Below are 129,546 nucleotides of genomic sequence, written 5' to 3'. Positions count from 1 at the left end.
CTTATAATTAGTTTGATGCGTTACTTTTAAAAATACACAAGCTCCAATTTATTTTCCATTTTTTTGGGGACAACGGACTGTTTTTGTGGTTTTTGTAGTACAGACGAGTTTCTTATTTATATTTTCTCTCCTGTTTTACTTCCGCATGTTATTGTGTGTACATATACGCAAATGTTTAGAATAGAGAAAATGATCCCATTCTGAGATTTGGACATGTACCCACTAAAACTAATTTTTTTTTTTTGGGTGTACCCACTAAAAGTCATATATTGACAATGAAAGTCAACAAGTCATGTACCCGCTAATTTGAATTGCAACGTCTGTACCAAAATGATCGGATTGTTTAATGTATGAGCGTACGAGTCAATTACAGAAATAATCTGATTAATGAACTTTTTGGGCTTTATTTCATATTTTGTTGCAAATGGAGGAACAACTTTTCGGTGACCCGTCTCACTGTAATTAATTGCATGATCTATTCTTCATTTGTATATTTTTTGGTTTTACGGTTTTACCAGTCTCTCGTTATTCTTGAATCCACAATGAGGTAAAACTTGGCTTAGGCATGCTTTTATTTAAACAGTATGATTATATGAATATAGTGGAATATTACCAAATACTTCCTGAGAGTCCGTTCACATCCACCCTTCGGACGAAACAAATTTATTTATAAGATTTGAGTATGATATTTTGGTCAGGGAGAAACGAGTTCTTTGACACTGCTACAACGCATAAGCATTGGTGTGCTGTAGCATGCAGGCTCCTACATTTGCCCCCATGTGGCATCATGAAGAGATTAAATGGTGCAGAGTGTATGCATGTTTTATTTTCCTCTCTCCTTCGACCTTTCTATTATTGGATTTAAAGGAATGTTATGGTTTCTTAAGGTTATGTCTGGGAAAGTGATCGAATGCTTAGAACTTGAAACTTTGGCTGTATTCACTATTCAGCAATTTAATAAGGAAAATGATATATAAACACTGTCATATGCTAACACGTAGAGAAAAAAAGAGAACCAAACATAAAAGTATAATAAGTAATATATATAAATCTTCATGTGATAAGAAAAATGAAAAATATATAACGTGATAATTGATAGTGTTGTAATGTCCTATAAGTACCTGTAATTTAGGATCTCTATCATTATTACTATGAAACACATTTTGAAGATCAATGGTTTGTTGGAATTATAAAAGATTCACCCAGCTAGCATTTTTTTATTGTTAATAATGTCATGAAGCGACTGCTTGATTGCTATCTTAGGGACCAAGTTATTTTATTGGTTTTGCTTTAACCGTAGAGCTTCATGAAAGCCATTGGTTGATTTATTACTAAGCCGGACAATTAATGTCAACTTTTGTAGTCAACAAGTATATATACATACATATATATACGTTAAGCATTTGCAAAATATTTTGTTTGCACTGTGAACTTCTTTCTTTTGTCGTCTTTGATACGTTTTCATGTTCTTCAACCGATGATTTGGACAAAATTGGACAGCAACTGAATTTCGTTGTTGTTTCAATAGGAAAAAAAAAAAAAAAACAAACTATGAGCTTTCACCTGTGAAGGATCCTGAGTGAAACAAAGATGTGGCTTAGGCTCTTATAGATTAAACGAATCCATAGTAGGCTTCGACTTTTTATGTATATGACAATGAGAAGTCACAGAAATTGAGATTTAGAAGGCTGTGTATTGTGTAATATAGGAATAAGAGCGGCTCTGTACGTAGGTTGTAAAATGTTGTGTAGCCGTTAGCGATAGTGGTTTTATGATTAGTAATTTCCAGAACTTATAAATAAATTTACATAAACATTCGCTAATTAACGTCCTTCATTCTTCAAGACTAACAGCTCATTGACTTTGTCATGATACATGTTACTGATAAGGACTTCTCATTTACTTTGTCATGATACAGGTTACTGAGTTTTAAATTTAATTTTAAAAATCAATTTATTTTACGTCAAATAAGCTTTAAATCACCATTATTCATATTTATACAAATAAAAGTTTATATTAATTTGGTTTTCATAATTTATTATTTTTACTTACACCTTATTAAGATATATATTAATTTTATTTTAACATTTACTTTCTAAAAGATTAAGTCTATTTTAATTAATATATATAATAAAGATGTGATAATTAATATTTTAAATTATTTTTACATTATAATTATATTAAATAATTTCATGTTAAGAAAAAATAATAGAATATTTTTTAATTTGTATAAAAATATTTTTCATATAACATTTATTTCTTTTCGCTCTATTTTGCATTCATCTAAACAGATAAAAAAAATTCCTTTACTTCTTTCTTTCTTATTTCCATCCATCCAAACAATATTTTTTTTTTATCTCATTTCTTTTTATTTTTGTCATTTCAATCTCTTTCTTTTCTTTCTATTGATTTCCACTTTATTTAATTTCCGATCCAAACACAATGTAATGAAGCGTTCTCTGTTTCTCGCTATCTCTTTTTCACTGTATATGTCTAAAGTCATTCAATTATTATTGAATAAAAAAAATTGTACCAAAATCCTTATGGCATGTTTTGATCAAAGTGAAAAGAAAAAAGCAAAGAGAAATAATGAATAAAAACTAAAATATTTTTTTTAAATTGTTGATATGAGACATAAAATGAAAAAAAATAGTAAAAGAAATGTATATAAAATAACATAAATACCTTATATAAGAAATCGGATATAATATAAATAAGAATATTTTTATTTTGTGTGCACAAAATAACCTTTTTCTCTCCATTCCTTTCTAATTTAGACCGAAGACATCTTTCAATTATACCTACATATGCCTTCTTTTTTTCATCCAGTGAACCATTCCAAACGGTGGAAGAATCCAAATTATCATTGTTTAATTTCCATAGTTTCACAATTATTCGTTCCCTCTTCCACTAAAACAAAGAGACCTTTAAATTTTTCTCGTTACCATAACAACTCTAAAAAAAATATACACATGGGGATGAGTACTTCATGTAGAAGAAAGGTTTCACTATTAGAGTATACAAATATCCTACTATTAAAAAAGGAAATGGACCGTGAAAAAAAATAGTAAATGGTCACACTTCACCTTTGTAATAATATAAACACTACTCAACTAGGGGTGTTCAAAAACACTGAATTCAACTGAAATATTTAAAAATTACACTAAATTAGACTAAAAAAACAGAACTAATCTCATGGAAACTGAACTGAACTTTTTTTTAAGTTCAGTTTTATGAAACTGACTTGTTATAATTAGTAGTTCAGTTAACTATTATTAAACTGATTTCACGCATGTTTTCCCTTCCCGTGATAGCCTCCGGCACTGATGGCACTCAGAAAAGTTTATAATTAAGGAGAGATAAAGAGAGAGACGAGTAAATGAGGGACCCACGTGTGAAAACATGAACAACTATTGTATGAATTTTGAAATACTTCATATATATATATATATATATATATATATATATATATATTTGCAATCAAAACAAGGAGTTATATACTTGATATTAGGTTTTTCTATATAGTATTTTTCTTTGATATTGAAAATACCATCTAGCCACACAAGTAAAGTCTTTCATCCCCTGAAAAACAGATTATGACTGAAAGTATTTGGAAGAGTTATAAAACATATTTGTTCCAATAAATTTATTGTAAAACTAATCAAATACCACAAGTCTTAGGCACCTTCCTTTCACTCAGTTCTCCTCTCAGCGACCTCATTTATGAATTTGAATAATTATATATCCAAATGATTTATAAAGAAAATGCAACACTAATCCTATTAAATAAGATATATATATATGTTGCAGGGGAAATGCGATGTTTGGATCAAGTTACCTACAACGCTAATTAATCTAGTTGAAACTACAGTTTAGGTAATATTTCCAGTATCTGCAACAAACTGAGCTCATCGCAGTCAACTATTATATACTCATTGAGCTCATCTCAATTAACTATTACACTTCAATTCAATAAAGTGAAAATACACATATTATTATATATATGGTGTGCAAACATCCAAACAAGACGCCGAATAACACTTTTCATGTGGTTGATTGATGCTACATTTTCTTTCTGTCGTAATCTAGCTACTAAATAGTGAATTATTTATATCTCTCTATATATAATCAGCAATTGGCCAAGGACGAAGGAACCAAGTAACGTTACAGCAAGGTAAGTGAAATGAAACAAATAGAGGAAGCTAGCATCCTGAGCACGTGCGCACTGCGCGACTCACTCCTTGCTCGTTGGCATATTATCAACTTAATTAAGTATAAAACTATGTTACTGTGCCATAGCATAAACAGTGTGCTATTATAATCCTCAGAGCACATTAAAAATTTGCAAAAATAAAGATTGACATGGTAGTCATCATAAATAATTAAATAACTGTTGTTGCAAGATCTTGATTGATAATTAAGCATGATATATATATATATTTGGAGTAAGATCTTAACTAAAATAGGTGCTATATATATGGACTGCTTGCAATAATCCTCCAAATCTATAACGGGTTTTCACAGCTGATGTAGCTTTCACATCCATCCAACTATTATAGCTTTCCAAATCACGTTTTGAAAATCCTATATGAAAATTATTAGATATTATTCTTACAAATCATGTTAAATTAATTAAAGAATAATGAAAAATCAGATTACACAATGTTAGATGAAATAAAAATGGCGAGAGGGGTGGCCATCGTCGTCATAGTCCCCACTTGCCACTGAAGCTCCATTTTCCCCCACCTCACTCAAATTCCACCTCGATCAGTTTGATATTAAAATGCTTTGTTTGATCTTGAAAGTAATAACTCCACTTTAAGTATAGGATTTAAAGTGATTATTTTGATATTGAAGCCGACAATAACTCCTGAACATAGAAATTATATTAATTTTTTTAGGCAATAAATTATATTAATGAGTACCAAGATATATGTCCCACCAATTTTATTTTTTTAAGAGATATATATCCCACCATAAACCATAGCCTAGTGATAAAATTAAAATATTACCAAGGCAGTCCGCTCCCGTAATTTTAAGGAGGCTTCAGTTAAATTCGCACAAAAAATCATCACCATTTCTGGTTACCGCATTAATTTATAGTAATGAATATGACAATGTGACGTTATAAAAGATAATGAAACAAAAGATAAATTGATGAGCCTTAGTGTGATTATTTACATTCCTTGATCATTGAGGTGAAAAAAATGCAAATATTTCTATCCCTTTTCAATTCAATCTTCTGATTTTCGAACAATACCACAATGAAAGTTAGGATCTAAGACTTACAGCTTTGAAGGTGGTAATCCGATGTTTTCGGGAGCCAGGAGTCATGGTAGTTGCAAATAAATAAATAAAATTCACATAACGTATAATATCATAACTAGTACTTTTCTGGTCTTCTTCTATTCTTGTTTATTTTTTTTTATATAATAGCGAAGAGTCTCTAAGTAATGGGTTACGAAGTTTTTATATAAAAATCACTTGACACATCACATATGAAATAAATTATGTGTTTCACCAAAATGTTTTTGACTTTTTGGCTGAAATGCAGAAGATTTTGATTGGGTATATAACAGCCTTGAATCTACTGGGCCTCTTATTGGGTACATCCAATCCACCATTTCCATTTTCCAGCCCTATGTCCATATTTATGGATTATAAAAAAAAAACTTAATATTTAGGTCCACAAGTTTTTTTTAAGCAAATTTATGTCCATAATAGATACATATTTGTATATCAAAATGTAGAGTTGTTTTTACGAGGACGCTAACAAAGTGTAAAACGTTTTGATATATTGGCTAAAACGAAAAGTTATTCTAATCACAGAAATTAAATATAATATCATTATAACTTTGATAAAGTTTAATTCATAAATACTTTTATATAATTTTTAAAACATATATTTTTGTGCAGAAATTAAAACTAAAAATGCTAGCAACTACAAAAATTTTAGGGTAAATTTTTAATTAATTTTAAATTTATAAGAAACATGTTATCATCATATCTTAAATTTGATTTTAAGTAACTAAAAATAAATTTATTTTATTAAGAAAAATACTTAATATATTTTTGCATTTTTTACCATGTTATAGGTGTACAGTATTTCCGAATCTTGCTTAAAAAATAATTTGAATCCATTTCTACGGGACCAACAGAATGTTGTATATTTTAGATTTTTATATAATCATATAATAAAATAATTTTTAATTTTTTTATCCATAAATATTGTCACTTTAAATTACTTAAAATTACTTTTTTTAATGGAGACTACAAGTATTCTTATTGCAACTATATATCTAATATTGAAACTCAAAATCAGCAATTAAGTTAAAATAACCTAATACAAGTCGATTCATATATTTTGTGTTACTTAAAATTAACGTTAATTAAAAAAAATCAAATGAAATATAGATGAAATAATGTTTTGTTTGGACGTTGCTAGTTTCAAACCGAGGACTTGAAGCTTGAGATTTAAAATCCAAACCAACAAATCACTCGAGAAATCAACATTATATATTTAATATCTTGAAAATAAAAAATATTTATATTTTTTATATTTAATAAATAGAGCATTTAATAAAAATATACAACCAAATAAAAATTATTCTATTTAAATAAAACAAACAAATTATTGATTTGAGTGACATTCAACTCAATTTTTATAAAAGTTATTAGGGTAAAAAAATTATACTAAAGTTAATAAATCAAATTTTTATATATAAAAATTAATTATTAAAAAAATTAATAAATAATAATTAATATTTCGTATTGATAATATGATTAAAACAAAAATTCTATTCAAATTAAAAAAAAAATGTACCACCAAACATGATTCAAGATATTCTAGAAACCACCGGATGCCAAAGGCATGATAATTTATTTCGTGCTTTCGGCTAAGTGGTTGGCTACCTTGGTTTGCAAACATTTAATGCTAGCTGGTGATGAATTGATTGCACAACTCATGCCATGCTACTCTGTTTGTTTGTTAGTAATAAAAATATAAACATTTCATAAAAATATTATATTTAATACATTAAAATTTTAATAAATCATTAGTTGATGTTTTAATATTTTCTATTCCATACTGTTTATCTTTTACGGTTGTACATATTTTTTTAAAAAAATAATCACAGCAATTTCTATTTACTGAAATAATTAGAATATAATTTTGATTTTATTTAAATGATTAAGTAAAAATATCATTGAAAATGCTTAGTATTTTAATATATATATATATATATATATATATATATATATATATATATATATATATATATATATATATATATATATATATATATATGTGTGTGTGTGTGTGTGTGTGTGTAACTATGCATATTGGGAGAGGAAAATTATTGAGTAAGAGTGAGAAATAGAAATAATAAATTTAGACTATATAATTATATAACAATGGTCAATATTAAAAATTAATTAATAATTATATAATCACTTAAAAATTTACACACATATATATAGTAAGTTTAATCATACAAATATTATTCAATATATGGGGAATATATTATTTTCACTAAAAACATTTATAGAAGGCAAAATATGCCAATGAACAGCTACTTTAATTTTTCTTTTTACACTTTATCTGACAAAAACTAAATCTTCATTATTGTCCTTGTTCCCCTCTTTGCCCATTATTTTCTTCTTCTTTTCCCCCCTCACTGCTTCTCATTAATTTGGTGCCAACCTGCTAATGTTTTAGGATTTTTCATGCATCGTGCTCTTGGTTTGCTGCAGGTTATTGTTCTTTTCTTTTTGATTTGGAAGCAGAAGAAGCACAACACAACTCAGCAGAATCATTTACACCCCGTGACGTCCTCTTCAGCTTCTCAAGTTATTTTAAGAAAGGACAATTTCATACATTTTTCTATATTTGTAATAACATTAAATGTATTTTTATTTAATATCTCTTCATAAACTGTTCATTTTGTTACAAAATTATTGTTATTTAAAGTTAATATGCATAAATTTAAAATGTTTATTTTTTTGTAAAATATTATGATACTTTTACTAAAAGACCCTCTTTTATTATTTCATCTGATATATCTTCTTTAACTTCCTATATGATTAATAAAAGAAAAAAAGACGATGCGCGGAGAAAAATAGATTGTAAAACATACATCTAATAAATTGGAAAAAACTTGATTATACTTTAAATTTCTAAAATAACAGAAGCTTCGTAAAAAAACATAAAAATGATTCTGAAATGAAAACAGTATAATTTTTCTCTATTTTTTTAAAGGATAATTTTTGTTTTCTATTAAGCACGTGTATATATATATAATTAAGAGAAAGTTTCTTTTTTTTTTTCACCTCCTTCTTATACCTCCTTTGCCTCTTGCAGCCACCGAACGCGATTGTCCTCACCCCAATTCCCCCTATCAACCCCTTCTCACCCTCTCAATAATTTCTCTGTACATTAAACATTAAACATTAAACAAGCATATGCAGTACTCAGCTCATCCTTCACCGTTAACCATTATTTCCAGTCATTGCCAACCTTAAACTCACCAAAACAATTCCTTAAGGAAACAATATTGGCTAGAGGTTCTAGAAAAAGCATTGGATTATAAAAAAGAATTAATGTACGATAAAATAACATATTTCATTTAACTAAAGACTGAATAATAGATTTAAATTTGTGTATATAAGTATCTAAAAAATACTTGTATAAACGCTAATTAAAAACTATGTGCTATTCATAATATAAGTTCATGGGTGATATATTTTTCTGCTGGGAATCAGGGAGAATAATTTCCAGGATATTGAAATCTATTTAAAAAATTATTCTCTCAACATATGTTACATATACATGTCTTAGTACTAAACTCCTAGTAGCATACATGAAAACATGCTTATCTACCTATCATGTAATATAAGTATGTAAAAAGGAAAATGTTAGTAATATAAGTTCAGAAATGTGTATTTGTTTTGAAGGTTGAAATAAATTACTTCCTCCATTTCAAAATTATTGTAGTTTTAGCCTTTCAAAAAATTTCAAATTGATTGATGTTCTCAATTTTGAATAAGATATATAAAAATGATGAAATATTAAATTGCATTGATATAACTTTGAGAGTTATTATATAATTTTTATAACTTGATATAAAATATGATTTTTATTGATTCAATCATTGAATTATATTTATATATTATTAAGATTGTTTATTTCAATTTTTATCAAAATTAAACAATCATAAGAAGGTAATCAAATTATTTATATTTTAATATATTTTAAAATGTTTATATTATGTCAATTTTAATTTATATGAACGAAATAATAAATGATTTTAAGTTAATATGAAATTTTACATATATAAAGTATATATGAAATGAATTTTAATCTAATAGTTAGTTTTAAGAAAATATTATAAAAAATTATAGAAGTTATAAAATAATATAATAATTATCATAATTACATCAATATATTTTAATTTCTCTTCAAAAAAAATATTTTAATTTTATCTTATAGTAAATAATGTTGTCTTAGGAGATTTAATAATATATTTATTGAAATTAAGAGAAAAAATAATAATATTTTAGTAAAATTAATCTCCAATAAATTAATTTTCTTAAAATAATTACTTTCTTATGCTAAATTTTTTTAAATATCAGTGATTTTGGGAAGAAGTGATCGTAATAGACTAATACCTTACCTAAACACTATTGTCACCCAATTGACTAGACCACAAAACACTGTTGTACCTAACTTGCGATTTTATCATTTACTAGTTTAGATTGGCTAATGAAGAGGCATGTGAGTTTGTGTAGAGAAATCGATGTCACACGTTTATTGGTGTGCAGTTGATTCTCCCTTCATAATTACTACTTTTAATGCTCTTTTCCTGCCGCAATTAATTAGTTAGAATTATGTTATTAACTTAGCTTCTTCTTTTTTCAATCATTAACTTACCCATTTAGTACATGTTGTGCAATCTTATTTTCTTTTTTTATCTGTAAATATAAAAAACAAATATCAAAAAATTTATAAGCTCACGTATTTTACTAAAAGAATTTAGTTAGACCTTATTGGTAATCAAGACGAGATCCTCATTAAAGATGCATAATCAATTAGTTTTTTTTTAAAAGATATTAGTCATTGATAAAAACTATTAAATTTTTTATATCAATAATATAATATAGATACAAAATATTCATTAACTTTTAATTAATCTTTCATGACAAATTTAATCGATCATCTTAAATGTTTTTTTTAAATGATTTTTTTATTTACAATATTTAAATATAAAATGTTATTTAAAATATTTGAACCTTTTCCACTTTTTTTATCTGAAACCTTGTTCCACTTGATATATGAGTATTTTTCTCCCCTTTACGTATACACCAAAAATTGGAGTGGACCTGTTAACATTTTCCTTTTGTTTCTTTTCTCAATCATGCTCATGCATTTACGTATACCAGCATGTATGAAGCTTTTCTTCCCGAGATTATAAAAAGAGCATTTTTCTGTTGACTTTGTTAATTACTACTCGGATGCGGATACACCTTGAAAAACAACTGTAAGAGGAATGCGGCTTCATCTTTCACCAAGTATTTTTCTCATTATATTTTTCCATAAACATTTTATTTAAGTATAATATAAATCAATGGCTGAGACGCAGGCTGTTCAAAAAATAACTGCAGGAGATCTTGATCCTAATTAATTATCTCCAACACTGTTTCAATATTCTAACAAATTTCGTTTGTATAAAATATGTTATCATCAGAGAACAAATAGGAGTATACTCTAAGAACACTGATATATAATTAGAGATAATATATATATGAATAGAATATACAATATATACAAAAAAATATAATCCATATCGATCATATGTGGGCTATGTTCAGATCACAGGCAGGCATGTATTGTTGGGTGTAATTTAATTTATTTTATGAAATCTGACAAAGGAAAGCAAGTAACAACGCGAATATATAAATAATTCACCAAGTTGTAACTGGTAAGTTGGTTGCTGTTTGAAAAGAATACGATGGACAAACACCGTACTAAACCCTACCTTGCCGTTTCAAGGATGACAGTAAATTCTTATAAACTGTTGGAAATTTAATGCATGTTTTGTTGTGGCAAGTTGCAGCTGTAGTAGTTGTCCATTTGTTACTTGCTGGGGTCCATCACATGGCTTTTCCTTATGTATGTGAATGTTTCGTAACATAAACTCAAAACCCAATTACTAATGAACCATATATAATTAATGTGCTTTGCTCAAGTTCTCACACCGGTTTCAGTACTTTCATTAGCGGTGATGGGTAAATCCGTTTCAAATACCTGTTTTTATGACAAATCGGCAATTGTGCTTGTAACATTAAATTGGTGACCAATTGTTCAATATTGTGGTCCGGGTATTTCGCTTGGCATTACAAGTTATAGACAGTTTAATGTATTTTCCATATTCACCCCATAACTTCTAAGAAATTAATAGATTTGAATTCTTCCCAAACATCACAAGTAGGTTTAGATACCCACTATAAGTTTATCAATAACAAATAAATAAAATAAATTAGACTGTTAACATTAAATTAGTTGAAAAAAATTCAAAAATTGACTTTTTCAATTCAAGATTTAAAATTTTCTCTCCTCCTTCATTTTTTATTCACCATCGTAAAGGTAGGTTAAATGCTGTTATTTTCCATCCTTGGATGTCCCTATGCCTGACATATTGAGTTATTTATTAATGGAAGTAACGAATGGCCCAGAAATTGCACCCCCAAAACCTAGTACCGACGAACCAATGCTTGAAGCCTTCACAGATTGTGCTTGATAGATGATTTAGTTTCAGTGATGCTGGCTGGAGGGTATATGTCACTGTTACATTACAGCAAGGAGGAGGAGAAGAACACGTAAGAAGCTACGTACCTAGGGTTTCTTTGCAAATTCCTACCTTTTCAGGGACCACATAAACTATTTTACACAATTTTCAAGCATGCATTTATCTGTTTTTCATTCTGCAAGTCTTGAGATCTCACTAACTATGTCCAACCGTTTATGTACTTGACAGTAAATTCAACAACATATCATATTCAATTCATGGTGCGGGGGACCCTTCTTCTGAGTGTTGCACGGAAGACTTTTCCTTTTTTTGTCAGTTTACTTTTACCATGCCGGGGCCGGGAAACATGTTGATACTGCCTTACTATTGGAGTGTTAATTACAACCCTTCTTCTTTTCTTGTAGAGTTCACATTAAACCTTTTTCTTTTACAATTCAAACCTCCCATTTATGTGATTATGTCTTTTGCATTCAAATTGTAATTAATACTTCTTAAAATGTAACTTTTTCGCAAATCATACTTCCTTCTTATGTTTAAACAATGAAGATTACTATAAAAAATTCACATGAGAAGGACGTACGTACAATTATTTTTTCTGTACTTATTGTTTCAATATATATTAATTTTTAGTATGATTATGAAATTAACTTTAATTTTGTATTCATTAACATTAATCTTTCTTTAAAAAGTTTAAAATAGTTGACAACACAACTTTCTTAGGCTAACCTATCTATTTGAAGTTAAGAAAAGCTTGTGATATGTAAAGAAATTAAAATAGTTATAAAAATAACAGACAACGGGAAAAACTACTAGAATAACTATTTAACAAAAAAATATTTTGTAAAAATTTCTATAAAAGTTATAAATAAATAATTAGACTAAAAATCTCAAATTTTGGAAGGTTAAAAAATCTAATCAAGCCTGAATTCTTTTACAACTTGGTTAAAAAAAAATGGTATGTCATACAGGGCTTTCGTTCCCTTACAAATTCAAATCCATGGCACAGCAGGAACGTAGACAAACGGACAATCGATCTATAGAGGAAATTGAAATTGACAGGAATGGAGGATGTAATATATAAGCCATATAAGTTGCATTAAATATGACGTGACCTTAAAATAATGGGCCAGGTAGTTAGCATCTTTTACACTTATGCCTATCTTAAAATAAATATAAAAAGGAAGAATCCATGCACAACCCCACCCTACCCTGTACTCTTTATCCATTCGTCCTACCAGTTCACGACACAAATTGATGAAAATTATATATTTTAAAAAAGAAGTACAATATTTTTTTACCAAAAAACAAAAAAGTATTATCAGGTCCTATTAAAACAAATAAAACTAGGAAAAGGAAACCACAATTCCCTTTTAACAGAGTGCCAGGCTTCATTCAAACGGCACACCTTATTGGGTAATGAACCCTTGAGGGATTCATCAATAATAAGTATAGTTTACAGAAAAATTAATCCAGATGCATATGGTGTGACAAATATTAATGCCTGTTATAGGAGACCTAAAAATTTGGAGTTGCCCCTTTTTTCTATTTTTTTTTTCATTTTTCTCCTAAAATGTGATACAATATAAAGAATTGCTATAGTATCCAGAGAAATCTAAGGATTTTGATACGGTTATATTTTTGGAACAATGAATTTGATACATCATAGAAAATTTGTTAATAACTGTATCAAAACTCTTAAAACTTCTGAAGATAATATAGAATTTCTCTACAACAATATAACCTTACTTGAGAAACAAATCTGGAAGTTTGAAGTTGGTTGCATCTTCAACATTGTTGATCCAACCAAAGGTCTCCATGAAAGGGTTGGCCAAGGACTCTGGTGGGTAGTCATCAATGCAGTAACTCCACACATTTGTATGATCCCCAAGATCCTTCATTACCTCCCACAAACAGCTGTTGCATTTAAAGCCAGCACCAAAGCTTATCATCAACACTCTGTCACCTTTCTTGAGCCTCTTCTTGGCTTCCATGTACCCCAGCACATACCACAGGCTACTTGCTGAAGTGTTACCAAAACGGTGCAGTGTCATCCTTGCTGGCTCAAGATCATACTCACACAGATCCAAGCTCTTTCCAATCCCATCTATCACAGCCTTTCCTCCTGTGTGGAGGCAAAAATGTTCCACCCCGGTCTTGAAGTTCAAAGGGGATTTGCTAGATCCACCACCTGAGGACTTTAGGGAACTAGTTTGGCTCAGTTTCTTTATGAGGGACACTATCATGAACCTGAGGAGCTCCCTAGTTGGCAAAACCTTGGGTGACAACACCCTTAGGTTCTCAACAAAGGCCCTTGTAGCTGCCTTGGGGAGGTTTTTGGCAAGGTAAAACCCAAGCTTTCCTTGCTCATCTTCCTTCTGATTGCAGCAACTATAGGAATCTTCTTTAGCACCATGATGAGTCCTCACCAAGCACTTCAACTTGAACATGGCCCTTTGCTTCAAGGACCTTTTGTTTGTCAAGAGAATGACACATCCACCGGTCCTGAACAAACAGTTGGCGAGAATCATTGATCTGTCCTTGCCATTGTACCAGTTTGGACTTAGAGACTCGGAAGTCACCAAAAGAGCACACTTGTTCTTTTGTGACTTGAAAATGTTCCTTATGATGTCCAAGGAAATGAGGCTAGCACTGCACCCCATCCCAGTGAGGTTGTAGGCCTTTATGTCCTCCCTCATCTTGTAGTGGTTAATGATTCTTGAAGTCAAGGAAGGAACAACAGCGAACATAGAAACATTCACCACTAGCACATCAATCTGTGAGGGGGAAATTCCTGACCTTTCAAGAAGCTTTTCAATGCTGCCATGGAAAAACTCCTCCATTTCTGTGACACCATCATCCAATGTTGGATTTGCCTCACGACCCTCGATGACGTTTCTTGGGGCATAAGTTTCCTCACCAATGCCAGAGTTGACAATGGCCTTGAGGAGGAACTTGTACTCATTCAGACCCAAGTGCTTGTTCCTCCCTATGATCTTCCCACAGCGTTCAGTTCCAAGCTTTCTTTCATCGCTTGGCTTGTAAAGTTGGTAGTCCAATACGTAGCACTCTTGGTCCCTTCTCTGATCAAACAATTTCCAGATCAGGAAACAGAAGTACAATGCCATAGCACCATAAAGTAAACTGAGGAACTCCATTAGAGAAAGAGAGAGCAGAGAAAACAGACGTAAGAGTTAGAAAGAATTTGATGGGTTTGAAATTCAAATAAACGTGTGACACTTTATAACAAGGGAGTGAGAGTGAGCAATGAGAGAATGAGTGGGGCGTGTGAAGAGTAGAGAGGCCTAAGAGTCAAAATGTCAATACTCAGTAGTTTAGTTTAGTGTATAACTAATTGGCTGGCTAGCTCAACCCCCAACAAACTTATCTCTTTGAAGCTTTCGTGTCAACCTTTATTACAAGAAACAAAGCAAGCACTAGTCACACTATGAGCATGTGTTAGGAATAGTTTTTCTGGTGTGTAAGTCTTTATTCCATAATAGGACACCTTTTATATCAACATTTTAATTTCTTTAAGCAGCCTATATATTATTATATTATATATAAGGCCAGCTAGTTTACGCTGTAATTGCAGCAGTTGTGGAATTCTACAACAAAATGAAAATGGCCAGTGGTAGTAGGTTAGCCGATATAGTTATCCACATTTAAGGAAGAAGAAATATGGTAGATAGAGTGGAACAGAATACACAGTAATCTTCCCCACATAAAATCATTATACAGATCATGTCTGGCGTACCGCGTACGTGATTAGCACACAAATGAAATGAGTTGTTATTATACACTCACCTTCTCTACCCCATTTTTTAGTATATGAGCAACTTTTTTTCCAAATGAAATGGGGAGCCACAACATCTATTACTTCCTTTTTCCTTTACATTCAGTTTTTATTCCTTCCTCCCATTTTTTCACACCCTCTGTTGCATTTTTTTCTTTTTCTTTTTTCTTCACTCTAAATTCTCTCTCTCCCTCTTCTTTTATTAACATCCAATATGCAAGTTACATACGTTATTGTTATTGAAATTTAGTTGCCTTTGGGAGATAAAAAGTGGATTATTGGATAGTTAAGGCAGAAGAAAAGAAAATAAAAATCGCATCTTTTCTGTTAACAAAATTAACATTCTAACAAATTAGCATTTGTTTATAAAAATAAAAATTAAATTAGTTGGCTTTTTAATTCAAGAGCGTATGTGTTGCTGCGTTGGATATTCAAGAATGATGCCGTGTAAGTTTTACCAATAATTGAGGTGTCAGGTGGGGTTTTCTTTTAGCTAAAGTGAGCACTACTTGTGCTTAATTTCACTTAGTATATTAATAAGTTCATTGGTATATAAAAAAAAAAAAAATATGACGTGCTTTATATTATGGTTCCTTTTGTTATAACCTTAAGTTTAAACTCGACCTGAAGGTAATTAGAAACTCTAGTCACATACATGCATGACAATTTCAAAAATTGATTTGAATATCTGTTTATGGTGATGTGTGACTTGAATCCAGTCCTCAATAGGATCGACAAGTTGATAAGTTTACAATGCATTTTTTGTTCGATGTACGTTTGTTGCAGTCTGGTGACCACAAGCATAGGCATGTTCGATTGAAAATGAAAAAGAAATAATAAAAGCCAAATGAAAGAAAATAAGAGAAAAATAACTTGAATTAAATGGCTGCGAGTAGTTACACACATTGGCTTCTCAATGTGTCCAAGATTCTGCGTACGTGAGCGGCGTATTCATGTGTAATAGGCTAAGGCTTCATTGATTTTGTTGGACATTTTAGTGTAATTGATCTCTTTATTATGTTAAAATAAGAGTGCACGCTTGTTTTAATGTAATAACGAGATGTTCGGTTTAGGCAAAAGGTTGGAAGTTACATGGAAGTTACTAACTTCCATCAACGGTTGGAAGTTACATGGAAGTTACTAAAACTTCCATTAACGACAATTTTTTAAAAATAAATAACTTCCATCAACCGCCAAAAACCACCTGTTCTTTGATTATAAATAATCATCCTGGTTCAGAAAGCATAACATGTGAAAAACTCACAAGACCAAAACAAAACTCTTGAATTATAATCTTCTGATTTTATCCGATTGAACAATTTTGGTTGAACCCCGAAATTTGATTCAATCTGAAAGTGTTTATACACGACTTCAGATTTATCCAGGATTATCTCGATTTTCAAAATTAACCAACAGATTTGTCTCTTGAAGCAAAAGATCCAACCCCCTACAACATTATATAAACTACTATTTATAGATAAACTTTCTATCGACTAGTTTCTAAAATTTTGCTGCCTAAAAGACAAGTGTTTTTTTTAATGAAAAAATATTATTAAGGCACAGAAACCTCTCTAGGAAAGCTATACAGTACAAACACAATCAACCCTTAAGGCATTGGAAACAAAATTGCTAATAAATTTTGGTAACCACCATTGGTAACTTCATGCAACAATCTTCACAACTTTCATTTTTTAACACCTTTTTTATCCTAAAGTATATCCACACAACTCGATCAAGACTTGGTCAATAGTTGCCTAGCTAACTAAATCAACTCAGCACTTAATACCTCGATACATACCTTATCTGACACTAACAATTTAATGCATGGATAAGCTTAAGTAGTTTTTTTTTGCATAGAGTCAACGGAAGGACAAGCAAGTTAAAGAAAACAAATGATCTTTCAATTTTTTATTTTTTTACTGCAGAAGCTTTCAAAATTTTATTTATGTGTCTTTCGTGAACCTAACAGTTATTACCCGAAGAAGTTTATGGTTCTATCGTTGAAGTCAACGGGCAGAAGATGATAAGACAACTCTAGTTATTAACATCGGGTAATTCATCAACATGCTTATATAGTTGGATAGACCATCCTCTTATAAACCGGTTTTTAAGGAGACCATTCGGATGTCTTTACTGCACTATAAATTTAATATGGTATCAGAGCCAAATTCTGCTTTTGTCCGGTGGGTGCCGTCAATCCTTCCTTTGTGGTGACGTGACTCGAGAGGGGCGTGTTAAGAATAGTCTCACATCCAACAATAATTTCTACTAGCATAATGTTCCAGCCCAATAATTTTGATTCAGTGCGCTGTGATCTTCTTTTTTCTCAAGTACTTATCTTGCTCCAACAATCTCCAGCGAGGTAGTCAACTTACCTATGCCAAGTCAAACACTTACCCAAGGCCTAGCAGTGGAGATTGGGATAAATGAATGAAATCTATTATCAGAGGTATAAGAGATATGGTAGGTTGAATGATTAAAAGAGAAAAAAAATTATAAGTTTAATTTCTTTTACTAATAAAAATTAATAATTTATCAATAAAAAACATGAAAACTTATATTCAATTTTCTTTATTGTCATGATACACTCAATACACATCAAACACCTAATTTTAAGTATTAATTCCTCAAAATATTAAGATTTATTTAAGGAATTAATTTTTTAATAAATATTTTTTCATAAACATAAATATGTGATCGAACTATGAACATGAATAAAGTTATCGGTCTTTTTTTTGTAAATAAAAAATCAGAGGATTAAAGACATTTTGGTTGACAAACTCAAAACTGAATTATCCCTCAAAACACCAGAAATACAATTCTCAAAAACATGGTAACCATTGGTAATACTCAAAGTTTACTTAGTCATCCCATCCGTAGCTTGATTAGCATCTCTAAACACACGATTCCAAGAAACATTGCTAATACGCCCATGCACCGCACGAATATCTTCAACCAAGTTATAGCAAGGATGATTCTTGTTACAACTTTTTAGAAAAGAGGTGAGGGTTGCCCCTCATTTATATATTTTAGTATGGAATTATTTTTAGTTGTTTTAATTGATGTGAGACTTGAATTATTTCCAACATAACCATCTTTCCTATCTTTCCTGGAGTTTAATAGCATTGCTTCAATTGGAGTCAACACAGATGCAATTAAATCGTTGACGACAGCTTCATTAAATGTTACATAAAATAAATAATTAGATATTTAATTAAGAACAAAAAAATGTTTTTTTTACCTTCTGTTAATATCATGAATTAAATATTTATGCAAGATAGACAATAAGTAGAGATAAAAACTTGAAAATATAACTATATTTTTAATCATAATCCAATAATCGAAACCAAATTAAATCAAACTTTTTTTTTCAAAGGGAATAATCAAACTCTGATACTAAGGATTTACAATAACAAATCAAATTGATTTTGGTCATATTGGTTTGGTACAAATTAAATGATTTTTTTTTTAAATCCAAACCAAATCAATCTATTTAAATATAATCAATTTGAATTTAATTTTGTCCTATACCTAAACCTTTCCAACCCATGTGAGCACTCCTATTTATAAGTAATGTCATTTTCTATGTATTTGAGATATATCTAAGATGGAGTGGATGATGGTTGACTTAAGATAGAACAATTGAAGAGTGTTGGATTTAATGTCCTTTTATGGATTGAGTTGCAAGTTCTCTTTGATCATCCAAACCAAATCAAATTAAACTTTTTTTTTCAAAGGAAGGATTCGAACTATAAACTATAAAAGATAAACTGTAAACTAGATTCTTCTATATAAGATCCAAGAATAATAATAATATTTGATAATGTAATACAACAATATTACCCTTTTTTTAGGCATTTTTTTACAGAAAAATTTAAAAATAAATTAGATTTTGGGACTCACCAAGATCATGAGGACATATCTTAAAGCTCAATAAGTGTTTATAGAAATATTTACAAATCACCCATCAATTGATAAGGTCCTCACATCAGTAGTGGAATTTAAATCTGTATTATTGTGAAATGAGTTTGATCTTTATCAACTAGATTAATTTTTATTGACAATTTTTTTTATAGGCACGATGACTTTACTCTTATAAACCAACATATGATTCACAATTTATAAATGTGTATATTCATTTTTACGTCACTCAACACTTATAATTTTGAACCAACTCGATGTCCAGACGACCAGACCTGTGGTATCATATCGTTATATAGATGAAGCTAACCTCGTAACAATTTGGTTGATACGCTTTCCCACTTCCTACGATTTTCGAAATTAGTTTATTTGATACTTTGCGCCTATATTACCTAAACTCATGTTCAGACTACAACCGAGTCGATGTGCTTTGAGAAGTCATAAATCTACTTAAACATATACATTGCGCATATATTACCTTGAGCCTCTTTAATATATGCCTGAAATATTCATATATGCATATGCTATGAGAAATCATAAATCTACTCATGTTAACTTGGCCTGAATTTTTGGATTTTGGGTGGAAAAAAAGTTGTGGAAAACTTGAAATTAAAGAAGCCCCAAAAGAACACCAAACACTACCGGCCAAATTAATGAGGCTAGGGGGTGACTACGAAGAATGCCGTAATTAATCTCTTTGTTTTTCTCCAAGTTTCCATGTCGTTGTCTGCTATGAATGATAAAGAAGCAAATTAGTTTAATGTATACATCAATCCACATCTTACGGTATATGCTGGTACTATCATTTTCTTTTCCATTGAAGATAATAGGAAATGTAGAGCGGAACATTGCAAAAACATCAAGATGCCCTCGTAATGAATAATCCATGGTGCTGCAATTTAGTCTTCATTAATTTTAGAAGAGTGTTATTCTTTTTCAATCACTCTCAGAATGTTTGTTAAAATTTATTAAGGTCTATAAAACTTTATAATTTGTAATAGAATTCAGATAATAATATTAATAATAATAAATATATTTAAAAAAATGTGTTAGTTAGCATGTGATAGTACTAATTAAGATTCGGTCCATGTATGTCTGCATAGTAGAAGCTTAATACATTTCACTACTATTAGTAAGATCCTACACCTTTTCAATCTGAACAATAAGAAACGGATATTTATATGTCACATGCAAAACCGTAAGATCTCATGATCCCACACACCAGTTATTATCTTCAAATTATCATTTCCTTTTTTCCATTTTTAGTTTGTATTTCTGTTTAACTATATTTTGCGTCACGCAAAGGAAGGGTTGATATTCCATATTTATTTCCTAAAAAGTATTAAATGATATTATTTAATTTAATTATTAATTCAAATCAATCTTATTTTATTATGTAAATATATTCTATTTTATTATTCATTCTCTTAAAGATATATTATTATTTTATTAAATACAAACAATTCTTTTTTTGGATTTTTTATTCTTGATCAATTATTTCATTCCTCTTTTAGTATTTTTTTAATAATGATTATAATATTTTTTTTAATAATGTACTATGAAGAATGACCAATCAGTTTATCTCAATTCTTTTAATTACTGGTGTTTTTTAGTTAACAACATATCTTTTATAGACAATATGTATTAAGTTATATTAGTTTTACAACCAAGGGTAAATTCATGTTTTGCATCATGTAATTAAAATTATAAGAATGAAATATAAAAAGAAAATATTAAATTTTTGAATCATACTTAAACTTTAATTGATAAAAATATGCTAAAATGTTAAAGAACATGCATTTGAATAATAACATTCACTCATTTCTAATACGTTTTTAGTTCAAATAAACTTTTTTTCCTATTTATTCAATTAAATCAGATTTTATAATTAACTTATTTGATTAATGTATAAATTTATGCAATTAAAAATATATAAATTTATTAATAAAAATATAGAAAATATATTGAATATAAAATAAAATTCATGGAGATAATTTTTTTTATAAAGTATCAAATTTTATAAAAACCCAAACTTGATGCATTTATACGAATGTATATATATATATATATATATATATATATATATATATATATATATATCATACAAAATTTTGGTATAATTTTTATAAAAATTAATATTTTATTATATATTAATATCGTTAACTATTGTATACATTAATGTATAAATTTATTAATAAAAAAATATAGAAAATATATTGAATATAAAATAAAATTCATGGAGATACATTTTTTTATAAAGTATCAAATTTTATAAAAACACAAAGTTGATGCATTTATATGAAAATAATATATATATATATATATATATATATATAATACAAAATTTTGGCATAATCTTTATAACAATTAATATTTTATTATATATTAATATCGTTAACTATTGTGTGTATACATTAATATATATTTTTTGTTAATTAAATATAATAGATAAATACATAAAAAAATATATAAAAAATAAAAAATTAATATTCATACAAAACACGGGACACTTGAAATATAATACACGAATAGCAGTAAAGGATAAACAGTTGAGTTATAAGATAATTTTTTATCTATATTGTTTGATGGACATTATTAGACAACACAAAAAATAAAAATAAAAAAGTCTTTATTTAATTTTGTCAATTCTAAATTTTATTACGTTTTAATGTTTGAAAAAGTGATTTAATTATAAAGAATAAAACTAATAAATAGTTAGGATTTAAAAAGAATAGTGATTTGTGGATTTCTACCAGGTTGCCTTGAATGGGTAACTGTTTGTGTTTGGTGCATCCAACACACCGATTGAACTTATAGTTACTCGTTTTAGAGCTAGTTGTCCAGAATATGCGGCAATGCCCAACATTGCACATTACATAATGGAGCCGTTTAATTTAATTCTAACCAAAGCCCAACTATTAGATGGAGGAAAAAACTTCTCATATTGCCTATCAACAGGAAAAATCTAATAATTGAACACAAGTTACAAGACTTGACTAGATGTATCAACCCATGTCAACAATTTTATTTAGAGTTTAGAAAATACATATATTAACTTTTTATTTTTTGTTTTTTTCAGAACATTGTATCTTATCATTATTGTAAGTGACTGTTGATGATTCATTGCCATGAATCTCTTAACCCTATGTTTATGTGAATGAAAGAAATAGAGAAGAAGAAAAAAGAGAAAAAATATAATATAAAAATAAAATAGAGATAGAATAAAAACATGTATTGCATAGATTAATAAAAATAAGAAAACAAATGAAATTATAAAGACATTTTATCCTATGTATCCAAAAAGACATTTTATCCTTATATTTAATGAGTTGTACGTGTTGTTTATTTTTTATTATTTATTTATTTAGTAAAATTATTATTTAATATTTCTTTTTACTATTTTATAATTTTGATTATATTATTTTGTTTATAAAATATATACATTTTTTATTATAATATTTTTAAATGTAATATTTAAAAGAATGGTTTGATTTAGTTTAATTTTCAATTCTCACGTTCAAAATCAAACTACATCAAAACAAACTATAAATATATTACACTTACATAAAACCCTACGTTATTGCATACATATAATTTAAATCAATGTGATTTATGACAAGATTTTCTTTTCAAGAAGAAATAACAACAAAGCAAAAAAAAAAAACTAGCTATAAGGGAAAGTCACACCCATAACATTCGTCAAAAACTAGTAGTCCATAGTCCTAGGAACTTCATCAACCATATACCAATATGGTTAATAGATGTGGCACACTGGCACACATCTTAGCTTGGAAAACTAGCACGTTGATTTCCTCACTTCTCAAAGACATCTTTATAGATGTGCATCCAATTTGTTTGAAGGCTCGTGAGTCGTGACTATTATAAAGTTCTTTCCCACTTCTCTTTTTTTCTTTTTATCTATGCGATTATCCTTCATAGAGTGAGGTGCGCTAATCAAGTTGGGCCTGCAGTTTCAATCAAAACCTTCGTGGCACACAAACAATCCCTTGTCATTCGCATTGCTTAGATGGCCTTTCATTATTGGGCCAGCTTTCTTGTTGCTGCATACCAGTTGTTCCTAGCGGTCACAAAATAAAAGTTTTAACAATTGGTTTTTAATAACAAAAAGACTATAGGTTTCGGTTCCACAAAAATCTTTAGGTTTTAACTTCGATCAACATCTTCTTTCTCTTTGTTAGGAACAGAAAAGAAGAGGGAAGAGAAAAACCTAGTTTCGAGGACTAGGTAACCTCCAAGATAAAGAAAAGGAAATTTGTATCATTTTTCTTTGTTTTCCATTACAAGCTATGATTCTATATATAAGCATCAACAATGATGATGTCAAATAAAACGAAAACAACACTACATAACAAAAATGAAATATTCCTAGACAAGACAACATCTACTCCCTAGCCACTAACATTTTGCCAACTCAGCTACTTCTAACGAGGATTATACGAAATCCACCAAATGTCTGGTGGTATGATCTTCCCTTTTGGGTCTCATGTTTCCTTGACTATTACTCTTCCATCCCTTTTCCTAAATATAGAGAGAGATAGGATATGTTTACACCAAGTGTAGAGATTAAAACTTACATCAAATCTAATCTGTTAAAATAAATTAATCTAATGACTAGAATCAATTCATTAAAATTATGATCAGTGAATCACGTGCTTTCTCATTTCTAATCCTCATCACATCAGCTTGTCATTTGCCATTGGTAACCATGACACTCTCTACGTTGTTGTCACCATGAACTAAAAACTTAGTCTTCTCACCTTTCTAATCTAGCCATTTCATACTCATCCCCAAGAGAATACAATATAGTAATTCTCACCGGAAATCAAGACCATAGATGAATGATCAAGACCACCCATTTTCAACAGCATTCGTGGCCATAGATGAATGATCACCCCAATTGAAAAGGCTTATTTTTTCATACACCCCACCACAAAAAACATAGTAATTGTAATTATTGTTGTTCTTGTTACCCTTATCCAATTGAAAAGGTTCGGACCCTCCTTAGTTGAACGCTCTCCACTTTGGTCAAGTTGGAGGAAAATTGCATCCATAAACGAAATGAAACTCCAATAGAATAGCGATTTCGAAAATTAAGAAGCTACCAGGGAACAAGAAAGGACATATGCATCAATTAAGTTTTTATTGTGTAGAGTGTGTTCTGTTGGGGAAATACCATTGTCAAAGAACAAAACAGCGGTGGCGAAATTGAGAAATGATAAAGCACGTCTGGGTGTGGATGTGGGTGTCCTGATAAAAGCATAATATTTTTCAATATTTTGTTTTGAACTTTTGATGAAAATTGATTTTTGTGTCAATCCGTTTTTTTATAACTTTATAAGGCCTAAAATGATTTATTTTAGCTTTTTGATCCGGGTGAATTTAAATTAGAATATTTTTTTATGTGTTTGTTATATAAGAAATATATTGATAAGTGACACGAATTTAAAAGAAAAAAAGAAAGCCACTTAAAGAATTCCTTTTATTAAGAGAAAAAGATTATGCAACAGTGTAATTTTTTTTATGTGTGTTATATAAGAAATATATTGATAAATGACATGAATTTAAAAGAAAGAAAACCGCTTAAATATAGTATAAAAAAATTTATATAAAAATTTTTATATAATCATTCAATTATAATTTACTATGTATAATAATTAATTGATTTTTAAAATAATTATTTTAAAGTAATAGAAACGTATTTTATAATTGAATGGCTCTTAATACATAATCATTAAACTCTTATTTTAAACAATAGAGAATCACTTTTAAATAACGTCTTTTGCGGAGTAGAAAATAAACCTGCTAATAAACCATCCAATAAAAGCGAATAATTTATAAAATAATTGTGTGTTATTAAAATATTTTAAGAAAATTGTTACGATGATTTTATTTTTATTTTTTAAGAAAAAAATTGTTATGATGATTAAACGATAGGAAAAAATTATAAGTTAATTATTAATGAGTAATTAATTTAAGTGAAACATATTTAAGTTTTCTTATATAAATTACCGAGTTTAAAAGCCTTATAAATAATTTTAAAAAATCTCATTAAAAAGGATGCAACTGCACCTTACTATTGACATTTTTAATTCAAATAGAATGATCTTATATAACATGTATATGTGATTTAGAAAGAAAAAAAACACAATTACTCGTTTAATCTTTATATTTTAATCTTACACTATACTTTTTAAACCAATTTAGTCCCAACACATTACTTTTTAAACTGCCTTATTCATACAGTTTTTTTTATAACAATCACTAAATTAAATGAGATTAAATAATCAGTTAATTTTTAGTTTATTTTATTGATTGAAAATTTTATTTCACTGTGATAAACAAGTTCTTTTAGCCATTTTTAATGATTTTGAAATACAACTTGAATTAGTATTTTAAAAAATTTCATTTCTAATATTTTATATTTATTATCTTTTTATCTTTAAATATTTATTAGATTTTCTTTTAAATTTTTCTATATAAGATAAGATTTTATTATTTTTATCCTTTATGTAATTTTACCTTTTCTAACTACTTTAATATATTATTTAGCTAAATATTTATAATTCAATAACTAACTTTTGCGCTAACAGATAATTTTTTGATAGATAAACTTAAACCAGTAATTCATGTGGTCTAAAATGAGTGTTTTTAAGACATAATAACTAAAACGTACAGATCTAGATCTTAAAGATATAAAAATCAAACAAGTAATTAAACTCAATTAAATATATGCCAAATGTTTAATATTTCCAGTCATTTCGTTTACATCAATTTTGTAAGGAATCAATAATTAGAAAGTTTTTATTGCGAGAGTTGTATTTCCATCTAAAAAGCACTGTATTTTTATGCCTTCCTATAAATTAATTAATTATCCATCTATGCTGACCAGTGAATAATCACGATTAAATAATACAGAAGAACCAAATAAACCGTACAAGTATATGGAGAAATTGGCGGTTCCTCTTTACCTCTATTTTACGTTGATAGTGCAGTTTTTTTTTTTTCCTCTTCGATTTTTTTCTTTTTGGGATATTGAAATTGTATGTACCAACAAATTAAAACAACTCACAATAATTTAGCAATTAAATGATTAATTGATTAACCATCAAATAAAACGAAAACAACACTACATAACAAAATGAAATATTCCTAGACAAGACAACATCTACTCCCTAGCCACTAACATTTTGCCAACTCAGCTACTTCTAACGAGGATTATACGAAATCCACCAAATGTCTGGTGGTATGATCTTCCCTTTTGGGTCTCATGTTTCCTTGACTATTACTCTTCCATCCCTTTTCCTAAATATAGAGAGAGATAGGATATGTTTACACCAAGTGTAGAGATTAAAACTTACATCAAATCTAATCTGTTAAAATAAATTAATCTAATGACTAGAATCAATTCATTAAAATTATGATCAGTGAATCACGTGCTTTCTCATTTCTAATCCTCATCACATCAGCTTGTCATTTGCCATTGGTAACCATGACACTCTCTACGTTGTTGTCACCATGAACTAAAAACTTAGTCTTCTCACCTTTCTAATCTAGCCATTTCATACTCATCCCAAGAGAATACAATATAGTAATTCTCACCGGAAATCAAGACCATAGATGAATGATCAAGACCACCCATTTTCAACAGCATTCGTGGCCATAGATGAATGATCACCCCAATTGAAAAGGCTTATTTTTTCATACACCCCACCACAAAAACATAGTAATTGTAATTATTGTTGTTCTTGTTACCCTTATCCAATTGAAAAGGTTCGGACCCTCCTTAGTTGAACGCTCTCCACTTTGGTCAAGTTGGAGGAAAATTGCATCCATAAACGAAATGAAACTCCAATAGAATAGCGATTTCGAAAATTAAGAAGCTACCAGGGAACAAGAAAGGACATATGCATCAATTAAGTTTTTATTGTGTAGAGTGTGTTCTGTTGGGGAAATACCATTGTCAAAGAACAAAACAGCGGTGGCGAAATTGAGAAATGATAAAGCACGTCTGGGTGTGGATGTGGGTGTCCTGATAAAAGCATAATATTTTTCAATATTTTGTTTTGAACTTTTGATGAAAATTGATTTTTGTGTCAATCCGTTTTTTTATAACTTTATAAGGCCTAAAATGATTTATTTTAGCTTTTTGATCCGGGTGAATTTAAATTAGAATATTTTTTTATGTGTTTGTTATATAAGAAATATATTGATAAGTGACACGAATTTAAAAGAAAAAAAGAAAGCCACTTAAAGAATTCCTTTTATTAAGAGAAAAAGATTATGCAACAGTGTAATTTTTTTTATGTGTGTTATATAAGAAATATATTGATAAATGACATGAATTTAAAAGAAAGAAAACCGCTTAAATATAGTATAAAAAAATTTATATAAAAATTTTTATATAATCATTCAATTATAATTTACTATGTATAATAATTAATTGATTTTTAAAATAATTATTTTAAAGTAATAGAAACGTATTTTATAATTGAATGGCTCTTAATACATAATCATTAAACTCTTATTTTAAACAATAGAGAATCACTTTTAAATAACGTCTTTTGCGGAGTAGAAAATAAACCTGCTAATAAACCATCCAATAAAAGCGAATAATTTATAAAATAATTGTGTGTTATTAAAATATTTTAAGAAAATTGTTACGATGATTTTATTTTTATTTTTTAAGAAAAAAATTGTTATGATGATTAAACGATAGGAAAAAATTATAAGTTAATTATTAATGAGTAATTAATTTAAGTGAAACATATTTAAGTTTTCTTATATAAATTACCGAGTTTAAAAGCCTTATAAATAATTTTAAAAAATCTCATTAAAAAGGATGCAACTGCACCTTACTATTGACATTTTTAATTCAAATAGAATGATCTTATATAACATGTATATGTGATTTAGAAAGAAAAAAAACACAATTACTCGTTTAATCTTTATATTTTAATCTTACACTATACTTTTTAAACCAATTTAGTCCCAACACATTACTTTTTAAACTGCCTTATTCATACAGTTTTTTTTATAACAATCACTAAATTAAATGAGATTAAATAATCAGTTAATTTTTAGTTTATTTTATTGATTGAAAATTTTATTTCACTGTGATAAACAAGTTCTTTTAGCCATTTTTAATGATTTTGAAATACAACTTGAATTAGTATTTTAAAAAATTTCATTTCTAATATTTTATATTTATTATCTTTTTATCTTTAAATATTTATTAGATTTTCTTTTAAATTTTTCTATATAAGATAAGATTTTATTATTTTTATCCTTTATGTAATTTTACCTTTTCTAACTACTTTAATATATTATTTAGCTAAATATTTATAATTCAATAACTAACTTTTGCGCTAACAGATAATTTTTTGATAGATAAACTTAAACCAGTAATTCATGTGGTCTAAAATGAGTGTTTTTAAGACATAATAACTAAAACGTACAGATCTAGATCTTAAAGATATAAAAATCAAACAAGTAATTAAACTCAATTAAATATATGCCAAATGTTTAATATTTCCAGTCATTTCGTTTACATCAATTTTGTAAGGAATCAATAATTAGAAAGTTTTTATTGCGAGAGTTGTATTTCCATCTAAAAAGCACTGTATTTTTATGCCTTCCTATAAATTAATTAATTATCCATCTATGCTGACCAGTGAATAATCACGATTAAATAATACAGAAGAACCAAATAAACCGTACAAGTATATGGAGAAATTGGCGGTTCCTCTTTACCTCTATTTTACGTTGATAGTGCAGTTTTTTTTTTTTCCTCTTCGATTTTTTTCTTTTTGGGATATTGAAATTGTATGTACCAACAAATTAAAACAACTCACAATAATTTAGCAATTAAATGATTAATTGATTAACCATCTGTGGTGGCCAACGAATAATGGTGAAGAAATCACACGGAACAAAAAGATGGAGAAATTGGCACTTTCCTTATGTCCACAAAACTATAAAAAAAAAAAAAATCGAAACATTTAATCAGTTAATCAATATTGCCAACACTACTGACTTGTCCCCTCCTGGACTTTAATCTTGAGTAATTGATCTTCCACAGAAGTTTTTCCACAGCTTGGTTAATTGGTTTAGAATTTCTGAAGTCTGCAGAGTGATTAATGAGCACCATTGCTATGCTTCCGTTGCTTTCGGCTCCAGAAATTTAACAGGAAAATAGGGATCGGTGTACCTAACAATCTCTATTATTTGCGGTAGGAGGGTTAGTATAAATTCAAATAAACCAATTAAATGGATAAATTAGGTAAATTGGTGCAGTTTAATGATTATTAATTTTATTTGACTGGAGCTAGGTATTTTAATTGATTTAATTTTGAGAAAAATAAATTATACATTAATTATATAAAATATTTTACATAATCATTCAATTACAATTTATCATGTCCGATGAGTTTGTTTATTTTAAAATAATTTAAAAATATTTTATAATTAAATAACAATACTATAAAACTGTGTTTTACACTGTTAGTTATTGTATTGACATTAAACTTGTTTAATTTATACGTTCACATAAAATAAAATAAGTCACCGGAAGTTCCGTACTGACTTTTATTTATAAAATTAAAACACGTCTTAATATTAATATATAATTAAAGCATTACTAGTATACAATTACTATTAATATATATTATATAATATATTTCAAGATAAATAATATTAATATAAATATGATATCATATTATATAAAACACAATCCATTGAGCCAAAGAATGCATCATTCATACTCAATTGTTTAAAATATTATACTTTTTGAAAGAATATATTACGTACATCAGATCGGAATTGCGACCACTCAAATCATCCTAAAAATATATCAAGTGTTTTTTATTTGCAAAAGTGTAATTTCTTAAATCCAAACCTATAAAAAAATTGGCACAAAATAAATTAGCTAGGGGTATGCATCGGGTGACATACCTATATAACATATTAGTTTATCATCTTATTAATATTATTTTTGGGAAGAATAATGATGTTTTCTTCTAATATATATATATATATATATATATATAGGGCTAAAAACCAATAAAAAAATAAGTTCTTTACACTTATAATTCTATTTTTCTTATCTTCTTTAACTATATAAATGTTACTTTAATAGTGGATACTGAATTTTAAAATAAAGTGTAGAATTTAAAACTGTTTTTCCTATGAAAACTAGGTTGTTTTGCTTCCCAAGTTATCGATAAATTATTGATTTTGATTAGCTTGGAAATTTCTTTTTAACTTTGTTGCCGAAATTAAAAAAAAAAAATGGATAGGCATGGGTTCCAACTTAAATGTGGTCTCAAGTGGCTGTATTAAATATTTGAAAATAAAACTTTATTGTTCATAAAGATCCTAACAGGTTTCTAAAGAATACTTTTGGTTTGAAAAAGAAAAGTTTTTTTTTACAGAAAAAAATAGTTAGGTGTTGTTTTGTAGGTACTTCTGCTGTTATTTTTAAAAAAGAATGCAAGCACAACAATTCATCTTCTAAAAACAACAATTAACAATTCATCACTGACGACATACGTAACAATTATTGCATTTAATAGTGTTCTAATTGTCCTAGATGTTTATGCAACTTATACCTAACTAGCCCAATTGACGAGCGCATAAATATTGTGAACATAATCAACATATCAAATAGACAAATACTTACATTCATTTCAAGGTTACTCTAACTATAAATTAAGTCAAATTTTACTTTATGTCTTTACAAAATATTTTAATTAAAATATATTAATAGTATAAATATCTTTACATTATCAAATAATAACTTATTATATATATATAGTAAGATTATTGATTCTATAATAATTATTTTAAAAATTACATATAGAATGATTACACTAATATGGCAAAATTAAAATAAAAGTATTAATATATTATAATGAATATTTTTTTAAGAGTGTTTGTTATATTTTTTTAATCTTTCTATAAAAAATATTTCGTATATGTTCATTTATTCTCTTGATTGATTAATGTTATTTCCCTTTTTCATTTCCTTCTTATTATTTTTCATGTGTCTATTATTAGACAATTATTTTTGTCATTTTTTATTCGGGAAAAAGCTTCTTTTTTTCTCTCCTTATCTCCTAGGTTCACAAGAAAACTTTATATATAAAGAGAGAGATACAAAGTGAGAGAAAACGTATTTAATGATGATAAAAAGTTAATAACTATTTTTTAACATAAAAAATAATTTAATGATGATATAATGTAAAATAGTTTTATATGATCTAAATTTAAAAGTAATAAAATTTCACAAAAATTAAATGAATTGAATTTATTATTGTTTGGAAAAAGTTTTAAACAAAATCATGAAATTTTTTAATGAGTAAAATTTCATTTAAATAATTGAAAGATAAATTCCACTTGAAATTATATACTTTTTAATAATTTGAAGCTTTTAATCTTAGTTTTAAAATTAAATAAATAAATAGTTTACTGTCCTGGCTTATGGTAATTAAGTAACACCATTTATTTTCAACTTTGATTTTTTTATATGTTACAAGGGAAAACTAAACTATTGAAATCGGTACTGAAACATATAGTCATATACAATAATAATGTAACTCGTTTTAACTTCGATTGTATATAGTAATGTTGCATGTATTTTCTTAACGTTTAAATTCATAATTTTATTTATTTGAAATTTATTCTTATACTAATTTTGTTACACGAATATTTTGTACAACATTATAAAAATATTTAAGCATGATATACTTTATCTTTCCCGCGAAATTATTTTATACATGACGGGTTATTCACTGATTTATAACTCAAAAAAGTTGTAAAATAAAAATTTTGAACAACGCACACCTAGGATTTCAGGTACTATACCACCCATGGTGTCATTCAACACAAAAAAAATCTTTTACACTTATCTGGGCCACATTCTTGCCTTTTACCATTAGCCAAAAAAACAATAACGACAGATGTGGGGCCCATTACATTCGCCGGCGCGTGCTTCAACTTCACGGGCGTTTGAAGCGATGTGGAGGTGAAGGAGAATGCGACGACGAAACGCTACCCGATAAAATGTCAGAAAGACTATGCTCCAAATCATCGGGTGTAAGCCCGAACACGGTTTCTGACCCGACCTGATACTTCTCAAAGAGTTCCCTATGACTTGGAACGAATTTCGAAGCTATTGAAGCTTTTATTTCCTCTCGCAGTTTCGGGTCGGGTACGACCCACGAAAACTGTGCCTTGCACGCATCATGGAATGCGACGTCGAAACACTCCAAGATCGCCCTAGCTTGCTCCGCCGTCGGAGTTTCCGGCAGCGACAGAAAAACCTTGTTCCATCCCACGTGCTCGTACTTGGAAACGTACTCTTTCACCTTCAGTTCGTGCTTCGTCAACCAATCCTCCCCGAGGATGAACCCTAGGTTTGAGTTGCGGACCTTTACGACGACGTATTGCATGTTATTTGCCAGGAACAGGTAAGAGAGTGCAACCTCCTTGTAGAGTTCAGCTTTTCCGTCGAGCTTGCAGAGGAGCACTAATATCAGCCACGCCATCCGTTCAGCTATCTCCGATGAGCGATTCTTTCCCTCGCGATCCGGACTGCGGTAATAAGACTCCGGCAACGAATTTTGAGGCCAATCGGCGACAATCTCGGCGAGTGCGTCGCCGTAATCTGCGAGGAACGCGATGTAGTTCATTACGTAGCGCGTGAGCGGGTGGATCCCGCCGCCAGGCAGGGGAATCTTAGAAGATTCCTTCTGAATCGCGGATTCGAAGTTGATTAGCATCGTCCGTGCCGCCTCGCCGAGCCTCGCCCGAGAAACAGTGACTTGAGATCTGATGCAGGAGGTTGATTCCGACGAGAAGATGGACTCGATTTGTTGCCGGTTGTCGGAGATCGCTTCGTACAAATCCAGCGTCCTGAACATTTTCTCCGGCGTTTTCTTGCACTTGGCAACTTTTTCCGGGAATGCGAACAGCGACTCCGCTCCTTCTCTGCAAACCGCGGCGAAACATGACTCCGCGATCTTCCTCTCCGGCGAACCGAAGACGTAGTCACAGAGCGTTTTCTCGCCGTGAAACAGAGTGCGGACGACGAACCTGACAGCGTTGAGCCAGGACTTAATCTTCGACTCGAGCACCTCCCAGTCCATCTTCTGAATCTGAGAGAAAGTGAGCCTCTCCACTCCGAAATGGTACAGTGCCTCATCCACCATGGACTTTCTCATTAAGATGTAAATCTTGACGCACTCTTTGCTGTAGCCGGCGGAAACCATACACTCCGCAATGGCTTTCAAGTCCGCCATGGCAACCGTGGAGACCGAGTCACCGGCAAAGCGGAACTCGTCGTCGGAGAAATCGGTGCCGTCGTCGGAGACGCTGCTGCTCCGGTGATCGGTGGAGGCGACAGATTCAGGATCGAGATTGTCTCTGTTTTGGGTTAATATCCGATAGAACTCGGTCTGGAGTCTCTTCATGGCGAGTTGCATAAGGAAGTGGGCTTGGATGAGGGTGTCGGAGGAGGAATCCAGTGCGACGAGGTGCTGCATAGTGGACTGCAGGCTCATGACAGCGTTAAGGTACTGTTTGGCTTCTTGGCGTGTGTTGCTGAATAGAGGGGCGGCTTGGTCAGAAGGGGAAATAAGTTCCCATTTGGAAATGATGGCGCGAGCGGTTTCGATGTTTTGGTCCATTAGTGAATCGGAGAAGGTTCTTGTGGGAGAAGAGGAAGGTGGCGAAGGTGATGTTTTGAAGAAGAACAGGTTTTTGAGTCCCATTTTCGGCATTTTAGTTTGAGTTGAGGAAATAAACTAAACTGCTACTACTGGAACGGAAAGAATTAATGATTCCTTTTCTTGTTTGTGTTGGTCGTTTTGGGCTCAGTTTGGCGGGTATTTGTAGATGTGAATGAATAGCTTCGTGAGGGGAGTAAAGACGTAACGAAAGCGATAAGCAAACGCGGTAGAAGCTGAAATGTGAATCTTTTTTCTTTTTTTCTTTTTTTACGCTAGGCCATCACAAGGTCCACAACAGAATGAGTAACCTGGGAGGGAGGGAATAAAGATCTCGCCAATACACAATTCACAATCTTCCAAAGCGTGTCATTAATTAGGAAACATCTTGGATATGTTATATATCATATACTACCACTTGCCTTTTATATAAAATAAAATAATTTAATTGATAATTATGTTTAATGACATAACTCATAATAAAGAATGACTTAAAAAATGCATACACTTGCATAAAAAAAAATGAGCAAGTATTTCATTAATAAATTTCACAATTAGTTAAGAGTATTAATATATCTGAAAATTGAAAAATGAGTCTCTGTTTTTTTAAATTAGAAAAAAAATACTGTGATTAGTCATTTCCATTTCTCATAATAAATTATTATTGTTGTTTTTATATATTTTTTTTAGTACGAGACTTAAATTGGTGCATCTATGCGTGCTGATCTAGTTTTACTGCTTTGGTTTCGAAGTTCGAACTTGAAACTCTTTCTCTGTCTTGGTGTGAAGCAAGGAACGAACTAGCACGAAAGAATTAGTCCTGCTTATTTAGTTTTGGTGCCGTCGGGTTTATTTATTACAGTTGTAGTTATCATTTTTCTATTGAAATGTTTAAGACTGAGTATTTCCCCACTTTCTTTTTTCCTAATATATTCGTAACAGCTACATTTCAATAGGATGCAATGTAACATACATGTGAATAATGTTATGAAATGGTACTTACAATTATTTGGCAGTTACAATTCTCCTTCTGTTTTAATACTTTTTTTTAGTCGTATGGATGCGAAATATTAATTAGCTTTTACTATAATTAATATTTGAAAAGCATGACTAATTACTTTTGTAATATATTTTCACTCAACGTTTTTTCATCCACAATACTTGAATTCAAAATATTACTCAAAAAATTCAAAACTAGTTTCACAAGGAAAAACGATAGGAAGTGGTGATTATATAACAAAACAAATTACTCTTACTACCCATCTATTTGCAGAAAAGCCCTTTTATTTATTAGACCTACACAAAATTATTCTTAAACATTATACATACTATTCTATAGTGTATATACATTAAAACTAAATACTTTGCAATAGTAAAAAATTGAAATTACTAATATTTAAATCACAATTTTTAAGATAACTTAAAATTAATAAGATATAAACTAAATATTATTAATGACAAAAGTATATATAGTAGTAATGATTATTTCAAAATTATTGCAACAAAAAAATTAATAAATACTTAATCATGTGAATTAGTAATACATAATTAAATCAATTAAATATGGTTTTATGTTTTTATTATTTATTTCTTGAAAAATATTTTGAAAAAATTATTTTATTCTATCTTATTAATAATTTATGTTGTTAAGTTATTATTAGATTTCTTATCACAAAAATTTAAATTAATATTTTTATTTTAAATATAAAAAAGAGTATAATTTTCAAGATTTTAATATAATATTTTATCGTTATCCCTTTAAGTTATTTTAATTAGTTGTCATTTAAGAATTTAAGAATTTTAATTTTTTACCGCAATACAAAGATTTAATCATAATGCTTATAAATGGAAAGATATTTTTATGATATTTGAAAATATAAAAGAGATTTTTATAAAAATGTAAAAATTATAACAAGAATTTACTTCTTAAATTTATATAAAAAATATTTTTATTAAATATAAATATTTATAAAATAAAATAGATTTTATGTAAACTTTAAAAATAGATAGAGTTTTGTGTAAGAAATATAAAAGGAAAGGAGACCATAATCATTTATTCTTAGTATCAACTCACGACTATTATAATTATAAGGTTAAATTAGTCTTTATGTCTGCTATTATTACAAAAATTTTAATTAAGTTTTTGTATTTAATTTTTTTAATTAATCTCTATATTAATTTTAAATTCGTAATCAGATTTTCATGTTAATTTGTTGTGAAAAAATCTCTTAAATTTAATGAAATATTTGATCATCTACACACATAGATACAAATTCTAAATCAATATGAAATTCATGTTTTATGATTGGGGTAGGGTAATTCCATGTGGAGCACGGCAACACCATTTGAGCTTATATGGAATAACATTTGGCACTTACATATGTATATATAATATAATATTTCGTTAAGTTTATCAAATTTTTGACAAAAAATTAAAATAAAAACTTAATTACAAATTTAAAATTCAATTAAAAAATTATAATAATATGAGAATCTACAGAATAATTTAACCTAATTATAATCCCAACGATTTGAGTCAACTAGCTTGGTTTGTAAGATATACGAAGTAATGGTGATAAGGCGTCAAGATCTGTTCAATCTAAACTGTATTGGAAATTGTATACTTGTTTTTTTATATAAAAAAAACGATTTTATACTTGTTTATGCTATAAGAAAATTGAAAACCACCGAAAACTTTGAATTTGGGGCATGTTTGTTTCGAATTTTTAAAAATTATTTTTTATTCTAGATAATAAAAAATCTATATGATAAGAATAAATTTTAAAATTTATTTTTGAAAACTATACTCCTTTTTTAGTTTTTAAAATTAAAAATTGTTTAAATATTTAAGTTATTTTGATTTATACTTTTAATTTTCTGTTATTTATGTTTTTCCTCATACCATTTCATCTTCTTCTCTTACTAAAAATTAATTCTCCCTTTTATATCTAAAAATTATTTTTTAAAAGCTGTTTTGTAAAATAGTAATTTTTAGAAACTGATCAGGAGAAAAAAAAATCAAACACTCGGAATAGTGGACTCAAACGTTTAATTTTAGCAGTAGATAGGATCACACTCTTATACAAAATACATGCACAATACATAACTTCAAATTTGCTAGTAAAATATGTTAACCTTTCGAGTTAATTGAATTGGACCAATTCCCTCGTTTAATGCATTTTGTTCGTAGGTCGTCCTCATTTGGTAGCTATTTGGAGTTACTTGGTCAGCTATTTGTGCTTCATTAGAGATTCATATTTCATAATATACATTAAGCATTATTCACATGGTTTTGAAATAGCAGGTTCCTTTTATCGAAAAAAAAAGGTTCCAGTAATCCATATGTCAACTTTAAAAAACAAACTATTTTAGAGCCAGTAAAAAATAATTAAATAAGTCTAAAATAGGAGAAATTTGATACAAAACTTAGAGAAACACAATATATATGAGAATGATTCTCTTTGTGGGTGTGAGACCGAGAATAATCATTCTCATTAGTTACATTAAAATGAAAGATTAAAATTAAAATATTTTTAATTTAAATTAAAATCATATTTAATTTGTTCATGAGATTTATTAAATAGAAAATTGAATACCTTAAATATTTAATTTCGTCAAGATCACTACTACTATTATCATGATCGTCGTCACTAATATGTCTATCCTCATCGTCACTATCGACAACAATAATTATGTTGGTGACAATCACAATGATGATGATGACGATAACGATGATAACGACAATAGTCATATTGGTAGTGATAGATAATTATAGTGATGACCATGACAGTTATGGTAGAAATGATCATGATAGTAGTAGTCCTATTGATAATATGTTTTAGATATTTTAAGACATCATAAATTAAATTTTTAAAATTTTTTATAAATCTTATCGAGATTTTATAATTAAATAAAATTTTAATTTGAAATTAAAATATTTTAATTTCTGTATTTCGTTTTAATCTATATATATCACATAATCACATAAGAATAATATATATATATATATATATATATATATATAAACATTCGACTTGGAATTGAATTATATATATGCTTATAACATTTGAAATTGAATATTACAGCTGATATATGTTTACTGAAAAATTTCAAGTCAACTTATATGCAAGTTGTGGTTTTTTTATTTGATGTGTCATATGCAAGTTGTTAATAATGGGAGAGAAATCGTAAATATGAAAGTTCAATTTCTTCTCATACCTTTATTTCTTCTATCATTTCTATGCATAAATACCCGGGTCTCTTATCTGTCTTTGTTGTTATGTTAATAGCAAATAGCTAATACAATTTAAATTTAAATTTAAAATAATAGTTATTAATTTAATATAAATTAGATTATAATTTAGTTTGAATTTAAATTTAAAAAATTACATACTCTTAATAATATCAATTTAATTTTTAAAAAATATAAATATATGAAACTAATCTGGCTCTCGTAATTGTGTTTGGAGACCAATAAGTAATTAATGAGGAAAAAGAAAAAATATAAAACGTGAGTCAATTAAATTTAAAATAATAACATACTCGTAATTATAACAATTTAATTCGAAAACAAATTTTAAAAGTTGACCATAACAAACTCACTCTTATGAATTATGTGCAGAGATCATTATATCACGAGAATGAAAATCTCATTCTCTAGAATAAGTACTCAATTTTGGATTTTATAATATAAAAATGAAGTGCGTCCTATTCATATTTTCTTTAACGCACTCTTAATTTCTAATATAATATATTAGTTAAAATTAATTTGAAACTGTAAAATCATAAAAAAGACTCCTTAAATATTATTTTTTTTTTGTAAATTTTAATCAATAAAAAATATTAAAAAATCGCATTGCTAACCTTTTCTTCAATATATAGAAGAATATGGCCTCAAGCTGGCTGAAATATAACAAGCCTCGCCCAGAGTTGTGATTTTTGGATACTTATTAAATACAAAATTACAAACATCCTAATAACACTTATAATTTTAATTTATCTTTTTTGTTATATCACATCACTGATCATATTTTTTTTATTATATCACTTATTTTTCTTCTTAGCCGAGGATATTCAAGAATTGTTTTTCTTTTTTAATTTGTAACAAATAATTTATCTTTTTTCGGATAAAAGGGAAATTGAAGGGCAACTGGTGTGCTATGCAAATGAACTCCGAGGCAATTAAGAGCACAGTCAACCGAAGCAACCAAGCCCTTTTCTTCTCTTTCTTTTAAACGTGTGCTTTCTTTTTTGGTATGTTTTAAACGTTTCATTACCTCGCCGTTTACGATTTTTTTTGAACGATTTTGGTTTTATGAAACTATTTTTAATTAAAATTAAGTTTGAAGTGAAGTAGTTACATTTGAATCTATTCCAAATAAAATTGAGATAAATTTTAATATAATTATTTTTACTCAACGTAAAATTTACTTATTTTTATTTCTACTCAAATGCAAGAGGTCAATTCTTTCTAGTCAAATTATTAAAAAATAGGGTTAGTTAAAAGCCCCCACAACACAACTCATGTTTGGGGGCTACTTTCGCCCATCAATTAAAGCTCTAGTAACCTACAAGCAGTCAAGTCTGTTCGCTTTGGACGGTTAACTGCAAGCCACAACTTATATATGGAATTCAATCAATAGGGAAAACAAGAAAGAAATTACGCTTACTTTATTATTTCAAATAACTTATCTACCTTATGTTTGCTTACTATAGTTGACTATTTATTTCTATTAAACACTTCCTTTACGCCGCAATTATTAGGCATTGAAGGACAAGACATTTTCAACTAATATATATATATATATAAAAGATTGCTAAGCATACATACTCTTTTTTTCGGTATGATACAAACCTAGTTAATACTTTATATTGTTTTAATAAATTTATTTAAGGATATCATAGTGATTTTACTTATTATTTTTTTAAAAAAAAACTAATCTTTCTCCTCTCATATTCATTTACTGCAACCAATTTACAGTATTCTTTCTGGCTTCCTGTAAGATCCTTCCATGGCTTCCCGTTCGTCTTTAACCCCAACGTCCTCATCTAGCTCCCTCATAGACTTTACGGCCATGACTAACCAAACCTGGCAATTGATAGGCAGAGAAAGGGACAATTTTTTTTTTTAATGTTCTAGCTTCTGATTGTTTCGTTATTACTATCTAATTTAATATCATAACTATATGGTAAAATTAAATAATGGCAGAGAATGGTTTTTGTGATTAAATAACGGTGATATGTATTTTGTGAGCATTGTTTATGAATCTTGATTTTGGTGGCTGAAGAAAAACACCATTTCTTTGGATGAGGAATGGTACTTCAGTGTGGCACTTGCAGTTTTGGCATTTGGCAAATTGAAAACCATCAACGTTTTACTGCGGCCGGAAGGAAGATAAGAGAGTAGAAGAGAGAGAAATGAGTGAACAGGAGAGAGAAACCGGTTTTATTATTTCAAAAAAATAAACAATAAATTATTATAATACCCTCCAATAAATTAAGTAAAGCAATCGAGTTTCTTAAGGCTTGTTGTTCAATATATATATATATATATATACACACACGTATTAATTCCATTAGTTTTGTCTCATTACACAAAATGTTATCTATTTCTTAAACCTTACATAAACCCCCCTCATACTTAATTAATACATGATAATAAACTTTTGAAAATTGAAATATGTAGATTACAAAATATATAAATTTAAAATACTGTTATGGAATAACATGAATATATATATATATATATTTCATTAGTGTAATTTGGCGCATGATAAGCTAGGATACGATATTATAATTTGATACGAGTAGAACAGAAGATAAGTTTTGATATTATTCAATGTTTGATTCTCAATAAATAATAATCTCTAGGATAATATATATGGTATCATACTGTATTTACTTTGTGTAGCATATATGATGCGCATATAACTTTAGTTGCATAAAAAACATAAGAAAAAGGAAGCGAACTGAGTTAAAATTTCAGCTGCTTCATCTCCGTCAAACACGAGCATGCAAGAGTATAAAGTTAGAGCGATACATCCAGAGAATGAAGAGAACAAAGATCTTAAACGCATCTTTCAAGATGCATAGTTGCATTGCAGGTGCTTAACGTTAAAAACCGTTTCCTTCCCACGCGCTCGTACTTGGAAGCATACTCTTTCACCTTCAATTCATGCTTCGTCAACCAATTCTCCCCGAGGATGAACCCTAGGTTTGAGTTGCGGACCTCCTTGTAGAGGAGCTCTAATATCAACCACGCCATCCGTTCAGCTAATCGGGACTACGGTAGTAAGACTCCGGCAACAGATTTTGCGGCCAATCGGCGAGGAACGCGATGTAGTTCGTGACGTAGCTCGTGAGCGGGTGGATCTCGCCACCAGGCACCGGAATCTTGGAGGATCCCTTCTGAATCGCGGATTCGAAGTTGTTTAACATCGTCCGAACCGCCTCGCCGAGCCTCGTTTGAGAAGCAAGTACCTGCGATCTGATGGAGGATGTTGATTCAGAGGAGAAGATGGACTCAATTTGTTGACGGTTTTCAGAGATCGCTTCGTACAAATCCAGCGTCCTGAACATTTTCTCCGCGGTCTTCCTCTCCGGCGAACCGAAGACGTAGTTGCAGAGCGTTCTCTCGCCGTGAAAGAGAGTGCCAACGGCGATCTTGACAGCGTTTGGTCAGTAATTAAGGTACTGTTTGGCTTCTTGGCGTGTGTTGCTGAATAGAGGGGCGGTTTGGTCAGAAGGAGAAATAAGTTCCCATTTGGAAATGATGGCGCGAGCGGTTTCAATGTTTTGGTTCATTAGTGAATCGGAGAAGGTTTTCATCAAATATATTTTCTTCATACAAAAACATCCATACTCCTTCAAATATTATGATATTTTATATATCATTAAGTTTCATTAAACCGTGACCAAAATAGATTTTATTTTACGCGGATGATACATAAAATTAAATTTTATCTTTTTAAGTCAACTTATACTTCTTTTTTTTTTTTACTTTCTGCAGATGTTTTAATAAAAAAAAATTCAAAGTCAACTTATATAATTGTTACCATAGGGAGAGAAATTCTAAATATGCAAGTTCAACTTCTTATTTCTTCTTGTCCTTTTTTATCTCTTCTGTCTCTTTTTATAAAACAATGTTCTTTTGTTGACATTGTGCTGTGAAAAACTTCTATGCGTAAATATCTTAATCTCTACTGTTATGTTTAACGAGCCTAATGTACACATCTCAATATAAATATTTCATCTAATAGTTAATTAATATTTTAAGCATATGAAATAAATATTTTTATATAAAATTATTTAAGTATATAAATTAAGATTACATTATTATATTATTTTGACAAACCCAAACAATAAAAAGCATAAAAAAATTTAAAATAATTTGAATTTGAAGATAATAATTTATTTAATTATAATATTAATATATAAAAGATGATAAATTTTCTTATAATTTAAAATAAAATTTAACATGATTTTGAAAATAATAACATAATTATAATAGCAATAATTAATATAATTATTTTAAATTAAAAATAATAGTAATTACTATCATTTAATTTAAATTTAAAGCTATTACGCATTCGTAATAATAATAATTATTACAATTCAAAATTTGAAAAATGAGTGAGGGACACTACCAGGAAAAAATATCACGAGGGTTAAAAAAATTGTGGCAAGTTGTTTTATCCATTTTTGAATGAAAACCTCACCCTTATTATAAATTTAATCACGAATTTATTAAAATTATAAACAAAAATGAAACTTATAAAAACAAATTTAAAAATAAATTACAAGAAATATAATTTATTCTTAAATTCAAATAAGCTTTGTCTAAATTCTTTCAAATGTTATGATAATTTATATGTAATTAAATTTCATTTAACCATGAAAGGATCAATTTTTAACATTCAAATTGTTCTATACATATACTCTTTTTTCATGAAATATCTTTTTCATTAAAAAGTTATATTCTCTTTCAAATGTTATGAAAATTAGATATCATTAAATTTCATTTAACCGTGTAATAACCAATATAAGTTTTACTTTAGATAGAAGGATACATACAAATTAAAATTTATCTTTTCTAGTCAACTTATTCTTCTTTACTTGCTGCTGATGTTTAATAAAAAATTCAAGTCAACTTATACAATACAGTTATTAAACTGTGGGAGAAAAATTATAATGATCAAAGTTCAATATTAATTTTTTATATTTCTCATTCTTTTATCTCTTATGTCTCTCTTATTTATATGATCTTATTGATCTATGCAAGTCTCTTTGTATAAACAAAGTTCTTTTGTTAATGTTGTGATGTGAATAAGTTCTATACATAAATATCTTAGTCTCTTACCTGTCTTTATTGTTATGTTTAGTTTAGTGAACTTATTGCACATATCTAAATAATAAATGTTTCATCTAATCTAATTTTCTATATAAATAAATCAAAATAATTATCTTGAATGAAAATATGTTTAGGAGTTACTTTTTAATCATAATATTTTTAGGATTTTTTCTATAACGAAATGGTTTTGAAGAATTTTCCTAATTTCTTACCTCTTTTAATATATATTTTTACCTTTATTTTGAAATTAATATTTTCCAATAAAAATATTAGCAATTAAATTAAATATTTTTCTAACTTCACATAAATAAATTTTGTCTCACAACAAACTCTTATTCATGTGAACAGTCAGAAAAACCACTTATAATCATTTTCATCCTTAAATATATGTTAATATAATCACTTATATCACACTTTTGTTAGACTTTGTTATAGCTAAAAAAAATAACAATGTTATACACTTTCAACGACTAATAGGTTTTTTTGAGTTCAACGACTAATAGTTACTCATAAAGAATATAGGCTCGAGAGTAAAAATGTTAAATGCGTCACCCTTATTAAATCAGAGTTGTGAATTTTTAAAATTTGTAGCAAATTTTTTTATCCTTTTTTCGAATAAAAGGGAAATAGAATATCAATGGCCAATGGATGTCCCGTGCAAATGAACTCAGAGGGAATTAAAAGCACAGTCAACCAAAGCAACCAAGCCCTTTTAGTCTGTGTTCTCTTCTTCTTTCACCCTATATTTGGAATGAGAAAAAGAGAATAGAAGGAAATAAAAGTTTAAATTTTTGTTTGTATAAGTCAATTTTTATTGCTTGCTTTCTCTCAATCCAAACAAAAGAAAATGTATCATTATTAGTTTTTTTTTTCTCTATTTTCTTTCCTTCCTACCAAGCATATCATCAAACTTTTTTTAAGGTTTTAAACATGTGTTTACTGTTTACCTTGTCGATTGTAAATGTTTTTTTTTAGATTTTAATTTTAAAATCGATTTGAATTAAAAATAAGATTGAAGTGAAGTGTATATATATATTCTTGTAAATATAAGATGATTATTCTTACTCAGCGTAAAATTTTCTTTATTTTTTTTTAATTCCAGTCAAATGTGTTTGTGAGGTCAATTTTTCTATTCCAAATTATTAAAAAATGGGGTTAGTTAAAAGCCTCCACAACATAACTCATGTTTGGGGGCTACTTCCGCCTATCTAATTAAAGCCATTAACCTTTAAGTAAGCACTCTAAAAGATGAAAATACAAAATTTAGTTTTTAAAAATGTAAAAAGTGCGACAAAATAAAATAATCTACGTGACACAGAGAGACATATTTATTACTGAAATGATTGTCAACGTGGATTGTCAGCATATGCACATATTTGTTATAATATTTTTTTTTACTTTTCGTCTTCTTACTCCATGCAAATGCGTCTCTCAAAAATAAAAATGCAAAATTTAGTTCCTAAAAATATAAAAAGTATAAAAAATAGATTTGGACGTTAATAATAGATTGTGACTAATTATTATTATTATTATTATTATTATTATTATTATTATTATTATTATGTGTTTATAATTTACTGTTCCTATTTGTTTAGTACTTATGTAATATAATTTTTAAATTTCACTTTAATATATATTTTTTTATTATTTTGATTTCTTTGTCAAACCTTAATCTTTACTATTAAAAAAAAGTTTATCTTATATCTTATAATTTTATCAAATTTCTACTAAATTTCTCACTTTTAATCTTTAAAATTATTCCATATCACAATTCCAACTTAAGTGTCCTCATATTTAGATTGAAAATAATATGTCAAGAGTTTTGAGTAGAAAAAATACAATCGGTCGTGGGACCAAATTTATTTATTTTAAAAAAAGAATTTAATCAACTATTTTTTTAATAAAAAAATCTAACAAAATTTAAACTAGATAAAGCTAAAGTGAAATTATAAATATTTTTCCTTAATAAAAAATATATATATATCTCAAATATGAAAGAATCCTTTGGATAAACCTTATGTGCTTTCATTTGAGACAACACTTATTATACATAATATGAATGAAATGAAAACAGTTATTAACAAATAAAGAACCTAAATAAATTTAAATAAAAAATACAATAATGCTCAAATTAATAGAGAGGTTAACTTTAAAACAAACAAAAAAAATCTAATATAGAGATTTATTCTTTACCTTTGGGATGTAGAGTTATATCTCTTGTTGATTTAGGAGCTGCAACGACCTTGCATTCTATTTGACATATTGTAGCAGAATACGCAATAAAGATTAATAATTAATTGAAGAAACAAAAAATTCCAAGAAATAAAAGGCTTTCATTTTTTAAAAAGGTAACTCAAATTTTTTATATCATAAAACTAAAGAATTTTATTTTATTTTGGAAAACAAATAGTTATATTAATTAATTAAGAAACTAATTAACAATTTGATAGATGGATAAATAGATAGATAATCAAAGTATAAGAGTTCGAATCTTAAGCTGTATTTTACTGTTTTTTAATCCCTTTTTCCATAACTTCTCTCCTATACAATTCATTATTGACATTCAGATATATATTTGTCGCACTTCTTATACTTCCGAGAACTAAATTTTATATTTTTATTTTTCAGGGACATATTTGTTAGTAGAGTTAGAAGATGAAAAGTCAAAAAAATATTATGATAAATATGTCATTATGCTGACAATCCACATTGATAATCATTTCAGTAACGAATTTGTTCCCCCATACCACGTAAACTATCTTATTAATAGTGACGGATAAAAGTTAATGGCATGATACATTTTTCGCACCTTTTACACTTTTAGGGATGTATTTATCAATGAATTACACATCAAAAAACAAAAGTGACTATTTCAAGAAACAAAAGTGACTATTTATCCTTATTTGTATTACAAATTTTCTATTGCTAGCTAGCCACATTTATTAGGAGGGGTAAGACATTTTCGGAAATATATTAGGTGAATTATTAATTGTTATTCTTGTATCTTTAATAATTCCTATATCTTTCATGTTCATTGAATTATTCACTAGCCGTATTCAACTTGACTGACATACTTGTATATTTTCCACTGTCATTTTTATCACCAAAAATATATTTATATTATTACTTAAATCACACACATGTAACTTCAAGATTAAATTAAATAAAGAAATACAATATGAACCTTTTTTAAGATAAATAATAATTTTGGTCTTTGAATGAATAATTCGGTGATAATTTAGTTTCTAAAAAATGGAAATTTTGATTTATCTCTGAATATATAAAAAAGAACGGAAAGAAAGTAAATCAGAATTTTGTTATTTTATAAAATAAATTATCACCACTTTAAACATTATCAAACTAAAATGATTTTCTTAAAAATTTCTTCAATACTAAAGACTAAAGTGACAGTAAATCACAAATTCATGAATTAAATTAACTATTTACTCATGAAAAATTTCGTGGTTTACAATGTAGGAAGGGATGAACTGTAGCTGTAAACCATTTTTAAAATGTTCCTCGTTTTAAATATCCATGAAATTGTAAGTCATCCTAATAAGCATCCATATGGCATGACTTTTAAACTATCTAGGTTAGGTTAACAGTAGTTTAACCTGGATTATAATGGTGACATACAATTTCACAATTACAAATGGGACAAAATATAAATTTAATCCCTCAAAATACTTTGAAATTTGATTTTAGTCCCAAATTTAATGCTACTACATTTTTAATCTCCACATTTAGCAAAAGTAACATTTTTTCATAGGGACGAAGCTTCAATTTTTTTATTTAAGTTTTTTTTATATAAACCATAAGTATCTTCCACCAATAATAATCTTGTTTTTTTCGTTTGAGTTGAAAGTACTCTTATAACTAAATGAGACCTCTTGTTAAACTATAACAACCCCCAAGTAGTTAACCTCTGGTTATCTAAGTTACATATTAAAATTTTATAACTAAAACCATTATTTTAAAATATTGAGAGCAAAACATATTTTATCATTACAAATATAGATATTTAGGGCAGTTCTCTGAATTGATCATGAGTAAAAGAGACATGTCAAACCTTGAGGCTGCCCCAACTATTATATCTTGGCCGGGTGAAATTGAGCTCTCACACACCATTTAGCTGAGAGCCCATTGGAACGGCCGAAAATAATAAGACGAAATACTTTTTCTTGTTTCCCAAACTATTAAATCATGTTATTGTTAAACGGGGCTACAGAAAGATATTATACTCGTTAAGCTATGACATTTACAGTTTTCTCATGGAGAAACAAGGTCTGCACATTAATTCACTAAACCACTGAAAATAGTCAAAATACAATTACTTGGACAGTTTCAGATTTACGTCCTAGATAATGAAGAAAAATTCCACAATGAACCTTCAATACATTATTAATAAAACTGATTTATGAATTTTATTAACCGGTGAATCGTGTACACAAAATAATGAAGAATAGCGGAGAGACCGTGCATGCAAGAAATTGAAAATTTTCATGTATGACTAAAAAAAAAAAAGCCAGAGTAAAACCAGCGAACATTTAATAAAAGTTTCATGATGATTAAAAGAAAACTAGGAAGAAACGGCATCAAAACTGAATGGCCAGAAAAAAATTGTATGTCAAATACCAAATAGAAAGTGACGCCAAAATTATCATCATATTTGGTTCTAACATTACACTTTAATTGCATATTTTCGCATTGGAAAATACAATTCCTTCTTCTTCTCACGCTGTGTCTTCAATGAAGCCTGTAAGGAACACATCAAATTCATTTAGGTACGTACTAAGAACCATATATGACCAGAAATATCTCATTCTGAAAATTTTCACGTTAAGTGACCAAAAAACAACAGCAATGATATCGTATATTGCTCCCCTAAGGATAACTTATAATCGTTATTTATAACAAAAAAAGAAAAGGAAAAAAATAGTTATTAGATGAGATGAGATCTAAAATGTCATGACTATCTGGTTGATTTTCTGAAGCCTAGATTATTAAGATGACATCTCCAAAGACAATTTGATATTCAGAAAAGTTCAAAGTAGTCACCAAATACATTTCAAATTTGAGCATTTCAGCTCTATTCAAGGCTAACACTGATCTATGACACGTTTGGAAACAGCAATTATCAACTAGACACTTATTTATTTTTTCTTATCAACGATTATCAACTAGACACTTATTTCAACACTCAATAGAAGTACAAGTAACTTGAGGACACTACAAAGTCATAGCATAATGAACAGAAAATGCAATAGAATAGAAATAAAATAAAAAGCAATAAATTGGAAGAGTAAGGAATGAAAGGTACCTGGTGCTTAGTTAAGCGCCTTCTGATGGCTCTGGTCTTCTTGGGACGCAGATCCAAAGGAAGGTATTTCTTCTTCTTGTAAGCTTCCCTCAACGCTGCCTTTTGCTTCTGGGAAATCACTGTCAGCACCCGCGCTATCGAAAGCCGAACCACTTTGCTGCATCCACACACAACAAAGCACATTCATAGTGAGTTTGGATAACACACAAGAATAAATTTTACTCCACAGAATCATGGTGACACCATGAAAAAGTAGAAGCAACTATTTGTTGCTTTGCCTTCACCATGAAAACTTAATTGATTATTTCCCACCATGAATCTAATCCAAATACACTTTCAAATTCGTAACAATTTCGATCCAATTAGGAATTGGGGATTTGATATGAAAGAGAAAAGGAAGGTACATTTTGGAAAGCTTGTTTGGGGCTCCGCCGGTGACCTTAGCGACGCGGAGGAGAGCGAGTTCTGCTTTGAGATCCTTAAGTTGGTTCAGAAGCTCTGCTTTTGTCTTGTACCTCAGCTCGTACACCTTGATTCTCGCTTTTGCATTTCAACAAACAAAATTTGAAAAAATGAATGAATGAATGAATGAAATCGTAACGCCATTGAAGGAAATCACAACGTAGTAGAAACGTCTGCAGAGTTAGAAGTTTAATCGCATGTACCCATTGCTAATGCGAAGCTACTGTGGCGCTGCGAAGAGGAACGTGAGAAAGAGAAAACCCTACCTAGCTGGTTACTCTGCTCTGCTACTTTGTGTCCTTAAAACCCTAATCTGGGACAAAACATAATACCTGTTAACGTATCAAGTGAATTTGGGCCTTTTTTCTGGGTCAAAGCTCAAATTGGATCCCGTTCTTCACTCTTTACTTTTTAATAAACGAATCACTTTTTTTTTATTTGTTTTAACTTTTTTATATAATAAAAAACTGAAAAGAATCTAAAATGTTATTATTTTTTTATTGAATAATTTATCATAAAAAATAATTTATTTTGAAGTGATTTTTATGATTATAAACAAACATAAATTAACTCCTGATTTTTTTAAAAAAATATTTTTTAAAAAAATTATTACATTATTTTATATTTGAATCGCTTCTTTTTAATATGTAACAAATGAATCCAAATATTTTATTTTTCACGTATGACTTATTTTTCATTTAGATATTTTTTTTAAGTTATACTACCATGTCAATATATCCAATATAATGAATGGATGCACACTACAAAATTAAAAATTTCATTTAATAAAAAAATTATTTGCATAGCATTAACTAACTAGGCTTTCGTTTTGTTGGATGAGAAAGGAAAATGTTAAATATATACCCTAAAAATGGGGTGTTTATGTGGAAAAGGAGAGATATAAAAAAAATAAAAGAAAAAGAAAATAATAGACATGTCAATTGATATAATAAGAAACGAAAAGAAAGATTTTAAAAATTGGAAAATAAAAGTGAATGAATCATGTGAAATTGTGAATGTGTACACATGATAGAACAATAAGAAACTATCCACAAAGCCATTTGAGCAAATGTAGTTTGGGTGGTGTAGTTGGTTATGACGCTACTCTCACACACTAGAGATCCCGGGCTCGGACATTATAATTTTAGATTATTTTGAAACAAAATATCATTTTGAAGGTTTTAGTGGGATCTAAACAATGTTTCACATTGCACCCAAAAAAAAAAATCTTTAAAGGTTGATCATTCCCAGAATCCACTTTGATGCTGTAAATAGCATTTAATACTTACTATATATATCACACGAAATGGGCATTTTACGTTTCAACTTTCATGTAAAACGAAATTTTTAGAAATCCTCAAGAGAAGGCGGCCTTAATGCTGAAAATTGTGAATGATTTGACATATACTGTGTCTCCTCCACATTTTACAATTCCATTATCTAAAGATTTGCATATTCCTAGTTCATGAAATAAAGAGAAATATAGGAATAAAGAGAGGAACCAATAGAAATTTGAATGACTCACATCTTTAAACGCGTGATTATCTAAACCTCACTGTCTGAACCACAGCTAAAGCAATATAATGTATTTAAAATAAGGATCGGATAAGGACCTTAAAACAGTCTAAGCTGGTAAAGAACGAGTGCAGAAATTAACGAGAATCCATGTGCACTAGTACGTTATCCGCATTACTTTTGCGTATTTATTCTATTTTCGATTAAACAAATAAAGAATCTTGCTCTAAAAGAATCATTAACAGGCTTGCAAGATTAGTTTGATTTCATTGGAACAATAAAAATTACTGATACACCAGCCTGACGAAAGTAAACTTCATTTAAATAAAGGTTAATAATGGCAGGGAACAGATGTGAATTGTGATAGTAGATTGGGCAACACAGTGAGGATACAGGAACCAGCTGAAAAAACACGTTATCATTGATCTATAAATGCGCCATGCATGCCCTTTTGCCTGACAAAGGATGCAACTTCTCTGTAATGATTTATTTTACAATGGTGTAGTTTAAACGTGAAAAAGTCATAAACTAAGACAAAAGTTGGTAATGATAAAGGTGGATATGCAACAATTTAACAGCTTCATTCCTTTAAAATGCCTAATGCTAATGCTCAAAATTCAAGAATTGAATGTAAAGACGAGCAATCTTCAAAATTTCAAAAGAGGGTGGTAATTTATTTAATGTAAGTTGTTTATGGAAAAGTACCCGAACAAACCGAGCCCTATGTGTAATTAACAATGATATGTCCATAATGTAGTTAGTTGTCCCTTGAAAAAAGAGAAATTATTAGATGATACTAATCTTTATGATAAACTAACTGCATTATGTGTTAGACTACCTAATAATATTTCCACAACTTTAGGTAGTAATCATGTCACAGCAAATTAGACAAGCCCTGACATTTCAAAGGAACTGGCCCAATACTTTGCAGTGGGACGTACATAATGCTATTTTTTTTTTTTTTCGTTCACCTTTCCTTTTTCCCTTGCCTCCTCCTTCAACTTCAAAATTAAAAGCAAGTAGTATATTAGTTGGTCTCACTAGCTAGGAAGCTCTTGACTCTTGTATTAACACTAATTACAAGTTACTCACTTAGCACTCTCTTCAAACTCTATTCATCCACAGCATAATCAACAAATCATTGTTCTCATCTCGACTCACAAATATATATCACATAGCTAGCAATGAAAGGAATGAATCTGTTCTGCTCTTCCATTTCTTCCACAGCAGTAACCTCTAGTACTACGGATCATCATTCCACGGTGCGCAGAAGCACCAAAAGGCACGCCGGTATTCCAAGGAAAAGCCAACTTCGTGTCCCTTGTTCATCCAGATTATTGCCTATCAATCCTAAGCCTCAAAACGGCGATGTTCGCAGAACAGGCTCCATTCAAGTTAACAACCTATATGATTCATCGTCAACTAGATATCTCCTCGGTGATTGGGTGTCTGAGTCTGATAAAATCCCTTCAAACTCACACAAGACCACCCTGCAGAACCAGGTTGTGGTTTTGAGGGTCTCATTGCACTGCAAGGCCTGTGCAAGAAAAGTTACAAAACACATTTCAAAAATGGAAGGTCAGTTACACATCCACCTTAGTTTCTAGAGAAAAAAAAAAGTTAAATTAATGAAAAAATCTCAATTCATTTTTTTTTTTGTTTCTTGTGAAGAAGTTTATGCAAATAAAGATGGTCATAATAGTAATAATTTCCACATTCTTGATTAGATATAAATCTTGATACATATTTATCCACGCAATAGTGTATTACGTATTAACAGATTGTGAATTTGTGGGGTTTATGGTTTCTTCACTACCTTACAGATATATGTTGATGAATCTAATATGTATATATAATTGACTAATTATATGTGTAGGAGTAACATCATTCAGTATAGACATGGAGGCAAAGAAAGTAACAATAATTGGACACGTGACACCATTAGGGGTTCTGGCAAGTGTGTCCAAGGTGAAGAATGCACAGCTATGGCCATCTTCGACATCATCTTTGCCATCATTGTCTTCGTCAATGCCGATGTAAGTGTAAATGGTCAACGTGAGTTGAATAAAGTTTAACATGTAACTTTTTTCTTCCCTGCCCCTTTTTATCTCTGTTGTTCGGTACACCTAGGCCATGAACATGTAATAGTTTGTATTGGGTACAAAATTTGATGACCTGTCAAGCTTAATTATAATGTTTGTTGTCTAGTTAGATTGATGGATGAATTGAGTGCAGCTTTTTCTTGGTGTTTAATTAGTGTTTATTACTGATTGGTGATTGCTCAAGTTGAATTGTTTTTCAGTAAGTCTTGTGTCTCCACAATGTTTCTTTAGTTCATCATAAAAGACGCACATTAATTCTAATTAAGGTTTTGGCTGCCATTTCTTCTTTCTCGTTAACTTACTCCAGCCCATATTAAAAAGATCCGCTTAAAGACTATTCTAAAGAAGAAGAAAAAAACTTTTATGCAGGTCCTTTACGTGCTATTAGTGTTGTTGAATCAGAAATTATATTTCATCCTCTTAACTTATATTGAAATTTATCTTAATGAAACTTTAATGTTGATTGGAGTACACCACTAAAAGCACTTTAAGAAGTACATCTAAGTTTTATCCATACCAAAATATAGCATAAAAATATTGCGTACTCATACCATTCAGCAATTATCTTAACTAATTATATGCATGTGATTATTAGTTAGTGTCTATTAATGTGTTCCTGTTTGTGGGGGACAAATTATCAACTTGATGAACTTTTGACCTCAAACCTGTTTCGAAGAAAATTTGGAAATTCAAACCAAGAGCACCAAAGAAAAGCTGCTCTCCAAAAAGAGAAAAGGTGTTATTTTCAATACCTTGGAGCTGAGCACTAAATATAATAATATTGGGTTTCTCCATCTCTTCCAAAACCATAAAAGTGAGAACCTTGTACACCTGTTCTGCTACATTACACACTACTTTAATTTTTACCCCACTGGTTCGAATATGATAGCTAAGCTTTTTAGATAACAAACTATCGGAGACAAGGTAATGCATGCGAGTCAGTGGTAGCCGGCAGCACTCAAGGCCACGCTGGTTTGGGACACATTCTCCACCAAACTCTTTCTGTTTTCTTATTCTTTTTTCATCTAATGATTTATGTTTTGTCAATGCTGATGGGTCATGACCACTTAACATGTGGATCACTTGAACATGACGTGAGCTTTGGTAATAAGTAGTTGCCTTAAATAGAAAACTTACATTTTCAATCATCTTATCTTACTCGTTTTGATCAATCCTATTTCTCATGAAGAATATATGCGATTTTGAAAACTTAAATATCTTTTTAATTCTTGTAATTTATTTTTTTTATTTAGTTCTTATAATTTTTTTTATTTTTACTCCTCGTAAATTATATTTGTTTATTTTTCATTCTTATGACATTTTAAATAATGCCTTTTTTTTAGAATTCTATTTAAAGTATTTTTAAAGACTAAAAACAAAAAAAATAATTTTATAAAGACTAAAAACAAAAAAAAACTAAATTATAAGAACGAAAATGTATTTTAAAAAAATAACAATAACAATTTAGAATCCAATTAAGCTACCTACCCTAAGAGCATCTCTAACCAATGAGTATTTTTTAAGTGAGTTTCTTAAGATATTTTTTATAGTCTCCATAGTATTATATTATTGTAATAAATTCATATATATTTTTACTCCAACAATAAGAAACTCTAGAAAAATTCAAAAAATTCACATTTTTATATTTTTTACTTAATTATGATTTAATTATAGTGTTATTATGTGTTAAATAAATATTATTTTTTATTGTTAAAAACAATTTCTTACAAAAAAATACAAATCTTATTTTTTAAAAACTCTCCCTACTCCATAAATTTATTTCAATAAAAATGAAATTGTAAGAAATAATTTATTCACTTAAAAAATCCTCCAAATTTTTTTTATTAAAGATACTCTAATTTTCTCTACATCAATGTTAACATATATGCAACCTTTGTTTATAATTTTAAATGGATAAATAAATATCAGAATTTATTAATACGATGGCATCTCAAGTCTAATCAGCTCTCATAAAGAAGAATTATTGTAAGGGATCCTACGGTTACTGCAATTCAGGCTTCTTGAGTATCAATCAGTGGCTTCAATTTGCTTTTTTAGTGTCAATGTTGTACCTCCCCACCCACCAATGCGACAGTAATAAGCAGAGTACACTTTATGATTGCATGGTCTAGAGCGAATTTGCCAGTGGTGGGGCTAATATTTCACGCCTATTGTGTTTCATCTTTTTTGCTTTAATTTGGAATCTGAATCAATCTAACCAATTTATGAGACTAAAAACATGATGTGGAGAGAGTTCTATCTAACTCGTAATTTGTCGAATTACTTTCCTCAGCGGCCCGTTTGGTTGCTTTTAATTCCTTGACTAATCATGGACAGCAGGAAAAGGAAAATAAATGCCAGAATAAGTTGAAAATAAACAAACACCTATGAGGCTATGACCCATGCATAAACGGATTAATTACTGGCATCAAATGATTAACCTCACCTCAGTATAAACAAATGATCAAATTTGTTAAAACCTCACTATTATAAGCTGCAAAAAGTTTGTGCCTTTGTGAAGGTGTAAAAAAAATGAGGATGGAAGTGAAAATTGAATGAAAAGAAAGATTTAAACTTTTCCTCATTCTTATTGCATGGCAATTTTAATCTCGCTTGATGCTACAAGAGGGACAAACTTTCTTTCGCAAAATTAGAATATAATTAAACTGCACTTCATGTTCCGATTCCTCACATGCTCGAGTCTTGACATGTCGTGTTTTAAGTTATTTTCACGTTAAAACTTACACCTCCCCACTTTTTCACTTTTTCCTGTACTGAAATTAAGGGTATAACTACAAGAAAAATGTTTGAACGTTGAAGGACACCCGTTAACCTTGTAACATCTAGAAAGAGAGATAAAAGTAAGAGAAAAATAATAGGTATCATAGAATTTATGAAGTTACATGAAGAGAAGAGAGATAAAAATAAATAAGAGATATTGATAAAGTGGTTAAAATTAAAAAAATATTTGTATATCATTCCACAACTATAAAAAAGGTTACAAATAGGAGCGTGAAACAAATAAGAAAAACAATTGCAACCACGAAAATTATAATCCACAGTGATATTTTTTTTAACAGAATCGACAATGATATATAAACAACGAAAGAAATAGACTTTCCATTTTTTTTATATTTTTTCTTTCTCCAATAAATCAGATGGTTTCTCGGTGTTGTTTCCCCCCCCCCCCCCCCCCGGCCCCCCCTTTTCTTATAAATAAATAATTAAATCATTTTATAATTTTAGTTTATATATTGCACACAATAAATATTTATTTTACATAATTAAAATATATGATAAAAAAAATTAATATATAATTTCAAAACATCATATCTTCATTACATTTATATTTTAAAATAATATTTATGATAACCAAATAATATCACAAATTTATATTTTTGACAACAATCATTGGTAGTGTTCATAAGCCGATCAAAATCGAACAAACCGATTCCAAAAATTGAAAAATGAATAAACCAAAAATCTAATGAATCAAATTTTGAAAAAAAATAAATTTTTTTATTGTATTGGATCAAATTTCAAATTCGATTTTGAAATCCAATCCAAACCGAAATTATATATACATATGTATTTTTTATGAATAAATTTATGTTACTTTATATTTTTAGTTTTTATATATTTATAAAATTATCACATAACTTATATTTATTTGTGAAAAATCTATTTGATTGAAAAATAATTTTTAATAACTATTTGATTAAAGGTACATAATTATAATTATTAAGTTATGTAAATTTACATTTAATAGTATATAATTTTGAAGAATTATACTACTATTAATTATTTATTTACTTATAAAGAAGATATTTAATATCTTGAATTATCTTTTTCTATGTATGTTTATTATAAATTACCATTTATTTAATGCTTTATTCAAAGAAAAAGAAAAATAAAATAAAAATAAAAATCGATCCAATTTATACAGTTTTTCATTGAAATGGATTGGATCAAATTTAAATTTTTAATCAAACTATTTTAATTTTTTAATTTCAATCACTTGTAGCTTTTTATGTATAAAATATCCAAAAAAACAATAATAAAAATAAAATAAAATTATTGTATATCATTAATAAAAAGGTAAAACAATAAGAAAATAGTAGAGAAAAAATCCTATGTGAAAAAAGGTAAATTTAATAAAACCTCACCTTATAAATATCTTTTAAAAAAATTTACAATATAAATGAAAAAAGATAAAAAAAAGTTAAATAAAATAAAGTCTTATCTTAAATAAAAAAAATTACAAAAAAAACTAATAAATATTCGATAACAAAAAATAGAAGTTAAAATCTATTAATTAAAAAACTTTGATCTCTTTTTTCCTCTATGTTTCTTCTCCTTCAATCTGTCAGGTAATTTTTATTTCTCTGGCGTCTTCAATGTTTTCTATTGATTGTTTTTTAGTCTTAAATTTAGATCCTACGTGACATATATATAACTCTCGAATTGATCGCTCCCCTAATTTTGCTAGGGACAATGAATGGGAACAAGAACAACTATGGCGAGCGAATTTCAATTATCAGAGAGATTAAGATGAAGAGAAACTATTATGAGATATTGGGAGTGAAGAGAAATTGCACTGGTGAGGATGTGTTCTTTTGTCTCTGAAGGTTCATCTCGATAACAACAAAGCCCTTGGCCCCGAGGAAATGTTAAGATGGTGTCAAATGCGTATCGGTGTCTTAGTGATGAAGTGAAAAAGATGCAGTATGATCTCTGGGAAAAACACAAGAATAATGGACGACGTGAGAGGATTCATGATTTGAATACAACATCGCATTTCAAATTGCCAGCGTTACTTTAGGGATGGGTTGTATGATATGTTATGGTTTGCTAATGTGGAATGCCACGAGAATTTAGATTTTGGTTTAAGGATATTGTGTATGTGATGCAATTCAAGCCATGAATGCTTAGTTCGAATCGGATGTAAATTCAAGATTACTATTGATGATCTTTTAAGAACTCAATAACAAAAAATAGAAAAGATAAAAAAGTCGAAGGAGGATTCATAAAAAAAAATAGCTTCCTTGCTAAGAATCAAATTTGGTTTTCAGTCAAAAACCAAAGAAGAGGCTAAAGCTCTCTCTAAGTATAAACTTAACTTTAATTATGCAAAAGTTTCCAAAATTAAGAGTTTTTGAGTATTTATAAGACTAGGCATAAGAAGGTAACTAAGTCTCTAATAACCCCTTAAATGCACCTTTTAAGGCCTATCTACATCAAGCTTGAAGCCGTTACACAAGTAAACACAAGTTTTTAAAAATTCTCGCGGAAGGTTTCCGCTAAACGGGACATTCGCACTAAGCATAATTTCTTCTCAAAGTGAAATTGCGCTTAGCGAGGTGGTGTTGCTAAGTAAGTTGTTCAGCAATCTTTGAAGTATTATAATTCAGCTCCTTGTAATTTTCTATTTCCTTGTCTTTGATGAGTAATCCATTCTTGATCCTCTTGATCATCTCTTGTAGAAACTTGGCTTTAAACATTGCCATTAGACCCTTCAACTCATAAAATGTTTCTAAGTTCTCATACTCTTTAGATAGTCCTCTGTCATACGGCCATCTGTCATGCTTCAAAACAATTTGCTACTTCTTTATATCTTCTTTTTATTTATCTTGTTTATCTTCTTCGAAACCCCATTGCGTTAATTATATTTTGTAAATGTTGAGATGAAAAAGAAATATTGCTTGAAGCAAACAGATCAGCATGTTTGAATCTCTTGCACCACTCGCTAAGGCTTGCATTTGTATGGATTTTGAAGACAGCGTCGACGCAGCTCATACTGTCCGCCTCACTACTACCACAGGTTTTATGATAGTTTTTTGTTGGCTTTATTTTTTTCATCACCAAATGTTTATCGATTAGAATGTTAGTTTTTGTGGTCAAAAGAGAATTGAACTCTCATAAGGTTTTTCATTTTTTTCTTCTCCTTTAATCATCTATTTCACTTTATATCTCCTTAGTTGCTTGTCGGCTAATTTCCACATTTGTTCCGTACCATTGCGATGATAATTTATATTTTGGTTTAATGATATTGTTTATGCGGGCTTTTCTCTTGCTTCAAAAAACTTTGCTATTTTTTTTATTTGGTTCCTGATGTAATGTAACCATTCTGGATATTGCTGCTTGCTTTTTAACTTATGTTAATTTTATTTTAGTTTATCTTCTTCCGAACCCCAATTGCCTTAATTATTGTGTAAATATTGAGATGAAAAAAGAAATATTGCTTGAAGCAAACGGGTCAGCATGTTTAAACCTCTTGCACCACTCGCTAAGGCTTGCATTTGTATGGCTGTTACACTTTTTTGGTTGTGTGAAGGGAAGCTTTGTTAGTTTCACATTAGTAATTACTCATACGATGTTCCATTAGATGCCTTCTAAATTGTGATATTGTCCTTTGTTTTGTTTCATGAATGATTGTTTTCTCTTGCCCTGACCTGCAAAACAATTATATTTAGCCTACTTTTTTTATAAGAAGCATCTATATCTTCAGTATCTTTTTTTTTTAGGAATCTATCTTCACTACCTTCACTAGCTCGATTAATATGAAAAGGATCAAAATAGAGGTAGGTAAAAAGAAAAAAGGAACGAAAGTTGAAATTCCTAATTAACAAAGAAAATACTTTTAAACAGTAAAGTAATTTCACAAGACATTATTTCCCCTTTTATTTTCCGGTGTAGATAAGACGGGATGAGGATGGGGAATCTTTACGAGCAAACAATGGAATGCTTAATCTAGTTTGGTGGAGGGAAGAAAATGGCATCGGCAGTCCTCTTTGAACGGAACAGTTGCTCAACTTCTGGATCTACATTGAAAGCAGCTTGCAAAACCGAAGGTGATAAAGCCTTCCACACGGAAGAACTTCCTGCCAAGTGGGTAAATATAGGACTGCCAAAAGTAAAAAAAAAAAAAAGGATTAGTAAAAGGATCATTGCATGTTGATGCTACCTAACATTCCTTTAACAATCAACTGTTACAACGTTCATGCAAATAATACAGAATAGTTGTTCACTAATTGAGTTTTCATTTTCCAACCAAATAAAATTCCTTGCAAGTATATTAGGATCAGCAATTTTCAATTTATGAATTATGATGGGTTCTATGTGTCGATTAGTAAAATTTAAAAGGTTCCTAACACGAAGATAGACAAAAAAAATTTGGTTAGGACAAATATTCAATCTATGTAAGCAATAAACAGAATATCAAACGGATGATTGCTTCTGCAATGAAATGTATAACAAGTTAACAACAAGTAACATATACTGACAATAAGGTAAAGAAGTAGTATAAGAAAGACTTACTTAGGGGTAGTGATGATAGAGAACCACTCCAGTCCATCAGGATCAGCAATCTTGGACACCACAAAAAACCTTGGCACAATGAACAAATTACCAGCTTTCACGGTTGTCTCCAAAACCCTACGGCCGTCAACACCAACAACCTGAACCCGGCCACTACCCCTGACAATATAAGTAACCTGCAAAGCAGAATCACAAGAGAATCCAGGCGAACACATGGCTCTTCCATCCAGCCTCACAAGATCAGCCCCTAGTCCAACCTCGCCAACCAAGGGAAGATTCTTGGTGTTCAACACCACAACCCTTCCACCACCCTTGATGTCAACATCCAATGGAGCCTCTTCACAGTTCAAGGCCATGCCATTTCGGTGCTCCGGTTTAGGGTCGGGAAGGCTGATGTTTCCTTCCAGCTGCACAATCCCTTTGGCTGGTTGTTTTCCAACAAGGGTCTTGACATGACTCTCTTCCAAGTCCCAAGCCCTGCCCACAAACTCGGTGGAAAAGCCAGTGAAGATTCCATTGGAACCAGTCAGAAAAAAGTCAGTGAATTCACCAGCCTTGTGAGCCTTGGAAGTGTCCCCAAGGAACAGAACAACCAACTCAGTTTCTTCCTTGTTATACCACCAGGTCACAACACCAAAGGGGAGTGCCAAGGCATCACCCTTCTTTATTGCAACAACCTTCTCTTCTGATTCAGGCAACACTATTCCAGCCACTCCACTACCTATGAGTGGAGAACACAAGTTCACAAATAATCAATACAACAACATAGATTCATAATCTAAAATACATAACCACTTAAAATAATGAGTTTATTATTACTTTTTGGATGAACACATGATATCCACAGTGTACGATACGATAACTAATCTTTTTAAATACTGATCCAAATATTGATACTGACATCTATCTAAAGAATTTCTCCCCAAACAAAAATCAACTCTCATTGCGGATTGGTAATTGCTTAATTTATATTATCAATCAGTTAAGAAACAGAGTTATCTGTTAATCATGCTACACCACATTGCGTATTGGTAATTGCTTAATTTATATTATCAATCAGTTAAAGTATATATATGCAAAAAGTTAACAATCTTAGCATAAGACAACTTATAATTAGATCAGAGTGTGAAAAACCTTTTCCATGCAAAGTGTTAAATAAAGGGGGAAATCTAGGATCCCAATATGAAAAAAAAATGATTCCCAGTCAATTAAGCAATTATATGATTCCATGAGACAAATTACCTTCATACATCGATGCATCTAGGAAATTTTATTCATAAAAAATTCAGAACACTAATATCGAAAACAAGAAATCCCCGTAGCGCAAAACGACAAAGACGAGTTCCGAAGAGTTGTAGAAAAAAAAAAAATCAAAAACACAAACGATCGTAGTTCAAAAGGAATAGAGAAATGAATGTACCTTGAAGAACATAAGCGACTTTGGAAGAGTCAGAGTAACGAGGAAGAGCAAAGGCGTTTTTGTTGAGAGCAAGCTTAGCGGCACCAATGTTGCCTTGGTGGAGCATGGGAAGGTCGGAGGGGGACCATGCGTAGTAGGAGCCACCATTGGCACCGTAAACTTTCTTGGGCAACTGAGGAGAAAGATCAATGTCCATGTTGTTCTTTTGGCTTGTATTCACTGCGTAGAAACACCGCGGGTGGGGTGGGTATTTATAAAGTTAAGTGTAACAGAAAAGGAGGAGTGGCAGTGGCACTTAAAGGTAACAGTCATCATCCACGGGACCACTACTAGTCCTTATCCCATTCTCATCTACAATCAATGCAGCTAGGTAGGTAATTCGAATCATTTTCTTTTCAACTAACTGTTAAATTCAGATTATGGATAATTATAAATTACAGAAATGATTCTAGTACTTTTCTTTGTATGGTAGAGGAAAAAACCAAACTAATGGGATTTCTCTCGAAATTTCAAAAACTATATTAAGCCATTTGTTTGAGGTTTTTCTTGAGATAAACTATTATTGAAATTAGGACTTACTTGTAGAAAATATAAGCATTATAAACTAAAGAAAGAAATATATTTTTAACTAAAAAAATTGAATTTCATAATAAATATTTTTTAACTCATAAATTATATTTTATATTTATGAGAATAAATATATGATTATTTTACATTATTGATAATTTCTATTAAAATATATTAAAATTCAATTTAGAAGTAAAGATGAAAATATAGATTAAAAGAGATAAGCAGTTAAAGAAATTAAAAATATACAAATATAGATAAAACGAGTGTGGTCTGAGAAACTCGAGAAATAAATTATTTAAACTAATCGTTAAATAAAATTAATTTTGAAATTAGAACTAAAATGTATATTTAAAATGAATAAAAATTAAATGCTCAATAGATTAAGATAACACGCATAACTCAATAAAAATAAAATCAACTCATAACAACATATATATAAAGAAGAGTTTAATTATTTTTTCATATTATTGGTATGGAATATCCATAAAAAAAATATGACTAATCATTTTTAGGGAGATTCTTTCTCCAAGCACCTTCTTTCCATCCAAATGGCTTTGAATATCTTTAGAGAAAAGACTAAGTGTTTATATTACATATCCGTCTTTGAGACAATTGAGAATTAGTGACTTGATAAGACAAAAAAGTCTAGATTATTCGAGCTTGATGATCTGCTTGGTTTGTAAGAGCAAAAGTGACAAATGAAAAATACACTTGTAACTTTTAAAAAGTTAGTAGAACTTGATAGTTTATCCATAACTTGGACTTAGTCTCAGGTACTTGAGATGAACTGATATAAATTTATGTATCTTATCATTCATATCTCTATCTTTAACTTTTAAATTTAATTTTGTTTTTTGAAAATATGTCTTATTTACAAAATCTATTTTCATTGTCTAGCTCAATCTATTGCTATTGCAAAAATTTGTTATTTGTCTCTCAAAGTTATTTTAGACGATAACTTTGTATTTGTGAAAAAGATTTAGAAAATTTATAAAATCACAATTCAACTTTACTTCTTATAATATTTACTTATACAACTTTGTCTAAGAAGATCGAATCCAGTATCACTCGGATCAACAACATTTTTTATAAAAAGATAGTTTATTAATATACTAAAATATATGAAAATTTAAAATGAATGTATTTTATATTTAAAAAGGTAAAATTTTAATTATAACAAATAAATGCATGAATTTAAACATTTGTAATTATAAAAATATTATTTATACTTTAATTGTCTTTAAACTAAAAAACAATAAAAAATTGTTGGTATTTATTTTTTCATATAATTCTTTTGCTTTTAAAAAAATAAATTTATAAATATAACAAATACATTAAAAATAGTTTATTAATGTATGCTGAAATTCAAATACTACTTAATAATGAAGTCATTGAAATCCATTATCCTCTCCCCATCCCCAATACATAAAAAAATATAAAATATGCACTAAAAATCTACTGTGTGTTCAGTGTCCTAGTAATTAATACTATTTTTAGTATTTTATTATATAATGAATGATAAATAAAATAATTAAAATAAAATTGTCTAAAGTGTTATTGATTTAGGCTGAAAAAATTGCCCCAAAAATCCATATTTTTATAATTACAAATGTTTAAATTCATGCATTTATTTGTTATAATTAAAATTTTACTTTTTAAAATGAAATATCATGTTGAAACATAAAATAAAAAATATTTTGTTTTCATTGTTTTTAATTTTCAAAACAGTTAAATTTAAACTAAAAATAATAATATTTTTATCATTAAATGTAAATAAAAAACCTCCCCAAATTAGGAACAATTTATTCATTTTCTTCTTAATTATTCATTTACTTTATAAATCATATTAGTTGTCATGACATTTAATAGATGATAAGTTTTTAATGCACACTCTATAATGTATTTTTTGTTCATTGCTAAGTATGGGGAAGAATGATACTACGTAATAAATTTTAACAGGTTTAATATTTTTTTTTTCTGAATGGAATAGTTTTAATACTTGTGTATTTGAATTTGTCATTGTTTTTAAAAATGAATATATCTATACAAAAAAATTATAAGAATATCTTGTTATTACTATTTTTTGTTTTAATTTTGAAAATACTTAAAAAAAAATATTCTTATAAATAAAGGTTTAAATATGTGCATTCATTTTTTATATTCATGAATTTTAATTTTTTTAAAGAGAAAATGGATTATCCATCAATAGTATAAAACCTATTCATATCATTATTTAATCATAATTGACATATGATAAATTTATTGATTTTTATAATAATTGTTTTAAAAATTTTAATAATAATAATTTATGATTGTATGATAATATAAAATTATTTTATACTGTCAAAACATGATTATTAAAGTCTCTTTTAGATACCAATATCATATGAAAAAAATAAAATCAAAAAAATATTTTTATTCGTTGAATGAAAATAAAATAAAATATTTCTTGAAGACTGTTTTGTAATCTAAATGTTGGTGTTTAATAGATAATTGACAAGTTTTCATTATTGTAACTAATATTATTTTTTTCAACAATTGTTTAATATTTTTTGAAATCATTTTGTAATTTATATTTTATTGTTCAACAAGTCGTTGAGAAAACTATCATATTTATTTTTAACATTAAATTGTTTAATGATAATGAATCTTAATGAGAAGACTTTAAAATTTTATATTTAATCTTTTATAGAAAATGTGTGATCCTAACTATTATATATTTGAAATATCACACTATTATAAAAATATTTATACTTTAATGATTATATTTTATTATTAATTATTTTCCTAAACACATTCCATTAATCTTATTCGGCGATGTCTATGCAATGCATATTGCCCTTAAGTGGGTTGGTTGTGCTACCTTCCTTAGCTTGGCGGGCTCACATAAAAATTGAACAAATTACAACTTAAGAGCTCCCTCCCCCAACACAATCCATTGTCATTCACCGGCATGCCTTCCCTTTTACACCCTCCCTATTCACATCAATCAACTTACTTTAGTTAGATCCCCATCAATCTATGTTCAATCAATCTATTGTGCAATCAAAGGGGTAAATATTAGGGAGATCCCTATCAATAGGCCACGAACAAATCACACAAGTGAACTCGACATTACACCTTAACTCAAAACCTTAAGGCTCAAGTTTATGGATTTTCTTCTCGCTCATATAGTGTTCAACCTTTCCATTCTTATCCGATGTGAGACTTTACCTCACACTTGTATTCCAATAATCTCTTTCTCGAGTGTAAATCTCTTCCACATGGTAGTCTTTCTCTTGAGTGAAATTCATTTTCACTCCACGAGTATCCAATGGTCGCTCTTAGAGCTTAACCATGGCTGTCCCAGCTCGCCTAACCATTGCCACTAACATGCTCTAGTACCTTACACCACCATAATGCCTATGGGACTCACTGTCTGACCTCTATGCATGGATGTCAAGAAAGGAAGCTCATTCCAAGGTTAGGACAAACAACCAATCTCAAAAAGGATTTATACATGGATTTTAAATCACTTGCCAATGAGAATCCCTTGATTTGAACTCAAGTTATACAATTGTTCATGATGGATGGATGAATGGTCAACAAAGTGACTTGAAAGTGTTCATTAAATAATGTAGTTAATTGAGTTTAATATAATTAAATCAATTTTCGTATGGAATTGCTTCCAAAGATGGTCTATAAGTGGCCAATAACATGATAACACTTGAAAAATACATGGAGTGACAGTGTGGCAATGAACCATTGCAATATTTGGAGCCAAAAAGAAGTAAAGATTCCATGATCAAGAACCAAAATTTTTGTGGTGGAAAAGAAAAAGAGAACTATGAAGCAAAGTCAATGAAAGAAAGTAAGAAACAAACACCAAAACATTTATAAAGAAAAAGAAGTTGATCCACCAATGGAAAGGGAGAAACAAAAGGAAAATAAAAGGGAGAATTTAGGTTATGAAGATCATTTTCAGGGTAACCAAGTGGAGGTGTAGATGTTTAAGGCCTCTTATGGATAACATTGTGATGGAGGTCTTTGTGGATAGTATAACACAATGGTGAAGTGGAGGAGGAAAGAGCTGGCAACAATCATGGGGATTTAGTTTTCAAAAGCCTAACCGATCCACAACCACTAGAACCACTGGATTGGATTAACCCACTGAGGCTAATGGGTCATCAACAATGAGATGACCTCTGGATCTTGCTATGTTGTCCAATCTTCCTCTACCAAAATTTTTAGACTCAACTCTTTGTAAAGTAGTTGATGGAGTGTTTGCAAATGAAGGGGGTAATGAATCTAATGATGGCTGCTAAAATCAGATGCATGAATAATGAGAAGAAAAGAGGGAAAATATTAGAATTGCACTAATGAGTTCATTTTTTGACTTAACGGGTCAAGCTTAGACCATTAGAGAGAAGCTTTGAGATTTTGCAAAAGGAGAACATCTTTTAGGCTTAATGGGGCAATCTTATACCGTATGTAGTATGTGGACCAACCCAACCTGGTATAAGCCTGCGGTCAAATGGGTCAATCCATGAAGCAACCTACATAACTAGACCCTTTGATCCCTAAGCTTTGGGAGTTGCTTTGGGCACCCAACAACTCGGGTGAAAGGGCGAAAATGTCCTTCACCCTTTACTATAAAAACAGATAGTGACTCGTCCATACGAGTCACTATTCACTGAATGCTTTCGCTTCTTCTTCCTCTTTTCAGCTTCCTCGTTCCTCTTCGGGTTGCCCGTTCTTCTTCTTCCTACAAGGATTGGTGCTCGATGAGTTCGTCCGTTGCTGCGTGGTACTCGGTGAGTTCGTTCAGTGCTTGGTGTGTTTGTCTGGTGGTCGGTGTGTTTGTGCAGTGATGCGTTGGTGTGTTCGTGTCGTGCTTCTTCTTCTTCTGCGTTGGTTCTCCTTCGAGGTAAGTTATTTTTTGAGTTTTTCAATTTGTTCACTACTTGTTTGAATGATGGCAGTGTTCTGAGTATCGTTGTTGTTACTTGTTGTTGCTTATTGTTGTTGTTCATGAAGTTTTTCTTCTTCTTCACTGCGCTTTCCTTGCATGCATGCGTGCTATCTGTGAAAAACCCATACATTTAAAAAAAAATTGATTTTTATTAGAATAAAAAGTAGGAAAAAATTTAAATGAAAAATATTTATATGTTAATTATTTTATAAATTGTTCAGTATTGATTTTATTAGTTTGTGATTAATTTGTTGATTATTGATTTATGAATCATTAATTTGTTTATTATTGATTTTATGAATGATTTATTTATTATTAAATTTATGTAAGAAATGTTTATGTTAGTTAGTAGTAAGATTAGATTACATTTTAGATTAGATTAGATTTTTAAAACAAACATTAGAAAGATGAAAATGTTAGTACAAAAAAAAAATTACTAAAACATAATTTTAACATATTTAAAAATGTTAGTTAGTTTTTAAGAAAGATAAAAACATATTTGAAATAATTTGGAAATTGTTAGGGGATGATTGGAAAAAAAAATACTTAAAAATGTTAGTTAGTGAAAATAAAGATTGAAAACCTATTTTAAAAATTTTAAATATTGTTAGTTAGTGGAAATAAAGATTGAATACTTAAAAATGTTAGTTAGTGAAAATGTTAGATATTGTTATTTTTATTAGAGAATGATTGAAAAGAAAATTTTAAATATTTAAAAATGATATTCACTGAAATAAAATATTGAAAACATAATTTTGAAAAGTTGAAATTTGTTACTTATTTTTAGAGAATGAGTTATTAGGTAAAAAAATAATTGAAAATATTTTTTAAAAAATTTGAAAATATTATTTCTTTGTAATAAGTGATTGAAAACAAAATATAAGATATTTTATAATGTTTTTTAGTCCAAAAAAAAGAGTGGAAGACAATTTAAAAATTATTTGAAATTGGTAATTATTTTAAAAATGAATTAAAAGAAAAATAAAAAATTGAAATATTAGTTAGTTTAAAAAAAAGATTGTAAGCATATTTTTAAAAATTGTCAAATTGGTAGTCTTTTTTAGAGAATGATTTTTGTTAAATATATTTCAGAATGTCAAACTCTACTTCATCATCATCACAGTTAACCACCCTTAAGGAGGAACTGGAGATGTTTCTTGCGACTCTGCCTAGTAAGAATCTCTACCTTTCATATTGATACATTTATTTACACATGTGACATGTATGTAGATAGTTAGCTTTTACAATTGTTAAGAATGGTTTTTTTGGAATATATGTCGAGTTAATAGATTAATAATTCTATCAATTGCTAAGAATGAATTGTCGTTTATCACAATTGCTAATTGAATGCCAATTTTGTTATATCATGCTTGAATGTTAATTATGTCAGAATTAACAAATGAAGAGCACGAACAATGGTGCGAAATGGCGAAGATCACGTTGAAGGTCGTGGTTCCACCAGATACTATTTTAAACACCGTTAGCGCCAAGGACCAGGTCATCTTCATTTTGATTTAATTAACATATAATTATTCTATTATTTTGTGTAACTAACTAACCTTATTTTGTTATATCAAATGTAGATTTACGGTGAAGTTAGTTTGTCATTTGTTGTCAGGTGGAAGGACGTACTTGACCGCTTACGACGTTTCATCAACGAGGATGGAAATTTTCATACCGTTGTCTACAATCAAGATTTGGACAAACTAGTCATTGTAGCAGGGTGGACAACACTAAGAGATTTTTATCACGTGACCGCATATCATCAAGTGTCGTTAACTCATTATGGTAAGAATGTATTCTTTCTCACTATATTCAAGAGCAGTAGCATGCCCAAATCATTCCCAAGATGACACTCATTATTCCATCAAGTGTCAAATTCTGTCTCTTTCAAGGTGTATCTCACTCCGCAGAAAGTTAGTTGCAGCAGTCTGGTAAGCAACTTTCTAATTTAGTTGTCAGCAATTCTTTATTTTTTAAGTTTTAAATTTCATAACATAAATTGTTGACATAACATTATTCTTAATATTAGGACGTTCCAAACACCATGTATTATTTTCTTAAAGATAAAGGCTGGACTCATTCGTATTTGGATGACGTTGCAGAATGTTGGCTTGTGTTCAATCACTGGAGAAAGACACTTAAAATTGGAGCTGGATGAAAACATTTATGTGAAACCTTATCCTTGACAACTGACATAAAAATAGTCTTTGAATTCATTAATCCGACCATTAACCATGTGTTATTTTGGCCATGTTTATGAACATTTTTATGACTTAGAACATTATTGTGACTTATGAACAATCTAGTTATATAATAGTTGTTTTATCATGTGTTAGATTATAAATTTTTTGCAATCATGTTCTTATATATAATAGTTATTTTATCATGTCTAATATTATTCCATTGTTTTTGAATTAATTTGGTTATGCTTTTGAAATAAATTATTTTTAATTAATCACTAAATTAAAATCTAAGCAATCTAATTTTAAAAAAGTTTATATATATTATAATTTTTTTAACAATCGAATTACTAAATACATTTTTTATACCACTATAAAATAATATCACAAAATCAGTATTTTTGTTTATACCACAATATCACAAAATTAATATTTTTATCATTGCTAAATTTTTGTTATTTATGATTTTTTTATTACAAAAAAATATTTTAAAATTGGTATTGACCAAAAAAATTGCCCATATCATAAAATATTTTTTTTACGTACCGTAGGTATGTAATTTTTTTTTTGCTTACCTCTCCTTTTTCGACGATGAAAACCGACCAAAATTCACTGTATACTCCTCACAAACACACCTACACCACCGGAGGCCAAATATATTTCCAAACCGTCCTTCACGGAAGTAACTTATACTACGTGACAGAAATTTTGTGAAAATAAAAAATGACACTGCAAAAATGAAAAATACAACCTACTATTTATAATAAAAAATACAACCTACTATTTATAATCAAAAATACCATAAAAACATTTTTGACATTTTGAAAAATTGCTGGGTGCCCAATATCCCTAACCTTATCTCCATAACTTGGGTTCAGAATTTATTCCTTGAATCATCAACTAGGACCATAGCCATCCACAAAAACTGTGTATTAAGGCATTGACTCAATAGTCAATATTTTTTATGCTTTTCTAGAGGTAATTATACATGGATATATAAGGAGAAGTCTAATTCTTTTATCTTGCAACGGTAAATAATTTTTTCATAGCCTATCTTTCTTTGATAGATGTGGAAGTTTTCTAGTCTTGGCGTTCTCTTATATATATATATATATATTATTTTTTATTTTTTTCCAGCTTTATCAGTTTTGTAAAGGAGGATGTCATGTCTCCTTTGCTTTGTTATTTCTTTTTAATAAAATTTCTTTATTTATAAAAACAAAAATATTGAGAAAATCATATGCTATGAATACTTGACATTGATTAAAGAATTAAAATTCTTATGTTTTTAAAAAATACAAGGGATACGTACAAGTTATCATAGACTTTAAAAATTCATAGGCGAGATGATATGTAAATTCCTAAATACTATATCTATATCATGAGATTTTTAATTGAAACTAGCGCCTCTACATGTTCAAAGGTTCATGTTATTTTTTTTTAAATGAACAAGAGATAGAAATCTTAAAAGTAAAAAAAAAAGCCACTTATGACATTTTTGTGCATTGGAGACACCAAAGATTCCAACGACTTCCTTTAATATAGGTATATAGTTAAATTTCGCGTGCAACATAAAATCATAAACTACAAGTGTTATGCTAATTAAGTATATATTAGCATAGGAGAATAGGAAAGAAATTGGGTACTTTATATATACATATAAGGGGAAGAAAGACATCCACTACCTCTCTAAATCTTTGAAATAATAAAAAAAATAAAAATTAAATACAAGTTAATAAGAAATAAAAAATTAATAATATAAAAACAATAAAAAATTAATAATATAAAAATAAAAAAAATTAATATAGATTAAAAGAAAATTTTAAAATTTTAAAAATAATTTAAGAGTAAAATTATCTAATAAAATATATATTAAATAAGGTAGTTTTTATTATTAATAGTTGTAGATTATTAATAGTTACATACATGAGTAGATATTCTAGAAGACTCGCTGATACTTTCCCATCGACTAAACCCTATTGGACTAACCCTTCATCCTCCTCAGTGGTGCTGCCACCCCTTTTCTGTTGGTGCCAAAAAACACTGGCAGATACATACAGGTCAATATTCAACCTTTGATAATTATCAATTTTGCTCTTGTCACTATTTTTTCACGATCGAATTTGTGAAACTTCCCATGATTAGAATTGTGACCTAGATTGTGGTTTTATTGAGGCTATCAAATTCGGAAACGCTGGTAAGAATTATGAATCTATTTCTTTTATTCTTTCTGTATCATCTTCTTTTGAAAGCAAAAGAAGAACATTTTGCATAATCTGCTTGGTTAGGAAACTCTTGAGCGACATCAATGTCTTCTACAGATTGGTTAAGGGATTTAAATGCCCGATGCTGTATTTCTAATTGATTTTGTTTATAAGATAATATTTAATTAATATATTCCATAAGGGGGAGATTGCAGGATGACCTAGCTGAATGTTATTGATGTCAAATTACAAGTTTTGTCTAGGAGATTGCAGGGTGACCTAGCTGAATGTTATTCATGTCAAATTACAAGTTTTGTCTAGTATACGAAAAGTCTAATTGATCTGGGTACTAAATAGTATCGCTTTAGCTATTTGCTCAAATTTGTAATAAAGTTACATAAATGGAGACATGTAAAAAGTTTCTTGAATAAATTCTAAATATCTTGAAAACATATTATTGATTGCTGTTTTTTTCCTTGAAGGTGTTGTAATGGTTTCACATAAATGTGTCTTTAAATCTCTTCACTACATGTATTTTTCACTTATATGAGATATTGTAAGAAAATGATTATTTTTTAAACCTATAACAGGTGATGTTTTAATGATTTTGAGTCTCTGTGGACTGTGGTTGTAGTTATAGATGTCAGTCCTAGATATAGGACCCCCCCATTGTTTTGCTGGAATCATGAACTGAAAACTGCATTTTGGCATGGAAGATATGCATCAATAACACACATGACAATAATGGATTAAGAGTTCTTGAGTTCTATAGATTTATTTGGATCACCACTTTAGAGGCTCCTTGCCTTGATAGGTTACTTGTAGTGTGTGTGATATAAAGGCTCCTTGCATTTTAGAGATTCCTTGCCTTGATATATTTCCAGAATGCCGTGTGTGCTATTGAGTTGCTTTGGTGCCAACATAGTTGGGATTGAAGCAACTATTTTGATTAAAAAAAAAGGTTACTTGTAAAAATGAAAGAGTGAATATCAAATAAGCAAGCATTTTCTTCTAGAGCAGTTAAAACTTTGAAGGTGAATTTGTGATGCTAAATTTGTTTTTTGGTGAATAGTGTTTCACTCTCTGTAACTTTGCATACTGAAGGTCAATCTCAAATTCAGAACTACATGTGTGTTTTGATGACTAACCAAGATGCAACAATAAAAAATAGTTAAAATTCTTGGGTTTCATCAACACATTTTTTCTTATGAAATACTAGCTTGTTCTAGGTGCAACAAATGTCTGCCATCAGCAGATGGCTCTTCCTGGTGTTGTTGACATGAACTGGCAACTTCTGTTCCAAAATGTAAAGTTAGCAATTATCTTAGGGTTACAAGTCATGCACATGCATACTAATTGCTTGAGCTATGCATGTGACTCTTGTTTCTATTGCATCTCAATAATGACATAATGTTTGTTTCTTCAGTCTTCTTACTAATTCTCTAGAATGAGGATTGCTAAGGAAGAATCATCAAGCAGTGCTGCACAGGCAAGTAATTATCAATTAAATATAACTTGGATCCATGAGACTCTCCTACCCCCATTATCCTTCTCAATGGCTGGAGTGTGAATGTTTTTATTATTTACTTGAACAGGCAATAAGCTTGATATCAGCATTGAAGGAATTGCAAGGAGTTACTGCTCTGGATCTTAATAAATTATTGAGGGACTCTGAAAATTTCACTATTCATTACCTTACTGAAAAAGGATCATTGCTGAAGGTTGTCTCATACTCAGCATCATAATGCTATTTGATATCTTGTTTTATCAGATTGTAATTTCTTGTCGTAATGTGTACAGATTGATATGGAAAAGCTTGCAGGATCCCTTCCGTTGCACCTTACTACACTGCTGATGTCAGGTGTTAGAGATGAAGCCCTGTTCAGATACTTATTACGTGGCATTCGATTATTGCATTCCTTGTGTGAATTAGCCTCCCGAAATTCTAAATTCGAGCAGGTTAATATTAATAATGTCCATTAACATTTATCATATTCTGCTCATCATGTAGCTTTTTGTGTTTTCCTTGTGTGGCAAAGAGACTCGTGCACTAAATAATGCTTTGCTGTCTAAAAATTAAGGGGTGAGGGAGGTAGCAATTTTTTTTTTCCTGGATGTAATATTTTTTATTATTCCGTTAATTTCCTAACAGTTCACATCAATATGGGGCCATATTTTGGCAAAGAAATATAAGCATTGTAGAGTTTTTCTGGAATTGTATTCACAATCCTATGCACTGTTTGTTCAGTGTGTGTGTATATTGCTGTTTTGAAAATGAGACTATGATTCTGATTTCTGTATTGGAATATAATTACAGATTTTGCTAGATGATGTGAAAATGATGGAACAGCTGACTGACTTGGTTTTCTACATGCTAATTGTTCTTGGTGGTTACAGACAGGTTTTTCATAGTTCGGTTCTTTACAGTTTGATCTTCTGTGTTGTGTACCTATAATGAGATTTACATTTATGTTGCAGGAATACCGTGCTTTTAGTTATATGCACCTTATGCATTCAACTCTCGTAGCATGCAATTTACATCTCTTAACAGCGTTTGTTTCAACACAATGGCAAGATATTGTTCATGTATTGCTTGCGCACCCCAAGGTACAACTTCACCTCCACAGCTCCACCCCATGTACGCTTGATTCAGAAACAGTATTCTGTTAGTGTCCATTTGGCAAATTTGATAAAAACAAGCTTTTTATATTGTCATGACTCTTTTAAATCCTTTTGCTTAAATTTCACTTGTCTATCTGAAATTTATATTTTTTTTCTAACTTGAAAAAAGGAATTTTTGTTGTCAAAAAATGATTATTATTGTAAAAAGGACAGACAGTACAACTTTAAGTAGGCATTTCTTTCAATCCTGTTGTTGCATCATTTAGAACTTCCTTCTGGTAAGCTAATTTCTTTTAACCTCCGCTTTGAACCAATTCTCCCCAAAAGATTAAGCTGTTGGGTGAAAGCATATGAGTGGTTTTATTACATCTGACAAATATGTCTCTTAGCAATATTATTTTACTTATTTTCTGATAATATTTGTTTGTGCTATGGCTAATCGTGAAATTATATGACAGGTTGACATATTTATGGATGCAGCTTTTGGATCAGTTCGCATGATTGTTAGTTTTCTTGAGAATGCACTGGTAGCATATCATGAAGATATTTCTGTGGAATCAAATCTTACAGCAGAACAAATGGTTTATTATCTTTGTCAGCAGTGTGAAGCTTCTCTGCAGTTTCTTCAGTCATTATGCCAACAAAAAATGTTTAAGGAGCGCCTGCTTAAGAATAAGGTTCCCAAACCAATCTTACATTCTTACTTCATAAATTTGGAGAGGGAACTGTGTCCCTAAATCTATATATGAAGAAATTCTTCTAATGTTTGATTGCAGATGAGGGCTGTATGGAATGAAAGCCTGGTTGCATCCTTTGTCCCTCTCAGTCATTATATAACTTATTAAAATTGGATAGCTCCATAAATAAATCACGTCAAATTCCTTCAAGTATAGATTATGTAAATATTCAAAAAAGGAAAACGTCACCACATGTTTACATCCTTTTACTTTCCTTCAAAGCCACCCTTTTCTCTCCCCTTTAATTGTGAAACAACCAAAAATGGAGCAGCGTCTCAATTTTGGGCATTTTGACTCTTGGTGCTTGGCTGGCACATGTTGAGGAGTCTCTATGTTAGATCTATATGGTGCTTAGCACATCGTTTTGTTTATTTTGTTGGTTGTTGGTTTTTCCTATTAATTTTTCTAAGGAGGATTTGTTAGCCTTTTTTTTTTTTCTGCGTGTGTCTCACTTCTTTCCTTCTATTTTTTTCCCATTTCACCTAACAAAGTATTGTTAGATCTTTTCTACTGTCTGAGCACTGAGCAGTTTTACCTTTCTCTAGCATCACAACTAAATTATTCTTAAAGTGGATATAAATGCTTAACCATGAGTTTTTATTGTTTGATGGTATAACCCCTTGACACCTCTGTTGATAATATTAGATGGGTTTCTAAAATGGAACAGTGGCCTACCTCCATATTTACTTTTTTTTATGGGCTTTTATTTGTGAATAGATTTTATATAATATTATTCATATTTTTTTTTTGTCAAATATCACTGTTACGCATGTGACTTCCTTCACCTATTTAATTAAACTGAATAGAAGCTTTCTAAGAAAGGTCAAAAATGAGGTTTATAGTTAAATATTTCTGTTTTAGAAATTACAATATAATGCTAGTGCTATACAAACAATAATGTTCTCATTTCTTTATGTAAGATTGATAAACAACCTTTTTCTTATGCCCATATGTTAAAAGTATACTTGATTATTCTCCATACAAGTTGAATACTTTTAGGTTTTGGAACTCAGATTGATCAGCAGCCCTGCTTTTATGCCCATATTATGCTTAAAAGTGTACTCTATTATTCTCCTTACAACTTGAATACTTTTAGGTTTTAAAACTCTTTCATAAAATGCTTTGAGTTCTATGTTCCAAACTCTTCCATGAATTGCTTTTTGTTATTCTGTTTTAAAGTCGGCTAATCTACCAACTCCAAGTTAATGTGTTGCACCATTAAAGGTAGATATCGTTAGAGGGAGAGTCAGAGTTTTAGGTGTTGGAAATTCCATCTGACAAACTGGATACTTTCAACGTAGTCAGTGGCGGAGATGCTTCAAGTTATTGCATTGATTTGGTTGATTGATGGGACTTTGTGCTCTATACATACATATAACTGCATTTACTATGTGATTGATGCTTCAAGTCATCGTGTTTTTCATTTACTTACAGGAATTATGTGAAAAGGGAAGCATTCTTTTTCTAGCTCAATCCATCTTGAAGTTACACATTCAGCCATCTTTTCCATCCAGGATCATGGCAGCTATTTCTAGGCTAAAGGCTAAAATTCTATCTATTGTAAGTTCAATGACAAAATTTGCTGTAAATCCCTGCATTTTACTTTAGTGCACACAGAAAAATCTCAATTTGATCCTGTGAAGTATCAAGTAATGCATGTCATCACATTAGTCCTCCAAATATTTTTGACACCAAATTAGTCTATCAAAGATTCTTTTTTGTTTCCATTTTAGTCATTTCAAGATTTTGATGCCAAATTAGTTTCTAAAGATTTAATTTGTCGCCAAATTAGTCCCTCAGATTCTTTTTTTTTCACCACTTTAGTCCTTAAGAAGGACAAATACGATGAGATTGTAGATTTTTGAGACTACTAATTTAGTGATAGGTTAAACCATTGAGGGATTAATATGGTGACAAAATATTTGGAGTACTAATATGGTGATGATTTAAATCTGAGGAATTAATTTGGTGACAAAAATTTAAAGGACTACCACACATCTAATTTTGGAGGATCAAATAGAAGATTTTTTCTTTTTAATCTGCTTTATAATTTATGCATATTATTAACAATACTATGATTGCTTTCTTTACTCAGCTGCTGAGTTTGTGTGAAGCAGAAAGCATTTCTTATCTTGATGAAGTAGCCAGCTCAGTACGAAGTTTAGATTTGGCTAAATCTGTTGCATTAGAGGTTAGTTTTCTGCTGTTGGATTGTAATGCAAATTGTTGAAGACAAAGGGCTGTTATTTTAGTGAGATTTTCCTGATGACTGATGAAAATTGTTGCCTGTAAATTACTGTCAAATTTTCCTGCCACTTCCATGATTTCATTATAAACTGGGATTACATTTCTGAGTACTAAGCATATGATATGGATTATTGAGTAAGTCAAGTTCTTCGGGAAATCTTTAAATTAACATTGTTCTGTGGTGGCCTGCAGTATGCATCAATTCCATTAAGCACATCAATGTCTTTATTACATGCTATGATGATGTAGGTTTTTGACTTGTTGAAGAAAGCCTTTGGAAGAGATCCTGGGCATCTCACTGCTGACAGAAGTTTCCCAATGGGGTTTGTACAGCTCAATGCAATGCGTCTAGCTGACATCTTCTCTGATGATTCAAACTTTCGATCTTACATGATACTTTGTTTTGTAAGTCTATCTTTTTATATTATAGAATTAATTTGTTTTAGTATCATTGACACTACACATCCAGTGTGCTGTAAAAATAGTGTTAGGTGGTGGTATAAGCATCATTCTGTTTTGTTTGTAAAACTACTCTAAATTTAATTCAAGACAAATGCTAAGATATTATGCACCTCTTGTTTTATCCTTCATTTGTAACCAATGCTTTATAATATTTTCCTTGATTTGTTAGATGTACATTCAGCAATCGGGAATTTGATTGTTTCCTTTGCATGTGATTCCAGACTAAAGTCCTGACAGCAATAATTTCGCTCTCCCATGGAGATTTTTTATCCTGTTGGTGTTCATCTAATCTCTCAGAGACGGAGGAGGATGCAAGTATTGAATATGATATATTTGCTGCAGTTGGATGGATTTTGGATAATACTTCACCGGATGTAAGAAATGCTACAAATTTGGAATTCAACCTAATCCCTAACAGCATGCCTAAGGCTTCTTATGCACATCATAGGACATCATTATTTGTCAAGTTCTTTGCAAATCTTCACTGTTTTGTTCCCAACATATGCGAAGGTTGGTTCTTTGTCAATATTCCCAAAATTTCTAGGCCAAATTTGATTGTTTTACAAGTATATGTATTTCCACATTTCAGTTATCCTTTTTTTTCCGTAATTTTAATCCCCAGAGCAGGAGAGGAACCTTTTTGTTCTCAAGGTCATGGAGTGCTTGCAAATGGATCTATCTAATTTGCTGCCTGGGTTTTCTTTTGCTTCTGATGCTCCTAAAGCTGCCATTGCTAGCAAGAACCTCCGTAATAATTATTCTCAAATAATTTTTTGTTGTGGAATTATGAGCAATATATGATTACTTTCTTATAAGTAACTTTCTTTTGTAGGATCGTTGTTAAGTCATGCAGAATCTCTGATTCCTAACTTCTTAAATGTGGAGGATGTGCAACTTTTAAGGTTATATCACCTTCTTTTAAGTTTCATTGTAGCATTAGACACTTTGACTTTAGCATGACTGATTTAAACTGTTGACTGTGGTTACTCATGTATCGGGCATAAGTGTGTGTGTGTGACGCATGAGCATTATGGCATTACTGGCAGCTCCTTATGCCACTTGATTAAAACTGAGAAGAGATTTGTAAAGCTAACTGAGGAATAGTGCCTTCTTAGTTTTATTTTAAATAAATATTTTCAAGGATTATGTTGGATTGAACTGTTTATTTTTGTTTTCTTTCCCAAAACCGAGAGCTTGTTGTCTACACAAGATGGAGTTAATAGACATTCTCTTCTGATTTTGGGGCATGTACCATTTTTATACATATTATGTATTAGCTTTAATCCAGTTTAGGTTACTTCAATCTACTCTTTTTAAATTTACATAATAAAAAATATTTTAAAATTTTAAATAATTACATTTCCATCTTCTCAATTTATTTAGAGATAAGAGAAACAAGGATTAATAGAATAACTATCATGCTGATGATAACTCTCAATCTTCAAGAAGCAAACCAGAATTTTAATGAATTCAGTTTTATACTATTCACAATAAATGTTTTTGAAAATTGAGTTTTATTGTAATTTTTTTGTCTTTTTCTGTTGACTTTGTTCTCTCTCATCTTCCTTTACCCCCTTCCCAGCCTCACTTCAACTCCCTGGTTAAGCATACAAGGCATTGATTTTTCTGTAAATCTTTTAGCTCCTAAGGTCCAGCATTATACTATCGTAAAGGTCATGTTTAAGTTTATAAAGTAACTTTGATTTGTGAATTGCTTGCAGAGTGTTTTTTGGCGAATTACAATCACTATTTACATCTACTGGATTTGGGGAAAATCAAGTCCAAGTAAATCTTTGACCTATAGTTTGAACTGTTAATATTTTTCCCCCCTGATTATTTCTTTTTCTCTTTTACTCAATATCATTTTATATTTTGTGCATAAATGTGCCCATATCATTCTGCTGGGTAAAACTCAGGATAGCAAATTTGATGAGTCATTATCTTGGGATAAGCTTTCTAAATTCAACATGAATGAACATTATCAGGTATTTGCAAGCCTTTCTTTTCTACCAACACATTCAATGATTACATTGTGTTTTTACACTTTTGTTCACAAATGTAATTAAAGTTATACCTACTTTAGATCTAGAAAATGCCTTAAACTGTTAAATAAAAAATAAACGTATAAAACAATTCTCAAATTGGATTATTTGGTTACCATGTAGCTTGTCAACACAGTAACTTGAGAAAAGTTTGATTTCCTGTAGGAGGCACAGAGTGCAGGGGGATGCCCGCCATCTTTAACTGGAAAAGAACATGCCAGTCTTAATAAGAAGGGTGGTAACTTCAAGGAAGGAATGTCTGAGAATTCTGCATTTCCAGACATGGACCAACATAATACCAGAGCTGAAGAAACAAATCAAGGCAAGGGCCTAAATAAGCAAAATCAGGTAGATGATAAAGGCATACCTGGTAAAACTGCATCCGGAGGAGCTAGAGAAATGGACAAGGATGCTCAGAATGTTGAAACAAGTGGTTCAGATAGTAGTTCTGCAAAAGGAAAGAATGTTGTTGATAATATGGATAATGGAGAGCTTTCAAAATCAAATGAGCGTCTTAAAAGAACTGCAGTTGAGGAAAATCCAGAGGATGAAAAGATTGAACTTTCACAAAGGAGAAAACGAAAACGAACAATAATGAATGATAAACAGGTGATGCTGATTGAGAGGGCACTCAAAGATGAGCCTGATATGCAGCGAAATGCAGCTTCACTTCAATCATGGGCTGATAAATTAAGTGGGCATGTATGTTAAATGCAAATAAACTTTTTGAGTAATATTTAATTGACATATTTTCCTGATACTTTCTTGCGTAATGTTTTCCAGGGTTCCGAGGTTACATCTTCACAGCTTAAAAATTGGTATGCCTCTATATGTAGCTTATCATCATATAGTTTGTCAAGTTGTTGCTTGTTTCTCTTGTTATACATATCAGATGACATAGTCGAACATCTAGTATGAAGTCATATATCATGGTGTCTTTACCAAATTATATTGAATCTCGTTTATAATCTTATCCAAAGCTGTAAACTAATACAAGGTACGGATCTTATTTCTAGTGTATCTTGTTATTTGATTTTAACAATGTTTTGTGTCCAGAAATGAAAGGGGGGGGGGGGGGGGGGGGGGGGCAGAGCATTCAATTTACTCGTCTCTTAAATATTATTGTGCAATTTGTAGATATTGACACATTACTTGGTTGTGAAACCTTAAATATATTAAGCAATTGACTGCATACATACATCATAGCTAGGTCAATTTATTTTTATCTGGTTTGATTTGTAGTCGAGTTTCATGTTTGTTGTTGTATTAGGTTGAACAATCGAAAAGCTAGGCTAGCTCGCACAGCTAGGGATGTTAAAGCAGCAGCAGGTGATGACAATCCTGTCCCAGAGAAGCAGAGAGGGCCAGTACCTGGGTCCTATGACTCACCTGGCAGTCCAGGTGATGTATCACATGTTGCGAGAATAGCTTCAGGTGATAATAAATCCGAGCTGGCTCGGTTTGTTGATATTGGTTCTCCAGAATTTGGTCATTGCAATGCAGGTCAAAATGTTGTGCTTGTTGGTGTACGAGGAGACGAAATTGGCAGAGGAAAAGTGTTTCAGGTGCACGGTAAGTGGTATGGTAAGAGCTTGGAGGAATTATCTGCCCATGTTGTGGATATTAGTGAGCTCAAAGCTGATAAAGGCATGCGGCTACCCTATCCATCAGAAGCCACTGGCAACACATTTGCAGAGGCTGAAACTAAGTTAGGAGTCATGAGGGTGTTATGGGGTTCAAACAGAGTTTTTGCATTGCGACCTGAATGAGTTTAATCATGCTTCATTAGCTGCAATCTGTTGTCAATCTTCCATGTGGTTCCTTGAATGCGCATGTTCTTTATTTCCATAAACATTAGCTGAAGGGATAGCAGATTGGTTGGCTGAGAAGAACAATACCGAATAGAAAGAGTCCAGTTTGTTAGCCAAGGATGGGTAGAAACTAGAAGAGGACACTTATGTTGAAAACAAGGTTGATTCAGCAATGGAAGATGGTTTAGTTTAGGATATAACCCAAGAGCCATAATCGGCAGCAAAAATGTTGGTAGGGTCTTGTACAATATGTGGAACTGTGGTAACGAGTGATAAGATCTGAATTTAACTTACAGGGAACAAGTGAACGTAAATTCTGTTTAGATTAAAATTTGCGAATCTTGCTCATTTCATGTCAACAGTTATAATATCATAAGAAAATTAAAAGATTAGATTATTTTGTTTGGAGTCGTGAAAATGAAATCATAACAAATTGTGTAAAATTGATTTTCGTGAAAAATATTTGTCTGGATATGTTAATTTGCTTTTTGGCCAAATTATTTTAGATTATGTAAAAAGTTGATTTTATGTATGAAATTATCAAAGAGATGTATCATGTACTAATTAGAAAAAGTGTTCGATGTTCATGATATAAAATAATCAAACATTTGTTTAATTGAAAAATAAATCATGTATACTTCAACCTCAAAACGTTTCCATTTGGAGAAAAAAGAGAGCTTAATTCCAGTAATTTTTATTTTCAAAATGAAGAAAATCAACCATCCTCGTGAATGTGATTGAAGATGTTTATTTGGTCGGAGAGAATAATTAGTCACAAGCAATTGTCCACTCAGTGCACCCCCGTGCTTTGCTGCTCCTCAATCATCTTATCTTACTTAGCACCGCATTTAAAAATGAAGCTTTAAGTTGTAAATTCTTGCAATGGGATTAATCTATGATCAAGAAATATCTTGTAGCCCGAAGATAATTGTTGGGGGAAATAAATGAAGCATCTGAATGTATGAATCTGACAGATTGACAGAAATTGTGCCATTTAAATTAATGGAGACCACCTTCAAATACAAATTACTTTTTGATGCGTCTGTTAAATATAACTTCTGATTATATCAACGCAAGGCAATGAAGTAGCGGATTGTATTTGACTATTTGGGTCTAGGAGTTCCATTACACCCTGCAATCTTTTGTGATGCGCCAGTTCAAACCGAAACATATAGAGATTCTCTAGAACTAATAACATATTATCAAAATACTTTTTTTTTTTTATTTATAAATCATCAAAAACAATTTCATTGAACTAGTACCAGTGGTACCTATAAAGTCTCAATACAATAAAAACTAGTTGGAGCAACAGGGTTAATACGTATTACAATCAGTATAATCTAATACCAATTAACCACAAGGCTGCCAACCGAACCACCAAAAGAATGGAACAGAGCACCTTCCCATCTCTACAACAAAACAGCTACCAAACAAAATCTGCATCCCATCCCACACAACCAATCTGCTAGCATCTAATCTATGTGTATGCTAACTATCCTGCAGAAGCTTTCCACTCTGCTCTGCCAACCAAGCAAATACGTATACCCAAATCCATAAGAAAGGTGCTCGATCACCTTCCTGCACAGTGCTCCTAGTATGAACCCGCGAGACATGCAGAAATATTACTACTCCATTGTACATGAGTACGTGAACTTTCCTGTCAACGACTGTAACCAAGACCAAACCAAAAATTTAATTTCCTGCATATTAAATATCACAGTTTATGAAATCCATCTGTAGCTTTCTAGCCACACCTTTTGAACCAACTCACAGTTTATGAATAAATGATATGCTGGTTGGAAATGTTGGCTACATAGAGGACATACCAAATCCGATTCCACTTTGCTGGGAATTTTAAGCTTCCAAATCTCCGCCTAAGTGTTGGTAAGATGCTTGACCTCAACCTCCTGTGAATGGAGATCATACGCAGACTTGGTGGAATAATTCCACGAAGGGCTATCCAACCAAATCCAAGCATCAAGATCATCCTTAAGTACCTACACTAGATCCAGTTGTAAAAGCATCTCCCTCTCCCACTCAAATGGCTCTCTTCTGCACCTAAGTTCCCAACACCACCTTTCATCTCTCCAACACCCCAACTTCCCCACTGCCTCTAGCTTTTGTTCCGAAATAAGGTAAAATCTTGGAAATAAATTAGCTAAACAATTTCCATCCACCCATATGATCAAAATAATAACCCTCTACTATTTTATTTAAAAAAAAATTAAAAAACATGTTTATTTTGTTAATTTTAACTAATCAATTTTTTTTCCTGAGTTAAATAACATTTTCCTGCCATAAAAACCACTTAGTGCATACAGCATGAACTTGGGAATCTCGGTTCCCTGATGTTAGTACAATCTATGCCTGTTATAATTTTGCACAGTATGCTTATAGATTATACCATCATAAAATTTTCAATTACGGTATTAAGTAAATAATGGATCCTGGAAATTACCACAAACAAATCTCTCTCCTTTACACATGACTGAAAAACGGAACAAAGTAACAACTAAATATCTGTTTGTACATATGTCCATCTATAAATATCAATTGGTTCTAGTCAGTCTATAATTGATCTCCCCTACCGAATGCGGGGCTAAAATCCTTTAAGTTCTTTATTGTTATGATCGTGATACCAAAATCCAAGAATCTAGCTGCGCTTGATGCTGTTTGGATTTTAAGTCAAACCAACTCTGTATAATGGAACTGTCCTTGATCCTCCACTGCAGATATTAGCAGGCGTCAGTTCAGAATAATTTACCTCCATCTCAGTAACTCGGAAACAAAGGATGCCAAGCCTAATGCAAGCCTGTGGTCAGTACTGTAATTTTGAATACACAGCCCCCACCATTATTGTTATTACATAATCCATAGATAAATAATATATCTGTAAAAAATACTTCTAAGATTCCATTTTTATAGACGTCTCAATGGTCATTCCTGCATAATGTAGATCTCAATCTTTATTGAACATTTCATATCTGGTTGCAGTGGGGAATCTAACAATTTCGCTTGAAAGCAACACCATTTAAATGATAGGGAAAGGAGGAAAAAGAATCTGACCAATGCAAATACTGTCAAAGGCATATTCTGTCAGAATCATGGATCAAAGACAGCAATTCACTCAATGCTTGGCATGTCTGTTGAAGTGGAGTGCTACCAATAGTCTTTACACGAGCAGCTTCCATCCTCAAAACAATGAAACCTATTTGAATCTCTCACTATTATTTTTCTTTGAACAATCTTTGATATATATTTGATGGTGGTGTGACAGTCTACACAAGTTCTTAAATTTTTAAAAACCTTGATTGGAGTTCCTGTGGGAGTTGAAATTATTCCAAAGGCAACAGCAAGCTTCTCACCGTGGTAAAAAAGATTTTGCTCTTTCTGCTCCTCCTCCACATCATGTAGCACAAAGTTTGTGCCAGGAACATAGCCTTCTTCCTTAATTTTCTTTGAGAGTTCTCCTAGGAATTCATGCATATCACTTGTTTTTGGGTGGGATGTATCTCCTACTAAGAACACATGCACTTGTCTTTTAATTTCAATCCAGCTCTTACCTGGCTTCTTCACTATCCCCCTATTGTCCATATCCTTTCTAACTTTGGCTACCTTGGTCCATAGACCAGCATTAGCATAGATATTACAGAGTGATATAGGTAGCTGGATTCTCTGGCTCTATCTCATATAATGCTTTTGGTGCTCTTTTAGCCAGTTCAAGGTTCCATGTATTCTACATCCTCCAAGTAAGGATGCCCAAAGGAATTTATCAGGCTTTATGTGCATGTTATCAATGATATTCTCTGCCTCTTTGAACCGGCCAAATCGTTCCAATAAATCAATAACACATGCATAATGATCTGCAGTATGCATCAATCCATGCTTCTCCCTTATTGAATGGAAATATTCTAACCCTTTATTTGATCAGGCTTGGTACCTGATTGGAGTAGTAATTTGAAGAAATGAAGTGCTTCCTCTGGTTGACCATTCTGAGCATACCCAACAATTAGAGAAGTCCATGATACCAAATCTGGCTGATGCATCTCGTTGAACACCTTTCTTGCAACTCTAGTGTTCCCACACTTTGAGTACATATGAACAAGGGCACTTATAGCAAATGAAAACGGACCATACCCTGTGCGCATCATGTACCGATGAACCTCCTTTCCCAGGTGTTCAGCAGCATGGTCGGCACATGCATTTAGAACTCCGGAAAATGTATACTCATTTGGTCTAACGCCTGACTGCATCAAGTCTCTGAATAACAAAAAACCCCTCTTCTCTTCTTCCATCTTCAAAGCATGTCAAAAATACCCCCAGCCTCATCTAAACTCCCACACTTGCCATACAAATCCAACAAAGCACTCCAAACGACTTCTTCCAAGTTCAACTCAGTTCTTATTAAGTAGCCATGAACTTCCTTCCCAAGACGTAAGCAAGGAATGGCAGCAGAAGCAGCCAAGGCACTGGACAAGGTAAACTTATTTGAATTCGACCTCTCATGCCTCTGCATCACTCTAAACAACTCCAGAGCTCCCCGAGGCTGATTATGGCTGACATAGCCAGATATTGCAGCGTTCCAAGAGAAGTTATCTCTCTGGGGCATTTCATCAAACAGTTTCCGAGCTTGTTCAAGGCGACCTAGTTTGGCATAGCCAGCGATCATGGTATTCCAAGAACACAAATCCCTGTGACCCATTTCATCAAACAGCATCTGGGCATCCACGAGGCTCCCGCATTTGGAATACATATCGAGCAAACGGTTAGAAATGAAAATCCTCGGAACAAAGCTAGAAGCTTTGGTGTGGGTATGGACCCTCCTACCCAGTTCAAGAGCTCGTTGGCGAACGCAAGCGGCAATGAGGGTGGAGTACACGCGCGAAGAGGGTCGATGATCGGAGCGATGGAGCAACTCAACCGCTTCCTTGACGCGCTTTTGCTGACATAAAACATTAATGGCTTCTTCTAAATTGTTACCCTCACTTACAGGGCCTTTGGGTTCAGATGATTCCGTTTATCATTGCGAAATTGAAAGTGACGAGAATGAGAGGAAGAGGAAAAGGAAAAGCTTCTCCGCAATGAAGATAAGTACTCAATGCATTGAAGCTCCCTAGCCTTTGTTATCGGCTTCATAGTTCACATGAAAAACAATTACTACATTCGAACCACCATCGTAAAGTGCTCCAGATGCGGTGGAAGCATATCGTGGTTGGGGACTTGGAGTTGAGACTAGTTATTTTGGTTTGGATTTTTAAAAAAACCAAGCCATGCTCATATGTAAGACTTCGTAATCAATCTTAAGTTTTAAAATAGACCCCAAAATTATTCTTTGGTTTTTGTTTATCGTTAATTTATGGTTTAAAACAGAATTATTGGACTTGAGCCTAGAATTAAAAGAAATATTACTGAGATGATCATATTTACCCCAACACTGACACAGGGCAGGATGCCCAAAAGAGAATGTGAAAAAAAAAACAAATAAATACACAGGTGACATTTAGCCATTTTAACATAGGGAAAATTCTCATTCCCCGGAATAAGATTCTATAGAATCTTTATAATGTTTGATTGTTATTCAAACATTTTTAGAAATAATATGTTTAGATCAATTCTAAGAAACCTCATTTGTAAAGGTTGAATGGGCGTATGTGGCTTTTCTTCACCAACACACAAAAAGAAAATGTATGAAGATGGAAGTGTTTTATTGAATGCTAGCCAGAGTTTCTCTAAACTCTCTTCCATATACTTTTTGCTTGATTAGTTGAAATTTATTGAAAATCATTAATTTTATATGGACCACACTCTTCACACAATGTTTCTTGGTTATTCTCCCTGTTAAAAGCTTGTAAAATGTTCAGTAATGTGTAGAGTCTTTCTAACAATGAATAAACTGTTTTTTTTTACCAGATAGAGAGATTGGATGAAGTGTTTAATGCTTGCAGACATCATAGATATACAAAAGTTTTTTGATCATCCTGATCCCTCTTCAGTCGTTTGGGCTCAACAATTTTCTTACTTTTCTCCAATTTCTCTATCCTTCTTCCCTCAGTATAAGCTTGAATAGTTTTACTTCTCTGATCACCAGGTAATAAAGCCAATATGGAAAATTTCTTGGGAATCACTATTTCCAAGTTAGTTAATTAGCATTTTCCTTCCATAAAAACAACTTAGTGCATGCAGAATGAACTTGGGAATCAAGGTTCCCTAATGTTAGTACAATCTATGCCTGTTATAATTTTGCACAGTATGCTTATAGATAATAACACCATAAAATTGCCAATTACACTAAGTAAATAACGGATCCTGGAAATTACCACAAACAAATTTCTCTCCACTACACATTTCTGAAAAACAGAACAAAGTAACAACTTTTGCTTGAGCAAATGCATTGTACATATATCAATCTATAAGCATCTTTTGGCCCTAGTCAGTCTATAATTGATCTCCCCTACCAAAAAATACGGGGTTAAAATCCTTTTAAGTTCTCTATTGTTATGACTGTGATTCCAAAATCTGCACATCTAGCAGCAGCTGATGCTGACTGGATTTTAAGTCAAACCAACTCTGTATAATGAAACTATCCATGATCTTAAATATTGAATGCCCAACTCTGAAGTTAAAGCTGAAGCCACATCACCACTGCAGACATTAGCAGGTGTCAGTTCAGGAAAATTTACCTCCATCTCTGTCACGGATTGTCCTTCAAATTATTTGGATCCCCCTTTTGAACAAGTGTTATGGAGGAGGTTGTCTTTTGAGGCATTTTCCTCGAGAAGCTTTTTCCATAAAGGGAGCCAAAGACAATGACCTGATAGTGTACTGCTATTACAATGCTTATCATAAAATTCATTGAGAAGATCATTGGATCACACATCTAATGTGTGTGTAAGCTTTGATCCATCTACGCATGGTTCAAAATAGGTGCATGTAGGGATAAAGAAAAGTGTGATCTTAGAGTGCAAGTGCAATATGACTCAATTCATTATAATGTTTAGTAAAGGTAAAAAGTGAGTCTTACAGCTCCAATCCACTGTTCCCAGCTAAGAGGATGGGCAAACCACACACATGACAGCATAATGCTCACCAACTGCAACAATTAGAATAAAAAAAACATTGAAAAAAAAACAATTGTCTGGAAAATGAAAAATAGATTTATCTACGCAACTTACCTGTCTTGTCGTCATTATGGTTGCAAATGTCAAAGCACCGAAGGTGCGAATTGTGTATGAAATAAAAAATTGACTAACTGTGGCAACCTGTGAAATCCAATAGTTCAAATATTTCTTCAGTGAAATAGAAGATGAAGAAAATGGGAAATATTTTTGGTTTTGCTTTTATAGCCAAAGGAAAAAATAATTGTAAAAGCATTATAGACCCAGGGATTGGTATCTATTTAAAAAATATCTCAAGACAAATAAAAAGGGAGAATGCTTTATAAAATTCAAAACAGATGGGTGAAGTTTACTTACAGTAGAAAGCAATGCTATGTCAAAGAAACAATCATGATGGTTATAAACAAATTCTACAGCTGGTATTAAATGTCCTTGTAAGATAAGACCTAAATAAAAATATCAAATGTCAAAAGAACGGATTTCTAACTATGAAGCGAGAAAAGAAACAAAGATGAAGTAAAAATAATCATAAAATGGAAAAATATAAGAGAACAACATTTCAGAAAAACAAAAAAACTACTTTCCAAACAAGTCTAGAGAAAGGTCAGATTAACTCAGAAAATTGGATGTGAAGATAGTTTATACTTGCTTTGAAATTGGTAGTCATGGTGAACTGCTAGCTAGTATAGAAATGAGAAAGGAAGGCCAAACAGCAAAAAAACCAATCGAAAGTTTGCCATATTAAATGCTTGAGGGCAAAACATTATTGAATTGAATAAGTTCATCCTTGATCAGTTACAAGTTATATGTTTTCCAAACACCATCAAGACTTCTAGAAATTTTTATCTATCATAAAGCTTTGTCCTCAACAACCCCAACAAATCTTCATATTAAATTACCAGGCAAGAATGTATGACAGTGTAAGCCATAAGGTTCAACAAAAAAATTTCAAACCAACCTGTCAGGCTAAGAATACAAGAGCACAATGTTGTGTAAAATATCTGATTATGTATCTCCATGTCATAGCCTCTAAACAACTTATCTTGGAATGTGCTTGTAAAGCCATCAAACCTAATACATGAAAAATTCGAATCTGATTCAATGACTGACTAGCATGTGAAACATTTTTGTAGATATATTCTTAAAGTAAGTTGGTATAAGCATGCATTCAAGAGTCTGAAAGTAAAAAAGTACAAACTAATTCAAAATGAGATTTTAGCTATATAATGGGCTTCAAATCACCAGTACAGCTCAAACCAACCAAAAATGTTCATAATGATTATGTAGTTGCCCATAATAACTCTGAACATTGAAAGCCAGGTAAAATAAAAATTATATGCAGGAAATTATTCAAAGTGATAGGTGAGCAAGATAATTTAATTAATTTTTTCCCAACATTGAGAACAGTTGGACAACTAAAATACCTTCCATGTCACAACCAGTGGATGTAGCATTACTTTTTGGACCCTTCCCCTTTAACATATAAAATCACACACTTAAAGATATATTAAGTTCTGTGGCATACCCAAGATAGCCAACCATTAGGAGAACTCCCCAAACTGTATTTTCCCTTCCTCTACTGTAAGGACTCATGTCTGCTCCTGCCTACAATTAAAAAAACACAAGCATGAGTTTAGCTTATTGCAGAATCATGCCAGCAATCAAGAGTAAGAAAGTGATATTTGTTAAATTATGCTTTCCAAATGGAACATGAGCAAAAAAAAGACACATTTGTCAACAAAAACTATCTCTCAGTTGTTATAATTACATGCATAGAATCTGGTAAGGCTTGCGAGTCAACAACACAATATCAACCCCTCAGTTTATAACCCAATTGTTCAAAAGTGCGTATTCTATCAGAACTGACTCTCTCCCTATGGATCAATGCAATCAATTGGGTGAGTAGTGTGCATGAGTTGTTGTACACCCCTTGGTACCTAAGTTCAATTCCTACGAATAAAAATAAGAGTCATGCTTTATTTGCATTGGTTATTTAAGTAGATAACAATGTCAAATTTTTTATTAGTTTAGAACTTCCAAGTCTTTGGACAAAATAGTGCATAAAGCTTCTTAGGAGTGTTTCTATAATGATTCTGGACAATTCAAAAGCCATGTTATTTCTTTGGGTTTTGTCTAATGTTGTGTTTGGTTGAGATGATGGAAATAGAAGAGAGATATTTGAATTAAAGGATAATAATATCCTCACTCACAGAACATTCTTATCATGTCTTCAACAAAAGTCCTCTTTATTACCAAAAGAAATAACAGTGCCGCCCACATGCAACATCAAATCACTGAAGAACGCTAATATGGTAGCATATGGGTATTCATTGCCATTTCTTCAATAAAAAATGATTGCATAAACCATAAAGACCAATGATGAATTTGATAATAAAGCAGTAGGAAAAAAATTGGTTCAAAAACCCAGTAATTACCGGATATAGGATAAATACTGAGCAACCAAGGGTAATTAAAAAAGCCAACAAATAGTCAGGTCCCTGGTATCTCTTCTGCATAATGAGGGCACCCCAGACCTGCATGACACACAAAAGGATAAAGACAGTGGGAAAGAGAGAGAATTGAGTTTAAGTATTTGACCAATTTGAACCAAATGTTTAAAGATAATGGAATGATTGCAAAATTGTGAGGTCAAACAATAAGATTCAACTACCAACTTTGTTAAGATTACATATTATTCTGTTATTTATGATTAGATAGTAATTAGTGATTTAGTCCTTATTACTCATCATTAGATTGATCCTATTTAATCAATATTGATCCTATTTGTTCATTATAAATAAAGGCTTAGTATGGTCATCCTTGACACACATTACACAATAAAGCACTATTATAAAGGGGAGATTGTTGGAGTACAAGTGTGAGGAAAAAACCAATATTAAATAAGAATGGGAAGAATAAACACCATATAAGTGAGGATACTACCTATAAACGTAAGCCTTAAGTTTTTGGGTTAAAGTTTGGTGTTAAGTTCACTCATATGGTTTGCTCATGGCCCACTGGTAAAAATCTCCTCAGTGTTTACCCCTCGAATTTCCCAACAATTGGTATCAGAGCTGATGATTTGATTTGGTGACCGGCTCAGACGAGTAAATGACAGTGATGGATCCATGGACATGGAGATCTCTTGTATCGAAAGTCTTTCTGACGGTTGAGGCCAAACAGTGGGTCCACAAGTGTTGCGACGGTGCAAGGTACTAGAGTATGTTTGCAAGATTGACTAGATGAACTGGGATAGCCATGGCTAAGCTCTAAGGGCCACCATTGGATTCTCATAGATTGAAAATGACTTCTGCTTGAGGGAGAGACTATCATGTGGAAGAGACTTACACTTGAGGTAAAGATTATTGGACTACAAGTGTTAGATGAAATCACACATCAGGAAGGAATGAGAAGGTTGAACACCATATAAGTGAGGTTAAGACTCATAAACTTGAGCCATAAGATTTTGGGTTAAAGTGTAGTATCAAGTTCACTCATATGATTTGCTTATAACCCATTAGTGAAAATCTTCATTTACCCCCTTGGATTTCCTATGAGCTAACTTTTGGGGTTAAGTTAGGTCAAACCCATATTCTAAGATGGTATAGAGCCTATCCTAGATCCATTAACGAACCACCCACCATATTATTCATACACTAAGCCCAAAAGTGCTTGAGCGTGTTGGAAAAAATACAAGTCTCACATCGGCTAGAGATAGTGCCAAGATATAATATATAAGTTGGGAGCAACCTTCATTCTGTGAGTTGACTTTTGGGGTTAAGTTAGGCCAAACCCACATTCTAAAAAAATTTACAAATACCAGCGATGTAATATAATTAATATATAAATTAGCCACTCATCACCATAAATGCAACTTAGATTATTAGGTATAGTATTAAAGTTTGACCTACCATAACTGGTATCGTTTTTGCACATTTGGCAAGGGTTTGAACAGGAAAACTAACATATTTGAGGGCCTGTAAAAAGAAATATGATTATTCCAGAAAACATGGTTGCTAACTTGTAACCATTAACATTAGCAACTTTTTATGAGCTTACAGGCAAACAGAAAATATGACACTTACCTCATACTGGCAAGTTGTAGTTAGTATGTTTGATACCGAGATAAGGCAATACTTATAAATGGGAGCTACTGGGTCCATTGCTTTTTTACTTGCCTGTAAGAAACATTGAAAATTATGAAGAAAAATGTAGTCACAGGAAAGGTACACCTTAATTGAAACACTGCAAAATGTATCAAACCTACGCAAGCATGTGACAGTATTTTTGCATACACTTACCAGCAAAGAACAAGCAGAAACAGCAGATGTTGTGATGCGGTTGCAGAAAACAAGAAACAGTGAATGCTTGAAATACTCCTTTTCTGCTCCATACGGCACTCTCATGATCTTTTCCTGTTGCAAGAAAGAAATTTCTAATGTAAATTCCTGGATAAATGTTGGACTCTGACAGAACTTTGATACTACTATGAACTATCCATTCAAAAGAAAGAAATCCTGGTCTAATTTGTATGAACCCACTCGTACCTTGTATGCAAATTATACAGCAAAATAAGCATCAAATTACTAAGTATGACTACTCCAACCAAGAGTATTAGCAACCCGATCATGTTTGTTGCTTGTACAACAACAAAAGCCTTATCTCACTAGGTGAACGTTTGTTGTTAATACTATTCCTCCCCCCCCCCCCCCCCCCCCCCCCGTCTCTTTTTATGTACAACAACGTATTGTCCAGGGATGCCTAGCAATGGTATTCTAATTTATCAAACCAAGAGTATATTTACTAAGTTAATTGCAGCCATTGTTAAAAGCTCAAGATTTGACTCATTAAGAAGAGTTAGACCCAGTGAAGGAAATGTGCAGAAACGATTAGAGATCACTAATTTCACTCGGTTTTGAACTACCACAGTGCCCCCCAGAATCTGCATTTCTATAATAACAATAATAATAACGAGATTGAAGAAAAAAATAAAGAGATCCTAGCACTGTTATGACAAATGAAGAGATAGATGCGACAAGTAAATGAATGAACTAAAGAAAATGAAACCTGCAAGACACCATAGGTGACGAGGGTAAGCATGATTCCAGCGACAGCAAATGCCCCTTTCCAGAACTTGTTGTCTCTGGAAATGGAATCAACTGAAACAGCAGAACTAGTGGATGATTCCGCCATACCCCAAATACATACAACACAATACAATACAAGAGGCTGTGGGACCTCAGCTAGGGGATCAAAACCCCGACATCGAATTTTGAATGTTAGAGTTAGAGAGGTGTGTGTGTCGCGTCTTAGCTCAACTCTTAACCTCGGAGACTCAGAAGAACTAACTGAGACATAGCATTAGTTTTGTTTTGTTTTGGGTTCTGTTAGAGAGAGAGAGAGAGAGATTCATAAGCATCGCTTTCTCCGGCATCATTTTCTGTGAGATTAATAAAAGCAAGAGAACTGGTTTGCCACGTCAGCTTGCATTCACCATCATCAACAATACGGTATAGTACACGGATTTGTTTTGTTCTTTTGTTTGCCAAATTGCCATGAAAAAAGCCCTTTCCATTTTGGACGTGTCAACCCCTCCCCCCAAACCAAGAATTCGATTTCGATCAATTTTGCTTTCAGTTGATTCGGCTTCTTTGATTCACTAACTACATCTTTACTATTGACTCTTTTTTAAGATTTCTGTGTGTTTTAACAATTATTTTATCCCTAAAAATAAGAAAGGTGTGTCAAGTTATATGTGGTTTATAATTATAGCAGTAGTTAAAAGATAAACATACGGGAGATGCCAAAGATTGGAAAGAAAATGAGAAAATAAAATTCAAATAAAGCAATACATGATTTATAGCGGTCAAAGGGTATGGTATACAAAAGTAAAGGCTTAAATATTTTATTCTCCTATTTTTTAATTTTATAATTTTTTTCATCTATTTTAAAATAGAGATATTTAGTTCTTATATTTTTTAAAATTCATAATTTTAGTCTTCCAATTTAAAAATAAAAACATTTAATCTTCTTATTTTATAAAAATATGTAATTTTGATCCTTCCTTAAAAAAGAAAAAAGTTGGTTGTTGAAAGATTAATTTAGACTATGAGGTTAATTAAATAAATAATCGCATGTTATATCACTAAATTTTTGAATTATATCATGTTAATTTATTAACCGATCAACATTTTAAATTTGATGGAATGATTAAAGTCGCAGATTTTAGAAAACTAAAAGATTAAATGTTTTTATTTTAAAATAAGAGATTAAAATTATGAATTTTAAAAAATAAGATAATTAAATATCTCTATTTTAAAATATAGAGATGAAACTTGTGAATTTTAAAAAATACAACACCAAAATTACATAAGTCAAAAGTAAAAATCAAATGTGAATATCGTTTTTATTATAAGTATAGATGTATAGATTTTCATTTTTCACATGACACGTTTATTTTTCTAAATATTGATATATAGATGAATTTTTATTACATTTTTTACACGATACGATCATAAAATAAGATCTAGTCGTTTTAACGCGTCATTCTATTTATTATTATGGTATGACAATAAATTAAATTTTATTGAATGTCTATATAAAAATATTTTTATTAACAATTTATATAAATAAAAATAAAAATTTTAATGGTATTTTCTTAATTTTTTAACAGTAAAGTCATATAATAAGAAAGATTTTTGTACAACACAACTACGAATGGATATTTAACCAATGAAAAATGTTCAATGTGCATTTCAATGGGCGGAAGGAACTGAGAGATAGAAATAAAAAGAAACTAATAGACATGACAATTTATATAATGAGAAAAGGAGAGAGATGAAGAGAACCTAGATATAATAAAAAATATATTTCTTGAACACTCCATAAGCTAATATACCCGGAGAGGGAAGAAAAAATGATAGGTAATGGATACTTGATGAGACAAAAAGAGAGGAATGAAGGGTGTTAATGGGATCTCTAAAACATTGGTGTACTAGTTCACTGATAGTAACTTTTAACCAAATGAGAGCAATTGTTATTTAAGATGACAAACCGCTAGGCAATAGTCATACTCATACCACTCGTTATTATGCACAAAAAGGTTGTGGTTCTTAGTCTTTGCTAAAGTACAACTAGCTAGAAATATTGGATAACGGTTCCTTGTGGAATCACATCCATAACTAGAGGTGGATTCTTTTTCCTATTTTCCTTGTATATTATTTTGCGTTACATGAAATAAGAACACAAATTTGTGTGTGTTTCAGTTTCTGAGAATAAATTTTCAAGTCCCAGCCTATGGACTCTGCTTCATTCGCTCATCCTTTGATTTCCCACGTCATCACTAGCTCAAGGTATTTACACATTCCCTACGTAACACTTGTGTTCTCTCTAAATTCAAGTTAAATATTCTTAATTTATCCTCAGCTTGCATCGTTCCTACGGTATTCATCACAGTGCAAGACTAGGCCTATGGAAGAACAAAGTCTGGAACTCAGCTTGTTGTGCTGCTGGAGTAGAAGACTTGTTTGACGATAGTAATTTGAAGAGAAATGAGAATGGTTCCCTCTTAGGTGCCTTAAATAATAACGAGTCTTCTTCAGCTTCATTTGAAACGTTAGACGCTGAACTAACACCAGAAACCACTGATTTCTTTGTCAGTGATGCCGAAGGTGATCCAGATTGTCCCTCTAAAGGCTACTCTTCCATTGAACGAGCGCTTAATGCATTACGCCAAGGCAAGGTTGGTTCTGCGCAATTTCTCAGTCATTTTGTCTAGCAAATATGTTAATTTTCCAGTTTTATTAGTGATCTCAAGTTCCCATCTTCAATATGTGGTTCTACCTAGCTCAAACAAAATCATCTCAAATGAAATAAATAATACACTTGTGATTCTTACCAAAAAGCAGAGATAATAAAATGAAATTAAATATTGTCCCAGAAGGTAAAAGCTCATTCAAACAGGATCTTATTGCATGTTTTCTTTTCTCAATAGCTATCTAATAAGGTGTTGTTCTCCAAAATAAGCTAATGTATGAGTGAAGTACACATATAAATTCTCTTGTTTATGTGTACCGTGTACGTTTGATGAATAACCTGACAACTGGTGCAATTTTCTTTTGTAGTTTGTGATTGTGGTAGATGATGAAAACGGCGATATTGAAGGAAATCTTATCATGGCTGCATCTCTTACTAGTCCCAAGGATATTGCCTTCATGATTAAGCACGGATCAGGGATCGTTTCTGTTGGCATGAAAGAGGAGGATCTTCAAAGACTGAACCTCCCTTTAATGTCACCAGAGACTGAAGATGAGGACTCTTCTGCTCCCACCTTCACTATCACAGTGGTATGTATTATCATATTCAAAGTTTTGAATCCTATCTATATCAAGTTACTTAGATTGGTGCTTCAATCTGAAGCTCAACAGAGATCATTGCAATTGACATTATGAAACTCTGTTGTTTTACCTTAGGATGTGAAATCTGGAACTTCTACGGGTGTATCAGCTGCTGATAGAGCGAAAACTGTTCTTGCTCTGTCATCTCCTGAGTCCAAATCAGAGGATTTCAGAAAACCGGGTCATGTGTTTCCTCTTAAGTACAGAAATGGTGGGGTTCTTAGAAGAGCAGGTCACACTGAGGCCTCACTGGACTTAGTTGCACTGGCTGGCTTGCCCCCAATTTCTGTTCTTTCGGCTCTTGTTGATGAAAATGATGGCTCTATGCAATCTTTGCTCAATTTAAGAAAGTTAGCATCGGAATACACCTTACCAATTGTCTCAATAACTGATTTGATAAGGTAAGTGAGTAATCAATCACCTTAATTTACCTTTCCTTCACGGTCGAGAAATTGTAAATGATATTTATTCCTTCTTAGTATTTCTAATTTCTGCTAGTTGCATTCAACACTCGACTTTAATTGGTTTATAAGCTAATCAAATTCACTTAATGATGTGATCTGTTTACTTGTTCTTCAAGGTATCGGAGAAAGAGAGAAAAATTGGTTGAAAGAACCTCAGTTTCTCGCCTGCCTACTAAATGGGGCCTATTTCAAGCATATTGCTACAGCTCAAAGTTGGATGGAACTGAACATGTGGCTGTTGTAAAGGTAAGAAAGTTCTCTACAAAAGGGGTTCACACTTTCACCTTGTTTGTAGTATGAGTATCCCATTCACTTTCTCTACAAAGCTGCTAACACACTCATGAATAAAGAGTCTGTATGGTGAAGCATAACTTTGTTAATTGATTTTCATGGAATATATGTACAAGAAAGAGCTTAAAACAAACTGAATGATTTTTTCTGAATTATAATCTCTTATGATCAGTTACTTATTGTCTTGTAAATATACATAGGGAGATATGGGAGATGGACAAGATGTGCTAGTACGAGTACATTCAGAATGTTTAACTGGGGATATATTTGGATCAGCTCGGTGTGACTGTGGCAACCAGTTAGATTTGGCAATGCGGTTAATAGAAGAAGCAGGTAGGGGAGTAGTTGTGTATCTTCGAGGTCATGAGGGAAGAGGCATTGGCCTTGGTCACAAACTTAAAGCGTATAATTTGCAGGATCAAGGTCATGACACGGTCCAAGCAAACATAGAACTCGGCTTAGCTGTTGATGCTCGTGAATATGGGATTGGTGCACAGGTCAGATTCATCATCCATTCATTCTCGCTTATACTATGTGTTTTAAATTAATCAATAATGAGCCAAGGTTTTAATGTTACCCTTTAAACCTCTCTTGTCTAACCCACTCTTAGTGTCTTGTAATATTTAATTTCAAGCAAGAAAGAGTTATTTGATCCCATCATATAGGCTATGTTTGTTTCCCCGTTGTGCACCCTTTAAACCGCCGTTCAAGCAAAAGTAAAAAATTATTACTTCTCACATATTACTGCTTTGAAATGTGTGTCCGTTCATTCAAACGTTAAACCACAAACTCATATAATTTGCACAGTTCTAATTGATTGAAAGTGTAATAAACTTTACATGTATCAAAAGTTTAGTAATTTGATGGAAGAATACATTTCAAACAATTGGTGTTATAAATGAGAAAATTTAGTTCGAAAATAAGCTAATCTTGGTGCTGATAAATTAATAAACATGAAAATGTGCAGATTTTGAGGGATATAGGAGTTCGAACAATGCGGCTTATGACAAACAACCCAGCAAAGTTTGTTGGTCTTAAAGGATATGGTTTGGCAGTGGTAGGGCGAGTTCCTGTGTTGACACCAATCACAGAGGAAAACAAGAGATACCTGGAAACAAAAAGGACCAAAATGGGTCATATTTATGGCTCTGATTTACAAGGATCATTACCTGGATTCAACGGTTCTACTGTAAATAACGGAGACTCACTGGAGAACACATAGTCTACACAAAAACTTACAGCAAAAAAGAAGAAAAAAGAATCTCATATAGTGTAAAAAATTATTTAAAGGATGAAATTCATTTGTGAAAATTGTATTCAGTTTCCTGTACGTACAGTTGCTGCTCGAAAGTTTTAAATTGCCTGATATTTCATTGCTTTATTTTATTTTTATATTGAAAATAAGTTCCTTAAAAAAATACTAGTTAAAAAAATTCAATACACTTAATCATTTAAAAAAATATATATAAATATTGAATTTTTAAAATATTTATAATGTACTAAATGTTTTTTTATTAAATATTGGGTCATATATATATATATATATATATATATATATATATATATATAAACCGATTAATGTTTTTTACTCGAAATACTTTTTTTTACTCAAAATTTAGATTAACGCCTCTTACATGAGAATAAACAATTATCATGAGATGTCATTTGAGCTGACACCTCGTATTATCTGTGCGACAAAAATAACTTATGCAGATAAATTCTTTTTTTTTTTACACTTGTTTTGGATTTTTTTTATACTAGTTTTGTGTTTAGCCTTGATATGATGTTGAAACATTTTACTCAAAATATAATCTATTTTAAATTGATTAATATTTATCTTTTTATTTTTTTGAAACAAATGCTATTTCATAGATAAAAAGATGAAAGAAATAAAAATATCATGTGTTGCAGGGTGGGGATATAGTATTATGCATATAAATAATATTTAAGTACTATTAGTGAAACATGAAAAAATCAAATTAAATAAATCTTTGGCAAATATTTTTATTTATCGCGATGTAAAAATAAACATCAAATGGGAATTATATTGATGTATATATTTACTATTTTTATTTAAGTTTATATATAATAAAATAGGACTATATTATTAATTTATTTAACTCGATACTATATTATTAATGAAACATACAAAAAAAAAACGAATTAAATTAAACAAATATTCAAAAAAAAATTAGACTGAAAATATAATCTTCGTCGTCTTGGGTTTAGACGCGAATGTTGTCAATGGGCCTAGCTAGGCTAGCCCATGGGTCTTAACCGAAACAATTTCATACGTAGCCCGTGTATAAGACGGAACCAAACCCTAGAACTTACCGGTGCCTCTGCTTCCTACACGCAGGTTGTGCTCTATACTCTCCCATTGTCTCTCCGTCTGGTTCAGTTCATATAACGAGTCTTATGTTCGTGTTGTTTTTCTTTTAGGGTTTCCCGAAGATTTAACACCTATGGCTCCTAAAGGTATTGTTTTAATATTTCGAAATCCGGCTTATGAAAATTGCGAACCGGTGGTTAAGCATCTATATTTACTCTCTGATTAGGTACTCACATGTCAAAGTCAAACCCTGTTTTCGCTGTTGGATAATGAAAAATAGGGATTCCATGAATGTTGTAGGGATTGAGATTAAGTATTTCTATTTGTGCTGTTAGGTTAATTCTTCCAGTGTTACTGGAATGGAATTAGGTAATTATCTGCATTGTGTTGAAGATTATGCTGTTTAAAAAGTAGTTAGCTTTTGATTATTTTGTATGGAGTGTGATGTGTGACTAGAGCAAGTGTTTAATGCAGCTGATAGTTTAAAGAAGGCTGATCCAAAGGCACAAGCCTTGAAAACTGCTAAGGCTGTTAAGTCAGGTGCTACTTTAAAGAAAAAGACCAAGAAGATCCGAACATCTGTTACCTTCCATCGACCAAAGACCTTGAAAAAGGATAGGAACCCTAAATACCCACGCATTAGTGCTCCACCCAGGAACAAGCTTGATCACTATCAGATATTGAAGTATCCTCTCACAACTGAGTCTGCAATGAAGAAGATTGAAGACAACAACACTTTGGTTTTCATAGTCGACTTGCGGGCTGACAAGAAGAAGATCAAGGATGCAGTCAAGAAGATGTATGATATTCAGACCAAGAAAGTAAACACCTTAATCAGGTGAGTCTTTATGTAGTGATGCTTTTAGAATTTGTTTGATGATTTTTTATTGCTAATGACAATGGTATGCTTGCAGTGAATTTTATTACTGAGACATACATGTTTTGTGCTTTTTGGTTTGTGGCATGCTGGTGTGACAACGGGTTCATGTTGTGCACAGGGAAACTTTGAAATGTGGCATATGAAACCCAATGTTGCCATAACATGCAAATGAAACAACAAATTTGTATGAAAAACTTGCATTGATACTTACAACAAATCATTTCTTCTGAATTTAGATTTTTCTGTTGCAGGCCCGACGGCACCAAGAAGGCTTATGTCAGGTTGACACCTGATTATGACGCCCTGGATGTGGCCAACAAGATTGGAATTATCTAAACTAATTCCTGGCCTCACCAAAGTCGATTTCTGTTTAGATGGTAGTTTGTTTTGTGAACATTGAGGGGAGACATTTGAAGGTTTTTTTTTTTTTTTTTGAAAGGGAGACATTTGAAGGTTAAGTTCTAAATTTTGCGGTTTGTTATTTGGTGTATTTTAGTTCAATTGGAATTATATTTACATTGTTACAATTTCAAATTTGATGAGTAAATGGGCCGTTATTATTATCCAATGTAAGTTTTTGAGCAACTTTTTCAATGCTGGATATACCACCGTCACCTCTAATTATATACCTCTGGTCCTATTTATTTGTAGTGTATTTTATTCTAGTTTCTTATAAATAAGATTCAGGAGGTAATACTGAATTTAATTTTGAAGCACCATTTAACATACAAATAAGGCATATAAGATTGAATGAGATGGTGATAGGACAATAAGTCCTCCACACTGAAATTCCCTCTCAACACTTTCTTTCTCTAGTCAAATACCCTCAACTGGTTCTCCAGTGTCTTTCCTTCTCCGACCTTTGTTGTCTCACAGCACATCTTCTATAATCTCCTCTCCCGCCGAGGTTGCCTCCCAACAAACTTAAAAGAGTGTATAAAAAAAAAGTTAAGAATTGTTCTCAACACTTTAAGAGTGTTTAAAACACTGATAATGCTAATTAATTAGCAACAGGAAAAATGGTTACCTGACACAACGAAAAAAGTAGTTAGGTTTGCCAAGCCAATATTTTCGGCCATTTGTATGTTGTGTTTAAAAGAATGTTGATGTTGGTCTTCTCTCATTTGTATGAATTGGTCAATTTGGCACAAGAGCCTAATATACGTGTAGTATCAAGTGTGTTTTTCAAAGTTGTGGTATACTGTAGTCTGTAGGCATGTGACACTATCCGCTTGCTGGCACTACTTATATCCTCGTATTAGGCCAGAGAGATGCTTCCTCATACACATTACCATTAGTAATTACGATAGTATAGATGATATGGTACGGTGATACAAATACAAATAAGCAGAATAATTTGGAAAAATGCCCAATTCTAAAGAAATTATTGATGGTCCAAAAAAATGAGATTATTTTGGCTGTTCAATTTACGTCTCCATTCTACCAAGTATGGTCACAATCCCTAGTTTGCGTATTTATGGTAGATTCCTCAAGTCACTGCTTAGACCAAATACTTTTATCTTGTACTCCTACTCCTCAAATGAACAAGTAAACAAGAAACCCATGTTATAGGAATTATTACCCATAAAACTAAATTGGGCACCTCTAACTATTCCAATTCAAACTATTGCAAATTTATTACTCACATTGCTAACCCCTTTTAGATAAAACTAAATTGGGCACCTCTAACAAGTTTACAAGACGAGTTTCATTTAAATTTAATTTTCCAACCTATAATTCCGACACACTATGTGAAGGCTTAATTCAGACACTTAAGTTTTTTTTTTTTTTAAAGAAAAAAAGAATTCTTGATACTTGAAGTTTGAATCATGATAAGTCTAACTTTAGAAGAATGCAAAAGGATTGGCCATGTTATGAACAACTCTCCTCAAAAGTGATTGTCAACACAAATTAATCAGAAGACTGTGTCATCATGACCTACACAAGCTCTGCAAAGAGGGCAATTCGAATGAGACCGAAGCCACGTGTCAATGCATGAAACGTGGAAACCGTGGGTGCAATTAAGAAGAAGTTTGAGCCATTCCCCCAAACAAATGGCCCAGTCCGCATTAACTGGCATATGTTCCCCCTCAACCTCGTCTCTCTTAAACTCACACTGGAAGAGAAATTATCACACAGGACTCAAAGTTACCGCTTCGAAAATCCATAGAATACTCATTAGGAATTGTTTCCTCAGCCAATTGCCCTTTCTACCACCAGAGTTTGAACGCTTAAGTCTAGACAAAAAACGCACAAGATTTTTCCACTCACTCTCCATAATGAACAACATACATACTGCAAAAAATATACCAGCGTCTCTAGCCGCCAAGCCTAAAGACATTTTAATCAGACGTAATTAAAATGCGAGGTTACATAGAGTTTCTAAGGGGTTTCAATAAAACTTATTTGGCAGATATTATATATGAAAATTGTACCGCCAAACAGACGCACTGTGGAAGATTATGTCAAGGATTTCGCATTGTATTAATTTGCTATTTCGGTTATAACTCTTTTCTTTTATGATACCGATGTTAACAATAATATCTATGAACATATATATTCGTATTTGGAGCAGAAGCATGGACTAATTACTTGCGCCGCAAATTCTCAAATAAGACTACTTATATAAACAAATCATTCAGAAAAAATTTTGTTTTTCTGTTGGAAAAAAAAAACATGAACAAAGATATTAGATGAAACACATAAGGCAACATAATAAAGACAAGGAAGAATATGAATTTAAGATGCTTCAACACTTTTTTGTTTATGTCCAGCACAACATCTCATTAACTTTTATTATTATTTTTGGACAAATTTAAGAATGACTTCCTCTTTCTCGGAAGTTCCTCTTCACAGGACCCTTTTTACTGACACTTTCTCCATTTTAATCTTAAAATCGATAATAATATCTTAAAATTAGAAAAAAATTCTGTAAACAATTTCATTACTCCCACTTACCCATAAACAGATGAGAATGTAATATGTTTGGTTAGATATAAAACAAAAGAACCAGACAACAGGATTCTTAAGTTTGTCAAAAAAGCACAAGGAAAAAATAAAATCAAATTTTGAAATAAATTGTCACGTTTGGAAATAAGGACTTACTCTTCAACTAGGACCAAAATATGTCAGCTTGAGGATTGAATCAAAGCCCGGGTATGCCATTTACACCAATAAATTCTAACTCCATTTACAGAATAAAAAAACTTGGGAGGGGGAACTAATTGCGTAGAAGATGCTGATGGCTCTGTGGAATCCTCGATGGTGCGAGATTCTTGCAAGTAGCATTTGAAGTCATCTGGAATGAATTGTTGACAACAGAAACATTGAGCGTAGTAGGCTGTGTAGAATAATGAGAGGGTGCAAGCATTGGTTTTTTAAGTGAATTCAATGTATTCACATTATTATTATTGGAAGCAAAGTCTTGAACATTGAGAGGTGGAATCTTTATGTTCTGCAAAGGAGGGGGGTTTCGCCACGTGGGAAGTGGCCCCGCAACAAGGAGTGTCTGAAGCAAAGGACCCGCGTCCATCACAGCTTTGAGGAGATTACCCTTTTGAGGCAACACTTTTCCTTTAGCAATGTATTCAATCACCTCGTCCCCAACATCACAGGTGCGCTTTTGAGAGACACACAGGTTGTTTTGAACCGAAGGTTGTTTGAGGTAACCACCCAAGTTGTGGGAGTCGACATTGATGTTGTTCATGTTGGAGAATTCGGGAGGAGAAACTGAATCGAGAAGGGAATCTACGGAGGAGGAAACGTGCGAGGTGCTGTTGGATTCTGTGATGCTAGAGTTTGCTTTGGTTGGTGCATGAATCATCATCATGGAAGGGACTTCGAACAAAGCGGGGGGTGTTAGTTTTTTAACGAGTTTTTGAAGCTCTTGTCTTGCTTCGTCTCTCTCCTGGTATGCCATCTTCAGCAGATTCATCAGTTCCCTCTTCACGTTCTCCATGATCTCCAGTTCCAGTGTGGTGGCCAAGAGCTTCTGCCTCAACTCATCACAACTCTGCATAATTTGATGAAAATTGTGTTGAGAAAATGGACTGTTGGAAGTCAAGGAATTGTAACTACTTTTAACATTCAGTGATTGCGCACGTCTCATGCACACCGAGATTATTGACTGTGACTCTGTTAGTGTGTGAAAGTGATTTTTTTTATAGCAAAACCTAAAGAAAGAAAGAAAACGACAACTTTGGTGTGTAGTGTGTACACAAAAAGATCAACCCTTTGGCCTTGAAAATCGAGACTTTTCACCTGCCTCGCTTTTGGATTATCATAGAACTAAAAAATCTCAATAATCGCCCAAGGAAAAAATATAATTCAAAGCTTTTTGGTAAAAAAAAAATTCAACACAGAATAAGGTTTTAGAAACAGTGAAGCTGTTGATGTTTGATTATTTAATTTGCTGTTTAATAAGAAAGTCAAATTACAGGAAAAGGGTTAAGATAGATATTTCCTTATAAAAGAAGAAAGAAAATATCTAAAATAAAAGTATGATTAATAAAGATATTTGTGCAAAATAAATCAAGAAAGAGAAAATTAAGATAAGGAATCAATCTTTAAGATAAAATTGACATTGTTGGGCCCTGAAAATTAATGCCCAAGAATTCGTCTCCACAATTTTTTCGTGACATGTCTCATTCTTTCAAGAGGTTCAACCGACGAACACGAAAGAAGATGGAAGCAGTGAAAAAACTATACCTGAACTCATAATTCATGTAAGGAAGGAAAAAAAAAACAAAAACAACCGGTATATACCATTCTTGATCTAGTAAAACTGTAAAAACAATAAAATACTTGAAAAGAATAAAAAAGTAAAAGAGAAAGAAGGCAACAAATTATGAACCCTTTAACGTTAAACTAATATTGAAACTGGAAAACTAATGAAACAAACCCAGAGAAGACATGTATGTATGCAAGTGTGACGAAAGGAAAAGAGTGATTAATCATTAAGATGATGTAGTGAGGGATGGTGTGGAGAGCAGATAAAGAATTAAGAAATATGCAATGACCCACCTCGTGATAACTGAATATGGAACCCGAGGGATTTTCCATGTGGTTCTGTTATGAAAGAAGAGAACAGGAGCAGAGAAAATTGGAAAACAAAAGTATTATCTAGCTGCTAGGGGAGTTTGAGGATAGGACATTGAGGCTTATTTATAGAGAGAGAGAGGGCACATAAGACAGAACGAAGGGATGGCATGGGAGAGTAGAGTGGGGACTTTCTAACCAATATCCAGAGAAACTTGACCGTATCAATGAAAATCAAGGAATGCCAAAACCTTCCTTATTTTAAAAAATAAAATAAAATCTTAGTTTCCACTTTCTAATATGAATATCATTTGAAAATCCCCAAAATTCTCCTACTCTTTTAGGACCCCTCTAATGTTTCTGTCCCCGTGACCAGTTATTTAATTTGGTTAAGTTTTTTTTATATTTTATAATTATATACAATCCTCTAATAACAAAAAGGAAAAATACACATCAATGATTTTTATTTTTTATTTATTAGTAAAGGTTGTTGTCGGTTCAAGAAAAAGCGAATTTTTTTTATTCTCTTTTTTCTAAACTTTATAGAATGCATCTTACAAGAATGTAGTGGAAAAGATAAAGGCTATCTCTTAATTTGATATATTATATAAACCTACAAAATCACCCCTAAAACCGATCGAGAATGTTAACTAATTAGAGAAATTTAAAATAATGATTTAGTATAAAAGTATACGCAATATTTTTTTAAAAAAGTAACCAACTTATTTCATTTCGATAAGAACTTGTTCAAAATCAGATAAACCATGAAGGAAGTGGAGACTAACATATAACAAAACGCTCTAGCTGGTGCATAAATAACTTAATTAACTTGTCTCCTAACCGATATGTCTTGATAGTTAGATAACAAATAAAGGAAGTCTCGACACTTTTTTAATAATCTAACCAAACTTAGAGTGATCCTCTTTCCTAGAATCCACACTGTCAATTACTAAATATTTTAATGTGGTTTTCAATAAAATTTTATTCATTTATTTTTAAAGATTAAATTATATATATATATATATATATATATATATATATATATATAGTTATGTGTAATTTAGTTTCTCTAGTTTGTTTTAGTTAATTAATTTTTCTATTTTTAAAATTAAGTAAAATTAATTCTTTCTTTGATATGTTAGTTTACCTAAATATTTAAATTTATTATTTTTTAATTTAAATATTTCAGAATTTACAATGAAATTGAGATATATATGAAACGATGTAAAAGTTTAAAGGGTAAAAATTTAGTGAAATTTTGAGAAAAAAAAATGTTTTAGTTAGTATTTTAATAAAGGGTAGTTTAATCCCCTTAAAAAACAAGATAGTTTAATCTCCGTTTGTGAAGTTTTTAGTTTGAAAAGTAAATATTTTTAAGTTAAAAAAACGATCAGAGACCAAATTCCTAAAGTTTTTTTTTTATAAAAAAAATTAAAGATTAAAATTACATGTAATCTAAATTAAGAGAGTAAAATAAAATTGAACCGTTTTTTAATTAGATCGAGTTCTTAAAACACGTTGTAATAATAAAATTTGTACTAAGTGATACCAAATTTAATGGATTTGATAACAAGTTGTCATCCCTGTCAATTTTAAATAAACTCCACCTAGCTTGTATCAATTTGTGATCAAGTTTTTCATATGGATTTCTTTTGATAGACAAAAATTAAGCAACGAACTGAAACTCTAGAAACAAAAGTAAGTTTGAAGCACAAAGAAAATAATCATTGAAATTTTTTTATGGCCATAATAATTCTAAGAAATCAAAACTTGCTGGTTTATATTATTGGACACCTTTTTTTTGGGTGAACTTATAGAATACATAGACTAATTGTTGTTGACCTATTTCGTGGTAATTAATTGTCTCTAACTCAAGGTTTAAAAAATGCAACTGCATTAAAGTAGGAGACAAAAACAAGGGTCACATGAGAGTAATAAGAGAAAGTGAGAACTTTCTCACCAAGATCCGCAGAAATTTGATCTTATCAATAAAAATTAAAAGGAATGCCAAAACCTTCCTTAAAAAAAGAACCAGAGAGTTTCCAGTTTCCACATTCCAATATTTTCTATTGGAAGAATATGATTTGAGAATATCCAAAACTCTCTTAATTTGAGAAAAATAAATACCAATGCCTTTTTTTCATTTATTAATAAAATTTATTTTTTTGAATTATACATTAACACCCCATATAGCAATTGACACCTAGTGAGAGATAGATAAAAATAACAAAAGTATAGGTATGATAGTTTGACATGAAGAGAGTGATAGAGAAAAACAATGTATGTTAGATGTTTAAAAAATATGAATGTTCATATATCATCACTCTTATTTTTTTTGTGAATTATTATTAAAGGTTATGTTACTGGTGTAAGTAAAAGTTTAGAATTATTTTGGTAGAGTGAAATATAATGGAGTATAAAAGAATGAAAAATCAATAATTTTGGGATTGCAAGGAAAAAGATTAACTAACCAAGTAAAGTACTGCGCATAAGTCGTTCTAAAGAAGGGACAGGAAAAAAAATTGAATTAAAGTAGTGCGAAGGAGGTATATGATCACATTTTTAAAAAATAAAATAAAAAGCTTATTTTATTGAAAAAAGTATTTTTATTAATTAAAAAAAAAAACAAACAGGCCCATCATCTCTATAATCATGAGGTATACTTGTATGTCACATTTGTTTAATTATCTTCGTATAAGGATAGGGTTATAACTAGATAGCGATTATACGCGATGCCCAAGAACTTTGAACTCCACTATCTAAATAAAAGTTGACTTAGTACGTACTTGGCAAGTTTTTCCTTCGTCTAAAAATTATCTGTTATGGACATGTTTAAATAAAAAAAAAAATTGGAAGCTCTTTTAGGAAATAAAAGTAAATAAAAAAATTTCCATAAATTAAAATTAACTTATATATAACTTTCTCATATAATTTGTAGATGCTTTCTCAATGTAACTTTCTTTAAAAGCTGGATTTTAATTTTAACATGAGAAGTTTTTTTTTTCCTTTCTAAAAATACTTATAAAGAAATTTATTCAAATTGACCCAATATACAGGGAATTTCGTTCGCTGTTAATCATTGGTTCAAATTCTATCTCCAACCCTTTTAATTCACTAAAAAAACGCTGGCTCATGCACTTAAAGATAAAGTGCTAAAGCTTATTTCCAGAAATTAACGTTCTTTTTTAACTTCTTGTTTCTCAGTTTTTAAAAGAACCCCCCCTCAGTACTATTTAATTTTCTAATTTATAGACAGTACAAAACATCAAACATGAAAAAGACAACCTCGTTCTGAGTTATACCAACGGCAACGAACGTGGATGGAGAATTTTGTTGGAAAGCCCGAATATTTTATTTTAGTTCCCGACAAACCGCGCATCGGCACACTACTATGTTTTGTCGCTACCGTTTAAACCAAACACTGAAAATAGATTTAGTATATTGTTTCCAAATTTTAATCTAAGACGAAGAAACCCGCTTCACTTATCATCGATATATATTAATATAATTTTGTTCAAGAGTTATAAATGAATAAATTAGGGGAAAATGAACGAGTCTGTTATAAAGCTATTATTTTTTGTTGTTGAAAAATGGTTTATGAAAAACGAGGGGAAACTTTAAATAGAACCGAATTGAAAAAATGACCCATTATTGCATTAATTTTTTTTAGTGGATGACTGATAACAAGTCTAACAAGGAGGTGGGAAATATATAGAAGAATCAAACTCATACGTACGCTTACAGTTGAATTAATTAATGTCTTATATATAACTCAATCTAGTAAGCTAATTTGAAGAGACAAATAAAATACTACTATCAATGAAAACATTTTCGTTGTTTTTGAGTTTTGGTTGAAGGGAAGAAAAGTCCAAAATCACACTATATCTATAGTTGCACACGACAAATTAAGCTGCTTAGTTAAAAGTCACACATTCTGAATACAATGTATCTACCTGCGGCTCATCACATGCATTGTACGTGATTACATGTGCAAGCAATCTAAGAGACTTTGCTTTGTCAGTTGTACACCTCCAAAGGTTTACCCTTCCGCAATTCTGCAACATATAAAAATATAGTATTAGCGTAGCGATCAGATATAGTAACAATATTATTAGTCACAACTCACAAGTTAGTAATAAAGTAATATGTTGTCGCATAAATGTACTCTGTTGAGATATATAAAACTTTATTTAAATCAATGAATCTAATGCTCAGGAAAACAGAGTACTCTTTTCTTTTTATTTTGAGAGAAAGATTATAAGTTATTACATGCGGTTTTTCAAAATTTAATTAATGTTCTATATTTTTCTCTCTATAAGATAATGTCAAACTTTGTCTACTTAGATCCTCAACAAATAAATAAAAAAACTTTGTCTAATTAAATAAACCGACCTTAACTAAGTTGGGCTATATATATTACAGCTCGTTTTCTGGAGTACTAGTTATTTAACTCAGGTCATATAACTTGTTAATTGTATCTGTCAAAAAAAAAAAAAAACTTGTGAATTGTAACGAAATGTGATAATAAGATTCATTGGTATCAAGTTTGCTTTTTTGTTGTTGGGTAACTTGGTCAGAAAGCTAGGGTGCCAGGATTAGTTAACCCATAACCTGCTCATCTCATCTCACAAACGGGTAACGATTCTACCTGTCGTATGCTATATATACAGTACTTTTGTCGTATGTTACATTATCAAATTGGCACGTTAAGAATCATAAATTTGTGTATATATATATTATTGTTGTTGTTGCTGTTCCTACTATGTTTTGTATGCAATGTTGTCTTTATCACTGTAATATAAGGAGGATTGAGGAGCAGTAGCAGCGAGCGTATGAGATTATTATTCATGATAACTGGGAGAGTGCACATGGCAATTAGGTATAAGTCACGTGGGAGCCCCGAGGACGAGACACGTTTGGAGAAAACTGAGTCAGCAAAAGGAAAAACTTGCTCACACACACGCGAGGATCGTATCGCATGGCCATTCTAGCTCGACGCTTGGCGTGTTCATTGGGCCACAAAGCATGTGCAAAGGTACTATATATGTGTCATATATGGCCATTCGCCATTGGTAGGTTGCACTTGCACGTGTCTCAGGCTGCCAGCAACTCCTTGACTTCATGGAAAGGCTTAAAGTATAGATGTTTAAAGTTAGTGTATACCTGATAAGAAATATTAATTTATATATTTTTAGACTAAAATATTTTGGATAATGAAGAGTCTAGAGAAATTATGTTAGTAGACATTCTCGCTAATTGGTGGTTAGCTATTTATTGGCTTGAATAGTATAGTTCTCAACTTGAATAACAATAAATATTAAATATATTAATTGTAAATAAGGGTATTATTGACAAAATTACAAATTTAGTATTGAATTTGCAAAACATTAATAATTTTGGAACAAAATTAAAATGTTAAAACATTTATAGTTTGAGAATAGAAAGAACACATTTTTGCCACAAATGACACTCCTCCTCCATAAGATTGTTAATTATCTTCATCTTTTTATTTCTGGGTTGGTGTTGGGGGCTTAGGTCTATGTAGCTTAATTTGGGCTAAGTCGATTCTAAACGTAGAAAATTAGAAGCTAACATATATCGCTTCTACATGGATGTGAATACCGAATGTGATTATTGGCAAACGCAACACACTTCCAAACATGTTACAAAAGAATGTTTGGATTCACACTTAATTATATAATTTAAAAACACGTTGAATTGTTAGATAATATAATTTTTTAGTAAATATTTACAACTTTGTTTTCACATTGAAAAACTAATTTTAAGTTAAAAAAATAATTATACAATTATTTTGAAGTCATACCAAATTCAAACACTTATTCTAAGTCTCGACGAGCAATGCCTCGACCCTAGCTCGAAAACCATTACCACTCGAAGATTCATCGCTTATGGTTGTTGTCTCTTTCTTTAGTCTCATTAAGTAGTAGTCCACACAACTATAAAACCCTAACAAGATTAGTAGTGCATCTTGAGACCCATAATCTAGGCTAGAAGAAGGACCAACTCGTCATCACCTATGGACTAGGACCCTAGCATGGATGAAGTGATAAAATCTTGGACTAGCCAACAAGTACATATTTTTCTCATAATGATGTCGTTATATTTGTCGATCTGACTCTAATTTGAATGTTGGAGCACTAGTCCTTACAAATACACATCCACCACCATAGATTTGAAGCACATGCATATACAGGCATTGTCTGATTTGCAAAAACTCCCAACTACATTAGAAGGCCACTTTGCCACGTGTCAACATCCCCTTCCTCTATAACTCATAACAAAATATTATCAATTTACTTTTAAAATAAAAATATCTAAACATAAATGATTTGACTTCAAAATCAATTTTCCATATATATGCTCATGCAAAAATACACTTTCCAGTTTCCATGTAAGGTGAAGGAGTCAGTCAGTACTATACATTCAATTTATATAGTTTTATACCTCTTTTTTCTTTTATGGTAAATAGTTAAACTAAACAGAACTTATAGAATAGTAGACTTTTAATTTGCTGATGGTACAAAGCTACCATAAAACTGGTTCTTTTACTTGGTTTTTTCCGCCTCTTGTTTCTCTCTTCAACTGTCTGATTCACCGGTTTTTCATGTTCATAACGCGATGATGCAAAACTAGATAGAAATGAGAGAGAACTACAACTATAGAAATCGCCATCAGATGGGACATAGATATAAATTAAACCATGACTTGCACAGTGTGTAACCCAATAAATGATCAATCCAACTTGCAGTTGTGGTCTGCAGTCCTTAGTTATATATACTTGGTTTTACGAAATGACAGAGACGTGGCAAATAAAAAAGGCTTCACTTGAATTTATCTAAATGTAACACATCACCCCCCTATAGTATGGGAATTAAATTGAATTGTAAATAATAAAATAAAAGATTTTTATTAATCTCCTCTACCACTTTTTAGTATTTACCATCCAATAGTAACATTTTTCTTTTGCGATTAGTCTACAAACACTTTATAGAATCTGCCTATTAGAGAAGAATATTTGTCTCCTAGACTAGAACACATTTCGTGAGTGCAACTTACTGGAGAGAGTTGATTAAGATGCCGAAAGCTGGTTGTTAAATGCTATAGATGTTATAATGCCACTAACCAATCAAGCTACGGTCTTTAGGAGCATATCCCTGTCATTTATCCGAAGCAATTACTTTAACATTGGATACTGAAAAGGTAATAGGTAACGGATTAAGATCGTCAATGTCTTTGCCAAAAGCAAATGTCCATTTTCAACATTTATTTGACCATATTTATACATACGAAAAAGGTGGTTGGAGTTTGGTTTGACTCCCCCCAACAAAGGAGAAAAAGCTACAAATATCAAAGCTTCATCAGGACTTGAGAGTTGAAAGTCCAAAATTTGAACATCACACTCACAGAATGATGAAAGTTTATATTTATCTTCTTGCGGAGTAGCAGAGAGGAGATTCGTATCGTATCATAGTCGAGGAGATTGACAAGTTGGTCGATGAGTAGGTGGGTGGCGGCAGAAAAAGAGCCGAGATTTTAATACGGTGTTGTTCCCTTCTGATCAAGTAATTCAGTATGAAAACGAATAAAAGCCTTTTTCTGGAGAAAACTAAAGAAAATATCACGTAAAACTTTGGAAGTATTGAATTAGTAGGCGATCATTGAAAAAGATATGGGGAAAACTTTTCAAATTAAAAAAAAAACTTTAGAAGCATTGAATTAGTTGGCGATCACTGAAAAAGATATGGAGAAAACTTTTCAAATTAAAGAAGAAAATGAAAAATCGAGTCAAACGCTAGTCCTTATATATCAATGAGAGAAGTGTTTGTATGAAAGAATGAATATAGAATATACATGAATGGTTGATATTATTACAAGTTATGTAATGATCACGTGATTTTATTGTAATAAAAGTCCCTTTATCTAATATGACACTCTTATGTATATATTGTAAGAAAAATTATGCCAAGAATACATATTTTATGAGTTCAGAACATCAATTTAAAATTATTTACTTGTTGAAAACAGGCGCCAAATTAGAGGTGCATCAATCCTTGAAGTTAAGTATTTTTTTTTATCTGATCACACGTTTTAAATATTAAGATTTTTGGTAGAACAAACCTAAAAAGTAATTAAATGCCGTGATCACAAATGAGATTTAATCTTAGTGCTTATTAATTCTAGACACTTTTCGTTATGGGCTTGATAGTCAGACCAATGCTGATCAAAGTTAGTCATTCAAAGTATATTAAGAATTAATCACATTATTTATGCATGGGAAGTATTATTGATGGATCATAATATTAACTCATTTTAAAAAAAACAAAACATTATAATTAATTGTAGAACAGTAATTTATGAAATAGATTCTAACATATATATTCAATTTAACTTGGTAGGTGAAGGTAGCAAACAATTGAACTCGAACGACGATGTATATATATGTTATGTATGGTAATCACACTAACTTTCAATACTTATCCTTGTGATGTTCGCAAATCTTTCAGGATAAAAGAGGTGTTTTCAAACGTGATTCGAAGTATCAGAACACACAAGCTATGTAATTTAGTGAAACAGGTTAAGTTAATAAATTTAAATATCTATAAAATGTTACTATGTTAAATAAATTAGATCAGACTTGTAGAAGCGAGTTCCTTTCCTCCGCCTGTCTCTCTGTATATAAAAATTAAGTCGTAAAAAAGGTGAAGCATAAAGGTGAAGAGAGCTTAGTGGAAGAACAAATAAGCAGAAGTCAAATCATGTTTATCGTTCACCCAACGAGAGCAGAGTAATTTCAATTGTAATGATTTTAGGCGCTTAACTAGTCAAGATCTGCACTATTTAATACATATTATTGACTGGACAAACTTGAACAAAAGTTCCACCAATAATCATTTCCACCGGTGTGCGCTTGCATGGGGATTATTATTGCCAAAGGGTTTGAAAAGGTGAAAATGGAATCAAGGGGGCAAAACCAAGGAAATAAAGACACACAAAAAAAAAAAAAAGAAGCTGATGATGCCCATCAACTATGATGAGAGAACCAGACACTTTTGTTCCCCTTATTAATCATTGCTCAGCCTTTGAATATTCTTTTGGAATTCGGGACAATATTTTGAACATAATGAAATATGATTATTAGTTAATCTACGTACAAACGGTGGAATTAAAGATGACGTCAAAGATTAATGACTACAACGAAATAATGCTTACTATAAGATCTTAATTTACTTTATTTATAAAAAGTATCTTTAATAAAAACAATCTTATTCAAGTTAAATATAATGATAGCATACCTTATATTTTAATATTTATAACAACTTTATAGGCAAGATTCAAAACCATAGCTATTAGTTAAGTATCATTAATCTTGCACAAATTGATTCAGGCTAGTGTTCTATAAGATATTTTTAACTGTTATGTATTATAAGCATAATGTCTTTCTTGTATAGTAAACTAATTAATAATATTTTAGATTAATTTTGTTTTTTATATTTCTTAATTTGTTTCTTTTATAGTTAAGAATCACATTAGAATGGATCTAAAACATCATATCACATCTAGTTAATATCACCCATACTTATATATACTTTGCTCAAAGAAAATCAATTGTCTGGTCCCTAAACTAGTGAATATTTTTTTTATTAAAGATAAAAGTACGATTGAAAAACAATATTTGAGGATAAAAAATAATAAAAAATAGATTTTATTAAGGGCATTACTGTAAGCTAATGGAAATTATTAAAATAATTTACTCACAGTTAAAATTGTTAAGGAGACGTTTGTTTCGTGAAATTTTGAGTATCTTTTATTTTTAGGAAAGATATATTTTCATATCTACATAGTTTTCATTTCCATGTTAATGAGGCGGAAAAATTATATTCCCATAAGAATGTTATAAATTATTTTTTAACTCCACTATAATATCTATTTTTACTTTTATTTTTCATTTATTATTTTAAATTTCATTTTTCTATAACTAAAAATTAGTTTGTTAATTTTGTGTGAAATGTCAGTTCGAGAATTGAAATCAATAATCTCTCTTTGTCCTCTTATCTTTTGAAACTTTAAAAATATTTTTAGGAATGTTAAAAATCAACCAAATGCATTTTTACATATGTCAAAGAGTAACATTCTCCAATATAATATTATGTCAATGTGATTCTTGTCTTCCCAAAAATGCAAAATGATTATGTGAAACAAATATCATCTAATATTAGATTTCTAATTCAAACACATATAGTCCAAATAAGAGCATATATTGCTTCCATACCAGACTTTATTGGTGTAAAACCAAATTAATTTTCAACAAATGTGAGTATTGTTATAGTCTTTTGTATTATTTTCTTACTTATGGTGAGAAAATGAAAAAATATTTTTTTTCACTTTTTGTATTATTTTTTCACTTATGGTGAGAAAAATAAATTCTTCAAATTTTTTTCTTTGACTAGGTCTTCAAAATATTTTATAAAAGTATTTTTATAATTTATTTATTTAACAATATTTTCAGCATACATATTCACATATATGTGACCTATATATATATATATAAACCAATTTAAACTCGGAGTATGAATAATATTATTAGAGAGAGAAGAAAATCTTAACTTAAAATGTGAATTTGAAAAACATGACCTTCAATAAAATTCTCCTGTGGGTTGAGATGTCAATAGAAAAGAGGATGGTATTAATAATGAATTAAATATAATACAACTCGAAGAAGAAAAACAAAGAAAAAGTAAAGAAAAAGAGAGTTTAGATAAAATGATTATTGTATATATTTATTCAAAGAAGAGTGATTTATTTATAGATAAAAAAAGTAACTTGAAGAATTAAAAAGTTAAATACAAATGAAGATAAAATAATAAAGATAAAGGATTAATCAATACTTAACTATCCTTTCCCTTGGCTTTGTAATAAGCGAGCAAGCTTAGTTATTTAAGTGTTTCTTTTCCACTAATCTAACACCTTCTTGAATTTTTTATATAAAACTCAATTTTTTTTTATTACAGAAACTCAATTGTTTTGCCATTATTAATCACCTAATTCAGCAGGGGGAAACAAATTATTAATCAATCACCTTCAATGTTTAGCCCATTAGATGATGATAAATATTGGATTGGGCCTAGCATAGCCCATTGGGTTTGAGGGTAAGGCAATAGCGGAACGAACAGGAACAACCACAGGTATCACCGTATTAGATCTCGGAGTTGAGTTGAGAAGGAAAGGCTGAAGAACACATAGAGAGAGAGAGAGAAGTGCAGAAAAAATGAGACTGTTCGATCCATGGCCTGTTTTCTTCAAGAGAGAATGGAAGCGGAATTGGCCCTTCTTGGTTGGATTCGCCATCACCGGAACTCTCATCACCAAACTTTCCCTTGGTCTCTCTGGTAACATCCACTTCCTCCTTCTTCTCCAACCTCCGATCCTCTTTTTTTCTTTCTTCCTGAAATTGGATTTTTGTTTTGAGTCTGATTTCCCATCGCTTCATTTTTCGCAGAGGAGGAAGCCAAAAAGTCGAAATTCGTCCAGGCACACAAGAGGTGACGATATACTCACCAAACCCTAGCTTTTTTCTCACGCATTCTCGCTATTTTTTTATATATATATTTCTTTGATGTGAATGTGCATCAATGTGCTTCTCGTTTGTCCGACTATTTAAATTTGAAATTTCAACTCATTTGAGTTCAATGCGTGTATTTGGTACAACGGCCGGTTCTTTGTGTGCTACCAATCGGACATTCTAGTCTTTTAGGTATAATTTTTTGTTTTTTTTTTTAATTTCTTCTGAGTAATCAGTAGGGTGGAACTATGCTTGAAATTTGGTACCGAAAGAGGATCAATAGTTGAAAATATTGATAATCTGGTCCACGTGTTCATGAAAGCAAATCTTCTTATTTATCTCTCGATATTTCGTTATTGACCATGATAGCAATTTGAAGTCTACCAAGTTCATTTTCCACGTCTTTCTTAGTTCCATTTCTTTATAGGTTCTGTTACTGTCTAATCTCATCTCTAATTTCATTGATGTGGCCTTGACGATATGCTAAAAGTGTTAGGGCACTTAAACTTGATTGTCATTCAAATCTTATATTGTGGATTGGCATGCAATTCTCGATTTGATGGATGCAATATACTGAATGCTCGGTTATCTTATTAAGTTGTTATTGGCTTTGATATCATTCACATGAAGATTGAAGTAAGATTTTATTTTGGTTTCAGAAGTCATTAAGTGTTTTATGTTTTAAATCATCTGATGATGATCTCGGACTCAATTTACGATAATATTAATAGTTTTGCATGGTATGGCTTGCTTAATAATTTTTTTTCACTTATGAGGAACTGCTGAGAAATAATTATCTCTTCAAATGTTTTTCATCTTATTTTTTGCTTATAGACTTTTGATGTATGAACCTTTTGTCTGAAATCATAACAATTGTTTATCTAGTTATCTCTCGATCTTGTCCATGTGTACAAATTTCTAGATTCCATTAGGATGTTATGCTGTTTATTTTATCAGTCAATGTTAGTTGTTAGCTTTTGTTAGAATGTTAGTGGGGGAATTCAAACCCACGAGCCCCCTTCCCCCCTAAACCCCCTTCCCAACCACCAAGCCAACCTCCCTTCCCAACCATCCAGTCAACCTTGTATTGTATTAGATTATGCTGGTGACTTTGTAATGGAAGATTTGTGCTGCCTTTGCACATTGTATTAGATGTGTTGAGAGAGCTTTGCTTGTTTTAGTTTTACAAATTGTAATAAGAAGGGAGATTTTGTATACACCCTCTCCATGTTCCTATTTCCATTTTGGTTGTTTATTTAAATGTGTTTGAGAAATTCATACTAAGCAGTTCGAAATGAATGGATTCACTTTATGATTACTTTAATGTGATAATTGTTGGGACTTGGTTATTGTTAAGTGCTAAATTGTCAAGTACTAACCTAAGGGAAAATAGTTGTGTTAATCATGTATTTTTTTTTGTTGGCTCTCTGGAGTTTGGTCCTCTTAGTAATATACAGTAGTTTGGCATAAGTTTGCTTCTCTTAGTAATGTATCTGAATCCAATGTATGTTAAGTGTGCATATGCTGAGCAGCATTCTATTCTGAAATTTTCACTGTCTTTGGCATGGAAGATTGATGCTGTTCCTATTTTTTCCAGGTGACTTTAGAATGGAAGATTTGCAGTGGCTTTGCACATTGTATTAGATGTGTGAAGAGAGCTTTTGTTTGTAATAAATGAAGAGAGATGTTGTATACACTCCATGTTCCTATTTCCATTTTGGTTGTTTACTTTAATGTGATTGAGAAATTCATACTAAGCAGTTCTGAATCGATGGATTCACATTATGATTACTTTAATCTGATAATTAATGGGGACTTGGGATTTTGTTTTTGCAATAATGCCAAATTGCTAACCTAATAAAATCGTAGTTAATCATGTATTTTTTTTGGCTTATTGAAGTTTGCTCCTCTGCAGCCTTTAGTGTCTTTTATTTCTAAATAAATATAAGACTCTTTTTACTAATTCATATCTTTAAGAATGTTGGTTAATATAGTTAATAATATAAGACTCTTTTAACTAATTCATATCTTTAAGAATGTTGGTTAATAACATTAAATTTGTTGATAATTTATATTATTTTGTGAAAATTAGCCTTGAATTTATAGGGACTCATAATCTTTCTCATTCTACTTAATTGCTTTCTCATTCTACTCATAATCCCTTGAGTTTATAGGTATTTATTGTAAAATAATAAAGGATATTTGGGTAAAAAATAATTAATGTAAAAGATAAATAAAATATGTTGAAAAGAATCTCATAAAAAGATAAATAAAATTGAAAAAAAGTCTTATATTTAGAAATAGAGGAAGGGAGTGTAATTTATCCAAAACCAATTTATGTCATGAGAGCATATGTTGAACATTCTCTTCTGAAATTTTCATAAAGTCTCCATAACCAATTTGATCTTTTCATAAATTTTACAAATTGGAATGTAAAAAGTATATTATGAATTGGGCTTTTAGAAATATAAAAGCGGCACTGGCTGATTTTTATGGAGCGCAGGAAAAAATATCCTGAAAAAAAAAACAATATTTCGGACAAAAAAACTGCTAGGTCTATGGGGTTCACTAGCAAAATATAATTTATCAAATTATTATTACGCTTGTATCTAATATGATGCATATTTATGAATCAAATCATTTTTTGTGTTATTAACTATTTTTAAAAATATTTGACTTTTGTAAAGATAATGTTTTTGTTTTTACCAAATTGTAAAGATATTGTTTATTTTACATTAATCACGATCAATGAATACATATTGAAGAAAATAGTTTAAAATAAATATTACTACTTTTAACTAAAATTTTGTATATTTTCAAATAGTTAAAATTTTACGAATAGAATTGAAATAAATTGAATACTTGCTCTCAGTTTTAATTTTCTTTATAGGAAAACTAAATTATAAAAAAAAGTATTATTATATTTGATTCTTTTTATTGAATGTTAATATGAACTTAAAATACATATTATGAATAAAATAGATTATGAGCTTAAATGATAGCAACTTAATTCGTCTCAAGTAGGAGTTGAAAAGCAAGATAAACACCCATAACCATTAAAAACATCGCACTTTAACATTTTTAAAGATAAATCTACTAATTTAGTCCTTCACTTGACATCAATTCAATTATCCGTTGAGATATGAGTCCTTTAAACATTTAAAACATAAAATAACTTTATCTTAATTTAAAATATCTTAATTGAAATATTATTTTTATCTAATAATTAAAATAACTTAAAACAACCTTTAAACATTTAATTTTCTAATAACTAATTTGATATCAAGTAGTTTTTAAAATACTTAATAAATAATGTAATATCATTCTAAGTAAATTATAATATCTTTTCTTTAATATATAGTAATATCAACGAAAAAACCTATTTATAATAATTATTAGTAAACTGTGTGATTAATTATATAAAAATAAAATATTACATTTTTTCAGACCGTGCGTAATACAAAAGCACGAAATCTAGTTTAATCCTTAGAGAGGTTGAGACTATGTGAAAAAGCATGGCAGTAAAAACATATTTAGCTACTCTACAGGTTAAGGACAAATAACTCTCCTCACAGCTTCATGGTCATCACTTCTGAAACTAACTTGCTGACTGTTGTGACTTAATTTTGTATTAGTTTTCTTCAGTGGCATTGCAAGATTTGAACAAAACAAAATGCGACCTTGGTTTAAAGTTTTCGTCTTTTAAGCCGTCCATAATAAACAAAGAACAAAACAGATAAGCTTAAAAATTATGATAATTTAAATACTGTGCGGGGTGGCAATGGAATTTGAAAATACTGATGAGCAGCAATTTGTTGATTATATTAGAGGCTCAGATTGAATTGATAAGCTTGGGCACTTTTATTATTATTTTAAGCAAATCAAATGAGCAGTTTAATACATGATTAGTTGATTACGACGGATGTACAGATGCTTAAGAATTCAAATCGAATCAACTGATGCCCTCCTTTTCACAACATTACCTACCATGAATTTTCAATTAACTCTAACAAATCATTCAACATTTTCATAAAACTAAAAAACTTATGCTGTTTGTCTGATCTGCAGTCGGATTCATGAAGAAAAACTAGTGAAACTTTAGTATTAGGACTTCAGTAACAAACTTATTATCGTTCATTGACATCAAGTGGCCACTATCTATGGACACAGAGTGATTAATTTATCCATTCGTAACAAAATAAGCATGACCATGTTATAGCGCAGGTATTCTTTGCATAAAGGATTTATCTTTATGCTTATATGAATGCGAGGGTTAACTAGGGATTTCATAACAAAGGAAGTTGTTGATTGGAACAATAAAGGCAATGGAGAAGGTGCATACTTTTTTTTTTTGTTGGCTCTGCAAATTTTTTTGTATGCATTTATAATATATAATAATTTCTTTTGTTTTTGTTCTTCTCCGTTTATTATTTCTCATGCCTTTAACAAAAATTCTGAATCTTAGAGTTCAGCAGGTAACAACCATTATTATGAAACTCTTTTTTTGTGCAGCTTTTGATTGTTACAACCAATGAATGCCCTTGGACAAGCAAACATTCTTAATGAATGACAGAGAAGAGAAAGAGGTAGGATTAGTTTCACATTGACATATTTAGTTGCTTCCTCAACAAAGAGAACTATGTGGAGGTTAGTTTGAATCATATCAAAATGTGTAAATAAATTGGTGGGTTTCAACAATATATCTTTAACCATATTATTTAATTATTTTATAAGCAAATGATTTAACCTAATTCATGTTCTCTTTTGTTGTATTATCTCTTTCTTCCTCTAACCCTTCCATGCATGCATTTACTCTAACAAGGAAGAAAACTATCTTCATATTGGTGAAAGAAACATGCACTTCGAGGAAAAAGGAAGTGTTGATGCTACAAGAAAAGTTTACGACTTAACTCTTTTAACGAAGAAGGAATACATGAAAGTAAGTAAAAATCAAAATCTCATCTTTTTATGTGTTTTTCTACATCTGCCTTGTTATCCTTTTTTTATGAGGATTTAATTTTCAATTTGAAATCCCTTAATTTACTCTAAATTAATAGCGTATTATATATATATATATATATATATATATATATATATATATATATATATATATATATATATATAAAGTTTTCAACTTCATATAAACATTTTTCAGTTACATAGAAAATCTTATTTCTTTTTCATTCCTTTACTTTTGAATTTTTTTATTTTCTATAAATTATTTTTGAAATAGTGGTAAAATATTAAAATTTAAATGGTCTTTTATGCAGATTTTTTTTAAAAATTATTGGTTGATTATTGATTTGCATAAACATTATTTGTGGTTGGTACAATATACAACATTTATAACATTATTCGTGATTTGCATAAACTAACTATTGTTATAGATTTAGAAAGAACAATATCTTTTTAAATTTAAGATTTCATATTACTATTTTCTTAATTTTTCTCAAGTAAATTAGTATTACTTATATATTATCATTTTTTTTGTTTTTAAAATTTCAAACTATCCCACTGCTTTCTTTAATTTTATTTTACTCTCAAAAACTTGAAATGTATTTTTTAAATAAACACGTGACAACGCATGTGTTTCCGTTATTATTAATAAAGGAAATAGTTAGGCATGAAGGGTTTTATGCTTGTTGAATTGCAAATTGTATAAGTATACTAACTTAATTTATAAATAACTACCTTTAAAATCACACGGATAATGATTTCTAATTGATAAACATCATTACGTAGAAATTAAGCTCGTACTAATAACTTGTGTTATGCTTAATTGGACAGATAATTAAGCTGACAAACAATGGTTCAGCAACACCATCAGAGTTAGTGGCAGCATCACTGTCACATGCCTTTGCACTTTTTGTTGCGGTCTCTGTAGGTGCAAACATTTCTGGTGGTCATGTAAACCCTGCTATCACTTTCGGTGCCTTTGTTGGTGGCCACATTACTCTCTTTAGAAGCATTTTGTACTGGATTGCTCAGTTACTAGGCTCTGTCGTTGCTTGCTTGCTCCTTAAATTTGCCACTGGTGGACTGGTACATAATATTAACATTATAGCTACTTTACTCAACATCATTTTTAATTGTTCTTCTCTAGTTTTGTGTTGAGTCTTAAGTATATATGTTTTGTGAGTTCCAACATTGTAGGAAACATCAGCATTTGCACTGTCTCCTGGGGTGGAAGCAGGGAACGCTCTAGTGTTCGAGATTGTGATGACTTTTGGTTTGGTTTACACGGTGTATGCAACTGCAGTGGACCCAAAGAAGGGTGACCTTGGGATAATTCCTCCAATTGCAATTGGTTTCATCGTTGGTGCGAACATCTTGGCGGGGGGTACATTTGACGGTTCATCTTGTCAGTTGGACTTGGGCTAATCACTGGGTTTATTGGGTCGGCCCATTTGCTGGTGCTGCCATTGCTGCTGTTGTGTACGAAATTTTCTTAAACACTCATGAACAGCTACCCGTATTAGAGCTTAACTATCCCCCCCCATCGTGTTTTTTTAATTCAAAGTGGGATGGGTTTCTCTCTGCATTCGTTTGTTGTCATTGCTCTGTGATTTTTGTTTTGTATTTGTTTGTTTTCAAATGTTGATTCTGTGAACTTTGTAAAATGAACATCTTTTTTTTCATTATGCAATGTTCATTTCATCTAAACTAGAAATGTGTCAACCAAGCTTTATTGCAAGTTAAAATTAATCACTCGTGAGAAGAGAATTGCTGGATTCGACAGAGTCACAAGCCTGTGTTAGATATATTACCAAGGAACATCAAACATCAATTGTTGGAAAAAAAAAAAAAAACCCTTCTCACCTAACAATGAAGATCAAAATATAGAACATAACTAATTTTTGATGAAACGGCAAAGATCGGTTAATGAAATTTTTTTATGTATGGACTAAAATTTTAATTTAACAAAAACTATTTAATGAATACCCTTTATTTGGACGTGAAAAAAATGAAAGAAAAGCGAATAAAAAGAATAATACTTTATAAAAGCTAAAATTAATTTTGAGCTTGCTTATTTACTCCCAACAGTTTATGCCTGTGCCAGGAAGAACAGCGGCTACATGATTATTTGAATTTGATACTTCACTTGAATATAAACTTAGAAGAACTATCTCTTGGTAATTTAACATTAATAATCTTATGCATTATTTTTCACTAAAAATCTGAAGCTGCAATTAAAATTTGAGTAATGATATAAAAATATCTTTAAATTTTAAACACCTTATCAACATTTTTTATTTTTTTTATCTCTCTCTTTCTGATCACATTAGAAACTGTATCTTACCTATATCTTTTTCTTATTTTTATCTCTCTTTCTAGGTGTTGGATAGGTTAATAGGTGTTGATCAACCATTTTTCTTAAAATTTATTTGCCTAATTTACATCTTACACCCCTGTACAGTGTACACACACTTGCATAATTGTACTATTTAGGGTTGGTACCTATTTTGACAACATACTGTTTCGTGCACCGTAGATTTTTTTACAAAATTTTCTGTTATGACTGAGGAGGATTCATGATATTCCAAAGGAGCAATGTAATAACTAATAAACTGGGTATGGGTTTACCGATTTATAACTGCACAAGCTCGGAATACTCTTGCTCAGGGATCAGTTTCAGCAGACTAACGTATGCAAACCAAAGACATCTCAGTTGATTGAGTATATGAATTGTTGTAAATTTTTTAATATTTATTTTTTATTCTTATGAATCTAACAAAAAAAATGTAACACATGCAACTTGCAGCTTGAATAGGGTTCCTTTTGCTTTAATTATTATATTAACAACTAATTCCTATTTCCATCTATAGTGTCTAAAGAATCATTTTCCTTTAACTATTTAGTTAGAATAAAGAGACACACTTTCTGGAATCTATATAATTTTATAATAATATTTTTTTTTCTCAAAGAAGTAAAAGAAAAACTAGATTTGAATCACTTTGTTTAATATTTTTCGTTCTTATAAACGAGAAGATTTTTTGTATTGTTTTTCCCTATATATGGTGTTTTTCGTGAAAAATCAGCCCCAGTAAATTATATTTCCACTACGTCCTCATCGCTTTGCGAGGCATGGCTTATTTTAAGAGTTTTTACCATGCCCTTCACCTTTTATATCCAACTTAAGAAAAGCTTGTGTTGGCCACGCGACATCACAGTTCATCCAATATTGATCAGTATATGCTGTGCATGTCATCTGATTTTGATCGCATGTAGCTGTATATAGACTATTCATGGACTTGCTAGTAGCTACTAATATAAAAAATGAAAGTGCCATGTTGATAGAAGTGTAGATCAGATTAAAATTAAAAATAAAACTCTTAGATGCAAACCAGTGCTTGATATTTTACATTCAGAACATACCAACTCGCTATCCTATTGGATGTTTTTCGAAAGTAAAAGCACTACTGAAACAACGAACATAGACTACAGTTATGCCTGAAATTATTACAGCTGGGTCACACTAGCTAGGGTGAACCCTTCCAAAAGCTTAAAGGATGCAATGCTATACAGGTTAGACTTTAATTATAAGGTGGCACACATGATATGCTATGAACAAAATATTGATTTGGAAAAAAAGAATAATATTAGCCGGTTAAAAAAACGCTGCCTTGTGCATAGCAGGAAAAATATGGTTCACTCAAAGGGCAAAACAAACTTTCCTCATCCATCACCCATAGAGGGTCAGAAGAATATTCCCATGATGATGGAGAAGGCACTTGTGGTGGGCAAGAGAAGTTGCAACCCTCTTCACTGTTCCCTTCATAAACTGGCTGAAGAGTGTTGTTCTCTTCTGACATATTGTCAATATCCTTCCATATATCATCCATAGAGAACAACCCTTGTTCACCTTTTTGACCCTGATCTTGGGTTGAGGCTGTCACACCATGACCTCCAGTGTCATAAAAGCTCTCTTCTCCTGCTTTCTTGGAAGCATGTGGATCCACCGCATGGTTGTTTGAGGATATTGAGGAATCAACACTAGATGATGATGATGATGCAGCTTCTCCTCGCTTTTTGTCCTGAGCCTTTTTCCTCATCAGAGTCCTCCAGTAGTTCTTGATCTCATTGTCAGTGCGCCCTGGTAACTTTCGAGCAATTCTTGACCACCTGCATGTCTCAAAGTAACCATTATTAGATTTGAAACGAAAGGGTAAACAATAATATGAAACGCAAACTAATTAGATGTAGTCAAGTGTTGTTTTCTCATCAAAATTGGAGTTTTACCTCAATGATCTGCATATATAATAAAAGTTTACATTAAAAGATCAATCAACACATAAGTTATAAAGGTGAAACTCCGGTTCTAGTTGAAAAACAATACTAAAAAATACTAACGACATGTATCTAAGTTTTATCTTGATACAAAATAACAATCGACAAACTAGGAATAACTAAAGATGAGGTTAATATTTTTTGACATATTATGAAATCAAACCTATTTCCCCATTTTGAGTGAAGCTCCAAGACAAGGCGTTCTTCCTGGGGGGTCATCTTTCCACGTTTGAGGCCAGGATGTAGGTAATTAACCCACCGTAATCTGCAACTCTTACCTGTTCTATTCAAACCTACAACAAAAGGAGGTGGTTAAAGGCTAGCTGCTTCTTCCATAAATCTATTTTTTGTAGCATGATGCCCAAATAAGCATTGATTTTTTTATTTCTTTTTTTCTAATGCCTATTTTACTTTCTCCCGCCACCTTCAAACCTGATACCTTAGCTATAAAGTCCCATCTACGGTCCCCAAACAAGCCAACAAAGGACACCAATTTGAAGTCTTCCTGTTCTGTCCAAGGACCTTTACGCACTTCCTGTTGAACCATTTTTTTTTTTTCTAAACAAAAGAGAGTACTAGTGCAGTGCTACTTCTGGAAATGGAATCTTTTCTCTCAAGCTCTTGCGGGGACCTATGCAACCATCACCAACATTTATATACACCTTGTCACACTCCCTGTTTATTTTTTATTATAAGCAATTTTGCATATCCACCGTTCATTTGGTCATTTTCTCAGGATGACATCATCCGCTACGTGGAAATAATCAGAGTAATAGATCAATATGTTGATGTAAGTTTCAAGATTTTTTTTTCCTGTATCCATACACACTGCTTTATTAATTAATATTGAAATTATCGGACAGGTGTTGTTCTTCCCCAGTTCCACCTTCCCCTGCTTTATATTCCATGCCAAAATTTTCTAATTAGTTAATGATATCTTGAACTTGAAGAGATGAAGTTTTCTTATAGGTCCTTCAAGTTAACACAGATAAGATTAAGCACACTTTACATTGTAGATTTTGTTTTTTATTGTTTATAAATAGTCCTTTGGTCCTTTATGAATAATCCTAAACATTCTTTTATCATGTATTAAAGACATTTGTGTGTGAATCTCCCTCCAGAATTCAAATGTATATAGTGGATGAAAAGAAAATGAAAGAAAAATAAGAATTTGCATGTCTAAAATATGGAATAGAGAGTGGTTATTGAGTTCTGAGTGATTTGTTTCCAATTGTGTACTGTGTTGATAACAAAATTCAAAACATGAATGAGTGAGGGAATTAAGTGAATATGCAGCCATGTGGCCTTCTTGCAAAATTTGATGGATATTGCGGCCCTTGACTTCTGCAAAGGCCACGACAGAAAAGAAAAGAGAAAGTAGAAGAAGACAAAATTTTGAAGAATATAGGCAGAAATGGTTAAGATGTTTTCCAGGCAATCTTTTCTCTCAAATATAATATTGAAAATGGATAGGGATATTAGTGTACAAACTATTGTTAGATAAATCTAGCATCCAAAGTTTGTGTGTGGTGCCCCCAGCAGAGAGTGTGACTCTATGTCGGGCCAGTTTAGGCAGTTAAATAATGGGATTTTTGTTTCCAACTTGATGGATGCGCCCAAAATCAAGTTATCAAAGGTTAAAAATAAGTATAATTTCTATTTTTAAATTAGGCATCTGTTGCCAAGATGTGTGCCACGTGCTCATCTTTATGTTTGTAAAAAATATAATTTCCCCTGCACTTACTTTCCTGCATATTATTACATAATACTGTAATTTAGTTACAACTTTTTAAAATGGTGTACAAAAATAGTTAGATATTTAAACCATGAAACCATGAATTTGGTAGGAGAGTTTATGAGTATCATTATTATCTTATGGATAAATAACATAAATTACACTTGAAATTCAAATAAAAACACATAATTTAAGGGATTGCTTGATTTTCTTCTCATTTTTTCAGTTTTAAAACCGTGTTTGAAGATAACTTTTGACTATTCAAACAATCAACTTTTTCATTCAAAATCTATTAATTTGTTAAAATTGTTTTTAAAACAAGTGTTTAAAAAAAATCAGAAACAATTGGGAAATGTCTTCTCATTGTTTTCTACTATTTTTTTTTTAATCTTGTTTAACATTTCCCTCAAATTCATATTCTATTCTATGTCTTGTACTATCCTCGTCTAGTCGTGTGAGCAACCTTTATTTAATTACATTTTAAAAATAAATATCAAATACATTATTTTTTTCAAACATTATGCTTCCAATCTTTTTTTTCACAAGTATCCTTTTTTAGAGGCAATGATGTTCAAAACATTGTTGGTCATTAAATATGTAGGCATCTTTGCTAGAAAATATTTGAATCTTGGCTCCCGTCTCCCTTTTGATTACATCTTTGCTGGAAAATATGTTTGTTTACATATTCAAAACATGCATATCCTAGGATTTTTGCCTCAAATTCAAAACATGCATATCCTAGGATTTTTGCCTCAAAAATTTCAAAAGTCGTAGAAGCTATGGATTTTAACTTTTTAATAAAGATGATCTTCTTCCTCAACCTCTGAACCAAACAGACTATAAATAAGTAA

The 129,546-nt window shown here is 30.8% G+C and overlaps 12 protein-coding genes and 2 pseudogenes across 24 annotated transcripts; 6 read left to right on the top strand and 8 right to left on the bottom strand.

The window, feature by feature from the left end:
* Positions 1–13,055: 13,055 nt before the first annotated feature.
* LOC100790992 (3-ketoacyl-CoA synthase 12) lies at positions 13,056–15,234 on the bottom strand. Its single transcript, XM_003546985.5, has one exon. The coding sequence runs from the start codon at positions 14,957–14,959 to the stop codon at positions 13,547–13,549; it is 1,413 nt and encodes a 470-aa protein (XP_003547033.2). The 5' UTR covers positions 14,960–15,234; the 3' UTR covers positions 13,056–13,546.
* A 17,033-nt stretch (positions 15,235–32,267) lies between these two features.
* LOC100801773 (exocyst complex component EXO70H1) lies at positions 32,268–34,604 on the bottom strand. The gene has a single exon (XM_003547422.5). The coding sequence runs from the start codon at positions 34,314–34,316 to the stop codon at positions 32,535–32,537; it is 1,782 nt and encodes a 593-aa protein (XP_003547470.3). The 5' UTR covers positions 34,317–34,604; the 3' UTR covers positions 32,268–32,534.
* A 13,553-nt stretch (positions 34,605–48,157) lies between these two features.
* On the bottom strand, positions 48,158–49,780 carry LOC100798230 (60S ribosomal protein L35). The gene is made up of 4 exons (XM_003547416.5): positions 49,597–49,780; positions 49,336–49,471; positions 48,932–49,088; positions 48,158–48,367 (listed from the first exon to the last, which is right to left on the bottom strand). The coding sequence occupies exons 1-4, from the start codon at positions 49,598–49,600 to the stop codon at positions 48,293–48,295; spliced, it is 372 nt and encodes a 123-aa protein (XP_003547464.1). The 5' UTR covers positions 49,601–49,780; the 3' UTR covers positions 48,158–48,292.
* Positions 49,781–51,911: 2,131 nt separating this feature from the next.
* Positions 51,912–53,275, top strand: LOC100797154 (protein SODIUM POTASSIUM ROOT DEFECTIVE 2). The gene is made up of 2 exons (XM_003547415.4): positions 51,912–52,486; positions 52,785–53,275. Exons 1-2 carry the CDS (start codon positions 52,093–52,095, stop codon positions 52,946–52,948), a joined length of 558 nt encoding a protein of 185 aa, XP_003547463.1. The 5' UTR covers positions 51,912–52,092; the 3' UTR covers positions 52,949–53,275.
* A 6,257-nt stretch (positions 53,276–59,532) lies between these two features.
* On the bottom strand, positions 59,533–62,014 carry LOC100795038 (glutelin type-A 1-like). Its single transcript, NM_001254161.3, has 3 exons — positions 61,748–62,014; positions 60,328–61,048; positions 59,533–59,914 (listed from the first exon to the last, which is right to left on the bottom strand). The coding sequence occupies exons 1-3, from the start codon at positions 61,941–61,943 to the stop codon at positions 59,761–59,763; spliced, it is 1,071 nt and encodes a 356-aa protein (NP_001241090.1). The 5' UTR covers positions 61,944–62,014; the 3' UTR covers positions 59,533–59,760.
* Positions 62,015–71,365: 9,351 nt separating this feature from the next.
* On the top strand, positions 71,366–81,907 carry LOC547668 (nodulin homeobox). 7 transcript variants are annotated; one of them, XM_006597232.4, is made up of 19 exons: positions 71,391–71,648; positions 73,082–73,144; positions 73,251–73,376; positions 73,456–73,614; positions 73,973–74,056; positions 74,134–74,262; positions 74,736–74,954; positions 76,449–76,574; positions 77,110–77,205; positions 77,511–77,666; positions 77,945–78,233; positions 78,346–78,471; positions 78,556–78,625; positions 79,445–79,508; positions 79,640–79,708; positions 79,931–80,467; positions 80,549–80,583; positions 81,036–81,166; positions 81,269–81,907. In XM_006597232.4, the coding sequence occupies exons 2-19, from the start codon at positions 73,103–73,105 to the stop codon at positions 81,532–81,534; spliced, it is 2,724 nt and encodes a 907-aa protein (XP_006597295.1). In that variant the 5' UTR covers positions 71,391–71,648; positions 73,082–73,102; the 3' UTR covers positions 81,535–81,907. The 7 variants fall into 7 exon arrangements, with proteins under 7 accessions (XP_006597289.1, XP_006597295.1, XP_006597294.1 ...); XM_006597231.4 differs by having other exon boundaries at positions 81,248–81,907; XM_006597230.4 differs by having other exon boundaries at positions 81,036–81,199.
* Positions 81,908–83,985: 2,078 nt separating this feature from the next.
* On the bottom strand, positions 83,986–86,593 carry LOC100789944 (pentatricopeptide repeat-containing protein At4g37170-like; annotated as a pseudogene).
* A 1,213-nt stretch (positions 86,594–87,806) lies between these two features.
* LOC100789415 (UDP-galactose/UDP-glucose transporter 5) lies at positions 87,807–94,368 on the bottom strand. 2 transcript variants are annotated; one of them, XM_003546983.5, is made up of 11 exons: positions 93,759–94,368; positions 92,993–93,106; positions 92,777–92,869; positions 92,603–92,668; positions 91,127–91,225; positions 90,217–90,296; positions 89,650–89,762; positions 89,049–89,137; positions 88,749–88,835; positions 88,598–88,666; positions 87,807–88,387 (listed from the first exon to the last, which is right to left on the bottom strand). In XM_003546983.5, the coding sequence occupies exons 1-11, from the start codon at positions 93,882–93,884 to the stop codon at positions 88,268–88,270; spliced, it is 1,056 nt and encodes a 351-aa protein (XP_003547031.1). In that variant the 5' UTR covers positions 93,885–94,368; the 3' UTR covers positions 87,807–88,267. The 2 variants fall into 2 exon arrangements, with proteins under 2 accessions (XP_003547031.1, XP_006597287.1); XM_006597224.4 differs by lacking the exon at positions 92,603–92,668 and having other exon boundaries at positions 93,759–94,355.
* A 1,383-nt stretch (positions 94,369–95,751) lies between these two features.
* Positions 95,752–99,208, top strand: LOC100786573 (monofunctional riboflavin biosynthesis protein RIBA 3, chloroplastic). 3 transcript variants are annotated; one of them, XM_006597222.3, is made up of 8 exons: positions 95,752–95,878; positions 95,957–96,043; positions 96,147–96,432; positions 96,815–97,036; positions 97,163–97,488; positions 97,668–97,797; positions 98,043–98,339; positions 98,810–99,208. In XM_006597222.3, the coding sequence occupies exons 2-8, from the start codon at positions 95,988–95,990 to the stop codon at positions 99,062–99,064; spliced, it is 1,572 nt and encodes a 523-aa protein (XP_006597285.1). In that variant the 5' UTR covers positions 95,752–95,878; positions 95,957–95,987; the 3' UTR covers positions 99,065–99,208. The 3 variants fall into 3 exon arrangements, with proteins under 3 accessions (XP_006597285.1, XP_006597284.1, XP_040865790.1); XM_006597221.3 differs by having other exon boundaries at positions 96,117–96,432; XM_041009856.1 differs by lacking the exon at positions 95,752–95,878 and having other exon boundaries at positions 95,908–96,043.
* An 880-nt stretch (positions 99,209–100,088) lies between these two features.
* On the top strand, positions 100,089–101,617 carry LOC100785534 (60S ribosomal protein L23A). Of its 2 annotated transcripts, XM_041009871.1 has the most exons (5): positions 100,183–100,201; positions 100,285–100,320; positions 100,401–100,543; positions 100,649–101,012; positions 101,306–101,617. In XM_041009871.1, exons 3-5 carry the CDS (start codon positions 100,534–100,536, stop codon positions 101,388–101,390), a joined length of 459 nt encoding a protein of 152 aa, XP_040865805.1. In that variant the 5' UTR covers positions 100,183–100,201; positions 100,285–100,320; positions 100,401–100,533; the 3' UTR covers positions 101,391–101,617. The 2 variants fall into 2 exon arrangements, with proteins under 2 accessions (XP_003547452.1, XP_040865805.1); XM_003547404.5 differs by lacking the exon at positions 100,401–100,543 and having other exon boundaries at positions 100,089–100,201.
* A 1,880-nt stretch (positions 101,618–103,497) lies between these two features.
* On the bottom strand, positions 103,498–106,327 carry LOC100788888 (uncharacterized). The gene is made up of 2 exons (XM_006597219.4): positions 106,077–106,327; positions 103,498–105,066 (listed from the first exon to the last, which is right to left on the bottom strand). Exons 1-2 carry the CDS (start codon positions 106,113–106,115, stop codon positions 104,275–104,277), a joined length of 831 nt encoding a protein of 276 aa, XP_006597282.1. The 5' UTR covers positions 106,116–106,327; the 3' UTR covers positions 103,498–104,274.
* Positions 106,328–117,297: 10,970 nt separating this feature from the next.
* On the top strand, positions 117,298–119,551 carry LOC100306247 (ATP synthase-like protein). The gene is made up of 3 exons (NM_001354202.1): positions 117,298–117,499; positions 117,610–117,652; positions 119,270–119,551. The coding sequence occupies exons 1-3, from the start codon at positions 117,379–117,381 to the stop codon at positions 119,271–119,273; spliced, it is 168 nt and encodes a 55-aa protein (NP_001341131.1). The 5' UTR covers positions 117,298–117,378; the 3' UTR covers positions 119,274–119,551.
* A 2,976-nt stretch (positions 119,552–122,527) lies between these two features.
* Positions 122,528–124,352, top strand: LOC100788360 (aquaporin TIP1-1-like; annotated as a pseudogene).
* A 1,658-nt stretch (positions 124,353–126,010) lies between these two features.
* On the bottom strand, positions 126,011–127,821 carry LOC100775900 (transcription factor MYB48-like). Of its 3 annotated transcripts, none has more exons than NM_001399627.1 (3): positions 127,393–127,821; positions 127,124–127,253; positions 126,011–126,795 (listed from the first exon to the last, which is right to left on the bottom strand). In NM_001399627.1, the coding sequence occupies exons 1-3, from the start codon at positions 127,505–127,507 to the stop codon at positions 126,273–126,275; spliced, it is 768 nt and encodes a 255-aa protein (NP_001386556.1). In that variant the 5' UTR covers positions 127,508–127,821; the 3' UTR covers positions 126,011–126,272. The 3 variants fall into 3 exon arrangements, with proteins under 3 accessions (NP_001386556.1, NP_001241449.1, NP_001386557.1); NM_001254520.2 differs by having other exon boundaries at positions 127,400–127,821; NM_001399628.1 differs by having other exon boundaries at positions 127,124–127,821.
* Between the last annotated feature and the right edge of the window lie 1,725 nt (positions 127,822–129,546).

This window comes from Glycine max, chromosome 15, assembly GCF_000004515.6.
Source record: "Glycine max cultivar Williams 82 chromosome 15, Glycine_max_v4.0, whole genome shotgun sequence".
Classification (NCBI taxonomy): Eukaryota; Viridiplantae; Streptophyta; class Magnoliopsida; order Fabales; family Fabaceae; genus Glycine; species Glycine max.
Note: the sequence above shows the minus strand (reverse complement) of the source record. Positions and strands in the feature narration are given on the sequence as shown.

What these genes read in the sequence shown, in the direction of transcription:
- LOC100790992 (XM_003546985.5), bottom strand. Translation starts at nt 14,959, where the DNA reads ATGGAGTTCCTCAGTTTACTTTATGGTGCTATGGCATTGTACTTCTGT.
- LOC100801773 (XM_003547422.5), bottom strand. Translation starts at nt 34,316, where the DNA reads ATGCCGAAAATGGGACTCAAAAACCTGTTCTTCTTCAAAACATCACCT.
- LOC100798230 (XM_003547416.5), bottom strand. An exon ending in CCAAACAAGCTTTCCAAAAT is followed by an intron (nt 49,089 to 49,335) that starts GTACCTTCCTTT and finishes GTGTGGATGCAG; the next exon opens with CAAAGTGGTTCGGCTTTCGA. An exon ending in GGCGCTTAACTAAGCACCAG is followed by an intron (nt 48,368 to 48,931) that starts GTACCTTTCATT and finishes TGTTCCTTACAG; the next exon opens with GCTTCATTGAAGACACAGCG.
- LOC100797154 (XM_003547415.4), top strand. Translation starts at nt 52,093, where the DNA reads ATGAAAGGAATGAATCTGTTCTGCTCTTCCATTTCTTCCACAGCAGTA. An exon ending in ACACATTTCAAAAATGGAAG is followed by an intron (nt 52,487 to 52,784) that starts GTCAGTTACACA and finishes TTATATGTGTAG; the next exon opens with GAGTAACATCATTCAGTATA.
- LOC100795038 (NM_001254161.3), bottom strand. Translation starts at nt 61,943, where the DNA reads ATGGACATTGATCTTTCTCCTCAGTTGCCCAAGAAAGTTTACGGTGCC. An exon ending in AGTCGCTTATGTTCTTCAAG is followed by an intron (nt 61,049 to 61,747) that starts GTACATTCATTT and finishes CTCCACTCATAG; the next exon opens with GTAGTGGAGTGGCTGGAATA. An exon ending in TCTATCATCACTACCCCTAA is followed by an intron (nt 59,915 to 60,327) that starts GTAAGTCTTTCT and finishes TACTTTTGGCAG; the next exon opens with TCCTATATTTACCCACTTGG.
- LOC547668 (XM_006597226.4), top strand. Translation starts at nt 73,103, where the DNA reads ATGAGGATTGCTAAGGAAGAATCATCAAGCAGTGCTGCACAG. An exon ending in AAAAAGGATCATTGCTGAAG is followed by an intron (nt 73,377 to 73,455) that starts GTTGTCTCATAC and finishes TAATGTGTACAG; the next exon opens with ATTGATATGGAAAAGCTTGC. An exon ending in TTGGGGAAAATCAAGTCCAA is followed by an intron (nt 79,509 to 79,639) that starts GTAAATCTTTGA and finishes GGTAAAACTCAG; the next exon opens with GATAGCAAATTTGATGAGTC.
- LOC100789415 (XM_003546983.5), bottom strand. Translation starts at nt 93,884, where the DNA reads ATGGCGGAATCATCCACTAGTTCTGCTGTTTCAGTTGATTCCATTTCC. An exon ending in CAGTATTTATCCTATATCCG is followed by an intron (nt 90,297 to 91,126) that starts GTAATTACTGGG and finishes TTTTAATTGTAG; the next exon opens with GCAGGAGCAGACATGAGTCC. An exon ending in ACATAGCATTGCTTTCTACT is followed by an intron (nt 88,836 to 89,048) that starts GTAAGTAAACTT and finishes TGGATTTCACAG; the next exon opens with GTTGCCACAGTTAGTCAATT.
- LOC100786573 (XM_006597221.3), top strand. Translation starts at nt 95,988, where the DNA reads ATGGACTCTGCTTCATTCGCTCATCCTTTGATTTCCCACGTCATCACT. An exon ending in CACGTCATCACTAGCTCAAG is followed by an intron (nt 96,044 to 96,116) that starts GTATTTACACAT and finishes ATTTATCCTCAG; the next exon opens with CTTGCATCGTTCCTACGGTA. An exon ending in CCACCTTCACTATCACAGTG is followed by an intron (nt 97,037 to 97,162) that starts GTATGTATTATC and finishes GTTTTACCTTAG; the next exon opens with GATGTGAAATCTGGAACTTC.
- LOC100785534 (XM_003547404.5), top strand. An exon ending in AAAGTAAACACCTTAATCAG is followed by an intron (nt 101,013 to 101,305) that starts GTGAGTCTTTAT and finishes TTTCTGTTGCAG; the next exon opens with GCCCGACGGCACCAAGAAGG.
- LOC100788888 (XM_006597219.4), bottom strand. Translation starts at nt 106,115, where the DNA reads ATGGAAAATCCCTCGGGTTCCATATTCAGTTATCACGAG. An exon ending in CCATATTCAGTTATCACGAG is followed by an intron (nt 105,067 to 106,076) that starts GTGGGTCATTGC and finishes CAAATTATGCAG; the next exon opens with AGTTGTGATGAGTTGAGGCA.
- LOC100306247 (NM_001354202.1), top strand. Translation starts at nt 117,379, where the DNA reads ATGAGACTGTTCGATCCATGGCCTGTTTTCTTCAAGAGAGAATGGAAG. An exon ending in ACTTTCCCTTGGTCTCTCTG is followed by an intron (nt 117,500 to 117,609) that starts GTAACATCCACT and finishes CATTTTTCGCAG; the next exon opens with AGGAGGAAGCCAAAAAGTCG.
- LOC100775900 (NM_001399627.1), bottom strand. Translation starts at nt 127,507, where the DNA reads ATGGTTCAACAGGAAGTGCGTAAAGGTCCTTGGACAGAACAGGAAGAC. An exon ending in CTTTATAGCTAAGGTATCAG is followed by an intron (nt 127,254 to 127,392) that starts GTTTGAAGGTGG and finishes CTTTTGTTGTAG; the next exon opens with GTTTGAATAGAACAGGTAAG. An exon ending in CACTCAAAATGGGGAAATAG is followed by an intron (nt 126,796 to 127,123) that starts GTTTGATTTCAT and finishes TGAGACATGCAG; the next exon opens with GTGGTCAAGAATTGCTCGAA.